General features: G+C 35.8%; 13 protein-coding genes and 1 long non-coding RNA gene across 19 annotated transcripts; 4 read left to right on the forward strand and 10 right to left on the reverse strand.

The window, feature by feature from the left end:
- Positions 1 to 3543: 3543 nt before the first annotated feature.
- LOC104904222 (MDIS1-interacting receptor like kinase 2) lies at positions 3544 to 8021 on the reverse strand. Its single transcript, XM_010692419.4, has 2 exons — positions 5179 to 8021; positions 3544 to 4180 (listed from the first exon to the last, which is right to left on the reverse strand). Exons 1-2 carry the CDS (start codon positions 7628 to 7630, stop codon positions 3708 to 3710), a joined length of 2925 nt encoding a protein of 974 aa, XP_010690721.2. The 5' UTR covers positions 7631 to 8021; the 3' UTR covers positions 3544 to 3707.
- Positions 8022 to 11575: 3554 nt separating this feature from the next.
- LOC104904014 (uncharacterized) lies at positions 11576 to 15040 on the reverse strand. The gene is made up of 4 exons (XM_010692183.4): positions 14251 to 15040; positions 14102 to 14162; positions 13853 to 13997; positions 11576 to 12026 (listed from the first exon to the last, which is right to left on the reverse strand). Exons 1-4 carry the CDS (start codon positions 14480 to 14482, stop codon positions 11763 to 11765), a joined length of 702 nt encoding a protein of 233 aa, XP_010690485.2. The 5' UTR covers positions 14483 to 15040; the 3' UTR covers positions 11576 to 11762.
- Positions 15041 to 17271: 2231 nt separating this feature from the next.
- Positions 17272 to 23029, reverse strand: LOC104904015 (serine/arginine-rich splicing factor SC35). Of its 2 annotated transcripts, XR_007270152.2 has the most exons (10): positions 22750 to 23029; positions 22563 to 22641; positions 22373 to 22452; positions 22212 to 22278; positions 21069 to 21122; positions 18988 to 19191; positions 18682 to 18898; positions 18351 to 18602; positions 17744 to 18182; positions 17272 to 17635 (listed from the first exon to the last, which is right to left on the reverse strand). XR_007270152.2 is itself a non-coding variant. In XM_048637393.2 (8 exons), exons 1-8 carry the CDS (start codon positions 22823 to 22825, stop codon positions 18597 to 18599), a joined length of 783 nt encoding a protein of 260 aa, XP_048493350.1. In that variant the 5' UTR covers positions 22826 to 23029; the 3' UTR covers positions 18306 to 18596. The 2 variants fall into 2 exon arrangements, 1 of the variants encoding a protein (XP_048493350.1); XM_048637393.2 differs by lacking the exons at positions 17272 to 17635; positions 17744 to 18182 and having other exon boundaries at positions 18306 to 18602.
- A 746-nt stretch (positions 23030 to 23775) lies between these two features.
- Positions 23776 to 25188, forward strand: LOC125493168 (uncharacterized). The gene is made up of 2 exons (XR_007269673.2): positions 23776 to 24476; positions 24972 to 25188. It is a non-coding gene; the product is annotated as an uncharacterized LOC125493168 (long non-coding RNA).
- An 824-nt stretch (positions 25189 to 26012) lies between these two features.
- Positions 26013 to 30214, reverse strand: LOC104904016 (uncharacterized). Its single transcript, XM_010692186.4, has 2 exons — positions 29856 to 30214; positions 26013 to 26868 (listed from the first exon to the last, which is right to left on the reverse strand). The coding sequence occupies exon 2, from the start codon at positions 26859 to 26861 to the stop codon at positions 26310 to 26312; it is 552 nt and encodes a 183-aa protein (XP_010690488.1). The 5' UTR covers positions 26862 to 26868; positions 29856 to 30214; the 3' UTR covers positions 26013 to 26309.
- An 18901-nt stretch (positions 30215 to 49115) lies between these two features.
- LOC104904017 (copper-transporting ATPase PAA1, chloroplastic) lies at positions 49116 to 57797 on the forward strand. The gene is made up of 8 exons (XM_010692187.4): positions 49116 to 49694; positions 50102 to 50155; positions 50976 to 51129; positions 53112 to 53186; positions 53292 to 53569; positions 54984 to 55214; positions 55533 to 55631; positions 55768 to 57797. Exons 1-8 carry the CDS (start codon positions 49290 to 49292, stop codon positions 57310 to 57312), a joined length of 2841 nt encoding a protein of 946 aa, XP_010690489.2. The 5' UTR covers positions 49116 to 49289; the 3' UTR covers positions 57313 to 57797.
- Positions 57798 to 59147: 1350 nt separating this feature from the next.
- On the reverse strand, positions 59148 to 64017 carry LOC104904018 (ubiquinol oxidase, mitochondrial). Its single transcript, XM_010692188.4, has 4 exons — positions 63590 to 64017; positions 62416 to 62544; positions 60994 to 61482; positions 59148 to 59398 (listed from the first exon to the last, which is right to left on the reverse strand). Exons 1-4 carry the CDS (start codon positions 63899 to 63901, stop codon positions 59339 to 59341), a joined length of 990 nt encoding a protein of 329 aa, XP_010690490.2. The 5' UTR covers positions 63902 to 64017; the 3' UTR covers positions 59148 to 59338.
- A 4785-nt stretch (positions 64018 to 68802) lies between these two features.
- LOC104904019 (calmodulin-binding transcription activator 2) lies at positions 68803 to 81265 on the forward strand. 2 transcript variants are annotated; one of them, XM_010692190.4, is made up of 13 exons: positions 68803 to 69078; positions 71210 to 71329; positions 73661 to 73776; positions 74277 to 74365; positions 74500 to 74542; positions 75910 to 76078; positions 76289 to 76411; positions 76505 to 76797; positions 77392 to 77733; positions 77862 to 78496; positions 78654 to 79236; positions 79505 to 79846; positions 80715 to 81265. In XM_010692190.4, the coding sequence occupies exons 1-13, from the start codon at positions 69039 to 69041 to the stop codon at positions 80832 to 80834; spliced, it is 3015 nt and encodes a 1004-aa protein (XP_010690492.2). In that variant the 5' UTR covers positions 68803 to 69038; the 3' UTR covers positions 80835 to 81265. The 2 variants fall into 2 exon arrangements, with proteins under 2 accessions (XP_010690492.2, XP_010690491.2); XM_010692189.4 differs by having other exon boundaries at positions 68804 to 69078; positions 80712 to 81265.
- A 4543-nt stretch (positions 81266 to 85808) lies between these two features.
- LOC104904020 (ubiquitin carboxyl-terminal hydrolase 3) lies at positions 85809 to 94464 on the reverse strand. Its single transcript, XM_010692191.4, has 6 exons — positions 93920 to 94464; positions 90356 to 90472; positions 88922 to 89020; positions 87863 to 88048; positions 86848 to 87029; positions 85809 to 86717 (listed from the first exon to the last, which is right to left on the reverse strand). The coding sequence occupies exons 1-6, from the start codon at positions 94034 to 94036 to the stop codon at positions 86315 to 86317; spliced, it is 1104 nt and encodes a 367-aa protein (XP_010690493.1). The 5' UTR covers positions 94037 to 94464; the 3' UTR covers positions 85809 to 86314.
- A 2931-nt stretch (positions 94465 to 97395) lies between these two features.
- Positions 97396 to 98889, reverse strand: LOC104896197 (uncharacterized). Its single transcript, XM_010682914.2, has one exon. It carries the CDS (start codon positions 98887 to 98889, stop codon positions 97396 to 97398), a length of 1494 nt encoding a protein of 497 aa, XP_010681216.2.
- A 1446-nt stretch (positions 98890 to 100335) lies between these two features.
- On the forward strand, positions 100336 to 104446 carry LOC104904021 (uncharacterized). Its single transcript, XM_010692192.4, has 7 exons — positions 100336 to 100493; positions 101315 to 101490; positions 102178 to 102318; positions 102678 to 102786; positions 102875 to 102936; positions 103642 to 103745; positions 104092 to 104446. Exons 2-7 carry the CDS (start codon positions 101398 to 101400, stop codon positions 104183 to 104185), a joined length of 603 nt encoding a protein of 200 aa, XP_010690494.1. The 5' UTR covers positions 100336 to 100493; positions 101315 to 101397; the 3' UTR covers positions 104186 to 104446.
- A 3140-nt stretch (positions 104447 to 107586) lies between these two features.
- Positions 107587 to 112504, reverse strand: LOC104904023 (tobamovirus multiplication protein 1). Its single transcript, XM_010692193.3, has 11 exons — positions 111925 to 112504; positions 110127 to 110217; positions 109984 to 110036; positions 109801 to 109893; positions 109643 to 109714; positions 109444 to 109516; positions 109048 to 109093; positions 108884 to 108947; positions 108738 to 108791; positions 108383 to 108460; positions 107587 to 108268 (listed from the first exon to the last, which is right to left on the reverse strand). The coding sequence occupies exons 1-11, from the start codon at positions 112084 to 112086 to the stop codon at positions 108176 to 108178; spliced, it is 879 nt and encodes a 292-aa protein (XP_010690495.2). The 5' UTR covers positions 112087 to 112504; the 3' UTR covers positions 107587 to 108175.
- An 826-nt stretch (positions 112505 to 113330) lies between these two features.
- On the reverse strand, positions 113331 to 119741 carry LOC104904024 (probable protein phosphatase 2C 9). Of its 3 annotated transcripts, none has more exons than XM_010692194.4 (6): positions 119506 to 119738; positions 118867 to 118988; positions 115735 to 115974; positions 115215 to 115491; positions 114656 to 114810; positions 113331 to 113836 (listed from the first exon to the last, which is right to left on the reverse strand). In XM_010692194.4, the coding sequence occupies exons 2-6, from the start codon at positions 118900 to 118902 to the stop codon at positions 113696 to 113698; spliced, it is 849 nt and encodes a 282-aa protein (XP_010690496.2). In that variant the 5' UTR covers positions 118903 to 118988; positions 119506 to 119738; the 3' UTR covers positions 113331 to 113695. The 3 variants fall into 3 exon arrangements, with proteins under 3 accessions (XP_010690496.2, XP_048492009.1, XP_048492010.1); XM_048636052.2 differs by lacking the exon at positions 113331 to 113836 and adding an exon at positions 113844 to 114042 and having other exon boundaries at positions 119506 to 119741; XM_048636053.2 differs by lacking the exon at positions 113331 to 113836 and adding an exon at positions 113845 to 114036 and having other exon boundaries at positions 119506 to 119741.
- A 17912-nt stretch (positions 119742 to 137653) lies between these two features.
- LOC104904025 (LEAF RUST 10 DISEASE-RESISTANCE LOCUS RECEPTOR-LIKE PROTEIN KINASE-like 1.1) lies at positions 137654 to 141641 on the reverse strand. Of its 2 annotated transcripts, XM_048636794.2 has the most exons (4): positions 140072 to 141641; positions 139861 to 139896; positions 139258 to 139500; positions 137654 to 139154 (listed from the first exon to the last, which is right to left on the reverse strand). In XM_048636794.2, the coding sequence occupies exons 1-4, from the start codon at positions 140847 to 140849 to the stop codon at positions 138154 to 138156; spliced, it is 2058 nt and encodes a 685-aa protein (XP_048492751.1). In that variant the 5' UTR covers positions 140850 to 141641; the 3' UTR covers positions 137654 to 138153. The 2 variants fall into 2 exon arrangements, with proteins under 2 accessions (XP_048492751.1, XP_048492753.1); XM_048636796.2 differs by lacking the exon at positions 139861 to 139896.
- Positions 141642 to 142741: the final 1100 nt, after the last annotated feature.

Below are 142741 nucleotides of genomic sequence, written 5' to 3' on the forward strand. Positions count from 1 at the left end.
GAGGGTTTTTCCAGAGGTAAGTTTTAGAGTGACCTTTCCATGTCCAAGCACTCCAGCAGTTGCTGCGTTCCCCATGTAGACGCACTCACCTTCTGTTGCATCCTGGAAGTCATGGAGCAGCTCCTTGTTCGAACAGAAATGCCTTGAAGCCCCGGTGTCCAGAATCCAGTCAGAACGATTTTCGACCAGATTTGCTTCAACAACCACAGCAGCAATAACTTCATCCGAAACAGCAAGGTTAGCTTGAGGAGTTTCTTTTTGGACAGAACCTTGGCGTTGAGGCATTGGTAAGCCTTATGATCAGGCTTTCCACACACATAGCATACAAAAGTCTTCTTTTGAATCTTACCACTTGGTTTGTTCACTTTTCCTTGCTTCTTACCCTTGTTGAACACCTTCTTCCCTTACCCTTGAACTTGTCAGAACCTGGCGCAGCAGCAGATTCCACCAGATTGGCTTTGGTAACATTGACAAGAACCGAGTCCTGATTATCCTTGATTCGGTTGGCCTCTTCGATCCTCATATGACTGATTAGATCCTGAAGAGACAGGAACTCTTTCCTATGTTTCAGATTGTTACGGAACTCCCTCCAGGAAGGAGGAAACTTTTCCAGCAGAACATTGGCCTGAAAAACCTCACAAATTTTCATGTCCTCATTTAAAACATCAGCACACAGATTCTCATAGACATGAACTTGGTCCATGACAGGTTTGTCATCAACCATTTGGAAAGCCAGCCACTTTCCTACAACGTATTTCTGTTTCCCAGCATCATCAGCCCCATATTTTTTCTCAAGGGCCTCCCAAATCAGTTTGAGATGACTTATGAACCATGAAGATCAAACAAATTATTAGTCATCAGATTAAGGAGATGGAAACGAACTGTTTTATTATCTTTTTCATATTTCAGAATTTTATCCTCATTCTGTTTAATGACAGCAGCAGAAGGAGAAGATGAATCAGCAGTAGCCGTAATGGCAGTGGGACAGTCACTGAACAAGACATAGTCAATATCCAGTTGCTCGAAAAACATAAGAAGTTTTTGAGCCCAGCGTTTGTAGTTATTTCCATCAAGGGACTCAAGTTTGGACAGGTGAGCCATTGATTTGGTTGAACTTTCTGCCATTGCAAATATTAGTAATCGCTTTCAAATTGTTGGAATAATCGGTTCGCAAAGGCAGAAATAAGCTTTCAAATACTGTGCCGTGATAGGAGATCACTGACTTGAAAGAGATTACGGCCCGACACTGGTGGTTATCGATCTTGGCCGGAATGCTCCCCAAGGTTAACACAGTAGCTCAGAATGCCACCACTAGCAAACTAAGCTTTAGAGAATAGCACGAAAACCCAGGAAGAGAGAAGAGAAGAGTGTTTGTTGTTTTTGTGTATGTCTGACTGAACAGAATGGCTCTGATTTTATAGGGAAGAATCAAGCCAAAAAACGGATAGTAAGCAAGACAGAAATCCCCAAGGCCCAAGGCCCAAGGCCCAAGGCCCATGGCCCGGTCCGGGCAGGCGGCGCGCGCGTGTGATAGCAACCCCAAACCCAACATATCATCCAACCACAAAAGCATCTCTAGTCACAACTCAATAGATGGAAGGAGGGAGGAAGTATATAAACATGAGAAAATTCCCTCCCACAAGCAATGTGGGACAAACAAGAAAATGAGCCAAGGCTTTTCCAAGCCTTAACTCCAACAAAATTGATTTATATACAAGCTTCCCACTTAATAGAAATATTTTAGGTATGGGGATTGTTAATCATAGATGATGCTTTTTTCCAATTTGTGCATAATTTGCCACAAAGGGTAGTGATGTGAACAGAAGTTAACATGAGTTTTGGGTATTATACTCCTTTACCAAATATCTCTAATTTCATTACCCCTTAACACTTGCTCCTTTGCCTTTTTTTTTTTCATTATCCCATAACACACCTATAATCATTAATATTAGCAGAAAAATATTCAGCCAAGATTATTGATGATCTGATTATAAAATAAGGCTTATGTTATATGTAGCCCTTAGATTTGCATATAAGACATAAATACACTACTTAAAATGAAAATAAGTTGTGAATTTATGGAAAAATTTTGCATCAATTGATGTAATAAATGATCAATAAATGCAAGTTATTTTTATTTTTAGCTTCTTATATACAGCCCTTGAGGCTGCATTGCCTGCATATAACTTTTCCCATAAAATAATAGCTCATACAATTTTCCACTTCCATAACATGAGAAAATCTGTAAGACAATAGCCGCTTAGTAATTCAAGATTGTTGAGGACTTGCAGCACTTGCTCCTCTACTTACCTTCTTTTTTTTTTTTTACTTCGCGACATTTCCCATTTTAGAAAAAGTTGCATATTAGGAGTACTTGTGACATTAATATTTTCGCAATATGTTTTTTCTTTTTTTCCTAAATTCTTATGCAATACTTTAAGTTTAATATTGCAAGTAAAATAAAAACGGAGGACATATTTCATTAACATTTGACACTTTGGGCCTGTTCTCCCCAGCTTACTTTCAGTTCAGTTCAGTTCAACTCCAATAAGTTCAGTTCAGCTCCGCTCCATTCTTTTATAATCATTTTGTTAAATATTATTATTATGTTGGTATAATTTATTTACTAATTACTCTTATTATTATTATTATTATTATTATTATTATTATTATTATTATTTAAATATATATCATACATTAAGTATTATTATTATTGTTGTTGTTTCTATATATTATTTTGTTTATTATACCTTTACTCATTATTATTACTATTATTATTAGGAGGAACATGGTTTAGGTCAAAGCACAAATAAACCCACTTTTTTTAGCCCATAAACCAATCAAATCGCGTCAAGACATTTTATGATGTAATTTTCGCGGTCCAACTCAATCATTATTTTTATTACTAAATACTTTTATATTATTAAATCTAATTATTAAAATAGTAATATTAATTTACTTCTTAGATATTATTGTTATTAGATATCATCATCAAGTATTAATATATTAATACAAATAATATAAAATAATTATTATTAATTATCATTATTATCATTAATTTATTATTATTATTAATTTATGATTATTAATATTATTTATTTATAACTATCATTTAAAAATATCCAAAATACTATTATTAGTATTATTCATTATTATTACTTATCATTATAATTATTATTTAATATTCATATTATTATTATTTAAAATATTATTTATACATTTATTACATTCAATTTAATTCAATTTAATTTAATTCAATTCAGTTCAGTTAAGTTCAGCTGTTTTATGCCGAAGAGAACAGGCCTTTGACTTTCACAATGATTAATGAATTACTTTGTCCGTTAATGTCCTTCATTACATATTAAACCTATGAGATTAGTATTTGAAAATATCCATCCAAATAAATCTAATAACATTTCACTCAACTATACATTTTTCTTATACATAAGCAACTAGCAAGCGCATATGGCTGAAGTTTTATGAAACAAAGGAAGTTATTTTTTTTAGGGTAAGATGAAATCCCTTGCAAGGAAGGGTGGAAATTGGAGATCCCTCCTTGCAAGGGGTGAGACTTGATCCCTTGACCTCTAGAATCGGAGGTGATGCCAATACCACTAGGCTATCACCTGCTGCTCGGGAAGTATATTGTACTGCTAGAAATCCTTCAACTATATAGTCTACGTGAACATATACAGGGTGTTCATAACTTAGACTATATCAACACGATTATGACTTGAAGAAGAGCTACAACTCCTCATGCTCCTTGTGCCTTGGCTGCTACTTTCATCCTCTGACACGACCTTCTCTATTTCCGTAGGATCAGATGTCCTTCGTGTTGGTACCAATTGGTAACACACATATTGCATATTTGGTCTCATATGTGGATCAGGCCTAATGCACTCAAAAGCTACCTTAATGATGACTGCTATCTCATGAGCCACTTCAGATGATGGATATGGTAGACGGTTGTCCAAGAGATCTTTAGAGATCAATTGATCATTTCCGAGCAGAGAAGTGTAAGATACTGTTGGAGATGAGGATGATGTTGAGTCTACGGATGATGAGCTCGAAGTTGGAGATATAAGGCTTCCTGGATGGCTTCCCATTATAACCTCTAGTGCTAGAACTCCAAAGCTGTAGACATCACATTTCTTGGTGGCTTTCATGGTATAAGCAAGCTCTGAGAGCATTATAGAAGCAGCAAACTTTGTGTGAGACTGACTTACATATTATTATGAGACATTAGAAGTTACCAGAAAAAGCACACATCATTGTATCAGATAATACTGCGCAAATTAGATGGTAGACAGGAGTCTACCATCTAAATGGTGCGCACCATACAACAAAATGAGCAAAACAACATTATCAATTAACAAATTTAGCAAAAGAATAAAAGAACAACACATGAGACTTAATGAACATCTTAATCAGCAATGAACAACAAGAAAAAAAAGATGAACATAAGAGGAAATATCTGATGAACTACCACACAACCTAATGAACAGACAAAGAAAACACAATGAACAAAGAAATATTTGCAATAAACAAACTAAAAGACATAAAGATAAAGGTTAACAAAGGAGAATCATCGAGGTCGATGTTCATTAGAGAACAATTAATGTACATTAGTTTCACATGTTCATTGGAGAGTTGTTGATGTACATTAGCTTCACGCGTATTATGTTTTTTAGGCTGAGTTTTGGCCCGTGTCTACCATTAGAATAGTAGACACGAGTCCACCATCTACCAATTGATAATACTGCCACTACCATGCTGAATAGAGGTGGGCATCGGCCGGGCCGGGCCGGGCCGTTGTCCACTACATGAGCCGCGAGCCTATCACGGTCAAGAAATTTTATTTCAGGCCCGCATCGGCACGAGCCCACGTGGGCCTGGGCCGGGCAGTGGACAAATTTTGAAATTTTCAAGCCCGGCCCGCCATTTACCCAAGCCCGACCCGTGCCCATCTCTAATCCATGCATGTATCAAGCAGTCTCACTGAATCAGAATATCAGTCTATCAGGAAATACTGCTATTGTTGCTAAGCAAAAGCATAAATAGAGTTTTCCAGTAAAACAATGTCTGAATGGGAAATTCTTGCTTCTATTCTCTCCCACATATAATGGAACAATGATATGAAAGCTATGTGCACAAATTGTTAAAAAGAGTGAAAATTACCTGGAGCAATGTAGCCATATGTTCCAGCAAGCTCAGTCAAGTTGGAAGAATCCATACTCAGAACCCTAGCAGTGCCAAAATCAGAAACTCGAGCCTCATAATCTTGATCAAGCAACACATTGTTGGAAGAAACATCTCTGTGTATTATAGGAGGAGAACAATCATAATGCAAGTAACAAAGTGCATTAGCAATCCCCTTAATCACATTTATCCTCTTTTCCCAGTCTAACTCTATTGCTTCTGTCTCATTCACAAGCAACTTCCCTAGGCTTCCCCTCTCCAAGTACTCACAAACCAACAGTGAATGTTGTGCATGGGAACAAAAACCTTGTAGCTTCACAATGTTTCTATGTCGGATCTTGGTTAATGCTTCAATTTCTGTCTCAAAATCCTTTTGATTTTCAAAACTCGGGTTTTGTACAGTTTTCAGCTTCTTAACAGCAACAATTTGCCCTGTTGAAAGTACTGCTTTATACACACTCCCATGCCCACCTTCTCCAATACAATACTTCGCGTCAAAACCTTCTGTTGCTCCTTTTATATCTTCATACACCAACTTCCCATCAAAGCTCCAAATAGAGAACATATTCTCTCGACGTGAGTCTACTTTTCGAGTTTTCACCCTTCTTTCACCTTTCATAAGACAAAAAGCAATCACCACAAGGATGCATACAAGAAGTCCAACTCCTATGATGGGAGCAGTAATCAATGTTACCCTATGATCTTTGTCATTTCCCTTAGATATGTTCAGAGTTGCCGGGCAAGGTATCAAACCTGTTATGTTGCCACATAGAGCTCTATTTCCCAAAAATGATTCAAGGGGTGCATTTGTGAACACTTTATTGTAAGGAAGAGGACCCTCGAGGTTGTTGTAAGATACATCAACCAAAAGCAAACTCTGCAGTTTATCGAATGTTGATGGGATTTCACCAGAAAGATGGTTATGAGAAAGATTCAACACCTCTAAGTTATCCAAGTTCCCAAGTTGTAACGGAATTGTACCAGACAGTGAGTTTCTGCTTAAATCTAACAGTACTTGTAAGCTCACAAGATTCCCAATCTGCCATGGAATATCTCCACTTAAGTTGTTTCTACTTAGATTCAAGTAAATCATCTTGGGGAAATTTCCAATTTCTTCTGGGATTGTTCCCTCTAAACCATTCGCGCCAAGGTCAAGATAGGCTAAATCAAGCAAATTACCAAGTTCTCTGGGAATGCTTCCAGAGAGCTTGTTATTGCTTAATGTAAGGTTAAACAATGACTGCAAATTTCCCAACTCTTTCGGTATTCCACCCACCAAACGATTCGATGACAAATCTAGAAAATGCAACTTGCTTGCTTCTCTTAACTCTGCAGGAATTTTACCTGTTATGAAATTATCCGAAATCTTAAGGCTAGTCATGTTTTTGCACTTTGCCCAATTGGAAGAAATTTCCCCTTCAAAGTTATTGTAGCTCAAATCAATGTAATCAACAGTTGGGTAAACACCAAAATCTTCTGTTATGTTACCCACAAGATGGTTTCTATCAAGCCTTAATCTTGTCAAACTGGTGCAATTTTTCAACCCTTTGGGTACAGTACCAGAAAACCTGTTGTTACTTGCACAAAAATCTTGAAGTATCCCACCTTGACATATTTTCTCAGGCAATGAGCCAGAAATGGTGTTATTTGACAAAAAACACAAGGTTAAGTTAGTGAGCTTATCAAACTCTTTAGGAAGTGTCCCTGATAAGTTGTTTCCATACACTGACAAAACCTTCAAACCTCTCAGATTACCAATGGAAGGCGGTATGGGACCTGTAAGGTTGTTCAGATTGATACGAAGCTCGTTGAGCAATGTCAAATGTCCTAGCTCAGAAGGGATCGTGCCTACTAATCGATTATTTCCAAGGATAAGGAGAGAAAGAGAGGATAAATTTCCTAGAGAAAATGGTATGTTCCCAGAAAAAAAGTTATTGATTAAGTTCAAGTTTTTTAGGCTACTTATCTTCCCAAGTTCTGATGGAATTTTTCCAGAGAATTGGTTATCTCCCAAATGAAGACTAGTAAGTTTGGTAAGGTTAGTGATTGAAGAAGGGATATTGCCAAAGAGATTATTATCATGAAGATCAAGGTAAGATAAATTAGGCAATGAAGAGAAATTAAAGTCATAAAGAGTACCTGTTAAACCCACATTGGTTAAGTTTAATCTTGTAACACTTCCATTATCACAGCCTACTCCAAGCCAGTGGCATGGAGTGATAATGGTGCTGTGTTTCGCGCTTAAAACATCGCGTGGAAGTGCCCAAGATGAAAGAAATGAATGGTTCTGACTATGCAAACTATGTTTCCATTTGATCAGAGCTTCTGCTTCATGTTGAGTTGCACCAGCAAAGTTAATAAGTAGTGAAAATTTTAAAGGTATGCAAAAAAACAGGGATAAAAACAGAGGATACAATGTTTGGGCTAGCATTTTAACTTGTTTGGATTAAACAAGTTGTAAAGTATGATTCTTTTTTTCTCTTTTTGGGAACTAAAAAAAGTTGATTTGCTTCTTCTTTTAGTTAAGATATAGGATTTAAGTTTAGTTCAAGCTCACTTTTGCTTTTGAAAGTCTATTATAAACTTACAAGTCAACTGATATAAGTGGAAAAGTCGTCGCTTTTGAATGATTCTGACGGTTAATGTTGATTTATTTTTTTTTGTATTATTGGTGTATGTTCAACATCGTTGAAAGATTATTGGCAAGAGATGTCACTTATGGCCAATAATCTTTGGAAGAAGTTGAATTTCAGCTTAGTTTTATCTTGTTTTATTTCAATTCTATATGTTATTGTCTGTTAAGAAATAGACTAATATTTCAGACAATTAAAGAAATAGAGAATAAGATTAGGCAGAAATTACTTGGTAATTCGATAATAGCACAAAATTTGGCATCTTAATCAATCTCAAACCGGTATATCCCACTTTCTCATTATATAATACTATCCGCATATGCACGCGATGCATGCGCCAACAACCTTATGTAGCTATATATACCAATGAACATGTTTTTGTTTGATCTAAAATTATTTTGATAGTGATAATGTAAATTATTGAGGTTATTTTGTAGATGTTATTTTTTTTTTGAATTGAATGTGACCGATTTTATACGAACCCTTCACAAATTGTAATTATTGCCATTTTAAATGGCTTTGGCTTCGACTTTTTCATGCCATCAAACAATTTTTAAAAGATGGGTATTAATAATTTTTCATCTGGGTTAAGAGAAATGTAATAGCTCATTAGAGGAGAATATTTATAGTACACCTGGGTGTACCATGCTCATGGTACACCCAAGACTATTTTCTCCAAATGAGCAAAATGAGCGAATGAGCGAATGAGCGAATGAGCAAATGAGCAAAATGAACAAATGAGCAAACATTTCTACTCATTTATGAAAATGAGCAAATACTTTTACTACAAAATGAGCAAAATGAGCAAATGAGTAAATGAGCAAAATTCTCATATGAGCAAATTTGGTATCAAATGGGCACCTGGAGTTCTACTTTATTACAAAAATACCCCTGAGTGTACCATGAGTGAACTCCTCATTAGAGGAGTTAGGTTAAAGGAAAATTAGTATATTTAGTTAAAACAAAAAAAGAGAGTTAGATTTTTTTTCCCTAATAATCAACAGCCCAACTATAAGAATAGGTATACTACAAATTTGTCAAACAAAGGTGCAAACACCTCAGAAGGCTCACAAGTGACGAGTCATTATCTAATATCTAGAACAGTAGTACTTTAGTACTAGATTGGAATTTTCTTGTGTGTAATGGTTATAATGTCTTAAGATCTAAATCTGGAAGATATGATACAAGGAATCAAAAAGTTGACGCCTGATAGCGGTCGTCGCTCGTGCACAGTAACATGATGTCAAGTTTTGAATGTTGAAAGTTTGAAAATGGTTCCTAAAACATGTTAACATTAACTACCATATCTAGATTAATGAAAATTTCCAAGTGTAGTGCATGAAATTTCGAAAGGCTATTTCTTTTTTTATTTGAAGGTTTTATATGGACAAAAGAAAAAGAAATATATAGGTCTACATGAGCAAATAAGTAAAGAAGAACCACTACCACATAAAAGATAAGCTAAAATAATTTTGGGTATACTGTACGCACAATACACTCGGATGTACAAATCACTTGTAATGAGCAAGAATAGAGAAACGTTAGGGATGACAATATGTCCAGGATCCTAACCGAACCCGCCCAAACTCTACCCTAGTTGGAGGAATGAAGGGTATAGGTCTTAATTTTTTGAACCCTATGGGTAAGGGTAGGATATGGGTTGTGATAATATCGAGTAAGAGTAAGGTAAGGTTTCATTTCTCAAATATTCAGACCCTACCCATAGACCCACCCAAACTAAAATATATATTTTTTACTTTAAAATAAGTATATATAATTTATATATAACAGATATAAGAAACCCTTACCGTCAAAATAAAACCCTCAATCCCTTACCCTAGTTGCACTCTCACGGTCTCATCTTACCGGCCAGTATCTCACTCTCTCACTCCAAACTATTTTCTGTATTCATATTTGGATATATGAGACTTTTGGAAAGTAAAACCCTTACCGTCAAAATAGATATAAGAAACCCTTACTGTCAAAATAAAACCCTCAATCCCTTACCCTAGTTCACTCTCACGGTCTCATCTTACCAGCCAGTATCTCACTCTCTCGCTCCAAACTATTTTCTTTATTCATATTTGGATATATGAGAATTTTGGAAAGTGGGAAAACTTTATATTCCTATGTAACATGATACTTTGTATGCTAATTGCCAGCTTTATATGTCGAATTGTATTTAACAATTATATATACACATGAAAATATAAGCGGAAAAAAATTTATATTGGACCCATCCTCGATCCTAAACCCTACCCGTACACTATCCGACCCTACAGGTACAGTGTAAGGGTCCTAAAAATTATTACCCTATGAATATAGATAGGATATGGGTCTACATCCAAAAATTAGGGTATGTTTAAGAGTCTAACCTTCCCCTATTCAAACCCAACCCATTACCATCCCTAAAGGAGAGTAATGGTCAAAATCATACAATACAGGAATATAGAATTTAGTTCATATTTTGATACTGAAACTTGTCTCCAATGGTTCATTTCATGCACCACTTTATTTTTTTATTTTTTTGACATTGAATCAACGTACAAAGCAAACAACTAATCTAAATTAAACCTATTCGTACGATAGCTCGTAGCTATAGTATGAGCTTGGTGGACTTGACCCCTGCTTACTTTCATGAGGCGACACCGTTGGAGTGTTGAAGCTTCCTCGCGGACGGCATTCAAGGTGTGACGCATTGTAATATCAGCCGTTTTCTTGGACTCCAAGTATCTGACTAGTAAAACAGAATCCGTGGTAATTAGGACATTTGAATACCTCGTTGCACGGACCCATTTAATGGCGTAGAGACAGGCCACAACCTCACTATAAAGGGAAGAAGAAGCATAAAGAAAAACCCCTTGTCAGTGTAAATGATGCATATTTTGCGTTACAACCCAGGAGGCTCCACCAAATCCGGTGTTTGCATCCTATGAACCATCAATCTGGATGATGATGTCCGATATTCCGTGTTGAAGGCGACCTAGATTTGTTAGGATGAACCCCGAAGGGGAACCGTAGTCAGGGGCAAGGGTGGGGAAATCATCGAAGGATCTTCAATAATGAACCAGGTGTGATGCCGATTGCCTTCCCTTTCATGGTCATTAAGCATCTGTAAGTTGGCCCGAACGTGGCGGAAGGCTTGGTCGTTCCTCGTTTTCCAGATGGCCCATAGAGTACTTATAAACTTCAGTAGCCTTGTACCCCAAAAACCATCCTCCTTAATATATTTGTCAAACCAAAATTCAAGCCAGGAGGCGATTGGAAGTGACGGATGATCAAGGGGATGGAGCTGAATGCTATTGCCTGCCCAAGCTTCAAATGCTAGGGGGCAAACCCGGAAAATGTGTTGAGCATCCTCGTTGTCGTGTAAACAAGTTAGGCATTGGTTAGATATAGGAATGGCTCGGTCATGCACCACTTTATTGGTGTCAAGCAAGTGCCCCTTAAAATATTCATTCGCACTTGGATGATATCAAGCAGTTGCTGACTTGCTGCCTATTTTTGATACTGTCGATTGAAGTCATGTCTATTGGAAAGTCAACCGTGCAACATATAATCTTGAGAAAAGACTTCCCTAATTTTTGAATTTCCCTTCTCGAAAAAATAAATATAACTTGAAGGAATAGCAAATGATGTCAAGGAAGTATTTGTCAAGAAAAACACTAATAATAAATATTATTATAAAGAAAAGCTTTAGGTATAATCTTGAGCCTGGAAAACACTTCTATATTGGAACAAAGTAAAATGAACTCAACTCATGTATTAAGTTACTACTGGATTCCGATAAACATTGTGAGCAAAGAATTGCAGAAGTTTATATCTTCAGCACATTCTACTTAAAATTAATGTTGCAAGAACAATTTTTTTTTTTGAGAGGATTGCAAGAACAAATAATTAAAACAAATAGAAACCTAAAAAAAAATAAGATCATTCACTAGAACTACTACTACCCATAGCCATCAAAAACTCTCCTTCACAAACTACTTCACCTCCAACATATGCTTTGCCTTCCATTTTCGCTATACCAAACCGTTTTTGTAGCTTGATAAGTGTCATCCGCATCACCAATGTGTCACCAGCAATCACTGGCTTCCTGAATCTTACTTTGTCGATGCCAGCAAAGAAGAAATTGTCACGGGAGCCTCCAACTTCTGGTTGCAACATCACAATTCCACCAACTTGTGCCAATGCCTTAATATGCAAGTAATTATGTTATTGTTACTCGGACTACTCAAATGTACTGGCTATCTTTTAAAATAGAACACTAACTAGATGTAGAAAGAATAAGAGCGCATGCCAGATTATTAGCCATGAAACAGAGCACATGATATGAAGGGAATGGATAACTGGATAAGAGGCTTGCAGTTATTAAACTAACTTAGTTTGAGGCGTTTGAGCTCTCTTTAGCTAGTGGGAACTGCCCGACCTCTGGATGTCCTTTTAACAGCGAGAGAAAATTGTATCACTTCAACATAAAGCCGCAGTTATTAGATCATAATAACTCATCAATGAAGAAAGGATTGTTCTTTTGAAGCAAAAGCTCTGCTCTTTCGATTAAAAAATTGCATATTACATTCATAAATTAGAAAAGTTTGCCCAATTACCAATTAAGTTGGACAGGTTAAGACTATTTTCATTCCAAGTGTCAACTATAGCAGCCGAATCGAGCTAAAAGGCTCGAGCTTCACTCTTTTCCAATTACCAATAGAGCTTACTTTCTAACTAGATTGACATATTCCATACAAACAATACAATTAGGTAGAATAAAGAAAAAAGCCTACTAGAGCAGAACTCTAGATTGGCTTGTGACTCGAATTTCAGCATACTGGGTTTAGTTATACATTGAAAAAGAAACACTCCTTTTAGTCCACAAAATTGTCACTATGCAATAACAATTGATGGCAAGATATTTTCTAACTTAGCCAGATACAGTTCAAGATCACTTTATTTATGGCAAGATGCTATACTTTATGTTAAAAGCTAATCTTGCACAGAAGAGCTTAAAGCTTTCAAAAATAATTAAAAAAGACGGTCTAATTTTAATATAAAAGTAGACCTAGTCACTAAATGGATTACACTAGTCAACGAAAGAAATTATCCTAGTCATTATTGGGCTAATTCTTTTTTTAATATTGGATTTACCATTGCCTAATTTTAATTTAAAAGTAGACGTTCTCTTACAAGACAAACTCTAAAGCTTTTCATTCACTCATAACCTAATAGAACTTGAGTAAGTACCTTTTAGGTGAGGTTTATTGTCCATGGGCCATGGCTCAGATGAGAATGCCCGTACAATGCAATGCCCTGCCTACATACACCTTACTCTCTCAAGACAACAAATGCAACATTTCAAATAACCCCCTGACAAATCCCAAAATCTAAAGCCTATCATGCACTCAAGAGCAGTATCAAGCCAAAGTGGAACACAAAGAACAATTACTAGCTCCTACAAACGTCTTCCCGTTTAAGATTCTTGTAGATGACAGGATATTATGAGCATATGACGTCGCATTGGAACTCAATATTATAAACATCTGCACTGAATCATTATCCAGTAAATGGGAAAGTTAGATAAAATTCGCAAGTACACAACTTCCTCTAGTGTATAGCAGTAACATCCCAAGTCCCCGAGCTAAGTTACTTCATTATCAACCAAACATGTTCAGGCCCCAGGGCATCACCTAAGAACTAAGAAGTCCGTAACATAATTCAATATTTCAATCCAAACTGCAACTTCCTACAAATTTCATCAATGCAGACCCAACAAAAGATCCATATCTAACAATATTACATAATAAAGTCATTATGGTCGATCGAAACTACAAACTTCCTTTACACAGTTAACGAAAGCTCTCATTTTCGTACTAAAACCTCGAAAACTAGTACATTCTCTTATCTCACCAATTTTGACATTTCGGAAATATACATACATCTCAATTGATATAGGTTGATCACAAAACAAACTCAAAACCAAAACAAATAGAACGAGGAATAAATGTCGATATAATAACATATACCTCAACCATGAGAACACCAGGCATTATCGGCCTCTCAGGAAAATGGCCAGGAAAGAAATTATCATTAATTGTAACATTCTTAATTGCAACCGCAGAAACTCCTGGATTATACTCGATCACTCTATCCACTAACAGAAACGGAAACCTAAACACAAAAACAACACCAAAATCAAAACCCTAAACCCTAACATTAATCAATTACGCCCAAAAATTCAGAAATTTGTAGGAATTGAAGAATATAAAACTCACCGGTGAGGCAAAATGTCGCGAATCTGATTAATATCCATAACAGTAGGAAATGCTGGATATCCTGCACAAGAAAAAAGCAAAAAATAAAATAAAATATGAAAAAAAAATCAAAACTATTTCAAAATTAAGCAAGTTTTTTTAATACGAACTTCTTTCGATGGGAGTTTCGTCAATGGAGGTGGTAGCAGAGTCGTCGGAAGAAGCGTAGGTGAGGAAAGAGGGAGGAATTGAGGGTGAAGAGGAGAGAGAAAGAGATCTGAGTTTTAGTGAAGAGAAAAATGGAGTGAAATTAGGAGAGAGAGTGAGATTGGTGCGATGAGAGAGAGAAGAGTGAGAATTGAGGGGAGAGGAGAGAGAGTGGGAGAGAACAGTGGACGCCATTGTTGATGGAAGAGAGAGAAAAGTAGGAAGAATGAAGATGGATGAGTTTTGAGTAATTGAGTTGAGGGAGGAAGATAATGGAGGAGGTGTAGAAGTAGCAGAGAGAGAGAGAGAGAGTGGAAGTAGTTCAACTGAAATCGAATAGAGAAAGAAGGGCGACAATAACGAGGATAAATTAGAGTTCTACAGTTCTACTTTACTTCTGTTTATGTTTTAACTTTGAACCCATGTCCCATGGTAATTGGTTAAGATTGAGTTACCGTGACCTAGAGGTTTGAATCCCCCTTTTCTCTTGTTTGTACTTTGTACGATTTTCGTGGCTCATATGAATCAAAAAAATATTTTCATGAATAATAATCGGAGCTTGATTTGCAATAATACCTCTTACTAACGTTTTTCCCTTGGAAAAAAAACTCGAGTAATCTTGAGTGTTTTCAAAATGAAATTTTTCAAATTCAGTTTGAGTTTGAATATCACTTGTATAAATGTCAATGAGTTAGGTTAAATAAGAGATCCACCCTATCCCTACCTAATTGGATAGACATTGGGTCTAGGTTTAACGGAGATGGGGATAAAAATCGTACCCATAATGGGTGGTGAAGCAGATTTGGATTTTATGTTATCCTTACCCTCCCCGTTCTATTCCCGCCCGTCCTGCTCTCCTCCATCTCATACCCTCCTAATTTATTAAAAGCATATTATATATTAGAAAATATATTATAAAAATCCATGTTATATAAGTACTTATATTATGAATAATCTTATTTTGCAAAATATGAATTAGTTTGTTGCTTCTAGTATATTGTTTGACAAATGAGAGGATATTTGCAAGTACGACGTGGTACGAAACGGGCGCAAGTACCTATACGAGTGGTGGGATAGGTTTAGAAAAGAACATGCTGAGGCGGTGATGGGTCTGTTCCACCAAAAGTTCGAGCATCCATGATAAACGCCAACACCTTAATAGGCGCCTCGCCTAAGTTAGGGGCATCTATCATGGACGCTCAAACCTTTCGTGGGACATCTATACTAGGCGCCTATCATTTTGGTGCTTGGTATTTCGTGATATTACTCGATCTCTCCTGCATCTTTCTCTAAAGAACCCTTTGATTATGAATCACTCTACTTTGTAATTTTGATTCTCATTTTATTTTGCCTATATCTTTCTGGATATGATGTACTGGTCATTTTAGGAAATTCTCTAATTTAGTTATTTCTTATCTTGTAATTCAATAATTAAAATATGGATTGGGTCTTAAATCATCATCCTATTACAATGAGTTCGATGAAATTTGCTTTATTATCATTGCTTTTCACTCAGTTTTTTTTTTTAATAAAGATCTTTCAAGTACATAAATGACAAAGTATTCACTTTTTAGGAATTTTTATAACTCAAGTTTTTGCTTTCTAATGAAGCATCATTAAAGAAAAGCTATGGATTCAAGTGGAGCAGCCATGAATGTCAATGAAGTTGTAAAGAAACTTTTTATGATAGAATCAATCATGTCTAATAAGCTACAATAGCGGTGGTATTGGCTGTGTGGCTGTGTCTAATGAAGTTGAGGTGGGAGGACTAGAGAAAAGAAAGGGGAGCAAAGGAGGAAAGAAGTGGTGTATACGCATATAACATAAAGAGCGTCATAGGAACAAATAGGACATCATCTAGTAAAACCCAAAACAAAAAGCATGTTTGTACATTGAACTCCATTAGCACAATATGTGACTTTCTTTAAACCTGTTTTTTTCACAGCTACAACTAGATTCATTACCTGTAACTGCACTTTGAAAAGTCTAGTCCGATCCAATCCAATCAAAATATCTTTGAATTAGATTTGGACCGACCCCTTTGTAGTTCAATAAATCCAATCCAATCTAATAATATTTATATATATAACATATATATAATATTTCTATATATAACGTATATATATTTAATATTTATATATATAACGTATATATACTTAATATTTATATATATAACGTATATATATTTAATATTTATATGTATAAGATAAAAGATGTGTATAACTTTTTGATGGAATGGATATAATAAGCTTAATTATTCAAATTCAATTATGAGAAAATGTTATTAATCATTGAATCTAAATCAAGAAAAAAAATATATAATAATCAAATTGGACTGGACTAAATTTGAACTCAAGAAAAATTATCAAACTCAACTGTAATCAAAAAATATCAATCAAACTTGAACTTAACTTCTCGAATAAAAAAAACCTTTGACTAGATTTGAATTTTGCAAAGTCCAATCCACTTACACGGTTACACCCCTAATCGCCTAACAGACAGTGTTAGCACCAAACCAACTTAAGACACTTTAAACATAGTGACAACGACATAATTCAACAGACTACCACAACTGAAAATCAAATAACTAGTTTGACCATCAAGCTAATCAAACCATTTAGATGTTAAGCAAAAAGCAGTAAGAGTAGGGTACCAAAAATAGATAAATTTAGTCTAGCAAAATTAACATAAATTTAGACAAATTCAAAGTGAAAAATTACATTTCTTAAATTGAAAAAAAAGGAGAAATTTTGAAATTTATGTAAAACTCAAAATAAAAACTAGTAACTGGGCTATCTGAAATAGACCACCGAACTCTTAAGAACATGGACAAGATACAATAAAGCATAATGAACATCGCTCAAGCACAACATCCACTTGAAAATCAACAATAGGTTATCTAATATGTCTAATATCTAATATGTCTAATGTCATCCTGATCACACGATATTCTCACAGACGGGAGCTTAAGAAGAGTTTCAGCATCAGCTAATAACGCGATCATATGCATAAAAGATTACTTCATTGCAGCGTCAAACAGTTGTTATTCGCGACACACAATTTGATAATTCTAAAGAGAAGAAAATATATATAAAACAGAGGCAATCTCACAATAAAACAGTTATCATGGCGATCAGATTCACAAACCCGTAACAGCAACATGAGGGTCAAAACAGCCACCGGATAAACTTCAAAAAGCCCGACCCGACCCCAACTACTGGGCAGCAACAGCCAACTTAAAGCTTACCAGCCCAAGCTACGACCAATCAACATGGTAACATCAAACTACAGAACAGAGCTCAGGGACCACTGCTCCACAGGACAACAGCCACAATCACGAGCCATGAGCTATACAGTTTAGCAGAGCACGAAAAAACAGTCAAAAGCTAATAGGCAAAAGGTTTTTCAACCTTAAACATAAAGCTTAAAACACAATAAGCAGCCAGAGGCCATTACCACATCCAGCCGTTGTGGATGCATTGCTCGCTTATAATGTTTCATTCACATTCCTAATCAGCAGCACAACAAGTGCAACCATTTGCAGCAAGAGATCGAACAGCACAGTACATACGTATTCATTCATCTCGTTCAGTCTTCTTTCCCATAATATGACGAGTAAACATCATCAAATCATATCTAAAGATGAAACGGTCTATAAATCTCACCAACTAGCAGGCTTTTCAAAACCGATAAGGTCAAGTTGCAATGACACCGGCTTTCCCATCATAATGGTCATAAAACAGCAGTCAATAAAGATCAGCTCATCAGCCGGTATATCAATGTTCGCTACCAGTATAAAGAAAGGTATCAGCCATCAAACAATCACAAACACCATCAGCAACACCAACATCACATCATTCATCATATCAAGCTTCCTCATTCTTCTCAATGTAAACTAAAAGATCAGATGTGATCACACTTAGTCAAAATTAACCAAATCATAATCCTCAGTATGTAGCATGCAACTCAATAATAAAAGCAACAAAAAGGAAAAAAAAATGAAAACATAAATAAGAAATAGAAGGGAAAATCACCATGAAACAGATGGAAATGAAAGACAAACCATAGTTACGTCTCCGAATAGCTAGCGCACAGACTCACATCTACCGTCAGGATGGTCCAAAAATTATTGAAGCAAATCAACAGCGCAGCGTGCAAATACAGCATAGCGAATAAAGTATCATCCCTATCCAAAAGTCTAACTCAATATTCCAAGCTACTAATGCACAGACTCAGTCATTTTACATTATCATATGATCCTGATAGATGTTCATCCGCACTATGTCACCGCTCCAATAGTGTGCTGACTTCACGCCTGCCAATTTGAAGACACCACCTAATCAAATAATGCTTTCTTCATTAGTAGGGAATCCTATCCAAGAACAAGAACTTACCTCAAGTGATTTTCGAGGTGAGGGGCTACGAGAGATTCCAGCTTCCCCACGCGGAGAAACTGCCTGGGGAGAAGCCAAACGATGAGGAATTGGTGCACGTTCATCGAGGCCGCGCTTCTCTGGGCTACGACTCCTAGAACGAGATGGACTACGAGGTGAAGCACTCCGACGTGGTGATATACTTCTATGCGGACTCGGACTTCGTCTCGGAGAGGCACTGCCACATGCCAAAAAGAAAAAAAATGTCAAATGACAGCAGCAAATTTAGAAGAGTAACAGGCCTTAAAGCAAGTAGGTCATGGCAACCTTTCAGCTGATCTGCTCCTATAGCTTCTTCTATCATCGTAACGGTCTCTCCCCCGACCTCTATAGTGTTCAGGACTATAACTGCGACTCCTACTCCGCCTGCGGTAATCTCTGTCCCTTCCACGATACCTGTCACGATCATACCTATCCAAGCTTCTACTACGACTTCTTCTTCTGGAATCTCTGTAGTGATCATCTCGATACCTAAAGACAAACAATAGTGAAGATCATTTAGTTATGCCAATCTTGAGTACAGAACCATGCACATGCTGGACAAATGCAAACAAAAGGACAAATGCAAATAACAGAGCACAATCAAATGGCAAAGTAACAACTTAAAATCATTAAATCACTTGACTCGGGAATGAATCCTATAATCAAATGGCAAAGTAACAACTTAAAATCATTAAATCACTTGACTCGGGAATGAATCCTATAATCAAATGGCAAAGTAACAACTTAAAATCATTAAATCACTTGACTCGGGAATGAATCCTATAAAATTCCCCATGTCTACATCACCAAAGATGACTGAGCAAATGATGTTAGCTAAAAGAGGGTCTAGGTGGTGTCTAGAGGCTTTGAGCATTCAAGGCTTGACAACCAAAATGCCCCAAATGTGAATGCCTTGTCCAGATTAGTAAAACTAAGCACAAGAATGGAGGGCTAGAATGCTACTTCCTTTGTTCTCTTAATTGCAAAAGTCAAGTTATTTACATACGCCGGTTTCACCATCTTTGGTGATTTATGTGCAAGGAAAATCATAGTTATGAACAATCTTATAAGATTCATCTTAAGGGTGAAATGTAGCACTGAAAGGTGTAAAAGTAAGATTGTTGCAATTCAAAAAGAATGAAGTACATGGTAATGGCAACCACCACCACAAAAAGGTATTAGCGTTACTAACAAAAGTACATGCAATAGAGCTACCAGGTTCACTTAAATATGATAAAAAGAACATACCACTTTTACTTTTTATTACATTCATATGTATACCAATGCATAGAACATGAATAAATAATTTAGGGATGGCAATGGCAAGGTCTGGGTAGGGTAAGGCTAGACCCACACCCATACCCTAACTTTTGGATATAGACCCATACCCTACCCATACCCATAGGGTAAATTTTTTTAGGACCCGTACCCGTATCTGTAGGGTCTGGGTAAGGTCTAGGGTCTAAAATGGGTCCAATACAAAAAAAAATTCGCGTACATTATCACATGTACATATAATCGTTAAGCACAATTTTATACTTCCTCCGTTTTTTAATAAGTGCAACATAGAGAAAGTGGGGGAATACTAAGGAATGTAGAGAGAGAAAGTTGGAACCACAATAAAGTAGAGTAATTCAAGTGATGAAACAAAAAAGTTGTGGTCCCCTGTTGCTTTTTGGTGGCATATTTGTAATAATATTGAACTTTTTTTACCATTTTGAGCTTGGTTGCACTTATTATGACTATTCCAAATAAGGAAAATGTTGCACTTATTAAGAAACGGAGGTAGTATATTAATTTTACAATTAGCTTCTACTAGTTCTACACTTCTACTTCATTTCTGAAAAAAACATCACACGCAATTGCGTACTCTATGCGAGAGAGAGATTGTGAGTCTGATAGAAGTGAGATTTGCGGCTAGTAAGTGAGGGAGGGTTAGGGTTTAATTTATAGGAAGTGTGCTAGAAGGTTATGTTTATATCATCTATATTTATTTTAATTTTATAAAATAAAAAATATATATTTTATTTAGATGGGTCTATGGGTAGGGTTGAGGAGTAGACCCATACCCTACCCTTACCCGATAGGACCAAGACCCATACCCTACCCTTACCCATAGGATCCAAAAAATTAAGACCCATACCCTAATTTTAGGGTAGGATCTGGATGGGTCTAGGTAGGGTCCTGGACCCATTGCCATACTATATAGCCCTCAGGATCCAAAACAGTCTTGAGAAGAAGACGCTTAATTTTGGGAGATAGGAGAAGAACCCCCCCTCCCCAACCCACCCCTCGACTCAGAGGAAAGCATCACCAATTATATATTCATTTGTATATGGTACAAAAATAAAACAGGAAAAGCATACCTCCTTCTTGGGCTTTTGACCTTGGCAACAGACTCCACAATCCTTCCTTTCTGACTGAAAACAAAATAGATAAAACATTCAGAGCTTGAAGTAACAAGATAAAAAGCAAGAGCATGCTTCTAGGAACCAGATAGATAATGTCTTGTGTGTGGAATATAAAGATCCGTGAGGTCTGAAGTCCCAACTCTTGGTGCTAGGGAGTCCCTAGCACCAAGTTCTTCTAATTGCACATTTTTTTGGTACCAAAGGACATTGCATTGCATTGTCATGAAGACAAACTGTGGCATCGCATAGACTTCAGATGTGTATTGGACTAGATGTTGAGAAACTCTGGATATTCCAAAAAAAGGACTTAGATGATTGGCTTGCAAGTTTCAAAAGGAAAACATGGTGCATACTGTAGACAAGCAGAACTAGCAATAGCAGCTTGGAGAGTTGTTGAATCATCTCGATCAATACATTCATGCCAATCAACAATTCAATATTAAGATTTTCTGGTCGGCTCCAAATCTCCCCCTTCCAAAAAGTACCAACAAATTATCATACATGAAATATGCAAGCAGAACATATATAATGTCGAGAGCCCCACACTAATAAAGGGAAAAACCAAGCTACCCTTTCACATCTCAGCCAATATTTGTCGAATAAAAAAGAGACAAGAAGAGCTTAATATATCACTTGGTTAATGCAATAAAATTGTACTCAACTACTTTATCTCCTTGTAGGCAGTTTCAGACAGAGAAGCTTTCTACTCCTGAATCACCTATAGGCTATAACTCACAACAGTTCCTCAAACTTAATTAAAGTTTTTATCAAAAATCAGATCATCTAGAGAAGCAAAATTGATGAAGTTGATCAGAACATATTTCCCCCTTATATAGACCTACCGGTAAGTACAGCCTCCACCTAACTCAATTAGAATACCTATCAAAGCTCCGACATATTAACCCTTTATATGGACTATCGACAAATAGCCTCTTAGCTTACCCATTTGATGTAAATACATTCATGGACCAAGCACGGAACTAGATAGCCAATACTATAATAACACAAACCTAGCTCCACGGCTCATCAAATGAAAGGAACACAAAAGCCAAACAACATGATATTCTGACACAAACTACATCAATAGCAAACACTTACATTTTCTCTGCATTCGGACCATATTTCGCGAATTGGACAGCTATTTCTCTACCATCTACCACCCTTCCTGCAATTAAGAACATGTACAAAATCAACAACTTCACCCACCAAATATTACCAAACAATACAAATTCATAATAGAAACACAGAAACGCCAATACCATCAAGCCTATCAACAGCCTTCTGTGCCTCATCGGCATATTTGTATCGAACAAAGGCAAAACCACGAGATTCACCAGTCCTGTACCACCCCAAAAAATAACAACAAACAACATAAATTAACAAAAAAAAAAAATCACCTAAGCAAAATCAAACAAAAAAAAATTCAAGATAAAAAATCATTAAACTCACCTTCGGTCTCGAGGGATGAAAATATCGACAACCTTGCCATACTTATCAAACAACGGAAACAAATCATCCGGTGTAGTTCCTGTTCCAATCAATTTAACAAAAAAATGCGATTAACAACAGATTTCAATGAAATTAACACAAAATCTAGGGTTTCAAAAAGAAGAGGAGAGAGAAAATAGAAACTTACGGAAAGTGATATTAAGAACGAGGAGAGAGTAAGTGTCGGCGATGTCAGGAGGACCTGCTCTTCCGAAGTGTGACATTGTTTCGTTGCTCTTTTTTCTGCGATTTCTCTCTCTTAGATTTTGAAGAGGATGAAATGAAGCTGATTTTGTAGAGTACGTGAAATTAAATTGGGGAAGAACAAGAAGAAATTTAGGGATTGTTATTGATAGAACATTCGTGAAGAATTCGGTTCGTTTTAGGTTTTGTACTTTGTATCTCGGAATAGGTTGGTAGTGGGCCGGGTTCAAAGCGAGTCCAATTTATATACAGATTGAAATTTAAAATGTGGGAATGAAATTACAACTAATTATACAATTGGAATTGGTAGATGGTGTAGAATTGTAGATGGTGCACACGTCCGTATGGTGAGAAAGGTATGTACATGAAAAGTCAAATGAACATATGTACATCTCTGTTAGCATATGTTCACTGATATTAGTCTTTATATTCATAACCTAATATTTGATATTCATCATGCGCACCTTGCTCATCATACGGACGTGTGTACCTATTAATTTGCACTAATTATAACCATTAGATTAAAATGGGAAAAATTTTCATTTTACTTTCAACTTTAATTTTTTTTCCCTCTAATAGCTCGTCTTTAATTTTATTCATGTCTACATTTTTTTTTTTGTTTTAGCATGTGATCTTCTGTGCAGTCAAATTGAGAATTATGATTCAAATGAAACTTACAACTATTGTAAAGTATACTCAATGCAGCCAAAATCCTTTCCAACTAATTAATCCATCATTTATATTGTTTGGTTACATAAACTTTCTAGTTGAAGATGGCTTGGTTGACCCGATCGATTGAGAAAATTGTTGTTATCAAACTTGGCACAACATTTCTTTTTTGAGTGCAAATTTTAGATCAGTTAATCATTATAGACTGTTTCAATCCTAAGCTTATTTGTTGAGTCATTCTTGCCAAATTTTGCCAGACTTGGAAGAACTTTATGACTTGAATTTTAGCCTAACCTTATGCCTAGGGCTGGCAATGAGTTGAGACAGCTCGCGAGCTACTCGAACTCGGCTCGGTCAAAGCTCGGTCAAAGCTCGACTCGAGTGAGCTCGACTTGAGCTCGAACTCGACTCGATAGGTTAACGAGTCGAGTCAAGCAACTCAATACTCGACTCGAAAAACTCGTGAGATACTCGATAATTTTTTTTTATATATATATATATATATACTTTTAATTTTTTTTTAAGAAAATTTAGCTTTTTTTTCTATAAAAATACTTGTAATTTTCTTTAAAAAAAATGAAAAAAAAGTATATAAAATGACTAAAAGTAAAGTAAAGAATTTCTTCTAAAAAAAATAGAACTATATCAAAGGATAAGATTTAAAGAAACCCAAAAGATTTAATCTTAACCATTCATTGTAAAGACTAAAGATAGAGTGAGTGTGAGATAGTAAAAACTAAAAACCCTAGAAACTAGCAGGGAGGCACGCAGTCACGCACAACACTAGCAGTTCATCTCTCAAGGTAAAGAATTTCGCCTCTTGCCGACTTGCCCTCTTCAATCCTCCTTCTCTCTCCAATCTCCAATTCTACATCGAAATTCATCTCCAGAACACCAGTACACCACCATCTCCATCGACATCCGAGTCGCGAAGAGCATCTCCATCGACATCCGACTCGCGAAGACCACGATAAGTCGACGGCGAACACGGCACATTCTAAGGTAACTCCAATCTGAAATCCCGATCTTTTTGTATTGTTTTGTTTTGGATATTATGAATTATGGAAATTTGAAACTAATTACACTAGAATGTTAGAACTTTAGAAGCTAATTACACATTTACACTAGTTCAGTTCTTAAGTTCAGTTTCTAGGTTCATTTTGCGATTTTAGTTACTAGTTCAGTTTTTAATTAAATTCAGTTTCTATGTTTTTAACTCCACGATTTTAGTTACTAGTTCAGTTTTTATTGCTAAGTTCAGTTTCTGTGTTTTTATTGATAATGCTGCCTGTTATTATTTATGGTTTGTTAAGTTCAGTTTATAAATTTAGTTTGCAAGTTCAGTTTATAAATTAGTTTGCAAGTTCAGTTTATAAATTACTTTGCAAGTTCAGTTTATATATTAGTTTGCAAGTTCAGTTTATGTCAACTACACTTTTAAAATAGTGTTAGTATGAATAACCCTTATTAATAAGGTTTCATTTTATTTCTTGGCAGGTTTTTTGTGGAAAAAGTTTGAGCTAGGTGCATGATTTCGTGTTAAGTTTGCGGAACCTAAAATGTGGCCATCATGTGATGTGCAAATTGTATTAGTTGTTGTGGATTTGTAGTGATAGGGTGATAATATATTTGTATTAGTTGTTTGGTTGAAATCGATTCGGAAAAACTCTTCATGTTGATGTTCGATGTATGGTTAAGTATTTTGAGTTTGGTATTTATTGTTCATACAAAATCTTCAAAGAATGCATATAGGTAGCGGGAAGTTGGAACTAAATTCGAGTTGGAACTTGGAACAAAGTCCGAGTTCGAGTTCAATCTTTAACCGATTTCGAGTTCGAGCTTTAACCGAGTTCGAGCTCGAGTTCGAGCTCGAGTTCGAGTTCGAGTTCGAGTTCGAGTTCGAGCTCGAGTTCGAGTTCGAGTTTTGGTTTCGAGTTCGAGTTCGAGTTCGAGCTTGAAATTTTAAAACTCGCGAGTTTTCGAGTCGAGTCGAGTTAGGATATGAGTTTTCGAGTTCGAGTCGAGTTTAGTCAAACTCGAGCTCGACTCGCATCATTGCCAGCCCTACTTATGCCACTAGTCATCTTGTTTGGTTGCATCCCCACCTCGGCTCATGATCACATCGAACATCGAAGGCATGTTTGTAATTTACCATATTAGGTTGGATGTGGGATGATCTCGTATCATATACCTTAATTTATGTATGATTATAGCTTGACGTTATAAAATTGTTGGATTCTTTGTAAAGTGCTAGTACTTAGTACTCCAAGTAACTTATATACATGTCTTTATGTTAGCTTCCATGTCACATCATCACTCAATCTTCTTGAAGACAAAATTTATGAAGTAATTCAAACGCTAACTGAATATTTGCACTATCTCATACAATCTTGTAAGAACTGTTTCGATGCATATTTTCAACATCAACTTCTTACAATACATTGATTATTAATTACTATGTAATTTCAACCCAGCAAAGAGAATAATTAAAGAAACAGCCCGCAAAAGTGGAGGGGATTAACATGAGAGAATTGTAGGTGCAGCAAACTCCTTCTCCTTACCAAATAAACCATAAGGAACCACAATCAATAAAAAGACCAACATAATATCCATGGCCGACGTCCCAAAATGGAAAATTTATAATTCAAGTGCAGTATTGGAAAGACATCTCAGGCAGAACAACAAACATTACAAAAGAAATTCCAACTTCATAGCAATCAATCTTGTTCCAAATACAAACTTATTACACGATCAAACAGCGCATATGCACTTGTATAGATAAGTAAAAAAAAGAATAAAAAGGGGTGAACAAACAACAGGAGCTCTGAGTTTATATTAACTCGTAGCCTTCCCAGCAACATGCTGGGCAATCCATCCCAATCCATCATACAACCCGTCACCAGTAAGGGCAGAGCACGCTTGGATATGCCAATCATGATTTTTTATGCTGTGGAGCGAGAGAGCATCAGTAATCTCTGCTGGAGTCATGGCATCCTTTAGATCCTGTTTATTTGCAAAGACCAGCACAACAGCTTGTTGAAGATCCTCACTTGGAAGCAATCTGAGAAGCTCGTCTTTCATAATCGATATTCTCGCCCTATCTGTGCTGTCAATCACCACAATGACAGCATGTGTTCCTCGGTAGTACGTGGTCCACGACGTCCTCAATCTATCTTGCCCACCCAGATCCCATACCTCAAATCGAATATTTTTGTAGACAAGCTCCTCAACATTGCTACCCACTGTAGGATGAGTAGTAACCACCTCTCCTAAGTGCAATTTATAAAGGGTGGTTGTCTTTCCAGCATTGTCAAGACCAACAATCACAATCTTATATTCCTTTGCTGGGAATAACATGAACCAAAATCTTGACATTAATGCCCCCATCACCAACCTGTAATTTCAAGATTCACAATATCAGAAAACAGCACTTCGTCTCTATTTAACTGCTGATATATATAGTTAATAGAGGAATTAATTTTTCTAATGGGAACCAGATTGCGAATGATACCATGTGTTAACACTATCAAGAACACCCAAAACTAGAAAGAGCTATACTTCTACTAACAGACAGCAGCTAGCACCATGAAACATCTTTTCTTCTTTCTTTGTCTTTTTCTTTTTGAAAAATATAGCTTGGTTCAGGAGAGTGATTACAAGTTCAGCAAAAATAGATTATGCTGGTAAAGGCGTAATATATGGAGAAAAAGGGCCAGTGTTATTGGACATCTTGAAATCATTCTGCCAGTTATTATGGTGAAAAAAGTCCAAATACCAAATTTTCCAGGCAAATCTCACTATCTATCTAGAAGGAAAATAACATTAGTGGTATCAAGGTTCTCTATTATTCAGGTGGCTACTTATGAGGTCATAGCTGCAGGTGAGCTGCAGCAGATGGAGAAATTCAAGATGATGAACCTCGCAACCAAGAGGTCTACTTTTTTCTGCTATTGGCTGGTAGGGTTATGCCTTTTCTTTGACGCATATTACAGGCCCACAACTTAAGAATTATAGCTCACCACTTGGCTAGAGGAAGAAGGGGCAGGACAGCAAGAGGATGTAGTAACCCCTCCCAAATGCTCCCTATGAGGCTTGATCCTTGCTAGGATAGAAAACCAAGAAGCTCCAAGTCAAGAATCAAGATCTTATTGAAGGGTGTAAGAGACACCAAGTTGGCTACAATAGCTTGCAGCTGATACAGGAAGAAGCTATTGCTCAGAAAGCTAAAGTAGCAACAGGGAAAAACCGTTGCAGTGGATAGAATATACACCGAATATCATAACAACCAGGACTTGATTCATACCAAGGGAGAATCCCTCAGATTCAATGAAAACGATTTAGACAGATTTCTGTGCAAAATCAAGCAGCTCCTTGAACATTATTAAAGATGATCAAAGGCGAAGCTAGCAACTAAACAAACTCTCATAGCCCTTTTTTGTTAAAGACTGATCCAGTATCCAATTGCTTCAAAAGGCAAAGAGCATAGGATCGACACCTCCTTAGTGTCAATTTAGCACTTCCAAAACCCTGAAGTAATATAATATTCGAGTAAATGAATGTTTCCAGAGCCAGATTCCGAACAATGTCAAAGGCTGCCATTTTACAATTTAACTAAGATCGATATGGCAGAACTATGCAGCAATACTAGCATGTATTTGGCCAGCTATTAAGCAATGCTAACTTTCTAGGAAACTATAACTTATTTTGAATACTTTGGATGAGAGAAAAATAAAATCCATCACTGACACTACGTGAGTTTACATATTAGCTAAAGTATAGACAGCCACTATTAAGCTCCATCATGTATTTGCACTCAGAACCTCCTTCACGTCCACAACACCGCACTTTCTACAAACTCCACAAAAGAGTCAATCTGGCCAGATGTACAGAATTCCTTCCAGTGCACCTAATCAACAAGCATCTAGAGGACTAACACTAACCAGCTCCAAGATAAACAAAAAAAAGTTTCAAAAGGATGCCTTCTGCATATGTATAGAGCTCCTAAGCACATCCAGCAAAATGATAACTAAAATGCATCACTGCAACTTGGAGGCGGTGGGTATCGTTTATAACCTTATCTTATGCTCAAATACGATTATGGACTAACTTCCCTATAGAATCGGAGACAACATATCCAGAAATGTGTGGCTTTGGGTCTAAGAAAACCCAAGCCATTCAAGACCACAACAAAGTCCCATGAGAATGAGCCCAAGAGGGATCCTAGATCTAGCCGGCCGACATAACTCATAAGAGACATAGCCAAGGATAGAAGATATAGCAAACACTGAAGACAACCTCTTTGCACTTGCCAACCCATTATCCATGCTTTTCAAGAGTAGAAACAGGCTTGGAATCTCCCCTCCTTGACCTTTTTAAAGAATTTGTGATTGAAAGTTCATGCCTACATGGATGTATGGAATCTGTCAAGGCAAGCGCCAACTTATCATAGCAATTAGCATGCCTTCATCACCCAAAACTATGCACTCTCTGCTTGAAATAGAAAGTTATTGCCTGATAGCAATAATCCCATAGAGCAATATGCAACTATGCATCACTCAAAAGAGGATGTCATAGCCTTCCCCAACTCCCTTGATCACTCAAAAACGAATATTAATCAAAGCAATCCACATATCCTTCATCAGCATACAGTACGGTGATCACTAATTGACGAAATCCAAGGACTAGGAGTGAAACTTGTCATCTCAATGACAACGAAGCAAATCAAATAGTATAATAATTTACACACGCTCAACTCACCGTATAAAGGCAGATTTGCAATTCGCAATCCAACTATTTTATCAAACATAAGTTTTAAATTTTACTACTCCATTAGCAGCAAACATTGCTATCTTTTATCATGGCCATTGTCACAAAATGGTAAAAACCCGTTTCGTTTATTAATGCTATGATGCTGGATAAAGAAATAATTAGCTTAAATTTATTAACTTATCTGCTGAAACTGTAACTACTTTAGAGGTTCAAACATTCTTTTCAGGTGATTGAGATCAATGGGGGTATAAAATAAGAATAAGCACATGAGCTGATTACCATAAAATCTGAAATTCTACACTTAATACAATCTTTATTATTTATATAGCACTGCTAAAAAATGTATTTATGCTACAATCATAATAAGGAAAGTTGCTGCTTATAAACATTTTCCGGGTATCATAGTTTAAATTAGCAAATTTCCAGATTTAGTTAATGATAAACACATAACTATAGAATCTGGCAACACAAATTTTGATTTTACTTATTTTTCTTGAGCTTGCCAGCGTAATTAAAAATTAAAAGAAAAAAGAAGAAATTGAATTCTGGCTCAAAGATTTGAAAGATCCAAATTTTTAATCTTAGAACTTATTTTAAAATTCGTAAACATACCTTCAAATTTTATAAAGATCAAAGTTTCTGATCTCGTCTAAAAAGTTTGATTTCGCGCAATCGTTTTCTCTCACTCTTCTAATCTGTTCCTCAAATTGGAAGAATGTAATTTGATGACAGAAATCCGAAATTTCGTGTGATAATTTTTTAGACGAAAAGATGATAATGGATGAATTTGGAGAGAGAAATGGAATTGGTACGTAAATTGTAATTGGGGGTTAGGGTTAGAGACTTCATTTTCTTTTCTTGTCTTTATATTTTTTTATCATTCTCTTTTTCGTTAGTGATCAGATTTTCCTTCTTTCTTTAATTTTTTCTTACAGGATTTGCCAGTTCTTTTCGATTTTTTTTCACACTTCTATAGGCTATACTAGCGTTTTTTTAAAGGTGAAAATTCATTCTAACGATTTGGAGTTATAAGCTACTTACAAAAATAAGTCATACGTCATATATAATAGAAGTCATAAAATAAAAAATACTAATTTAATTTAAATAATGGCAAAACCACGATCGTTAAGTTGAAATAACTCTTCTAAATATCATGTGAGGGTCTAACAATCTGATGTAGTTTTGATGTTGAACTATAGTTGATTCAACCGATTGTGTGCAAAGTACTAAGCGACATTGCAACCCCGCACAAAATCCTATCAACAAATCAACCTTCAACTGAAATCTGAAAATTCTATTGTGCTCCCGGGAGCACAATGAGAACTGTGCTCTCACAATACGAAAACGAACATTTACGAAAACGAACATTTTACTGTTGAAGTGGAACATTACAAAATTCATTTACGAAAACGAACATTTTATTGTTGAAATGGAACATTACAATAATTCATTTATGAAAAAGAACACTTTACTGTTGAAGTGAACATTACCAGAATCCAAATACGAAAATGAACATTTTTGGTTGAATGGAACATTACTAGAATTCAATTACTTAAATAGAACATATGCTTATCAAATATAGAACATATTTTTAGTGAAAACAGTACATATTTTTGCAAATGAATTTTGTAATGTTCTACTTTAACAGTAAAATGTTCGTTTTCGTATTCGTAAATGTTATATTTTGTATTGTGGGAGCACAGTTCTCATTGTGCTCCCAGGAGCACAATGCACGCATTAACTGAAATCAGGGTCCAAACCCCGCTAAGACACAAATAAACCAAATTAATACGTCCACTAAGAAGGAGGTGACTACCATTCCAATAAAGGTCATTAGAGTCATCACGCTAATGGGATTTAATAGAAACTGCAAAAAAAAACGAAAAAGAACAAGAAAATAAACTAGAAATAGCAAAAAGAAAAAACGGTTTACTATGGACAAAAACATCTATGGCAGCACCTCCAGAGGGTTTTATGTGAAGAGGGGGGAAGAAAGGGATAACAACTACCTTTTTTTTTATTCAATTATTTAGGCTATACTAGCTTTTTTTTTGTCTCCAACCCCTTTCCATATACTAGAGATTAATTTATAATTTTATTTTCTAATTAGGGGTATATTGATCAAAACGTTGGACACCAAAGCGGTAAGAGTTTCATGTTTAATACTACTATAATAGAGATTGTTTGGGCTCAATTAAGCAGCGGTCCAATAAAAGCACGAAGGGCCCCCTCAGATCCTACACAAGTGTCAACGGTGGGTCCCACCATCAAGTTGGTCTAATCAAAAGGCTAAAAATCCATCAAAGAGTTAAAAATATGGGATAATATTATATGTAAAGGGATACTATTATATTGTAGAGGGTAGAATGGTACTTTCATAGTTATAGGTCTGTATAGTAAACACTATATATATTGAACGTCAGGTTAACCTACAACAGGTTAACACAATTATTTCCCACACTTGTACATGGTATCACAGCCTAGGATTTTCTAAAGAATTATTTTTTTAATTCCAAAAAATTTTCCACGTGACAAAATTTTCTAAAGAATTATATTTTTTTTTTACTTTCACGTTCTTCCTTCTTGGGCATGGATTATCCCACGCACTTTTCCGCTGCATCTGCTGCCATGACGCAGCCACCGCCGGCGACCTCCTTCGCCGCTCCGACGATCTCGTCGGCCTCCGTGTGTGCCGCCGCGACCACTGTCGCCTCAGTCGCCCCCCCGCACCACGCTTCCTCCAGCGTCCCACGATCTTTCTTCTCCGGGTTAGAGTTCTCCCAGCCATTCTCGCAGCCTCTTTTCCCGGTTGTCGCTCCACCGTCGCCCCTCCGCGACTCCTCCGGCCACGTCTCGCCGGCAGCCACCTCGTCGCTGCCACGTCCACGGTTCATGCCCCGCTGCACAGCCCCGCATCCTATTCGCGTGTGCAGCCACGCCACCCTCCAGGCTTCTCGGTCCCACAGTTTATTCCGACCACCAGCGCCGTGAATCCGGCCGGTTTTCCGTCCCAGTTCACGCCTCACTATTCCGGCACCTCCACCCAACTGTCTGTTTTTTCTCTACCGACTTTACCGGCCCCAAATTTGACAAATCTGGTAACCATTACTTTATCTTCTCCTGAAGATTATTTATTATGGAAAACGCAAATTACTTGTCTGTTACTTTCGCATCAATTACTTGGCATCGTTGATGGTACTATTATTATTACTCCTGCTACTGTTATTGATGACTCTGGTAATACTGTTCCCAATGTTCACTTCTATGAATATTTGCGTATTGATCAACTAGTTAAATCATGGATTTTTGCCACCTTATGACGTGATGTATTTGTGGATGTTCATGATTTGCATACTTCTATGGATATTTGGACTAGATTACAATCTAGATTCATGCATGCTAGTATGGTCAGATCAATGGAATTAAAGGGTCGGTTAACTCGTATTAAAAAGACTGCTTCCCAGACCATGGATGGATATTTACGTGAGATTAAGGTGATTGTTGATTCTCTTGCTGCTATTCAATGTCTTGTGTCGAACCAGGATTTAGTGCAGTACACCCTTTTTGGATTAGATCGTGATTCTGAGTACGATCATATAGTTACTACCCTCCTGTATTATCCATTCCCAATTAGTTTTGATGATTTGCGTCCTAAGTTGCTACTGGACGCTCAAATGGTATAAGTAAATTTTCTAACTTGTCATCCTATAGTATGCCTTGCCTAGATTATATTACTAATAATTTGTCGTCTGCAGGGAGTAATTCATCGAATAATAACAATGTTACCTCTACCCCTACTTCCGATACATGTGGTTTGTGTTGGTTTCCAGGTCACCAAGCTGCCTACTGTCCCTAGCGTTTCAATCATAACTTTGCTCCCTCCTCCTCAGAAAGTGTCACTCAAGCCTTAGCTGCACTGTCTGTTGGTGGTGAAGCTAATGACTCAGTCTGGTATCCGGATTCGGGAGCTGCATCTCACATGACTCCTTAGGATGGTACATTCTCTATTAAAACTCCTTGTACTAGGTCTAGTTCTGTTGTAGTTGGTAATGGTACCTTACTCCAAATTAAAAGTACTGGAAATCTAACTTTAAAAACTGCAAGTCGTCCCCTCCGTTTATCATATGTCTGTCATGTCCCTAATTTAAAACATAATTTATTATCCGTTAACAAGTTGTGTCATGAAAATGATTGTGTTGTGAGTTTTGATAAAAATTCTGTTTATGTTAAGGACTAGATAACGGGGGAAGTTCTGCTTCAGGGAACCAGTAAACAATGTGTCTACCCTCTACAGCCCAGCATTGTCCCTCTTGAGCCTTCAGTTCCTGTTTTCCTAGCCATCAAGGAATCTGGTGACGTGTGGCATGCTCGTCTAGGTCATACCTCTTCTAGCATTATAGGAAAATTATGTTCCAATAAATACATCACATGTACCTCTAAATTTCATAATGATTGTGTAGGATGTAAGCTAGGAATTATACATCGTTTACCTTTTGATTCTGTTGAACATCTTTCTACATATCCATTATATAAAATTCATAGTGATCTTTGGCAATCTCCTGTTTTGTCAAATCAATTCTATCGATATAATATTATATTGTAAAGGGTATAATGGTACTTTCATAGTTATAGGTTTGTATAGTAAACACTATATATATTGAATGTCAGGTTAACCTACAACAGGTTAACACAATTATTTCCCACACTTGTACAAAAAAGGTTAATGGCCTTCAAAAGGCGATTTGGCCATTAATCTCAAAAAAGTCCACTCAATCAATGGGCTACGAAGTCACCACTTGGTTCGTCTTATCTGTACAAGGAAGTTCATTTTGCATTGACTATAAGCCAGGTAAATGATATGTCTTGATAATAGTCAATACGATCTAATAAGCTTAATAATGTCGTCGAATAAACCTACTACTTCTACTCACTACTATCGTTTACCTATAATATCACTCTAATAAACCCTTATGAACCCGTCGATATAGTCGCGCATTAACTTGTTGTTATTATGTAATATCTATGTTTTCTTGAAACCACACATATGCCCGTTTGGTTGACGGATCTAACATGTGTCAACTCCGTCCAAATAGCATAATTAACAGTTGGGTAAGTAGTTGTTTGGCTTATATCTTTAGATTTTTTTGCTTGGATGACCAATCCAATGATAAAAGAACAAGAGTTTCTATTTTTTGATATTGGGTTACCTTATTTCTTTTACCTATTTCATTATTTGCATTAAATTATCATTAGTTAGGATTTTTCTAGATTAATTTATTTTGTCTAATGTGTTTTAGGAGTTATGTTCTCATCACTAATGCATTTTACAATAATTTTTCATGATTTGTTTGCTCAAATTATGATTGGTTTTGTATGTTAGGCAACACTTACTGCTCTGGTAAGTGATTGTGCGCAACAGTCGCTTTGTTGTGAAGGCTTCAAAAATAAACGTGTCTAGACCGAAACTTCGGTAAGAAAGTTTGACAATGCTAGGTGGACCAAAAATTGTTTAAACCGAAATTTCAAAAAAAAAATGGACCAAAAGAATTATTAATTTTTTTATTTTGAATCTAAAGATGAGCATCTCTAACTAAGGCCCAAGATTTATAGGTTACAAAATCTTAGAAATGAGATAACATATAATATTATCAACGTGCTTACTGAGTTCTCAAATAGTCAAAAATACATCGCAGAATACATCATTTAACACATATTACCATACTGAACCACATGAAAAAGAAAGTTCTTTTATCTATCTTCATTTACATTTAACTTTTCCGATTGCATAATTACCCTACAAGGTATATGTGAGCACTTGGTGATTAAAAATGCAAACCTCAAATACGGTAAAAGTTGGATACACAATGCAACATATTGTGGGAATTAAATGAATTTGATACCTATTAAGTAGACTATCTAGCCGACACGATATCGTCATATAACCACATATTCGACGATATGTAATAGTAGTTTTTGAAAGCATTAGGGATGATAGAAAGGACGAGTCAGAGAAGGAATAAAATAGTAAGTTGGAAAAGTCCATACGTTCAACCAAGATTCCCACATAAACCTTTTCTCTACCTAAATTCGCAGATAAATATGTGCTAACGTCACATTAAAAAGTAGTTGTAAGAATGATTAGGATTAGTTCTTATCTTCCAAGTTGGAAGTTATACCAACACTATTAAAATTGAGGAAAAATGGGAAGCTACAAAGTGCTAATAGGTTTTTGGTCCTCACATCCCTCGTGTCTCAAACTACCCAAAAGTTAATTCGAGTGACCATTTATTCTCTAAAGAGCCTTAATACTTTGTCACCTTTCTTTAAGCATTTTCGGCGACAAAATTCCGAAATTTCGTAAAATTTGACAATATTAGACCAAAAAAGTTATAGGCCCTGTTTGGCAAACAGAGTTAAGAGTTTAGCTGTTAGAGTTTAGAATTTGTTGTTAGAGTTTTAACTTTTTATAAAGTGGATTTGACTGCGGATTTGACTGCTGTTTATATAAATATGTTTGGTAACATTTAGTTGTTTGATAAATAGTTAAGGATGTAAAATGACAATTATAGACATTGGTAGTTTTATTATTACTCTCCTCATATCGTCATTCACCACCCCATTTATCTTTCTCCTCCATTTACTTTCATCCACAAACCATTACCCTGCTTCTGTCCTTCAACCATTTCTCTCTTCTCCATCATCTCTCCTACTATCACCATGAGCACCACCATCACTACCATCATCAACCCTTTCTCTCTCTTCCATCATCTCTCCTACAACCTACCATGCACCTCCGTACCAACAACATCACTACCATCATCAACCATTCTCTCTCCTCACTAATACCACCATGGGTCCACCGAAATCAACCACCACAACCACCGTTTATGTACACCCACCACCACAATCACAATCTCATTTCTCCACCACCCTTAGCATTACAATTTTTGTGGATGGATTTTAGAGGTGGTGTTTGGTGTTTTTTGGGTGATTTTCGAATTTTTTTTGGGTGGGTTTTTTTGGTGGATCTTGGTGGTGGTGTACTGGTGTTTAGACAGATTTGGGTCTTGGTGTTTTGTGGTTTTTTGGGTGGATTTCAGTGGTGGTGTTTACAGTGGTGGATGTCGGTGGAAGCGTTGGTGGTTGGTAGTGGAAGCGTTGGTGGTTTTGCTTTGGCTTAATAACTTAATAATGATAAATATTAAATAATCATGGGTATATTAGTCTCAACAATTTTTTCTTTTTGAAACTCTCATGAAAACGCGGCATATTGCAGCGTTTTTGGTTTGAGAGTTTTGACCCCAAAACTCTTTTGTAAACTCTCCCTTACCAAACACCCATATTAGAGTTTTGACTGGTCAAAACTCTAAAATGGGTTCCAAACCTCTAAAAGCTCATGAAAAAGCTGAGTGCCAAACAGGGCCATAATGTCAAACCAACGCATTAAACAGAATCAGTTACAAGAGCAATAAGCAGGGCCCTACATGCAAATGCAATATATTTGGAGCACACTAATCATAAAAACAAATAATAAAATACATGATACTAAAAAAGATGTAGGGAAAGATGACACTTAAATTTAAAGCTGGGAGTGAAATGGGTATAAAAAAGAAAATTGAGTTCAAAACTTTGATGATCGGGTCTCACACCCAGAAATCATTCAAATTATAATGATGACTATATTAAGACATGAGGACGAGTTAACGCTAAAAACAAATAGCTAGTCTTGTGTGGACCTGATCCATAGTGAACTATTTTTCATATGGTAACCTTTTAGAATATTAAATTGATTTAATTTATTATGTACCATATTGATGTTTCTTTAAGTAAATCACCATTTTTTACATTAATTTATCATAATGAAATTTGCAACCATTTTTCTCACATAGTCATCCTCTACCATTTATACCAACTCCTCTTTTGTATTTTTCTTTTACATAGTAATCTTTTTTTTTTTTTTTGTCAATAACATGTACTAACATCAGTGTGGACCGTCATACTTTTTTTTTACAAAAACAAAAGAACAATAAAACAAAAAAAAGGAGCCTCAATATATCGAATTAAACCACATAGAATAAAAGTTAGGTATAAGCGCTATTATAGTCACATAAGAATATGTTATCAAAGGGGGGTAATATGGTCTTTGTGCTTATTTTAATTAGCGAACTGATTTTATTATAAATCTCCAAATTAATGAATTGTAATCACCCATTAGTTACATAAAACACTACTTGTCTTTTAATTCGATAAAATTAAACATTTTAGATCTCAATATTGATAATTTATAATTTAAGAATAAGATATACTACCACTCTATAATTTATAAGTACCATGTCTATACTTATTATGCTATTTTGTTGACGATAGTAAAGAACATTAAAAACTCTTAAATTTACTTTTATATTTTTAGTATTTGTTGCTCGAGCCCAATTAACAAATCAATGAATCACAATCAGCATATAATATGTGAATATATAGTGATAACATATAAAACTCTTCATAAATAAAGGAATTACTCCATCCGTTTTCGAAAATTCAACCTACTTTGACCAATTTCTTCTCACAAAAAGCTTTCAAATAGAAACAAAAGAAGGGAATATATATTAAAAGAGACTATTGTTTTTCAAAATTTACTCGATCAACCATTGATGATTTTAGTTCCCAAAAAGTTTAAATACCCAAAAGAAGCATATGAAGTATGAGTGTACGTTGTGCATTGTGCATGCAAAATAGTTTTTCACTTAAGATTACAAAATTTAAAATTATACTCCCTCTGTTTTTTTTTATTGTTCTCACTTAGAATCTTGGCACTATTCATACTTAGAGAGAATCTTCTCAATTTTTTCCAATTTATAAAAAAAAATATAGTCATGTGCGATCTTGTTTGATTCGTCTCAATTAGTAAATTATTAATATTCAATAGTTATAATTTTTACTAAAATATAACGAAAGATATTTAAGTTCAAAAATGTGCATTGGGAGATGTGCACAAGAAAGTGAGAAAGATAAAAAAAACAGAGAGAGTACTTATTATATCGATTTTTTTCACCATATCCACCCTACAAGTTTGAAAATTAACCATATTCTCCTTAATTTTTTAAAAATCCACAGAATACTCTTAATTACTAATGGTTGTTAACTTCATTCGTCATTAACTTATAATTGACGCAATTAATCCGCTAATCTTAAATTACCTCTCCCTTAATCTCCCTCTCCCCTGATCCAATTAAGTCATATCCCCCCCCCCTCTCTATCTCTCTCTTACCATTTACAACACCACGAAGCTCACTTTTACATGACTAAAGATTATGTGAAACTATTGGGTCAGACCGTCTGACCTAATGTGTTTGGTCGGACGGGCTGAGCCCAAAATATTCACAGAAGAAATTAGAGAATCTGAAATTCCTTCAATGTCAGTTCTCCCAAGTCCCAACAATCAGTTTCATCCCAAAGTCCTTCAATGTCCACCAAACTATTGAAACCCACAAAAACCATCCTTCTCTCTCCTCGCTTCCTTTGCGCCATTATACTTTTTTTGGTTTTTTGGGCATGGAATTAACAGCAGTAAGTCAGTAACTAAAGGTGGTGAAGGGTAAGAATTATTAGTTGGAGTAGTGGTAATAGTAACAGGCTTGACATGATTTTGCACAAAGTAAATAATATCATTGTATAGTTTCCTCATGTGCGCAAGCTCCGACATTAGCATTGTATTGGACCGTCGTAAGCGCTCGTTGTCTTCAGAAAGTGTAGTGAGTGCATCGGCGTACGAGCATTTAGAAGAGGCAGGTGAAGATGATAAGGGAGATGATAAGTCAAAAGTGTACATTCTGCAACGCACATTTACATCGTCCCCCACAACAGTCCATATTTGCACAACAAGATATCAGATTTCATCTCTTATCTCCATCGAGGAAACTATATACTTTCATTTAGAGGTAACTCACTTTCATTTAGAGGTAAGTTACTTTCATTTAGAGGTAAGTTACTTTCATTTGGAGGTAAGTTACTTTCATTTGGAGGTAAGTTACTTTCATTTAGAGGTAAGTTACTTTCATTTAGACCTAAGTTACTTTCATTTAGACCTAAGTTACTTTTATTTAGACTAACTGAAAAAAACGAAGACTAACTGAAAAAAATTTAGGACTAACTGAAAAAAAAATGAAGACTAGCGGAAAAAACATGAAGACTAACTGAAAAAAATTTAAGACTAACTGAAAAAAATTGAAGACTACCTGAAAAAAATGAAGACTAACTGAAAAAAAATTGAAACCAACTGAAAAAAAAAAGAAGACTAACTGAAAAAAAATGAAGACTACCTGAAAAAAAATGAAGACTACCTGAAAAAAAATAAAGACCAACTGAAACCCAAGTGCATCTAACTGAAGCACAAGTGCTTCTAACTGAAGTCGTCCGACGAGAATATTGTGTCGGACTCGTCCGACGAGAATATTGTGTCGGACTCGTCCGACACAATACGAACTCAAAGATTAAAGTCGTTCTCTCTCAAAAAAATCCTAGTCTTAAATAAACATTTTTGTTTTAAGTATTTGTTAACAAAAACTTTTCAATCTCTCTTATGGAGAATTGTTCAATCCATATATTGGATTATATCTACCTATACGTTGGATTTTATACTTTTACTCTATGCTTGTGAGACTTTGGGGGCTTTGCTTTTGGTGTTTTATTTTCTCTTGTAGATTGATTTGTTGATTAGAATTTGTCAACTTCACGAGATATGTCAATTCTTCACTAGAATCAGTTGAATCAAATCAAATTCTACGTCAAAATTAAAATAGATCAATAGACTCCTTCATAAAAGTTTGTATCAAACAACAATGTGGATGAGGATTCTATAATTGTTATCAATGATTGTTATGTGATTTTGGCATAATTGAATTTTGTTTGATCATATTTGATATGTACTTGTTGATTTTGAAATATATTGTAGATGTCATATTGATTTTAATTTAAAAAAAAAAATCACTTTTATATATCTTCATGATAACTTCCTTACTCATTTTCTCCCTCCTCTTCACCACTACTTTAACGATAGCCAAATGTAAAACATATAGAGACTCAATTGCATCATCCGGGCCAAAAACCTCATTTACTGTAAAAACACGACTAATAAAATAAACATCAACTTAATGCTATGTGCGTATTCGAGCATGCAACGTTCCTATCTAGTATCATATTTGGGGTGAATTAAGGCAATTACATTGGCTATATTGGTAAGGTTAAGTGTAAAGTCGTTCAAGGAACGTCATGTGAAGAATGTAATCACCATATACTTACCAATTCCCTGCAGATTTTGAACCGCACATAGTGCACTTAAAATTACATACCTAAAACCCCCAACTCTTTTTCAACAACAACATCAAACACCTCAATAACAAACTGTCTGTTGCAGTAAATTGGATCTCATAAAAAAGAATGTGAAGATATTCCAGTAATATAGATTGAGGGTTCAACTTATTTGTTGTTTACACTTCATTGATCATACAAAATGACACCATTTTGCTATCTATCTTTATGTTACATAGGGACGACTATGTATCAATGAAACTTGGGATGTATAAAGCTACATCACCCGTGTAAAGGACTTGCAATTCTTATCATTTTTAAAAAAGAAAATGAAATAATTGATTGAAAGCTACAGTGATAAATCAGAAGTGGAAAGAAAGATGGCAAGAGTGATTGATAGTAGAGAGCATCGGACCTAAAACAATGTGGTAAGGTAGCTTCTCAATACAGACATTTCAATCACCAATGCAGAGGAGTGGACAGATCTTCAAACAGGCAACGGAAAATGAAAATCCTTATACATAGATGTGAATATGATTCTGTCGGATGGGTTTCAGGTTCAGACATGATAAGGTAACATGCCTAACTAATGAAGGAAAACAAAATCGCCAGTTCCTCAATAACAAAAAAAGTACTTACTAAATAATTTTACTAGTCATCAATAACAACAAACTACAACATACTAGGATCACCAGATGCTTTCGAATAGCTATCAGCATCAATAACTTTCTAACAAGTTCACGAGGTGCAGTGTACACGGTTGTGGCCTGCTGGGATGCATCATATTGTTGATAGCCAGGCTGAGGTTGGGGTGACACGATTTTTACTAGGCCTGTTGTGGCCTGTTGGGATACATCATATTGTTGATAGCCAGGCTGAGGTTGGGTGACATGGTTTTTCCATACACAACAGGTGCCAATAGGACACACAACGTATCCGAAATTGAGCAGAACAACGCACTGATCTTAACCAGGTTGTGTTGGAGCTGCCTGAACATAGCCTTGTTGTGCCACAACAGGTACAACACTGTAAGCTTGTTGTCCAGCCGCTGCAGCATAAGCCGATGGATCTACTTGGCCCTGGTAATATGCAACAACATTGGTAGCAGCAGCAGGTGGATCAGTATAGTCTGGTTGTACTGTTGTTGGGTATTGACCATAGCCAGTGGTTAATCCAACAGTTTGCGCATAACCAGCAGTCTGCTGCCCATATGCAGACACAGGCTGGCCTGTCTGCTGGGAGTAACCTCCTGCAGCAGGTTGAGGCTGAGCATAACAGGTGCATTACCATAAGGAGCTTGTGAATATTTAGCATCATGTTTTGACCATAAGGCTGAGCTGCAGAAATAGGAGCTTGATAAGTTGTATCTGCAGCAGTTTGACTTGCTGTTGGAGGGGAATAACCTTGAGGGGCAGCTTGTGATGGCATGCTATAGGACGGTGGCCTATTGTATTGCTATTGTGGGGGTGGATAGCCTTGTTGTTGTGGTGCATAGCCTGGTCCAGCATATGGTTGTTGCTGCATTGGAGCCTGTGTATCATATTTTGGCTCCCCATATCCTTGACCATAACTTTGAGCAGGTTGTTCAATTTGGGAGTAAGGAGTAGGGTGAGCATAATCTACACCTCGAGGTTGGGTGTAATTGTAATTTGCTTTAGAATGAGGGGGAGGTGCCATGGATGGGTCAGATGAATGATGACTTGCATGTGTGTAGAGTGGATACTGGAGCATTTGCTACATGCCCGCCTCTTTGTCCATAATTGTAACACCCCGATAATTCTCTCTTTCTAGAAAATACTTTTATAATAACCTTAGAGAATTACCCATGCATTATCGCCCGTGTGATAACGTTTCGACTTACTCAGAATTTTGCAGCGGAAAACAACTTATTAAAAACAACTTTATTATAAACTTATGAAACCAATAACAATGTCAGAAACTAAACACACCAACTTAAACTATTGTCTGAAAACATAAACTCCTAGGAAAACAACTTAAATGAAACTAATAACACAAGAGCCTCTCCATTCCAGATTTCCCAATGATATGCATCTTCGAACCTATAATGTCAATGCCGTCTCAACTCTGCTCCCCCGAAGGATCACCACAGGATCAATAGGCAAAGCCATGATCACAAACACAGACAAGCACGTAATCAGCAAAGCTGAGTACTACATATCAGACATACATAACCCTAAATATGATACTACAAAAATATAACTTGCGGGAATAAATAATAATAAAACATATAATAATCTGCAGACAACTTCTTACTGAACTAGACTCTAAACTTTATTTATTCTTTAAATGGAATAGTTATTGGACGAGTTGTATATACTAGAAAATAGGAAATATGGGAGCTACCACATATTCCAAAATTGACCTGCGATATCGAGGAATCTTTAACTAATGAGGAATGGTGATCAATCCAATCCTAGTAAAGCCATGGGCTACCACCATGTACTCCAACCCTTAGTGTCCAACTCTAGACGTGCACACTAAAGTCTATAACCTATTCTCGTTTCACTTTACGTTGCATACATTTTAATACTTGTGTTGACACCAACCAAGCAAATAACACATAACTAATAATCACACAATCATAACATAAACTCTTTTTATCTTTGGGTTAACAAGTGATCACAACTCATCAATCAAGACTCCTTTAACTTCTTTTATACTTTACTAACTTGCTTGTTGAACTCAGTCAACAATAAACTTTACCTTTGTATAGGTATAACGTATAACTTGTACTTACCAAATAAGATCCACGGTTCTTATAAGATAAATAAATAATACTCAAGAATCCATGTAACATATGATTCAATCTTACTTACATTAATTCACTCACGAATTAATACATAAACTGGACTTATCTGCTTGCATTAAACTTCCATACAAAATTCATACTCATAAATACTTCTAGTTTACATGTAGCACACAGGCAAATAACATGTAAAACAATTCCAGTAAATCATATATATGAACAACAGAGTCCTATACATGATACTAATAAATAAAACATCCTTAAAGCATGTTTCTAAATCATATAGCACGTAGACAATGTACGTACCTTGTATAAACGAATCTGTAGGCCACTTTTACACTCTAAAAGTCTCCTACTACGAAATCTCCGCCTAGAAAATAAAATAATGAAATAAATACCTTGAACTAAAAATTTACAGCAACTTTAAATACGACCCAAACCCCTTAAACGTGTTTTAAAATCGTTTTTACATATCAAACTTCCGTTATTTTTAATTGCTAGTATAGTACAACTATTCTAGTGATTAAAAATCATTTAAAACCCTTAAAATACGTATTTTCTGAAATTACAGCACTTATAAAATTTTATAAATCTTTTGAAAATATATTTAATACATATAAAATTATATGCTAACCAAATCTCATGATTTATATTTTATAAATATAGTTTCTAGTGATTAAAAACCCTAAAAACTATATATTTCATAATAAAAACTGAAAATAACTTACTATAATAAAATCTGGAATTTATTATAAATATTCATATGTTAGCCGAAATATATATTGCATAAAAAAACAATAATTTAAATCATATACATGCTAATAAATAATAAAATAATATAAAAACTAATACTTTAATGGAATCTTAGAGAAGAAGAAAAGAAAAACAACCACAACAAGGAGGAAGAAAGGGCCGAACAGCAGCAAGGACCGAACAGGACTGCGGCAGCAAGTTCTTGGCTCAAAGAAAGATTTATGACGTTTCTTGTTCAACAAGAAACGTTACTTAGCGAAGAAGAAACAAACTTTTGAGAGAAAATATGAAAAACACGCTCAAAGAGGAGAGAGAACAAGATGGGCGCCGGGTAGAGAGAGAAAGAAAGATCACGTGGAAGAGGAGAGGGAGAAATACAGTGTGTAGGGTAAAATTTTGGGTTTTTAGGATATTTAAATAGAGGCTTTTCCTTTTGGGCTTAGGAAAAGAGATTTTAATAATTAAAACTTTGATGACTAATAAGTTGGGCTCATTAGGACTTTAGTCATCAAATAACCCTTTCCCTTTTTATCACTTTTGGGCTTTTGATTCCATTAAGCTTCCTTTTCAAATACGCTTTTAATAATTAAAACTCTTATTAAAACACTAGTTTTCCACCCGTGCAAAAATGCACGGGAAGTTTATTTTTTTGATTTAATTTTTATATCAAATAAGAAATTGCACTTTGACTCTCGTTTGTGATTTATACGTGAATAAAAACATAGTCATGTGGGATCTTGTTAGATTCGTATTAGTATGTATTTTATTAATATGTAGTTTTTATATTTTTTACAAATACAAAATTAGAGATATAAAGGCTCAAAGTAGTGCATCGGCATGCGTGAAAAGTGTAAGTGTAACAATTAAAAAGAAACGGAGGTAGTACATGGTAAAACACTGCAAGTTTACTTGTAACATTTATTGAAGAGGAAACACGAAAAAATCCTTTTATCTCAACGAAGTGAATGAACATCACAAATGAATTATTAAATGACAATAATAATAAGAGTATTTTAAAAACATTTTGAACCACGTCTTTGTACTATACATTTGTGGTAACATTTGAGTTTTCACGTTCTTTATCAGCTGTTAATGTTTTTCAAACCCTTTTTGCTAATAACTCTTGATATGACAATATATATTTAAAATTATATAATACGTCCCTTGAAATCATGGTGTATCTATATTTCTATAAATATGTAATGAAATGTATAAACATAAAATTAGAGCAGGCAACCAGCAATGCAAGTTGGGCTGGCAATCAGTTCAAGTTTGGTTGGATTTGCTTTCGGGTTTACTACACATCTAATAAACAGGTTGAAATACTCAACCTTGACCCGACCTATTTGATAAGCGAATTACCCGTTGAACCCATTTAATCATAATTAGTATTATACAAAAAATTAATTATTTTCTTAAAAGTATAGAGAGTTCACTGTTGAAAGTATGCATGTTTAATATTTCTTATAATAATTGTGACCAATTTTAGCAATATTTACTTTTTTAACCAAATTTTAGATTTATCAATATATTTTTTAAGAATTTTCTACATATATGTAAGTTAGCAAAGTCAAAGCATGTCAATTTCAAGTCGAAAATGTCAACCTCAACCTACCTGTTTAATCAATGGGTTAGAAAATCGGTCAAAGTTCCAACCCTAACCTGCTTATTTTGGGTTAGGTTCAGGTCGTATTTCGTATTGAGTTAGCTTTTGCAAACCCTACATAAAGTAGTGACATTATAATTTACACTGTATAGTAAATGTAAATTAACAAAAAAATTAAAGAAAAAATACATTTTACAATTTAGTTTATTAAAAAAAAACATGTAACTCATCTAATCAAATAGACAATAAATTTCATGTATATTATAATATATAAATTTATATATATTGTAATGTATAAATTTTTCTTCTAATATATACATAAGAAATGAATATAGAAATATCAGTTATTAATGTTCATCAAATCCTTTTTGCTAATAACTCTTGATATGACAATATATATTTAAAATTATATAATACGTCCCTTGAAATCATGGTATATATATTTATATAAATATGTAATGAAATAGTATAAACATAAAAGTAGAGTAGGCAGCCAAGTTGGGCTGGCAATCAGTTCAGGTTTGGTTGGATTTGCGTTCGGGTTTACTACACATTTAATAAACAGGTTGAAATACTCAACCATGACCCGAACTATTTGATAAACGAATTACCTGTTTAACCCATTTAATCATAATTATTATTATAGAAAAAATTTCATGTATATTGTAATATATAAATGAAATATATATTGTAATGTACAAATTTTTCTTCTAATATACCTAAGAAATGAATATAGAAATATCGTACACGATATTATGATCTTGTAATGAGAATCGTATAAATTAAAATGGGTTTAACCTTAAACAAAATAACTAAATGGGCTTGTTATCTAAAATGATATAATATTGTATTAAGAATAGTCTAAAATTGGCTTACAACCCGTGCGATGCACTATACTGAAATATAAATTATCTATAATAATCAGTATTATTATTATAATCATATAAATGATTAAATGGTACTAAGTTAATAGCACACACATTGCTTAGGTTAATTTAATTAACTTTGAGTAACATTTAGTGGTCAAACTTGTTCAAACTCGCTTTAAGCTCACATAAATTTTCTTACAATGAATCTAATTGTTTATATCAATATTGTTACATATTAAAAAAATATCTATTCCCCGTAGATAGCATGATTTTCATTTGCGGGTCAGCAAAATATGTGCTGATAATTAATATTAATAACATATATCTAAGAAAAAATATGAAAACCCAAAATATTTCAATTTAGAAATTGAATATTTTGTGATATTATTTACATTAGAATCATGAAGTGATCATACACAACTAAATATTGAAATAATTTACGAAAGATATAAATGAGAAATAAAAGATTAGATGGCTTTTAAAATTTGTTACTATTGACTTGCAAAATAATTTACATCTTGACTATTTGAGAAATAATTTATATTAAGATTATCTGGACCCGTGCATAATGCACATGGATTTTTTTAGTTCTCAAATAGTTTTTTTTAATTCCAAAATTATTGGAATGACTACATTTAAAATTGAAAGATTATAAATTATAAATTTATATTTCATGATATAATGTTTTCATTAGGGCTGTCAAAATTAAAGCTGATCCAATATGATAACCCGTCTCGAATCTAACCTGAAAATTTCGGATTTGGGTTAAAATTTTCAACCTGAAAAAAAAGATGGGTCAGACGAGCCCGACCAGAAAAAATAATGGGTTAGGTTCAGGTTGAATTTTTGAACCTAAAAAAAAACCGAATAATCTGACTTTGAAGTGGGGTCAAATTCAAGGCATGCCAACCTATGTTTATCTAACTTGTATTAGACCAAACTCGTTTCTTGAATATTTTAAATTTGATTAAGTTGGTATTTGAATTCAAGACTCACTCAATAGGTTGAATTATTGCAATGATTAAATTTAAAATCAGGTCATTTTGGGTTGGTTTCGGGTCAACCTGAAATCGAAAAGATCGGGTTCAAATTCAAATTTTCGACCTGAAATCAGAATCAAGTCAAGTTTGGATCAGGGGTAAGTGACCCGAAATAGAAATCAGGTGAACTTGAAATTAATCCAACTCGAACTTATTGCTACCGCCCCTACATTATTAATATAGACAAATGACACGTAAAGATAATTATTGTATACTACAATAATATCTAATAATAATGTACTCTACTGGAGTAATAATTAAGCAATATAAAAAGTTGTGAAAATTATCAATCCCGCAACTCCAAAATAAATTGTCTACATTATAAATCAAAATCTACGACTACAGGTAAGTTACATAAATGATAATGTAAAATGGTAAGTTATATCAATATTAACATTGTTTATTATTAGTTAGCAACTGTGCCGGAAATATACACGAACTAATATGATTGTAAAGTACTTCCATTTGGTGAGTGAAACTAACCAAATTTATAAGATTGTAATTGATCCATTTTACACGTGGCACTAAAAAAATGAGAATAAGTATAATGATGACATGTGGCGAAATGAATAATAGCTTGACACATAGGCAAATTTTTCTACCTTTATATATATATATAGATGCTTAATTAAAACATTACAAATTTTATTAAGCTATGAAAAATATTTTTAGTTGACTTTTAAAATAGTCAACCCTTTTTAAGAGTCAAATCATTTTCCAAACTCATTTGGATTTAGGCTCCGTTTGGTAGGGTGTAAAACGTTTTCCCGGAAAACTGTTTTCCTCTATTTTCAGTTTTACATTGTTTGGTTGGCAAAAGAGTGTAAAATCATTTTCCCTTGGGGTAAAATTACTCTCCCAATGATGAAAAACCATTTTCCTTTCAAAATGAAGGGAAAATTATTTTCCTTATCTCTCTTGTACACTCCTCTCACTACCTCCTTACTTTCCCTTTCATTTTCCTTTCATTTCATCATTTTTCTTACATCGAACCAAACAACGGAAAAGTAATTTTGGAATTGTGTTTTCCATTGTAAATTGTTTTCCATGAAAATCATTTTACACTGAAAATGTTTTACGCCCTACCAAACGGAGCCTTAAATATAACTACATAAATACTTTAATATATTTATGAAAATTCTTTAAAATTGTGGGGGATTACAATAATAATCATATCCACCGCTATGAGATGGTGGCCCCTGAGCTAGCGGTCTGTGCTTCCAAGAACCAAAGCCGCTTCTTGAGGGGCCCTGTGAAGGATAGTTACCATAAGACTAAGGCGGGTACTGCGGAGTGAAAATTGATCAATAAATAGTGTCATTTCACCCAATATTTTATTTAAAACATAACAGAGAAAATACGATTTTTTAGAGAAAGATAAGACGTAATACCCTATTGAATCAAAATCTTTCTCTAGTCAACCCAACCCATTTATGACTCCATCATGTAGACATAAGAATAAGACATACTAATACTCTAATAGCCACCACGAATTACACGAGTTTATACAAAAAGTTTAGTAATAAAGAGGCGGATCCTGTCAGTTCTTCAACGTTTTTCCCGCTTCACACATCATAAATCCACTACCCATTTCTCCGGGGCCAGATAAAATACTCTTACACGTTCCCCATTTAAGACCAACACCAAACACACCGCTACTAGTTTACTCCTCTCAAGTAATTCCTCTATTTCTCTCTCACCTCAACAATGGAGTCAACTCTCTCACCTGCTTCTACTCTCCTCACTCTTTCCAAAACCCTAAAATCATCGTCATCTACCTACCCTTCCATTTTCTCTCTCCTCCATTGTCGACGCATCTCCACTTCAAATCATCTATGGACTCGCTCCTTGACCAGCAGAGTTTTCACTCGCCGACTCGCTTCCGCCATTGATCTCTCCAAATCCGCTTCAATTCAAGGTTTCTGCTCGCCAATACGCTGTGTTTCGGCCTCATTTTCGACTGGAGGTGGCGGAGGATTTGGCGGAGAAAATGGCGGCGGAGGTGGTGGAGGTGGTGATGGATCGGAAGGCGGAGTTCCCAAAGCTGCTGCTACTGCTGCTGCGGATGATGTTTCGTCGCTTTCGCCTGACGCTATTATACTTGATGTTACGGTTAGTTTTTTGATTTTCTCTCTCCTCCATTTTTTATTAGATTGTGAAGTTGTAGTTAGTTTTTGATTTTCTCTCTCCTCCATTTTTTATTAGCTTGTGAAGTTGTAGTTATAGTTTTGATTTTCTCTCTCCTGCATTTCTTTCTAGATTGAGAAGTTTTAGTTAGCTTTTGATTTTCTCTTTTCTTCATTATTGACTATGAAGTTGTAGTTAGTTTTTGATTTTCGCTCTCCGCCATTTTTGACTAGATTGTGAAGTTGTAGGTAGTTTTTTATTTTCTCTCTCCTCCATTTTTTACTGCATTGTGAATTTGTTGTTAGTTTTTGTTTTTCTCTCCCATCCATTTTTTACAAGATTGTGAAGTAATGGTTAGTTTTTGATTCATTTTTGCTGTTTTTCGATGTTAGGGGATGACCTGCGGAGGATGTGCTGCTAAAGTGAAGAAAATACTAGAAACTCAAGTGAGTGTTTCTTTTCTTTGATTTTTTGGTTGAATTTCATGAAGTATTACTTGTTACTTAATTTTGATTAGAGTTTTATGTGAACGGTTTTGTATTTGGGAAGCATATTGTAACAGTAGCTTTCTTAGCTACTGAAGTATTGACCAACAATGGAGATCAATTATAGAACCAGAAGAAGAATTGACTTTAGAGAGAGAGAGAGAGTATAGAGAGAACTAGAGAGAGAAAGATAAGTAAGAGAGATGTTTGATTAGTTTATTGAATGACTATCTTAGTATACAAAGAGCTATTTATAGATTGTCACTAATCTCCAACTATACATCTAATAGAATAGCAGAATTCAACTAATTCCTGTAATGCATATTGTTAGTTTATCGCTATCTTATGCTGGCTGTGAGTTGTGATTGATGGGGAGATGCTTAGTTCTAGTCATCACTCAACTTTCACAAAGATCACAAGTGAAGAAACAAGGGCATGAAAAATTGCCACAGCCTTTAATTTGGTCGTAGAGTTTCTAAAGTCTTGTACTACATTATATTGGTCTAAGGAGAAACAATTAGTTATAGAGGGTTCAACTAATCACTTTCCCATTATAGAAGCAAAGGCGGTCTATGTGGCCAAAAAGAGGAAATTAACTAAAACATTTTTCATGGAATGTGTTATATCTAAGTCTAACCAAATGGATTATGAATATGTGATCTGGATTTTCCATTTGATTATAGCTTAGCACGCTCAAATTTGTTTCTGTTTGATCACTTTTCAAAGCAATTGTGGATGTTGATTATGGTATAATTTTTCATCACCTTTTGTTGAAGAGCAGACTCAGGTGTCTTCTGCAAGTGTCAATCTTGCGACAGAGACTGCAATTGTCTGGCCTGTATCTGAAGCCAAGGATGTGCCAAACTGGAAACAAGAGTTGGGGGAGATGCTTGCGAAACATTTGACTAATTGCGGTTTTGAGTCTAATCTTCGAGGTTGGTTACCTTCATATGAAAAACATCTTACTATGTGTACATAAAATATGAATTCACATTGCTCATTGTTGTGTGTGTGGTTGATATGTTACATGCTTTATTTAAGGTTTTTGCGTGGGCAAAAGTTTCTTTTCAAGAGTCAGGGATGTAGTGCTAATGTGCTATCAACAGTACAAAATTGCTATAACTTGAAGTAATTAGAGGGCTAAGTTGTTAAAAATATGAGACAGCTAAAAATTGCGATGGAATAATTTGACATTGTAGTCTTTTATGTCTCGTATCCATCATAGCCATGGCAACTAATTAATAAATATAATTATGCCAACTGTTGCTAAAACTAAATTTAACCCGGCTTTATCCAGTCTAAATTCCAAATAATCATTCATGCTGAGTTTTTAGTTCTTGAACGAACCAAGTTAGTGCTGGACTGCTGGTTATTAGGTAGTTGATATTGCTATGCATCATGTAGCAACCCTTCCTTGGATCCTGTATTCCTGTGATGAGGAGGGAGTGCTGTGCTTATTTTAGGGATTAATGTTCTTCAAAAGTGGCTGCGGTCACAGTTGTGCTTTATTTTATTTTTGTATTATTTTCATATGCCAAAGTTTGTTTTGTGTTCTACCTTTTATATCTTCTTTGTTTGTAAGAAATGCCACCTATGCCTCCGTTAAAAATTGAATTAGAACTGTTTACAGTTTTTTTTTTCTTCTTGTGTGTCTACTTCTTCTGCAATGGCTCTCCTTTGAAGGTCTTGCATCACATTTGGACCACATTGTCAAAATTTTCTTTTTGTTTCCTGATCCTGGTTGATCTGGTACTTCTGCATGATTTTTGTTTGAAATTCTTGTAAAGCTTCAAATAAAGAGGTATCTTACCTTTTCTACTCAAAAGGAGCAAGTCTCATAAATTCGCTATAGAGACAGGAGTTGAAGTTGATAATTTGGGGTGAAATTTTCGGAAGTGACTTTGGGAACATGGAGATATTGTAACTGAAAATTATCTGGATTAGGCTGTTTTGGGATAATGTCTTGTAAATATATGGTATTCTATATTCTAGAATCTAGAATACCGAAATATAAATGCCAATTTTTGTTCATGTTAAGTAATTGAGCCCTTGTAGCTCCAAATGGCAATACCTCAAGGTTTTCAACTCCTCAACCTAACAGAAGAGTGTAATATATAGCTTTAATGATTCACTTCAACCTTGGTTCTTAATTGGCAGGTCAGGGGGACAAGGAAGGAGAAATTCCATAAAATAGGAAAATACCAATGATTCTTGTAAGGAGCTAGCATAAATGGTATGTAGTGACTGGTATATTGTTGTCGTTTTTAGAAATGAATGGGTAGGTTTGAAAAATTTTGAATGATATTTTTCTTTTGTGTCAATAGGTAATGTTGCGGCTACTAGTGGTGCATTGGGTAGAGGGAAACAAGTGTGTCACGCGAGCGCATTGAGTTTGGATGATTGTTTGTGAACATCTTAGCTGTATTATTTTCTTCTAGTTCTTGTAGCAAACTGAGGGCTTCTGTTGTCTGAAAAGTCCTATTGTATGATGCTCTGTAGAACAGTATGATACTGATCAGAATAAGCCGAGCTGCTGAGGCAACTGTATACCTTCGCCTTTTCAGTAGATTTATATTTGAAACAGTTCGAGCATTTGGAAGAAAAAAAATTGACTTCTATACCTATGACATTGATAATCTTTAAGAGTATATCTCATGTACCTACTAATTGATTTTTGTTCTCCGCCCTTTTGAGTACTTCAGCTCATTATAAAGATGTTAGATCTTTTTAATTCTTGGAGCTTTTTCAGTGGCTCTGACACGTGCTTCTCCTGTTAACCTTTTATATTTTAAAAATATTTTTTCTGAAGCATATCTTATCACAAAGATGGTAAACAGGCTTCTGCCATGCTTTGTGGAAGAAAGCTCTGTATATGATGAATTAATTATCATGAGTCAATTCTATTACTTATCTGCAGATCTTGGAAAGGAGAATGTATTTCAAATTTTTGAGAGGAAAATGGATCAAAAGCGAAACAAACTAAGAGAAAGTGGCAAGTATTTTTCACTCCGCTATATACATACATGATTCTCTTGAGAAATCTTTCTTGGACAATTTAATTCTTGATGTGCATTCACTAAGCAAAATGTTCATGCAGGTCGTGATCTTGCAGTATCTTGGGCTTTATGCACAGTGTGTATGTTTGGTCACCTATCACATTTATTTTGGGCGAAGGCTTCATGGATCCATGTGTTTCACTCCACAGGCTTTCATTTATCTATGTCTCTATTTACATTACTTGGACCTGGACGACAGCTAATCGTTGATGGTCTGAAGAGTTTCTTCAGAGGTGCCCCCAACATGAACACCTTAGTTGGCCTTGGGGCTTTATCATCATTTACTGTTAGCACATTGGCTACTTTAATCCCAAAACTGGTAAAACTTGAAAATCTGTTCTCTTGTCAATGTAATTTTTTGCACGAGCTCAGCCCACTTAGGATATGATTTTAGATCATACTGAGCCTTAGCATTATCTTTTTCGTTTCCAACATTTTAAGTGGGATAGGCCCTCTCATTGACTTAGCCCAGGCTATCAGTGGTTTGGTCTAGTACCGTTCAGCTCGCAGGCTTCTTAAGGAAACCACCATATTAATTACTTTGCTAGATATGGATGTGTACCTGTAGTTTCTTCAGACAAAATTCTCGTGGTTGCTTTCTCTTAACCATGCTATGCTTTGCATTTTTTATATAGTGATTTCTATTTCTCCTTTTTCTTAGTGCTTTCCTTGAAAAACTTCTTATTGTCATTTATGTTACATTTTGAACGTATAACCTGAAGGTGGAAGTAGACTAAGTAGTAATGGAAGACATTGCACTGTCATCCTTATATAGAAAAGATAAGACTTCTTTTGAGTGAACAAAAGATAAGACGCCTGAAGATGAAAGATACAGCAGAGAAAGATAGAAGTGATGTTGCACTTCTGTTTGATCTGATAGTCATCATGAAGAATTTGATTTTTTTCATATTGGGATATGTACATCTATGATTCTTTGTTTACTGCTGTTATGCATAAATGACTAGATGAGTAGTATATCTGGTAATGTTTTCTTATCAATGTAACACAATTTGCTTACTTTGTGTATTTCCTTACAGCATCTTTTTTTAATTATAAATATATATATTTCCTTTTTTTTTTTTTGTAGTCGCAACATTTGTGTTTTCACTTTCTCCAACATGCTTCTTTGACCATTAATATCTCTAATTGCGTATAAGTAAAATTTATAAAAATTGATATTTCGAATATATGCATCCATACGAATTTAACAAGATTTCTGTTTTTTTTTTTCTTATATAATGGTGAAATTATGTAGTCAAAGTTAGTTGATGAGCAGTGGCCAAATGTAAAATGGTACAACTTAATAAATTAAAATAATACTTCATACATATAGGGTTGGGTCCCATGAGAACAATTGTTATAGGAGAACATGAGAATACTTTTTTATAATCCTTTTTGACCAATATGTAATCCATTTGGCCCTAACTTCTTTTTTCCTTTTGGGGTCAATCTTCCAAAAGGATCACATTTTCAGGAAAGAGGATCATCGTGTAATATCTTATATTGGATTAGATTTTCACTAAAATGGATTTCAGTGTTCTTGTGTTTTCATATAAGGAGTGTTTTCATATAAGGAGTGTTCTCATGTGAATTTCAATCTCTCTCGCTCTCTTGATATGTATATGCTCGAATGCAACATTTACATTTAGCACTACTTTTACATGCTTTTAAAGTTGTGCACATGGCATTTATCTTTTACAGATGCTGTGACTGACATCGTGTTATTTATTTAGGGATGGAAGGCATTTTTTGAGGAACCAATTATGTTGATAGCCTTTGTTTTGTTGGGAAGAAATCTTGAACAAAGGGCTAAGATAAAAGCTACTAGTGATTTGACCAGCCTTTTGAGTATATTACCCTCAAAGGCTCGTCTCTTAGTCAATGATGCTGAAGATACAGTTTCAACTGTTGAAGTTCCTTGTAGCAATCTCTCAGTTGGGGACAAAATTGTGGTGCTGCCAGGGGTAAGTATTATACAGTTAATTCTGCAGTACTTAATATGTCAACAGACAGATCATGATTATTAATCATTGTTATCACCATCGTCGCCTCTATGTCTTTCTCATTCTTCTTCCATGTATCGTGCCTTTTCTTTTCCAATCATATTAATGTTTGATTGTCATGCCTTTTTTATGGTTGGATAGTGGTTTTCAGTTTGTATGTGTACACTAGATTGGTTTTGTAGTGGCGTTTTTTGAGATGGTGGAACTAGTTTATAGTATAGAGCCTTTCAATTGACTTAATATTTGCAGCGTCTTCTGACATGATTGGTCACTACTCAGGACCGTGTGCCAGCTGATGGAATTGTCAGGGCAGGCAGGAGCACAGTTGACGAATCAAGTTTTTCTGGGGAGCCTCTGCCAGTGACGAAACTGCCTGGGGTATGACTTTCATCCATAGTAGCATCAGAAAATTCTCACATTTTTCCCTTTCCACCTCTTTTCTTCTGTTTTAAGTTATTCGTTTTGCCAAACATCATCAATTCAAGAGCTTTTTCTTTCGGCATGCTAATTCTAGGCTGAAGTATCTGCTGGAACTATAAACTTGAATGGAACACTTACCATTGAAGTACAAAAGCCTGGAGGTGAAACGACAATGGGTAGCATTGTTCGACTAGTTGAGGAAGCACAAAGTAGGGAAGCTCCTGTCCAGCGTCTAGCAGACAAAGTGGCTGGGCAGTTCACTTATGGAGTAATGGCATTGTCTGCTGCTACATTTATGTTTTGGACCCTTTTTGGCTCTCGTATTTTGCCGTCTGTTTTATCAGGAGGAAGTTCAGTTTCACTTGCACTTCAGCTCTCTTGCAGTGTACTAGTGGTGGCTTGTCCGTGTGCTCTTGGCCTTGCAACTCCCACTGCTGTGTTGGTAGGAACTTCACTTGGTGCAAAGAGGGGATTGCTCTTGCGAGGTGGAGATATATTGGAGAAATTTTCGGAGGCTAATGTTGTTGTGTTTGACAAGACTGGGACTTTGACCATTGGCAAACCTGTTGTGACAAAAGTTGTCACTCGTGGTAGTGAGAGAAATGCGCTGTCAGATAATAACTCATTTCACTTGTCAGATGCTGAGGTATTAAAACTAGCTGCTAGTGTTGAATCAAATACAATCCATCCTGTTGGAAAAGCTATTGTGGAAGCTGCACATTCTATCGGTGTCCAGTCGTTCAAAGCTGCTGATGGTACCTTCACGGAGGAGCCAGGATCTGGTGCAGTGGCTACCATTGGAAATAGAAGAGTTGCTGTTGGGACATTAGACTGGCTTCAGAGGCAGGGGGTTGAAGACAATTCATTACAAGAGCTAGAGGAGAAAAACAATATTCAATCGGTTGTGTACGTTGGAGTAGATGGAAATCTTGCTGGACTTATCTACATAGAAGATCAGATAAGAGAAGATGCCAAGAATGTTGTTCAATCTTTACGTAACCAAGGTATAGATGTCTTCATGTTATCTGGAGATAAAAGACAAACTGCTGAACATGTTGCCTCAGTTGTTGGTATCCCCAAGGACAAGGTTTTTTCCGGAGTTAAGCCACATCAAAAAGAAAAATTTATAAGTCAGCTCCAAAATGATAAGAAGATTGTGGCAATGATTGGAGATGGAATCAATGATGCTGCTGCCCTTGCATCAGCCCATGTCGGGGTTGCCATGGGCGGTGGTGTTGGAGCTGCAAGTGAGGTATCTTCTATTGTGCTTATGGGTAACAAGCTTACACAAGTACTTGATGCCTTGGAGCTCAGCAAACTGACCATGAAAACCGTAAAGCAAAATCTTTGGTGGGCATTTGGATACAACATTGTCGGACTCCCTATTGCTGCAGGATTGTTGCTTCCTGCTACTGGGGTGATGCTTACTCCTTCAATTGCTGGAGCCCTTATGGGTTTCAGCTCAATTGGAGTCATGACGAATTCATTGCTTCTCAGATTGAGATTTTCATCAAAGCAGATATATGGCTCTGAAATTTCTTCTACGACTGCAGATCAATCTGCTCTTGAAGTTCTGGTGGATCCAAATGAGAAGTCAGAAACTCCTTACTCTAACTCTAGATTGAAAAATGCATCATGATCAAGTAAAAGGAAGTTGGTCGCATGTCTTGTCAAAATAGATACCGAGCTTGAAAGACAATCCATGTTGGTTTATCATGAAGGGAGGCTACCCTAATCCTAATGACATGTCGATAACGCCTTGCTATCATCAACCCTTGGAGTTGTTTTTGATCTTTGAGGAGCTGATAGCCTGTCAACTTTCGCTTGCAGTGAACAGAGGTAATGCAATTACATGCAGTGGGATTTGATAAGGCTGTGCCCTTTGTTTTTCTCTTTAATACTTCGTCTTAAGACCAACCTCTGAGGATTTCAGTTTATACTCTTCTTTCGCCGCAGTTCGGCTAAAAGAATTCCACATTGGATCATTTATGGAGTCAGCAAGCAGAGTGATTATTTATTTGTAACGGTGACTGCAGATTCTTCTCATGGAGTTTGCTGTAAATATTGACAAATGGCCCCAGAAAATGAATAAAAAGCTCCAAGCGATAGTATAAAGTTCTTCAATCTTATTCTTTTTATAGCCTTTGAGTGTATTTGCGGATCGTAGCACATCGCAGGCTTTGCCGTTTGAAAAATCTGCGCTGTTTCTAGGCAAATGGCTCAAGCTAGCTCAAATCCTCTGTACAACCAAAGCAGTGAGAGCTTGTTCTTATCTTTTTGTTTTTCTTTCTATATTGTAGATTTTTACAAAATTATGAAAACAAGGAAATGAAATTTCCAGTTTTAAGTTTGCAAAGTAAACATGATGCTTACGACTTACGAGTTGGACTAGATATTGCTTCATAACAAAGCATACCATATTAATTTTTTAATTGCAACATTGTTAGCCATTCATACCAGAGTAGCTTGTAAAATAAAGCTTTCGTTGGAGATACAATTATTATTAGTAAGCACAAGTGTCGTGTACTCATTTGAGTGAGAAAGTACTGATGTGATGACCAACAATTTGAGTCTCTTAGAAGACTTGACATATTATTTGGTCGACCTATTTCTTTGGATTGGTACTAGAAATTCCAACATTGAGTTTTATTTGGTACCAATAATTAGAAGGATATATATTGACACCAATCTTAAGAGATGTGAGTATCAACCAAATGTATGAATCTTTTGGAGATTCAGATGGTTGGTTACCAAGACAGGTTTAATTTGGATTGAGTTTACCCTTTGTAGCAAGGTCTATCATCGGTAACCACAAAGTAGATTTCAACATGGCTCATAACTTCAACCTTATAGAACACCTATTTTCTTCAATCTTCACAACGGAAACTTCAACTCTTCATCTTATCATTCGACTTATTATTCAGAAAGAAAATAGATTGTAACTACCTATTATAATCAATGTGGTTGAAGGAATTTGGTACGCTCCACGACAGATTGCAAATATCATTAAATAAATTCAACTTCCTCACTCTTTTGACAATTCAAAATATTCGGGAACCAATAGGCAACAATTTGGAAGGCTAATGTTACCCACCTCGTTAACTTGTCCTTTTTGCCAATGATCTTTGCCCTAATTGTAGTTTAGAGCTTGTTCTAACTTTTACCCGTGTGTATTTATCCTATTATAATCAATGATGGATAAGAAGTATCACTCAAGGTTATCCAAAAAATATCATATCAAGTAAGGGTAGAAGAGAATGATAATTGATAACCATTAGAATTTGTTATTCAAAAAAGTATACTATATCTTAATGTTTTTCTCTTTTATCCTTACCTTATTTTAAAAAAAAGAATACGTATATAATTGAATAACAAATTCTAAAACAAAATGACCCCTAAGCAGGAAACCCTTTTTCATGTGCAGCCTTTAAATTAGCTTTTGCAATAATTTAAGCGCAAACAAAGCAGATCAACTTGACAAATAAAAGATGTGACTTTGAAATAAATCGGTGTCCATAAATGGATGTTATGACTTATGAGTAGTAATCACTCTTCCAGGATACAAGAAGTTCGGAAGGATTTACATGCATGTAGCGCTGTACTAATACGTGTACCCAATCTAATAGAGTTAAGAATGAAATAGAACTTCTCAAAATGTAACGTATCTAATGATAACCAATTGGAGCTGGTGCTTCTTTCAGTTTTTTGCCCTGGAAATGGACATCCTGCAAGGTTGCATTATAACACTTTATCAGTTCGATATCAAAGATTTAGTCATATGATAACAGCAAACTGTCATAGCTGATCAAATGGTAGATGCCTATGACTAACTAGGTTGCACATAGACAGATACGGGAACGGATTCGGATTCAGGTACGGGGACGGAAAACGACAAGATTTTGAGATTTTAAGAATGGGTAAGCGTACCCATAGAGGATACGTATCGTATCGAGTAGGGATACGAGTGCATGACCTAAAAGAAGTACTCGTGCTACATAGCACATAGTGATACTGATAGAGGAAGACACTCTCGATAAGAGCCCCACACAAGTTATTAAGTAGAGGCCCTCAAATCTTCTAATTAGTCAAAACAAAAAAGCAAAACTCGTTACTTTTCTCTCTCATCTCATAAGGTATCCTAAGCATTGTTGTTATAATTCCGATCCGTATTTTACAATCCTACGATTCTACGATCTAGAAATACTTCATGTCTTCATTGATCTCGATTTTACATAGAATCTTAAGTTTGTAGGATCTTTCGATCTTACTCGACCACAAAAAATCACATGGTAGGATCTTTATACTATTTTACGCTCCTACAACTAGGAATGGCAACGGGTCGGACTTGGACCGGATTATGCATAATCCGACTCCGACCCTACAGAAAGTCGGATTTTAAATCCGAGATCCGACTCCGAGATCCGACTTTGAAAATCCGAATCCGACCTAAAATCCGAACATCCGACTCGGAGATCCGACCCGACTTAAAATCCGGACATCCGACTTAAAATCCGAACATCCGACTCCGAACCTGATCCGACTTATTTTTCTTCCAATTGTTTAATCATTTTTTCTGTGGGAAAAGCCTATATAATACAACTGGCTGAAAGTCGAAGGCAGATTATACATAAATAATACATTACATAAATAAGAAAAAAGGATTGATTGACTCAAAGTCGGAGTCGGATTCGGATGTCGGATTATTTTATGAGATCCGACTCCGACCCTCCTCCGACTCGGAGTCGGATTTTTTAAACGGAGTCGGAGTCGGATTACTTTTTTGCCGGAGTCAACTCGGATTTTTTCCTTCGGATCGGAGCGGACTAGGGTCGGATTCGGATTGGATTGCCATCCCTACCTACAACTCTACAATATGATCCTATCATACCAAAAAAAAAAAAAAAAGCAATTTCACATATTATATTTCTCCTATTATGTTTCGGTTGCATGTTACTTCAATCTTAGATTATTAAATCACTCTCACTTGCTAATGAAATAAGTCATAATTAAAACGTGTTTGGTTTTTTAACACGAGTTTTTTTTACTATATTCTAGCATAATTATCTCTAATTTACCCAATTTGTAGGATATTACGATCCTACTGGTTCGATCCTACCAACCCCTAAGATCCAAAGTAGGATCTTGATCCCGATAAGTGATAACATTGCTTCTTAGGGTTCATTCAACTTTTTGACCGAGAGATTGACATGATTATATTACGAAATATATTTATTTGTAATCGTGTCATTTCTCATTTTCATGGGTCCATTATTAATGCCCATGGATCAAGAGCAAAGAAACAATTGTTTGAGGAACTTACGGAAGCAAAGTGATTGACATCACGATGATGAGCTTCATCAGCACGAATGACAGTTATAACATCCTTCAGATTGGCATCCTTTGGCAGCCTCCAGTAGTCGATAGCAATAGCAGGAGCAGGTACATTTTCGATCGCGCCACTGTCTATGTCCTTAAGATACTCTGTGTATGAATAAATTGCCTCTTCTTCCAAGTAACCAACCACTCTGTGTGCCAACTTAGGGGAAAGCAGATAAAGCACAAAATAACAGTTAAAGAAAACTCCCTGCACAACTAGAACCAATAGTCTCTCGTACCATTTCGGCTGCACAAGCTCCACCAATGTCATTAGGTGCATCCGCTCATTCTCAGCTTCTTCCAGCAAAGCTTTGATCCACCCACCACTCTGCTCGAACCTACGGAGTGACCTCAAATGGAGCAGTAGCCCGCCAACCATACCAGGAACAGCAGCCACTGTTTCAAGCATCATTGCACGGCAACCATAGCGCCTCTGCAGTTTTTAATTTAACCCAAAAAAAAGAGAGAAACTGAGAGAACAGTGAAGACTATAACTGGAGAAATGTAACAATTGTAGCATGCATTTCTTGAAGGCAGAAATCTGTCCTATTTGAACAACAAAGCCTGATTCTTTCAAGTGCATATTTTTATTTCCCTGTTACTCAGCTTAAAGGACACGCAAATCTTCCTTCAAAGATTGACATGAAATGTATTAGTGCCAATACCAAGCATCTCAATTACCCAATTAGAGCAGCATTCATGGGCAGGAACAGACAAAACATTCGAAAGGGAAACGATCAATAAGATCACAAACTCTCTTATGCAAACAGGCTTCAGACTTCATCTGATCCATCTCACTCAGCTCTTTACCATTAATTATAAAAAAAAACTAACTCCTTTCGTAGTTGGAAAGATCTCGAAGGAAATCTTCCCCTTCCCTCCACTCCACTTCCGTTTTCTATTCTTCAATTCCTTTCCCTACCCTTCAAATACGTTATTCAAACACATTGTTAGTTACTGAAATGGAACAACATGCTTCTAGAATAACAAAGTCTACTGAAAAAATGTAAGGCAAAATGTAAAAAGAATAAATCACAACTGCTCCTCTACAGAAAGACAAAAGAGAGTACCTCACCAATTTTGACCAATAGGTACACATATGGAATAATTATGTATATACAAACCAAACTTTCATCCAGAAATACAGACTTAACGTAAATGAATTAATAATGCCTAATGATCCTACACAAATCTCTCTCCAATAATTCAAATATTCTAATGATCACTATATCGCAAAATCTGGCCCTATCTGATTAGCAATCCCTGTTCCTTCTGTTGAAGATGGAATTTTTTCGAAATTCAGCAAAACATTGCTACATAACACAACACAACACAAACATCTAGTATAAAAGCCGGTATACATTACCTTAAAGAAGATATCAGTTGGGATCCTTAAGAGTTTCACTGTTCTGAAGGCAACTTTGTCCACAAATGTCTTTGGTACGTGATGTTTGCTCAGATCAATGGACAAATCAGCCTCATAAGTCTCCCATGGCTGCACAGAAGTTTGAAATCAACCCACAACTCGCATACCATCAACGTGCACATATTAATACATATGAACTCCACAATAGGAGAAATCCAATCATCAAAAAGTAGCAAATAACATGACATGACATTTGCACCAATTAAACAACAATCAAGGGTCTATTAACAAAATCCCTTAGGCCTCAGTAAATCACAGTAAGGCATAACGAATATTCGAAGAACAGAGCTAACCTGATACAAACATAAACTTTTGCCTCTCTAGTCTCTACCTTGATTTATCTCTCCCTCTCCTACTCATCAACCATTTTTTGTTTGCGCGATGGGAAGTCAGTAAGGAGTTACAAAGGACAATGATGCACACGAAATTTGCGTTAAAGCCCTGAGTACCACGCCCCAAACTTCATCAATTAAGTTGGTTTCGCAATTTGGGAGCTCGAAGCTCAACATACTAATAAATGTAATAAACACATCCAATCTACTACTAATCCTAGAAAATAGGATACCAAAACATTTGATCATCATTCTAAATTTCTAATAACACCTCAACTACAACAATACGTAACATCATCAGCACATTGTAAGAGCTGTTCATCATGAACTTATACTCTCTTTTCTTATCTTTCTTTTGAGCAAATTAACCAATACTACACTATAATTATGTATCTACTATCTACAAATTAATCAACTCAGTAAAATCATCCACACCAAAAAAAAAAAAAAAAAAAAAAAAAAAAAAAAAAAAAACTAGCTCGTTTTACAGGTTCAAATTTCCATCTAAGATTCATCATAATTCATAGAAACAAGTTTTTTGCATGAACATTTGTAAAAATGAACAAATAATTACAAAAAAGTAAAATCATCCACATCAAAAAGTAAAAAGAGAACAAATTATTATAACACTGACGTTTCTAGCACTTTCTACAGGTTCAAATTTCCATCTAAGATTCATCATACAAACAAGTATTTATGCATGATCATTTGAAAGAATGAACAAATAGTTACTAAAAAAATTCAAAAAAATATGAAAAATTCAAGTAATTCAACAGTATTACCATAAAACAGTTCCAATTCCATTTACTACCATCCTCTTTCATAACTTCCGGCCTAGAAACCGCCCAATAGCTAGACACCATCGGCAAACCATCCTTCATCTTCTTCAACTCCTTCTTTTCTCTCTCCTCAACCGCTTTCTCCTCCGACTTCGGCGAATATGACGTCATATTCCGGCGCAAATCCGTCACACCAAACCTCCACGTGTGAAACTCCGGCGTAATTACGCCGTTTCCGGAGAGAATCCGACGTCCGCCATTAACGGAGGAGAGAGAAAGCTTCAACAACGACGAGTTTGCTACCAGACGATTCATCTTTCTTCCTCGGTGACTCGGTGAGTTGACTCAGTGAGTTGTTTCGGTTGTATACTTGTATGTAGGAATTATATATGATGATTGATTATTTTTTTTACTTTTATTTTTAAACTTTTTGCAGAAATGTTATGGTTTTATTTATAGTTACTGAATACTGAGAGAAGGAAGGGTAAAATGGGAATAAAAGTTAGAGGTGAGAAGAGAATAACGACAGCGTGGCAGTTGGAGTGAGAAGACGGTGTAATAAAAAGACTAAATTACCCTTGTAAGATGAAGGAATTTACGTATAATTACCCCGGGCATTGTTAAACATCGCCCCACAATTACTTAAAATCGCCCTGAGACTATTTTATTGGACTGTTTTACCCTTTTTTTTTTTTACCACCCGCCATCACCTCCCCCACCACCTCCCACTACCCGCCATCACCTCCGTCCTTCTGCCACCCGCCACCTCCATCTGATCTTCTGCGTATGCAAACTGGAGTTATTTTCTACAAGCAACATCTGATCTTCTGAGTACCCACCACACAATCGACCAAGAAAAATGGTACAATGAGCCGCAGATGAACCGAGTTTACCTTCTTGTAAACATGCCGCAGATGATCTTCTGAGTACCCATCACCTCCGTCCTTCTGCCACCCGCCACCAACCTAGCGTCGAAATTTTTTTTGAACCATGGGGGCAAACGTCTCGCCGAGACGATCGCCCATGGCCCGAACGTCAGGCCTGGACGTTCGAGCCATGGGCGATCGTCTCGCCTGGACGTTTCACCCATGGCCCGAACGTCCAGGCCCGACGTTCGGGCCATGGGGCGAACGTCCAGGCGAGACGTTCGCCCCCATGGTTAAAAAAAAATTCGAGATTTACTGGGCCATGGTTGGCGATGGTTGGCGATGGTGGTGAGAGAAAGGTGCCGGCAGGAGAAAGAAAGGTCGAAGGAGAGAGAAGGCCGGCGAAGGTGAGAGAAAGGCCGCGACGGAGAAAGAAAGGCCGTGAAGGAGAAAGAAAGGTTGACGAAGGTGAGAGAAGGCCGGCGAAGGAGAGAGAAAGGCCGACGAAAGTGAGAGGAGGTCGGCGAAGGAGAGAGAAAGGTTGCTGGTGGGGGATGGCAGGAGGTGAGGGTGGTGGTGTTGGATCTGAAATTTGAGGTGAAAAGGTTACCAATGTAATTTTAATTGTTTTGTGGGCGATTTTAAGTAATTGTGGGGGCGAGGTTTAGAAGTTCAGATTACCCCTTGCTTCTGCTCCAAGAATACTTGGAAATGAGGCAAAAATTGTACGGTCTTTTTTAGCTGTCGCTATTCTTCAGGGATCCACGTGTCAACTTTACAGATTTTTTGTGCTTTTTAATTTTTGTTTACTTTTAGATTGAAAAGAAGTGAAATGCGGGCCAAAAGCCCATTAAGAGATGGACCAAGGAAAAGATAGGCCCATTTATATGAGTTTATCCAGAGTATTATTGTACGGTTATCCGATGTTTGACTTCATGGTCAATAATGGATAAATGAGTAGTAGTCAACACTCAACAATGAACCTCACAAACGAAGTTGGGGGGGATTGTTCATGATAGGTTGATATTATTGCAAACATTGTCCTATATACACTCGATTGGTTGTCATAAATTGACTAATAAATTATGGTCTATGTGGTTAATTTGATGTTTGTATAGTAGAGTGCAAAAGAGATAAATAATAAAGATAAATAAATGTATGTGATAATTTAAAGAAGAAAATTCAATGAATATAGTTAGAGATTTATATCAAGGTAGTGTTTTATTGGTCAAAAAAAAATTGAATTGACTTGTTAGTTTTTTATATTTTATTTGAGGAGAAAAGTTTGTGAAGGTGTGAATATGAAGCTGAAGATATATTAGAAAAACTATTGAAGATTAGAATTATGAAATAGTGATTATCTTCAATAATATGGTAGTAGTGATGTACAAAATAATAGGTATATCATGAAGCATATAGAGGCATAGAACTATGAACTCCCAAGATACTACATTATTATTTTATTTATTTAATTTGTACTGAAAAAATATAGAGATTGTGTCTCGGGAGATCATAGGTCTATGCACTACAAGGTGTACCATATACCTTTTGTCAGCTATATGTTGGCTATTGTTATAAACTGATATTTTCCATTTTTCGTATTGTGAACGAGCTTGTGATATTAACTCAAGCCTTGATTTTTGGTTGGCTCTAAAAACAACTTGTATTAACTCAAATAGAATTTCCATTAATGCATTAATACCTCTCATGATTGCTTTAAAGAAATTTAGCAGACTACTCATTCCAACAAAGATGCAATTTTTAGGGAACTTAATTTCTTAGTTACTCCACAGTTAAGCGTGTTTGACTGGGAATAGTCCCTGGAAGAGTCTGATGTTACAAATATGGTCATACGATTGTGTAGTTGAACTTTTGATGCAATAATTAAATTCGAATATATGCAATACCAAATCGCTAATTGAAGAAAACCGTTCTAAATATAGTTTTCTTTTGGGTTTTGGCGATGCCTGAAGTCAATTTTGCAATAAAGAGCATATATACAAGATATGACATACTAATCGTCATTTCATTTAGAACGGAGCGAAAAGAAAGGTCCCTCATCTCGGCCCCAACCACCTAACTACTTATGCTCGTATATAGAGGTATTCACAAGAATTTGATTCGATCGATTAGACCAGGTAATCGAATCTTTGATCCGCTATCGAGTGTTCGGATATTTTTGGTCAAATACGTTACAACAACTTTATTTTCGGATATATGAAATTTTTGGAAACATGCGAAAATCTTCATATACTTTGTCCAAAAATATCACATTTCATAATTGGATATTCACAAATATCTGGTGATCAGATATGATCCAAAACTTTTTTGAGTTTTTCATTGAAAAATCCAAATTTCCTAGTTACCAAATTTCGAAAAGTTCGATCCAGGTTTAGATCGAAACGGATACTGCAACATGAACACCCCCTACTCGTAGCTCCGTCGGTGGTCAAAAGTTTTACTTGACATAATAAATAAAAGTCGGTTATCTCAAGTGATACATAAATTACTTAGTAACGTTTCATTCAAAGATTGTTATTTACTCCATTTTTTCCATTTTATAGTTCCCGTTTCACTTTGGGCACGAGAATTAAGAAAACCATGATTATTATGTACTTGCATTGGGAGTTGTTGTGTTTTTTCGGAATTATTGTCATTAGAAAATGAAAAAGAATTAGAACATTAAATGGATGAGTATGTGAAAAGAGTAGAGAGAAAGTAAAAAACATATTTTTTTTAATACCCAACCAATGAGATTGAAGGAACATTAAATGAGTGTATCAAAAATCCATGTGAAAAAGGTGGAAAGAGAGAGTAAAAATTGATATTAAAAATGAAAACAAGGAAAATGAGAACAACATTTTGGAACACCCAAAATGAAATACAAGAACTATAAAATGAGACGGAGGGAGTATCATATATGTAGTATTTTAGAGTAAAACATGTAAAATTATTATGAATATGATGGTAGGTTACAGATGGTGTTCAATTTTGAGGTCACGAGTTGAAACTTGCAATCATACTATCATTTTCTTGTCAAATACTAACTAATAGAGCCAGAGATTAACATAAAATTAGACTTATTACATGTGGGAACCACTGTAGAGTAGAGTTGCAATAAAGCATTAAATACTTGTTTTTTTTGTATGATGAAAATAAAAATAAAAGTATAAAAGGAAATAATATGTGAGTACCACATATAAAAAATAGCAATATTTGACAATTATAACAACTAAAAAAAGACATATATAAATGATAAAATATAGCGACTAAAAAAATACGAAGAGAGTAATTATAGGAGAAATGATAAACATCTAATTGCTAGATGTTTATAAACATCTAGCAGGGGTAAAATTGTCAATATACATGAAAAAAAGTTATCAGTCAAACAAAAAAGTAATCTCGAAAATTGGGCACTGTCAGAAAATTTCGATGCTAATATATGATGTTCAGGCTACTACAACTTGTGTTCGTGTAACTATAACTAGTGTTTATGCAACTAAAAATAGTGTTTATGTATAAACAGATAGTGTTCGTATTTTTTTAATTGGACACTGTCAGAAGATTCCGATGCTAATATACAGTGTTCATGCTACTATAACTAGTGTTCGTGTAACTATAACTAGTTGTTTAGCAACTCACACTAGTGTTTGTGTATAAACAGATAGTGTTCGTATTTTTTTTTACATATCTAAATAAGAGATAGAGAAGAGTAAAATAAAAATATGATGAAATTATATCAAGATGGATGTCTTTTGTAGAGAATAAAAATATATGAATATTGGTATATTTTTATTTTTTTCTAAAATATATTTTTTGAGATATACAAGTTTAAAAAATTGGAAAAAGTAATTTGTTTGGATAAACAATATAGTGACATATGTACCACTCACATGTTGCCACATTATTGCTAGATGTTTGGCAAACATCTAGCAATTAGATGTTTATCATTTCTCGTAATTATAGTCACAAGACTCCCAAGTCCCAAGTCATAAACTCATAATAATAACCAATTCAAAGACCTATCAATAATTCAACCATTTATTTTTAACCATAACTGGCATCATCTACTCACAAGTCTCAATCACACCCTCTTTCTCAACCCCATAATCTCAGAATTACCCCAGAAATTTCCCTAACATTCATTGAAAACACAAAAGTTGTCAAAGATTTTAGTCTTTTACAACAACAATTTAAAAAGTATGCATTCCAGCAAGCCTAAAATCGCGTTAGCAGTACTATAAATTCTATTTCATTTATTTTTACTATCTTGATTTCCGCTCACGTGCTAAAAAGCTGACTCAACAACTCATCATCTACTACTCCATCTATAAATATCATACCCATTGTTTTCACCTTCCTTTTTTTTCCTCTCTCTCATTTTTTCTTCTTCTCAACACTGTATACTCAAAAAATCCCCTTTCCCATTTGCGAGCTTACGTTTTCGGATCGCCTTCTCTCTCTCTCTCATTTTCTCTCTCCTCAACCTACCAACATTCTTCTTCTTCTTTGAGGTTTACTTTAATCGAACTCGTGGCTTCGGATCGAAGCTTCACTTTCTCTCTCCTCTTTTCTGTTCAGTTTTCATGGCGGATAGAGGATCTCTTAATCCTGGAATTCGTTTAGGTGTGAACTCGATTCTTTCACTTTATTAGGTTTTATTTATGTGTTGTTGATGATTTTGTGATTTTATGATTTAAGAGTTGTTTTAGTTGATTTTTGAGCTTCATTTTGATGTGCGAAGAGTTATGCATGCTGATTTTTGTGATTAATTTATTGATTTAGTTGGATTTTTAGTTAATTGTTGTTTAGTGAATGAAAATTGAGTGTTTTGCTGGTGAATTTGATTTTGTGTGTTTTATTTATGTGTTGTTGATAATCTTGTTGAGTTCTTGAGAATTTGATTTTAAGACTTGTTTTAGTTGATTTTTGTGGTGAGAAGAATATGCATGCTGATTTTTTTTTTATTGATTTAGTTGGATTTTTAGTTAATTGTTGTTTAGTGAATGAAAATCGAGTGTTTTTTTGGTGGTGAATTTGTTTTTGTGATTTTATTTTTAGATTATGAGCTCCTTGTGGTGTTTTGCATGTTGTTTGTGTTCAGCGACTGTCTAATTGATGATGCTCAAACTAAATTGAGATTTTGTGGTAGTAAAATCGGAATTTATGGACCGTTTCGTTTCGAAACCAAGTTCTTTAGTTATTCTTTTCAGGTTTTTTGAGGCATAAATTGGTGTTCTATAGATGTTCTTGGTTAAGACTGTTTCGTTTCGAAACCAAGCTTTTTAGTTATTCTTTGTAGGTTTTCTGAGGCCTGAATTGGTGTGCTATAGGTGTTCTTGGTCAAGAGTCAACACTGAATATTCTGCTAATAAATTTGAGTTTTCCAGCCATGAGAACTATATATATCTTCTTATTTCTTGAGCTCATGTGTTTATTGGTGATTTTTGATTTTTGCTGGTTTCCTATGCTCACTAGCTGTGTAGTCAGCATTACTTTGTGGCCTTGTTTTACATCAATTCCGTGCAACTTTTATCTATTGCTAAGTGAAGTAGCGACATGTCACCAATTATGTTGATTAGTGGGCTGATGCTGAAATTCTTTCTTGTTAGAATCAACATATTCCGATTTACATGTTTGTGGAGCTAACTTTTGATGTTGGTGGTGCACACCCAACCTGTTTTCTATATTCTTTCTTTCCCCTCATTCTATGAAAAAATAATTTGATAGTAGAGGGTTGAACCCAAAGGTTTCCTGTGTATCTCCATATGTGTAGTTGTCATTTGAAAATTTCAAGTGACACATCGTGCTCGGGTTATGTACAATTGGAACAGACATGGTTCTGTTGCTGATATTTTTTGCTTTAATTTGTTTTTTTGGTAATAATTTCATCTTACTGCAGATTTTTTTCAGAAATTTTTCTCCCTTGATGCAGGAATTATTATTCTTTTAGTGTCCTGCTCCTGATTTTTGCTTTATGTCAACCAAGTAGTGTAGAGGCATTTGAGTGGTTTGTTTTCCTGGTGACAACTAAGCAAGCATTTTTGTATACTTTTTCGTTCTTCTTGTTGTGTTTTGTGTGTGTGTGTGTGCACGCGCATTGGAGAAGGGGGAGGGGGAGGCTTGACTTCAATTGCCAGATTATCTAGCTATGACTTGCATGGATACAATTGTTTGAACCATTTTTTTTGACAACTAATGATATTGATTTAGCCATATAGAAAAAAATTTCAAGTTCTACTTGGTAGCTTTTGTCTGTTCAAACTTTCAAGATCTATTGTCTTAGTAGTATGAGAAGACGTCAAAACTCCAAAATCGTGAATATATGATGTGCAAGTATCCGGTAACTTCAGAAAAATTTACACTTGATGATTTCTCTAGCTCAAAATATATAAGCAAGTTCCACGAAAAGATACCACCATCAAGATTCGTATCTTAAACTCTGCAAAACCTATATATATTAGGAAATTACACATTTAAACTAATCTAAAAAGATCCCACTTGACTATATTTTACTTGACAATAGAGTGGTTGATTCTGTTGGAGCTCCCATCTGAAACTTAATGAGATCTTACAACTTCACAATAAATGAGACGTAGAAAGTTTAATAGCCACTTTTGTCTGGTGCATCATAATATCAAGTCAAAGCATAGTGAACCTTGTGCCTCTGTGATAAATGGATAGAGCTTAGTTTATCCTGTGTTTGGTGGATGGCTTGAAGTTTGTTGCCTGTTTACTTACTACTCATCATTCGCAGATATTCAGCAACTACAATTAGAAGCTCAGCATCGATGGTTGCGGCCAGCTGAAATTTGTGAAATTCTAAGAAACCATCAAAAATTTCAAATTTCTTCAGAACCTCCAAACCGGCCCTCAAGTAAGATTATATGATTTTTCTTACAATTTGGTACTCGTTGATGATTTTACCTTGATATGTTAGCTAGGGTACACGCATATTTTGTGTATCTGTCTCTTTTGTTGCAGTTACACATAGTGCAAGATGGCATTGCTGTAGAGTATCTTATTATTGATTAGGATTTTTAACCAAAAAACACTGCTAAGGGATTGTTTAATATCTTTTTTGTTTTCAGTTTTTTGAAAATCAAAAACAAATATATGGAAATTAGAGTACTTTTCAGTTCTCTGTTATTAGTTTTCAAATTTGACATGTTTAGTGTTAAAGTATGACTAATTTTAAGTTTATTATACCCCTTATATGTTGACTTTTACATTCACAAAACCAAATATCAAAACACAAGTTTGCGAACGGACCAGAGTAACATTCTATTCCAACCACCTAACAAAATAAAAACCACCCACAAGTATCTAATTGTATTCTCAAAGCTACATTTTATATATATATATGATGTGCTTTAGCTAGTAAATAGAACCCTACATTTTCTCTCCTCCAATCTCCAACCCTCCTTTTGTCCACGGCTTTCCACGACACCTCTCCTTTATCCTTTCTCATCTGCTATCCCAACCCAATTAATGTATCAAGTGTTAATTTAGGGTTGTTTACTAGCTTAAGTACATCATAGATGAAAAGGTGGCTTTGAGAATATAATTAGATACTTAGGGGTGGTTTATCTTAGTTTTCTTAGTCAGGTGGTTACAAGAATAAACCCTTCACTTAGGGGTAGTTTATTTTAATTTTCTTAGTTAGGTGGTCACAGAATTAGACTCTTCACCCAGAGTTGGTTTTTGGTTAAAATTCCTAAACAATTGCTATTTTGGTTTTGAAAATTGCCCTTACTCCTGTGTAGTAAGAATGAACTGCACTTGGAGGTTCATGTGGAATATTGAAGTAGTGAAACATTGATGAAATTGGGACTGTGGTTCGGGGTGTGGGCATGGTGGAGTACTTTTACCAGCAAATGCAATTTTATCACCAGGAGGATATTCAATCCTCACCTGTCTTACTTTACAGTGTAACTCTACTCTGACCTTTGATCAGTGCCCCATAAAGAAAGAAAAAAGAAAGAAATGGATATTTGAACAATGTGTCTTGAGGCACTGGTTTCCTGCTCCACCCATTGTCATGTGACTCATGTTACTCTTTATAGTTTTCACTATTAACTTTTTGTAAAGTAGTTCTATTGGAACTTTTTGATTAATTTTTTTTGTTGGGAGGGTTGGTACTGGTGGGATTGTAGTCACTGATAGGTCACCAAATTTCCCTTTTAGCTACATCATGTGTTATGTTGTTGGAGAGAGTTCATGAGCTGCAAAGTTCTTGCACCTCTTGCTTTCCAATTGTTTTCTTTTCCCTTCTTTCTTATTATTTTTTCAGGGTTAGAGTGGGTAATGGGAAGCTAGAGGGAGTTGCTTGGTGTTTCCTATAGATTTAATTTAACTACTAATTGGATTATATATTGATGGATTTTTTTCGTAGAAAAGTGAGTATTCACCTTCACCTTTATGAAATCATGTTGATGTTTGTTTTACCTCAGTTTACAAGCTCTCAATTTTTTCACGGGTATACACTTTTTATTCTAAGATACCCCTAGTCGATATGCTTGGAACTGAAATCCGTGTTTAAAGTCAATATTGGGTGGAAATATGTTTGTGTTTTGTGTTTAACATGTTTGAGGAGGACACTTTGCAACAAGAGATGAGTGAAGAAGGGTCTCCTATAGTCCTACCTTAAAGGGTTATTAGATCAGCAGTTCAGTCGTATGCCACCTCTATGTGGAGTGTGGACATACTATTTCGAATTAGTGCCTCTAATTGTCTAACACAATGGCCTTAACTCTAAAAGAGTTATGCTTTATTGTTGAATTTCATCAAATTGACTGGTTTTGTCAGGAGAAATCAAATCGTCGGTTTCTCAGAAAATGTCTTTTCTGTACTTCTCTTTACTACTACTTTATAGGATAATGCTTTGGTATCTTCTTACCAAAAGTTCAGTCGTATTATTAGCGCCTCTAACACAATGGCCTTAACTCTATAGGGGTTATGCTTTATTATTGAATTTCATCAAATTGACTGGTTTGTCAGGAGATGCCAAATCATCGTTTTCTCATAAAATGTCTTTTATACTTTTCTTTACTACCGCTTTATTGGATAATGCTCTGGAGTTTTCTTACCAAACTCAACTTCTATTAAATTTTTTGATCAAGAATTGATAGCCGAACAGGCATACACTCTTCATGAGGCATGCCCTCTTCATGAGACTATGTCTTGATGTGAACATTTTGTTTCTTAGGTGGGTCGCTCTTTCTTTTTGATCGGAAGGTTTTGAGATACTTCAGGAAGGATGGCCATAATTGGCGGAAGAAAAAGGATGGAAAGACAGTGAAGGAAGCTCATGAGAAGCTGAAGGTAGGATGAACATTAAATATTTTGGTTTTTTCCCCCTCATGATGAGCTTTCTCTAACGATGATTTTAACTAGTTTATGTGATACAAAACAACCAGTGCCTTTTTTTTCTTCTCATCACAATTAGAAAAGAAACGAGAATGAATTATAGAGAATTTACAGAAGTAAGATGCCGAACTTGAGATAATGGTTTTGGAGGCTTTATCTTCCAGTCTTAGATTACTTTCTTCATCTCGTAATAAAGTTTGGTTTGGAGTAATGCATGCTTTTCATTAGGGAAAATGTTCAAAGTAGGAGTGAAGTGTTTCTATACACATGGGTAGTTGAGTATACTTTGCATCCGTGTTAGAAGTGAAGGGGATTCATTTTGGATTGAGAGATCAATGAAAACAATGTTCATTTATTTTTTTAATTTTTTTTTTTATAAGGAGGGAGTAATGGACTTTAGGAATGTATAATAATAAATGTTCTATTAGGAGATCTCATGCTTTATGCAATCATAGGTTGGAAGTGTTGATGTGTTGCACTGCTACTATGCCCATGGTGAAGACAATGAATATTTTCAGAGGCGCAGCTATTGGTTGCTAGAAGAGTATGTATTATCAATTTGAATTACTTTTTTTTTTAAAAAGATATTTGTACTAAATACTGCAATATCTTGAGAACTAATGCATTAAAGTTAGGTACATTTCTGAATTCTTTACTAAGCCCCGCATAATGCTGCAGGGAGTTCATGCATATTGTGTTTGTGCATTACTTGGAGGTGAAGGTATGTTTTTGTCCATCTTTCGTCTAGTTTGATGCAATATCAAGGCTTTGCTATATTATCTCCCTATATTCTGTTGCTATAATCACTAATGTTACGTTGTTGAGGCAAAGTCCCCTTTTTCCTTCTGTGGTGTTGCTTCTCACCGGTCACCAGTCTTATTTGTACTCTGTATTATCTTTCTGTTCACTTTTAGTAAAATTTTGTGCAGCTGCTACTCTATCTTGTGAATGTCATCATCCATTTTGGTATTGTCCTTGAGATGCTACTTGGCCCTTGTCCTTACTGTGTTCTATCCCCTGAACCGATTCAAATTGTCTCCTTTTTGATATTCTCTTTAATTATGTGCTTTCAGTTTTGAAAGTGTTCTGTAAGAAGTCTAAGAGAATCACATAAACGGAAACACATTTTGTTAATTTTCTGATGCATACCATCTCGGCATTGAGCATTCCTTCCACAAGATTGGCTGATAGATCACCTGTTTTAGACTTGTCACTTCACTGTCTATGATTATGTTTTTGCAGCTGGTAAGGACACTTTGCATGTTGACTTCCTCTGATTCCGTAGAGGATGAAGTTAAAGTGCCTTTGTATTAGTTTAAAACAAGCTAAGAAGCTTTTCTGATGTAGGAAGCTGTATGTTCTTACTGTGTTACCTTTCAGATGTAAAACTTCTCTGAGATTTCTCTTCAGATCTGTATACAAGTAAAGATGTGCCTAATTTATTTGTCAATTGGTAGCTTTGAGATCCTTCCTCTCTACTGCTCTTTTATCTTATTAATAAAATACTTCCTCTTTTTCTTTATACTTGCAATTTTGCATCATGTGACATGTCGTATGGGCGCAAGTATTTAGGGAAGGGGAGGGATAGCTAGAATGAGAAGGGGACCCCATATGCTAGGTTGGAGATACAAAGAATATATTGCCACTTTAGGAAATGATGCAAGTTATATGCAATTTCCATATTAAGTAAGTGATGCTAGTATAGAAAAATGTAAGAAGTAGTTTTTTCCAGGCAGAGGATAAGGGAAGCTTTGAAACATCTCTTTGCAAGAAAGTTTCTGAGCATATGCTCTTCAGTCTTCACACCTTCTCTTCTTTGGTCTTTCTTTGCCCGTTGCCCTTCTCTGTATCATCTGTTATTTTGACCTTCTTGAAGCCATTGTTCCTGTCTAATGAATTCGGATTCGTATCAATTTTGGATAAGTTTTTGCATCAGAATTTGGATTAAGTGTGCTGGGTCTTTCTACCACTTTACTGTTTCTAGAAATTTGTGAATTATGCGATCATATGAAGAACATTCCTTTGTGCCTAATTGTTTGTTGCTGGCCATCTTTTCCCAACAATTTCATTTATTTTTCAATAAAACAGGGTAATAGGAGCAGCATTAGAGATACCGAACCTGTACTTTCCAATTCCCAGATTAGTAACTCTCGGTCAAGCAGTGTTTCAAACAGTTACAATGAAGCTTTTACGGGAAATATGGGATCGCCCAGTGCAGTTAGCTCTCTGACTTCTTCTTATGAAGATATTGAATCTGGTAGTTTCCTTCCCCTTGCTTTGTGAATCTCATTCTGCAAATGTGTGCTATTCTTTATACCCAAACTGTGTTTGATCACTATGCCTTTCATAACTCTTCACTCAAGTATTCCCCTTTTGTCTTCATTTTTTTCGCCTCAAATTGTTGATTGGTTTATTCAGATTATTTTCTATCTGATATATCAAGCTTGAGTGCTGTTTGTTGGTGTAGAGGATAATCACCAAGCGATCTCAAAGTACCCTTCACCTCTGAACTTCCCACACGTGGAAGACAGTTTTGAAAAGAACAATGGGGGAGACCTCATAAGTTCTAACTTTCTGCCTAATTACTCTGGTATGTTGTAGCATCTTATCTGTATACTTTGCAAAGCTACTTTGTTGATTTATATTAGGCTGTTAAGCTCTTTCCTGTGTGTAATGTTTCCAGACGGATATAAAGGGGGCCAGCTTCCAGGTCCTGGGTTGGATTATGTTCCACTTGTTCAACAAGGAGCTGGGACTAATGATTATAATCAATTCAGAACACTTGATTTGGCGTCATGGGAAGAAGTCTTTCAACAGTGTACTAGAGGCTCAGGAGATATACCAGCTAATCCATCAATCTCTGGGGCTCCACTTCTTGGAAGCACTCAAAATTTCAATGAGAGTTTCAGCCAGCTTCTGGATGCTGGTTTTGGCGTCAATTCTTTGTCAGGGGGTTCAATATCTCCGTACTTGCAGGTGATTATACTCTTTAGTTCATAGCTAGTGCAGGAAGTCATGAACAATTTTGCATCTTGAGGCATAATAGGCTGCAATATATAAGGACTAAATTAAAATATAAGAATGTAGAATGCAGCTATACCAAGATCTTTAGCATGTCATGAGTAGAATATTTTATCTAATATAATATACATCTCAAGACCCTCAGTTGTCATTCTATGCATGACGTGCTTATGACAGCTTGTTGCTAATAGAGGAATCATTTCATCTTCCAGTAGTTGATTGGTTTTGCCGTTTGTATCAACTTATAGTTCAGAATGATGACTCTTTTTGAATTATCTTCTACTAGATGATCGAAAAATTACCATACTCTTAGTTTCAAATGAAATTTCTTTTAATTTTAGAACACAGTTCTCTGCTATCTTGAACTTCAACTACTTGTCAGAATAGCATCGGATATATGCTTTATTCCAAATAAAACTGCCGAGCTCTCATTTCATAGTGGACATATCCTTGTATCTATTTTTTATCGTTTATTCTTGTTTCTTTTTGCATAAGATATTTTTGGAGCCTTATATGCATCCTAATATGCATATGCTCGATGTTTGTCAGAGTAACAACCCATTAGAACCTTCTAGCTTGGAATATCAAGACAATGCAAACGTATCTGTTACTGCAAAGAAGCCAGTGTTAGGTAATATTAGGGGAGAGGAGGGTCTGCAAAAAGTTGACAGTTTCTCTAAATGGATGACCAAGGAACTAGGTGGGGTAGATGACTTGCATTTGAAGTCGTCTTCCAATATGTCATGGCAAAATATTGAAAGTGCTACTGCTGTTGATGATCACTCAATAGAACTAGAGAACTACTCCATGAGTCCCTCCATTGGCCAAGATCAGCTCTTTGACATCAAAGACTTCTCACCAAGTTGTGCTTCTACAGATGGTGAAACAAAGGTAATTTTTATATCTACAGTGAAGAATTCAATGTTTCTGACGTCCTGTTATGCTGCAGATTTATACTGATTAATTAAGATAGAAGTGCAGTATGTTGCTCGTCATTAACTTTTTGCATCAAATGGCAGGTTGTGATCACTGGAAAATTTTTGGTGAGTCCCTCAGAGGTTTTTAAGTATAGTTGGGCATGCATGTTTGGAGAAGTGGAGGTGCCTGCTGAAGTTCTTGGAAATGGTGTTCTGTGTTGCTATGCACCATTGCACAGCGCTGGACGAGTCCCTTTTTATGTAACTTGTTCTAATAGGTTTGCCTGTAGTCAAGTGCGAGAATTTGAATATCTTGTAGAGAGTCAAAATGCCAACAGCGCAAATGTGTGTGGAAACGGTATGACAGAGAAGCAGCTTTGCCTCCGACTTCAGAAGCTACTAGCTCTGAAATCTCCTAGCAATTTCGAGTCTACTTCTGAGAATATTAGGAAGAAGGAGCAGATTTTTAGAAAGATACTGCTGTTAATGGAAGATGAGCTCTGTCTGGGGGTTGAACAACACTTGAAAGAAAAAGTGGTCTCTTGGCTATTTGACAAGGTAAGTGACGATGGTAAAGGACCAAATATACTTGATGAAGAGGGGCAAGGGTTTATACATCTAGCTGCAGCTCTTGGTTTTGATTGGATTATCCCCCCTACCATAGCCGCTGGTGTTAGTGTGAATTTCCGGGACATAAATGGATGGACGGCCCTCCACTGGGCTGCTTTCTATGGAAGGTAAAGCTTTTACTATATATAATAAAACTTGCGTGTAGGTTTTTTATCCTTTCAATACGTTTTTGGTTATTTTATTAGATTAATCTTGTACTGGCTATACTGCCTTAAAATGACTTCTTATACTTTTTCCGCTGTGTCTGCATATTACTATTTCTAGAGAGAAGACTGTTGCTCTTCTAGTTGCACTGGAAGCTGCGTCAGGAGCGTTAACAGATCCTTCACCAGAATTTCCTTTGGGTAGAACTGCTGCGGACTTGGCTTCAGCTAATGGATACAAAGGAATATCTGGTTTCCTGGCTGAGCATTCCTTGACGGCTCATCTTGAGACACTTACAATGACTGACAGAAAGTCAGATAGTTCATTGGAAGATTCTATGAGCAAAGCTGTACAAACAATGAGAGAGAAGGTGGCAACTCCGGATGATGAAGGTGATGGGTCAGATTTGTCACTGAAGGATTCTTTAGCAGCTGTTCGTAATGCAACTCAAGCTGCTGGTCGTATTCATCAAGTTTTCAGGATGCAGTCATTCCAGAGGAAGCAAGTCACTAAGGGTGCTGGTGATGATGAGTCTTTGCTGAGTGATGAACAGCTTCTTTCACTTGTATCATCTAGGATTCAGAGGCCTGGGCGTCCTGATGAGCAATCCCATTCTGCTGCTGTACATATTCAGAAAAAATTTCGTGGTTGGAAGAAGAGGAAAGAATTTTTGATTATCCGAGAAAGAGTTGTTAAAATCCAGGTGCATGAACTTGTTTCTTCTCGAATATTCTGGAGTATCTCTTTTCATATTTCTTTAAGAAATGTGTTATTGTGAATCTTTCAGGTGCTGCTGGTGATGCTATCATTGCTCTTAGACTTTATATTAGTTGCAACTCCATTTTCTGACCTACGGTTTACTTGTGAAATTAATTATAGAAATGATAGTTGCTTTAAGTGGATTTTAGCATTGGAGATAGTATTAATTATTATTTCAAACATATATCTAATATATACATTTATTTTTCAAGGCCCATGTAAGAGGTCATCAAGTGAGAAAACGATACAAAACAGTTGTCTGGTCTGTGGGAATATTGGAGAAAGTGATTCTACGGTGGAGACGGAAAGGAACTGGACTGCGTGGGTTTCGTCCTGATGCCCTCAATAAAGCATCTAGCCCACATGTGGCACCAGTTGTGCAGAAGAAGCCTTCTGAAGAAGATGATTATGATTACCTGAAGGAAGGAAGGAAACAAACTGAAGAACGGCTACAAAAGGCCCTTGTAAGGGTGAAATCTATGGTTCAATATCCTGAGGGAAGAGCACAATATCGGAGGCTTCTGACTGCTGTAGAAGGTTTTCAAAAGAATCAGGTATTCATATGCTCACTTTCCTTTTTTTTTTTTCTCCTTCTAGCCTTACTGAATGTAACGATGATAGTTGTTACAAATGCATCAGACAAGATCTGAAATCAAAAAATATGAATAATTAGACGGGGAATATGAGACTATTGGCCAAGTCTACAAGTCATACTCTCTGGTCACTGGTGCTAAAGCTTGACCAACAGAGCAAGTCAACTTATTCGTCAACTTTCCAGTTTCCATATCAGTCTTCATGTGCACATGCCTATTATAAGACCTCCTAGAAGTTGGTCTTAGCTTTACCAGTTCGATCTTTGATTCTGTCCTCTCCACCAGGGCTGCTGTGACTGATTTATTTTTAGCTGCCTGATTCACAATGTGTTGTTTTTATAAAAGCATCTTTCAACCTTTTAATCATTGGTATTCATCTATATCAGTCTTTGTCGCTTCCTGTATTGTGGGTGTGTATGGGGTGGGGGCTAATAATGGAGGGGACTACACAGTAGGCTCTATGTGGGTGTGTATGGGGTGGGGGCTAATAATGGAGGGGACTACACAGTAGAAGGACTCTTTGTAGCTTAATGAAGTGCAATCAAGCCACTATGAATTTCGTGGTTGGTGTCTTTACACTTTTTTTGGGTTTGTCATTAATTCCTTTCACAAGGGTGGAATTGGTCTAATGATTAAGGATAGCCTCGGCCTGCATGATTTCTTTCTTCTAAACTGAGGGCTATCAGTAAACAACAAAAAGCATACAGCATATGACCTTTTCTTGTTGGGTTACTGTAGGAGTGACTGAAGCTTCCCCCTTTCTTTTTTTATATCGAACTCTTCGGACCATTTGCTTTTTCCCTGACATTCTCCTACCACTTTGCAGCAGCATGTGAATGACAACGTCATAAGCAGCTCAGAAAATGTACCAGTTGAAGGCGAAGATGACATGATCGATGTTGAAAGCTTATTCGATGATGACAACTTCATGGCTATAGCATTTGAATGATTTGCTTTTCCTTTTTCGTTCTAATTTGTGCAACTTGTACAGAAAGTGAACTATTTGCACCTTAATTGGACGAAAGGTAATAGTTTCCCATGTAAATAATAATATAGCATTAGTTAGGAGACTGGTTAGAAGACTGATGTGTAGAAGGCAGGCATGTTGTAGTTTGACACCACAGGTTAGATGTAGAAGTCATTTGTTCCAAGATTGAGATTGTTAGATATTTGCATGAGTCTGTCATCGCTCTGTGTCATACCGATCAGGGAAGATATAGGTTTGAAAGTAGGCTGTGGTGTCGGGTTTATTAATACCACCACTTTGCCATGTTCGTATTAGCCTGTGTAGCCGAGTTCGTTAGAATATGATATGTGAGGAACAATATTATCCCTGAACTCTCCTGCTATTGCTTCCTATTGATGTATTTTCATGTCGAATGAGGTGTTTGTGTGTAAAGTGAACAAAAAGCTTCATGATGGAAGCATAATCATCTTGAACTCACTGAAGCCAATGGGGGTAGACGCTGTAGGTTATTTGAGTTAAACTTGTAATGTCTTTAAGTATTATTCCGTACAATCGAAAATTAGTTTCAACCTTTTAAATTGAACTAAATACTACGGAGAGTTGCATATACCACCTCAGTGGCATTTTTGTAGATAACATGCAAGCAATATTCAATCGGAGTGGTCAAATTATATCTAGTCGTGTTGTTTTAAAAAAGGGAAAATCACGACCAAATATTAAGCCTCTACAACTTCATATTAATGAATATATATTTACCAAAATGCCATTGTAGTTGACAATTTTGTTGGGCGTAGTGATGTACTGAACATTTTCCCAATTTGGATATGCAAAAACAAGAAATGTTGCTAATGCATTACGAATTCCAGGTCAGGTGGAAATGTTGTAACCTAGTTTTGGTTCATCATACACCACCATCACTGTTCTCCAATAGAGACTAGGAGGGGCTGCTTCTCGAGACAGAAGAAGGCACGGCAGTTCTGCTGGCGGCAGCCACGGCAGTGCTGGAGGCAGCGTTGGCGCAAGCGGAAACACGACCACGAGTATCCCCTTTGGTTTTATCCGGATACCCATAAAGTTCATAACAATGTGAGGGACCATGCCCCTTTTTCTTGCCGTGCGAGTAGGTAAGGTGCGGCTTTGCCGTGTCATGACTGTCTTTGTGGCACTGCCCACACATAGTGCGAGATTTAAATAATTAATAAAATTACAGAAGAATTACAATTATTACAAACTATTAAAAGAAATTCTAAACAATACATATTCGAAAATTCTAATGTCTAATTATGACGAATATTCAACACATATTCTAATCTAAAAGACTAAAATCTGAAATTCATATTTAGAATTGAAGAAGACAAGAAGTCGGTTACCAATTGTTGTGTCGCACTAAAAAGGGGTGTTTTGCTTTTACTAGGATTCGAACCTCAAAACCCGCGCGCACCACATAGAAGTCTATGGAGAGACAAAACCACTCTGACACCCGCTTCGTTCTTGTTTCACTTTGCACGCAAATTGTATATATCTAATAGCTAAAATATTTTAATTTTTGTAAAAAAAAACTGGGCAATTTTTTTTTCCAAAAATCATTAGGCTCAACTGAACCCAGTGAACCTATACTAAATCTGCCCCTGATGCCTGATTACCTAAGTACAAACCACTGTAGATTGGTCCCGCACCTTCCCTTGCAAGAAACAAAGTTCTCAGCTTAGTTCAAAAATCAATTTGTTAGGCTCGATGCATCGGATTATTGAAACCCAAGGCCTTCAAATTGTCAGGGACGGGTATGATCTTGATATAATTGTGTTCTTATATGCACCATCCACTACCAAGTTTAGATGCCTTTGTTTATCCTTACTCGATTTGCTAAAGTACATATTATTTTGATTTTCGAAATTTGCCACCTTGGGGGTGCACGCCGTCCAAGAACTATCGAAAAATAAAAGCCATGTTTGTACGTGGAGCTCCGTTAGCAAAATATGGGAATTTCGTTATAATACTAAGGCCTTGTTTGGTTGTATATAGGAAGTCATACTTCCTAGGAAGTTATTTTTCCCATGTATTTGAAAACCCTAAAAAGTGTAAAATTGTGTTTGGTTGATAATGAGAAGTAAAACTTCCTATGGGAAGTTCTTCTTACCTAGGGGGACCTAGGTAAGTAACTTCCTCCATTTTGGAGGAAGTAGAACTTCCTATGAAGTGCAAATTCCCATGATTTTGCCAACCAAACAACTTCATATACTTCTACTTCCTAGAAATTTGCACTTCCCATGATTTGTTTTGTCAACCAAACAAGGCCTAACTTTTTTTTCACAGCTACAAGAATAGTTACAGTCTAACAAACATTGTAAGAACCAAACCGACATTTCTTTTTAGGTCTTCCTCTCATTTTTCTCTCAATCCTCTCACTCTCTTTCTCTCTCAAACCTCTCGATCTCTCTTTCCTTAATGAATACTACTAGATGTGATCATGGACCGGGCCTTAAAAAATTGCCCATTGGTCGTGCCGGATCAAAATTAGGGCCACAATCGGGCCGAGCCAAAAAATAGACTAAAAAGTCATTTTTACCTTACCCCAAAGTTTAAAAAATTCGGACCAGGCCTGACCGCGGGCCAAAATATTCTGTCCAAAACCCGCTCAAAAAATGAGTCAGACCAAAATAATCAGCTCTAGATACTACTATTGTGGTGACTCGGGATAATGTTCACCTTGAAACTGAAAGGGGTAACTTTGGAGTTACAGAAGAAAGAACAGAACACTAGAAGGGTCTTGTTTTTTGCTCTTATGGGTGCGTGTTTTGTCGTATTTGCTTCGTTATGGATTATTTACAGCTATCAGTCGTCTAGCCACCGTAAGTGGGGGCATATTATTGCCTTTCTTGCTCCAGCTCTGTTTGTTACGTTTCTGATTGTCCTATTTTTGTACAATGTGTACCTGACACATTGTTTTATAGAGTGTGAGATGGTTTATGTTATGGGGTTTTAGTCTTTTAGGCTAACCGCTACATCCTCCTCCTTAATGATGTTGGTTCTCATTTTTAGTGAACGTTATGTTTATGAGTATTTGAGGATTTCTTGATGAAATTCAAAGTGTTTTTAGTGATTTAATAATAATAATTGTTATGTTTATAGGTATTTGAGTAGTAGTGTGTCAAAATTACAACAATGTTAAGATTCGTACTGTCCTATTTGATATTTGATACAATTCGTACTAACTACAATTTCGATGGCTTCTTGTCATCTTCGTAAGCCATCTTCATTGCCTGATTTGTCCAACAACTAATCCTCGGCAAACTCCCCCAATGGATGGGTGCCTCCTAAGTCGGTCCAGCCGCCATTTGTTCAACATCATTTGCATGTGTAAAGTTGCTATGACAACGAACTTTAATGACATAAACATGCTAATATTTGTAAAAGAAACTTACAGCAAGGAAGATAGTACAGCCTGCAACATAGCCATCCGCCTCAAATTTCCTCTTAAAGGAACATACTTGTAGATTAAGAAAATCGAGGGTGAAGGAGCACCAATTGTAGCTCTAGGGGTTGCTGGCTACAGTGGCGATACGAAGCATGGAGCTCGGGATGAAGTTGAAGTTCGTCGATGGACATAAGAACCATCCTAAAAGTAGAAGTAGAAAACATTTGTTGAACTCCTCAAGCTGTTGGGGTGTGTGATTGTCCTTGAAGTCCCGCACCACAACAACGACCCTCCTTAGATCAATCCCAGCCACCATTTTTACATCCTCCAAGTCCACCTCAGAGGGTAAGGGACGTTGTCCAATAGGTAACCCAATTACGTAATGTACTTGGGTTGGGACAAGCATTAAACCCCACCCATCTCCAGCTACTAGTTGTGAAGACTCCAATAGCCAATAGCATAGACGACAGGGAAGGCTCGTGATCCCCATATCAACGAGCCCCTGAAAGCACATGTCGTGTATGGCAGCAAGTCCAGTATTACATCATTCTTGAAAGGCTTGTACATCGCATCAACTTTACAGGTCAAGTTCGGAGCCTGATAGAAAACCAAGTAATAAAACGATAAGAATGACAATCAATAAAAAAATGCGCGTATAAAATGCACCTTAATGGAATTATGGGATAAAACGGATTCATATTGATGAGTGTATGTTTGTGCATTTGATGCAAACATGTATATTCTCATACCAAACTTGTAAATACTACGCACTTGGTAACAAAGTGATCTTGTATTGGTATCAAAGTGTTATTGCAATAACAAAAAAAAAAGCTTATAAATGAAACTACACATTGATAATCATAATCTAAAGTAGTTGGAATTCTGTATTCTAGATATCTATTTACATCATAAACACGCTACTTGAAGTAGCAACTTGTTCACACAAGAGACTAGGAAAGATATTTTGCAACTGAACCACAAGTATAATCTTACTTGGAAATAATATGATGTAAAATACTACTTTTTTCAATGCCAGAAAATAAAAGGAAACCATCCCTCTTCTCTCTCTATATATTAGATTGTTAGACCGGTAAGAAAACTACCCTATTGAACCGAAATCTCGAACGATTTAATTTGATCCAACTATACAAACAATGCCCTTCAGAAGGAGGGGGGGGGGGGAGAGGGAGGGGGGGGGGGTAAGAGAATTTCATCCCCAAAGTGTCTGTAGTGGAGTTTAATATCATAACCTTAAAGTTGTGAAATACAAACCTTACCAATAGGCATGTATCTTATCCCGATTAAGAGTATACATTGACCATCAACCACAACTTGGAGTATATATATCCTCACTGATATACATTGGTACAAAAAATAATATCATGCAAGATCTTGTACAATTTATCAATTTTTTTTTTTCAAAATATCAATTTTTCAGAATTTTTCATAATACATTCAAGATAGTAATAGCCAAACATGTGCATTGATTATTGAAAACTATAATCAAAATTAGGAGCAACAAAAAGGTACAAAGGGTACAGTTGAACTTTTTAAAACTAACCCAATCATCAACATCCTCCCCAAACTCAAGTTTGAAACCCACTGTTAAATCGTCAACATCCTGGTAAGGCGTTAAAGAAAGGAAATGCATCACAGGATTGATTGCAGTTTCTCTACAAAGACTCTAGCAATGAAACAAAACTACTAAACCACTTGCAGCTTTTAGCAAAATACAGGATCTGAAATTATGAGCTAATGAAAAAAAGATAGCCCAACCGATCAATGGGCAAAGGGAAGTCCAAAGATGACGTGCTGAAGAGTATATAACCCGACTTGCAATAACTAGCAGCCCATAAGTTAGTGTACATCTTTCTCCACTGTCATTTACAGTTAGATTTATTGTCATCCCCATTGGAAAACCAAAGAGAACGTAAAAGGGGTAAAAAACCAATTACTGCATCCTCTGTACAACATTCTGAGGTTTTTGAGCTCAAGTCACACAATACACACAGACAGATCACAGGAGTAGAGAAGATCAAAATTTCGGTCAACTTGTGTCACTTGTAAGCCTTTCATAGAACAAGATATAACCGTGCTCTGAGTTGCTAGAATACTCCTGAGCCGATCCAAAGAAGGTCTGGACGGCAGACTCATCTATTATATCGACATTCTCATCGTCGAAAAACAACCAGTGATTGTGGCTTTTCACAAGGCTGACGTAGTGACCATGATTTGGTCCAGTACCGACGTGTACAACAACAGCAAATAAGGAGTACTCAGAGTCTGCATCCTCCATTGTATTGGTTAATTTTAGCTCCAACGGGAACACTACTCGATAAGACAACTTCTTGTACCGGCCAAGATTCTCAATGTATTTGAAGCGTTTTAGGTGAATAACAAGGATGTGAGGTGGCTTTTTAATCTTCATTCTCTTCTGAGCTTCTTGCAAACTGCATAAAATGAGATAGTTCTTTATTTGCAAATGTAACAAGACGTCACTTGTTCTTATTGTTTCAGATGTCAATACCCTTTTTCATTCAACTCAAAGCAAAGAAATGAGAGGAGTAAGACAATACCTACCTACAGCATTTGTCACAAAAGAATTTATCCTCGGCATTTAGTGTTTCAGTGGAGCTGAAGTTCTTAAGGCAACTAGTAATGGAGCTATTCTGTTCAATATCAAGGCTTAAATCAAAAAATGTCTCGTCTCTTGCTGTAACGGTCTCACACCTCAGGCACTTTGTTTCATTTGTCAATATTCCCTGCATTTGTGTTCACCATCAGCAACCATGAACTAATTTCCAAATAATTTAGAGCATGCAATATTCTGCTGCAGCAGCAAATCAACATTAGAATACGACTGTACGACAATAGTATTACATCATAATCAAAAGCTTCAAGGAAACGAGTACTTGTTACTGTCACTCATCGTATTTGGTCTTCTGAATGCCTTAATAATGATACAACAACCAGTAATTTCTGATGAGCTGCGGTTTGGAGAAGCCAAGATGTATAATTGTACATACCCCTATCCCTGATTCGTCTACGAGTTTTAGAGACACTAGTTCTAGAGAAAAGAGTAGAAAACCCACGTAGTAATATTTACTCAACCTTAAGAAACACATAAAGCTCTTCAGGATTTGTAGTCCTTGGGTGCATATGGCTCAATTTAGTAAGACACAATCCCAAGTTCAATGCGCATGCATGCACCAAGCATTTCAGGTTGTTAATGGCTCGTCCCGAGCTCTTAGGCTTCTTCTAACTTGAGCCTATTTTCTCAATCTCAGTATTTAATTAGAATTTCAGTAACAAAGACTGTAGTACATTAGCCTCCTCACATCTCCCCAACAAGGATTGTAATTTTTTTTTTCAGTATGTATGGCCTCCTTTTCATTATAGGACTTCCATAGTATCCCTGTACATTCCATAAGATTTCAGCACTAAGGTTCCTGGCACAACTCCTAGCCAGTTCTAAACAGAGTCCATGCTATAGACCCCCACAGAGAACATGTACGACTAATGGATCAAAGCTACTAAAGAAAAGAGAACTTTAAAAGCACTTGTAACTTATATGTAAATTATATGTAGTCTGGACCTGGAAATTTTTATGAACCCAAGTAACTAGAGGTTCCTTCAGTACACCATTGGCTAGGCCGTTTCTTGGTCCATTTGCAACCTTTTCAGAAGATGAATTTTCTGATTTGTCTTTTGCAGCAGAAGATTCTTTCTCCAGTATGTCAACAAGTTCATTCAACAAGAAGTTCAGAAATTCATGAGCATCCTGTATAAGGCAAAGAGCACAAATTTACATATAAGAGGCAACGGATTTCGACAGGCTGATTGACAGAAAATTAAAGACACTAAAGTCTCAGAAAATACTAATATAAGATAGCTTTTCTGCATGAAATAAGCAACATGGCTAATTGACCATGACATAGCTACTTCACCTAAATGACACTGCTTTGTCATACTGAGATAGTCAATTGAAACAAAGTGACTTCCAGGTCAAACTGACAGGCATTACCAAATGAATTTCTTACTCAAGATACTAACCCAAATAAAACAGAACTAAGGGGCCTTTCCAGCAAAGGAAAAAGTTAAACCTCATTATAACAGATTGCTATTTAGATCAATTTATCAAACAGCTAGGCTTGGCCAAGGTTTTATTTTTTTAATATCACCTCAAAAAGATAAGTTTTAAGAAAGTAATTTGAATGAGTTCCAATATCAAAATAAGGGCCAATATCATCGAAAAAGTTCATTACTTGCTTACTGGGAAACCAAGTTCAACTCACAACAAAAATAAGCTCGCGTATGTTTTAGAGGGAGAAGCAAAACATGATGAACTTGAATTAAGGACAGGTTATCAAAATATTAACAAAGCACTCGAACTTTTATTTGAAAAAGGATACCAACTTATGTGGAGAGTTTCTACAAATAACAAGGGGTTGGGCGTGGGACAACTATTCACTCAAATGGTATTGAGCATATTTACCACCTCTTCTCTAGAAACAAGTGGGTAGATAAGGGATTTCAGGTGATTACATATTCAAGATGCTAAACCACACAAAATCAGGCCCAAGAAGTTTACGCTAAAGTGATAAATTTAAAGCCTATAGTACTTCCAAAGCAGCTGTGATGCTAAACAACATACCTGATGCATGTAACCACGGAAAAGCTCATTTTCTTTCCTCACTCTCTGTACAAAGCGTTTGGGAGCAATTACACCTGTTTTTTTCTTTGCGGAACTTATCTGCATAAAGAAATCAAAAGTTAATCAGACAATGTCCGACATATGTCATTTCCTAAATCTCACATCATTAGATATCTCTTCAAGTTTTGGTAAGGGGTGTTACACAAATGACAAATCAAAGGGATCAAATAGAAACTCCATGTTCTATCATAAACCAATTCATAAGACTTAAAATTGCACGATTTCCATTCTCCAAAAAGATGAAAACATAAAAGAGGAAAAAGAGTAGAAGATCTTCATCAAACATCATCTCATCTTGAAGTTCTAGCAACATCCTGTGCAGTATGCACGAAATCAAACAAAAGTAGCCATGCAATACTGCAAAATAATTCATAAGTACGGCATATACGCCACACCCACTGGCAGGATTCACAGTGCATGTTGGTATTAACAACTACAAGTTAAGCCCTGATAACTTGCTAACGGTATGCTTGTCCAGAGCTCAACATATTCCCTCACAAGAATTTGGCATAGCAAGGCTTGTGATTGATACTAAAGGCTTAAGTAAAGATGTCAGCAAAATACTGTATACATGCTCATCCTTTGCTCACCAACTCTCCACAAGATGGGTACAGAGTTGAGTAAATGACTGCCAAAGTCCAACAAATCCAGATTGCTTTCATATAGGAAACTCAAGCTTGGCCCTGCCCAAGAGCCCAAACTCAATGATTTCTTGAAAAAATTCCAAGTGAATATTCAAGCAATATACGTGACTTTTCCACGCATGATGTAGCTCCCTCATTCCCAGCTCTCACTCAACTATCCTCACTCCTCGACACCTCGTGCTGCCGTGCGACTTAACAGAAGATATGTAGAACTTAAATAGAATTACGATTACATGAATAATTAGCAAAATGTCAGTTTATCCAAGTAATTGCAAGATATGAGATGGAGTGTAGTAACTTGGTAAGAAAGAAATTCCGCTGAAATTCGGAAACATCACTGAAAGCAGGAATCTGGTTATAAAAAGTCTTTCTTCACAATACTTTCATAACATCTAATTTATTTTTTCTTAACAACTGACAAAGTTGAAACTGATGTAGAGGAAAGCAAAGAACTCAGAAGCACATTACCAACATCAAAATAGCATGACAACCAAAACAAATAAGCAGAGGTTTAAGCATAAGCAAGAGCAAAAGAAACAAAGAAAGATACAGAAAAAGAAAAACTATACTTTTGCAATGTGATAATCCAGCTAGGAAGTTAAGTGGTAATATCAGAACAAATCCCAAGCAAACTTTATTGAAGCCTTACTTAGTCTGTGGACTTTATCTCTATACCAATTGGCCACACAAATATAGAACAAGCATTGTTGAACATGATAATAATCTGCACCTGTGTGAATAGATCAGCCAAACATGTGAGCAAGTTTTCCTCCGGATCAGCAGGATTTTTGTTCTTCTCATAGTACTCTAGTAATTTCTCACGAAATGGGACACAGAAATAGAGAGCCTGGTACAGGAAAAAGAAAGAAAAGAGAGTAAATTAGGCCAAGAATCAACTAGAAGTAGTACCGAATAGTAGAATGTCGATGCTGTTGCCTAAAGAAAAACATGTTCTCAGCTTCTCACACACTTCACATCATAAATGAGCTTTAGTAACAGATATCAAGAGATCTCTTAACACTGCCCAAACTAAAGAAAGCCAGTAGGTAAGAGGAAACTAATAAGTTGTTGCTAGTTACAACTTACAAGTCTTGAAACTGAGGAAATTTGCAAGCTTATTTATACATACAGAACAAGAATGGCACTTATATCACAAGTTGTCATAGATTCAAACTCAAGATAAACAATAGCGCAGAAACTTACATAGAAATAGATAGAATCACATTAATCATTATCGAAAACTATTAAATGCTCATGTGACATTATCTCCATATATTTTCTCCTATACGGAATCCTCTACGATTCTCATCGGCACCTAATCTTCAAATTTACATCACTAGCATCAACAACAACCATTACATCCATGTTCAATACATAGGACACCTCTCTTCTTCGTTCCCCATGGCGCTGCACATTCCTCTAACAAGTCCCCTATCCCTGCTGAAGAGCATTTAGCTAATCAGTGTAAGTGTGACCGAAATACTAACAGACGAAGGTAGAAAAGTATCTCAAGAGAAGATAAGGGAACTTAGACAGAGTTTTACTCACACTTCCAAAATCATCTCTCACTTTCCCACCCATGTTTCAGTCAAATACACCAACAATACCAAAGCTTTAATACCAATAGAATCGGGTCGGACACATGAACCAAAATTATACCTTTGATGGTCCACAAAAAAATACTTGCCTAATTCCCTTTTGTAACGTCTTATATGCTTCACCAAACCCAATTCCTTCATATCGTTCTTAATGCCCTTCATCCAAGCCATTTTTGACCTCCCTCAGCTTTTTTCTAAGTTCTCCATGATCCCCTTTCTCCACTACCCTTACTAATGCAAATTCGAGTCGACGTCTCACACACACAAACCAACATATAACCGGTTATCTCTTATCTTATCCTTAATATCCAAAACACCAACTATATTCTAAATACCTTCACATATAACAAAAATGGATTGATAGAACCAACACCCATAGCCACTGAACAAAGTTTTATAAGGCTTTCTATAAGTTTGTAAAGCATTCCGCAGGATTTTCTGCCTTCCAAGTTTCAAATGATATTTTTTGACGATTTGGGATAAGGTTTGTACATATAACTCTCCCCAGACACCTGTACCAATGGGATTCATATTGGTTTGCCGTTTTTTTTTATGTGAAAGTAACATGGAGCAGGTCCAACCAACAACAATTAACAGCTGCCTCAATGATCTGAGACGTACATGTACCCTCCATCATAAAGTAAGCTTCAACAAGTTGTTTCTCCATCCAGCTTGACCCCTAGGACCCTACCACCATCAACCACATCCATGGTATCACAATCTCTATCTTGCTCTCATTGCTGTATCAGTCCATGTAAAACAATTCAAGAAGTTCTCACACTCTACAAAAGTACTATATTCTTCCCTGAAAAATCTAGGTTTGCTAAAAGGCTAGATTCCATAAAATGCATATGAATAAATACTTTTTTTTGGGGGGGGGGGGGTGGGGGCTTTTCCATAAGATACCCATGTGTTTTAGCGTCTTTTATGTTGTATCCCTATTTTGTTTTATTTGTTCTATGTGGTAACCCTCCATTATATCAACATTAAGTTTTCTGTTTATTTCTTATTTTCATTTCTTTATACTTACATTAGGAGGGAAATTTCCCCCAAAAAAATTTACCCTGCTTGTCCAATGTGTCCAATCCTTTTAAAACAGAGTATTTTTCTCACTTCTAATGCAAGTCTAAAGAAGTGAAAATTCAACGGTAAACTTAACGTTCAATTAACAGAGGGGTACAATATAGAATAAATAAAAAGTTCAATGGTACAACTTAAAAGGAAAAAAAAAATAGTGGTAAACGTAGAAACACAAAGGTACCCTATAGAAAGACACCATTTTTTAACAACTCAAAGGGTTTACTGGCGGCACATGCGTACCCTACAGAAGACCCTTTTTTAAAATTTTTTTAAAAAAAAACTCAAAAGGAATGTTCTACTACTAGAAAAGCAACTTATAGCCATGAATCTTGTACAAGTGATCTACTTCATGATTATGCATATACTTGGTTCCTGTAGATATAGTGCATTAATGCCCAAAAATGTCTACTTCACCTTCACAGAATATGGGTTTTAGTTTTTCTTCTTCAAACAAAAAGCGGCATAATAAAATGCCAAACTGCTGCTAGGGAGCTACAAAGTAATTTTAGTTATAAAACAAGAATTGCAGAGGACATCACCCTCCATCTGGAACTAACATCTCGAAAATGAAAACAACAGCAAACCATCAAGGGTCTCTGACAGTCTGAAACTTCACAACCAAGCACAGAACAACTTACAAGAACATACCTCTTACACGTCACATCATCTGAAAGAACATACACCGAATTTGGTTCATAATTTCTTCTACAACAGAGCAGTGCGCAAACAGCGTGTTCAAAATATAGTTATACCACTAATTTGTACCCCAAAGCCTCAAATGTTTAAAATTCCATCTCCAAGAACCCCAGTGTTCAAACTCAGAAACAAGATTAATCACCCAGCTCCTATTCCCTAATGACAATGAGACAACGTTTGATCACTTTCTAGCTCAGAGAAACAGTTTTTCCCTCTTCTACAATATCGACTCTCTTAAATTATGACAGCAAAATAAACCTTCCTCAGCTTCTACTCCATTCTTCTTTCCTCAACCCTACCAAAAAATTTCATAAATAGCAAAAGAGACCCTCCAAAGGAAAGGAGCCAATTGCAATGCACCAGGAAAATGATATACCGTCCTCTATCAACAAAACGAACCACAACACCATCACAATGACATCTTACTAGCTATCTGTACCCAAATTTTCCATAACTTCACCGTTACCAAGCTCAAAAACAGCTAATCATTCAATCTCTTTCCTTTCTTGATGCATCTATTTAGGCTCATCCAACAAACACCTCATCCCTCGACATCTCCCCTCCCTTTTCTATTACCCTCACAAGAAGGAACCCTTTCCCCGTCCTAAAAATACCATAAAAAACAATCTCAAAACTTTCTACCATGCAATTCTACAAAAGATCACTTTATTCTGCATCAAAAAGAAAACATTGCACTCAATTGAAAATCACGAACAAAATTTAAGACAAAAAGAATAAATCAATCAAGCATATATATTGAAAAAATTCAATTCTCACACTATACATATAAGATTCAACAAAAGTAATTTACACACAAAATTCAAACATCTTATATGAATTTGAACAAATATCCATAAACAACAATAAACTGAAACCCTAATTGCAACTTTTTTCCGAAAAGAAAAAAACAAAAAAAAAACCTGCAAAACGCTGTTACAGTAACAAGTATTGCCGAAATTCTCAAGACCAAAGTATCTCTCTCCTTCAGGAAAATGATCACCGAGGGCTTTCTCCAATTTGGAACCAGCTGCCCCCATTATTGTTCTTCGTTCCCTCAAGATTTTCTCCTTCAAAATTCCTCGAATTTTCTCCAATTTTGTTTCTCTCCCCAATATCGATTTTACAGAAACGAAAAAATCAACGGAAAAATTGAACTAATCAAGTAATTTTACATCAGAAATGAAAATTTTTGAGGATGATGATTATGATGAAAAGTTGCAGAGTGTTTAGGTAAAGGATATAATTTAGGAGAGAGAAAATAAGAAGAAGAAGATTATGATAATGGAAAATTAGGATAAAAACAAGGAGAAATATACGAAGGAAGAAATTAGAATGACGAAGAAATGAGAGGTTTTGGTTTTGGTTATTTTTTTGGGATGTTTTTTGACGAGAGGTTGAAGAAGTAGTATAACACCGCAATTTGGCTCAGAATAGTTTTTGGTGTTTTCTCTCTCCTCTTTTTCCCCGTTGACTGAGTGCTAACCCAAACCGTTGTTTCCCATTTTTGGATAATTATGTTCCTATGTGGAAAAGATAACAAAGGGGTAAAAAGTCGGATTTTTCACCAAGTATCTCTGAGTAATTTTTTTTTGTCACGAATAATACGAGTGTGGGAGACTAAAACCTATAATTTATTTATTTTTCATTAAACATCTTTAATTTTTCAAAATTCACTATATATCTTCTATTTTTAATAAAATTTATCATAAAGTTGTTCAAATGAGCCTGATTTGAATTTTTTCTGGACTTGAGCAAAAATTTTGGCCCGGCTCGATTTTTTTTGGCTTTGGGACGGATTTTGGACAAGCTGAAGATGATTTTTTCGTGCAATTTCAGTCCGGTTTGATTTTGTCCCAAAAAATCCGCTATTTTTGGCCTTAAATAGTGGATTTTGGGCACAAAAAATTGGCTCAGCCCGACCATCGGGAAATTTTTTTAAACGATGGCTTGGTCTGAACCCGGTACATCCCGGATTCCCGGCCCATGATCACCTCTATTTTATCATGTCCTTGGTTTTTGATGATCGTCTACTTTTGTAGTCATTAAGCTTGATATTGTTAGTATATCTTAACCTTAATAAACCACCATTAAAACACCACATATATGATTAACAAATAGGAGAGAGAGGTTTACTAAAAAAAATTAGGGAATGATGATGAAAAAAATTAGCGGTGGTTAGTTATTAAGGACGTAAGGTGAAATTTAAAAAAATTGAGCAGTATATGGTGAATATTGAAATAATAAGGTTGTTTTATGAAAAACATATACTCAGGAGAACTTGATGAAAATTTCGTTAAAAAATGTTTTCTACAGATTTGGTATTTCTTCAACAAAATTTTAAGTGATCCTTCTTTTAACATGGTACTTGATATAACAAAAAAAAAAACAAGTAAACTTTTTTGTATGTATGGTTTCTCATACTTCCTCCGTTTCAAAATAGATGGGACATTGTCTATTTTGGGGTGTTTCAAAATAGATGGGACATTGTTATTTTTTTCCTTATTTAGTAACTTTTGCCTTCTAATTTTACCATATTACCCTTACTAACTTGTGTTATGTTCTTTAATCTACATCTAATAATCTGATTAATCCTAACCTAAAACTAATGATTCCCACCATTTTTAGTGACCCACCAACTACCCCAATTGAATTCCCACCCCACCTCTTCATCTAACCTAGGGTTCTTCATCATCATTCATCTCCCTCGTAACTTCTCATCTCCCTCATAACTGCTCATCTCCCTCACCCTCATTACTGCTCATCTCTCTATAACTTTTTCAGATCTACTCTCTCTCCCTCATTACTGCTCATCTCTCTATAACTTTTTCAGATCTACTCTCTCTCCCCTCATAACTTCGTCTTCAGATATTCTTTCTCTCTCTCCTCATCTTCGTTTTTCTTTCTGTTCTTTGCAATTTTGCTTGAAAATCAATTTCTCTCTCCTAAAAAATGGTTTGTGATATCAATTTGGAACCTTTGATTGATGCGCATTTTGAAACTACGGATGAGGGAGAGGCGACGTTCATAATTGACGTCATTCGATCAATTGAAAATGGTTCTCCTTGGCCCCGTAGACTATACGATTCAGGGGCTGCTTCAAAGTGTATGGGTCCAACTGCTTGCAAAGCTCTGGGTGTTGTTCTTGAGGAAATTAAGGACATGAAGGAACCATGGTTTCCTGATGATTTATTTAGTGAGTCCTCTGAAGAAGAAGTAATTATAGATCTGGTGAGTTCCGAGGAAGATGTGAAAGAAAAAGTGGTTTTCAAAACTCCCACTTTACCCCCACTTTCTGTCTCCAAAAAACCTAATTCTGAACGCGTTACTGTTTGTGCTCTTCCTTGTATGGGTTCTGAGATGAATTACTATTCATACAACCGAAAAGGAAAGGCTAAGGTGGGTTCTTTTAAAGAAAGTGGTGGTAGTGGGAGTAAATCGGTCATGAAATCTGGTTTAAAGAGGAAGGGAGATAGTGATTGGTGGTACAGATTTGAACAAAAATTACAGTAAGGGAGGTTTGACTACTGTCCCATTGTTATCCTTATTTACTTGCGTTTTTTTTGCATGTTAATATTTTCTGTTGTTGGTTTGTGTTATTCTGTTTTAATGGTTATGTATATTTGCCTTGTGTTGGTGATCTTGAATCTGATTGGTGATGTTGAATGTTTCTATTGGTGATGTTCAATGTTTGGCTTGCTGTTGGATAAGCTTGGATTGTGTTTGATACTTGTGTTCTTGGGAGCTGTTGGTTGTGTTGGCTGATTATTGGTTATGTTGAGCTTGACCTAGAGTTTAAGGGTGATGTCAAATTGATGAATGATGAGTTATGAATATAGAAAGCGTCTTTGTTGTGGGATTGGTTTGTTGTTGTATATTGAGTCCCCCTGTTTTTAAAATCACTCCCTAATCCATATGATGAAGGACTCACCAAAAACTTGAAGTGAGTCAATGATTTGCTCGGCATTGTGCCTTGAGGTGTTAATGATTTGAACTCCTTCATAAGTTAAAAGTCTCCCTGATGGATTATAGAAGGTCAAATGATGTCTTTACATGAGTAATTGTGATTGTGGTTCTTTGCTAATTCATAGTTATGCCTCGGTCCCTATAACTAAAAAAACAATAACAATGGTGTAAATAAGAAACATAACTGTAAATAGAATTAGCATAATCATTGATATAAACTGCATTTACAAACCTACATTCCTCCACTACATGTACATAATTTAGGTTTGGTGTGCAGTTTAACAAAAGTTCCTACTTCAATGGCATTGTTATGTATTTACCAAATAAAACATGTTCTTTGCAAAAACTATATTCTTCCCAAAATTCACCCACTTTTAATGTACTTCCCTAAAAACTGTATTCTTCACAAAAAAATGCTCACATACCATTCATTTTAGTCTTCATCAATGACCCCCTCACTGTCAAAGTACTCAACTTGTTCACTTTCATTTGGTAACTTCTCATTCAAATAGTGCACAACTTCATCCACAATAACTTGATCACATTTGACAGTTTTTGGGAGAAGACCCAACCTTTCTAATCTTGCCTTCCCATGATGAGGGTTCTTGTAATTATTACCTCCTCTAACCTGTAGAATCTCAACCATAATCCACTGTAATTGTAACCATGTGTATTTCATAACACTAGGATCAAATCTGTCATATGCATCTTGCACATTTGTTATGAGCTCATCTATGTTCTTAGGAAATGTTTGATACATTAAAGCTTGTATGGCTCTAAAAAAACCCAAATCAAGAACATTTAAATCTGGGGACTGAGGTGGCTGTTGAATGAGCATGATGTTGAACCCATTTTGAGTTGCTGCTGCCTTGAATGCCTCATCATTTCCTTGTATGTGAGGCCTAGCATTGTCCTGTTGGATGCATATATCCTTGGACATACCAGTAGGCCACTTACTCATTATAGATGGCAGTACATTCTGTATAATCATGTCTCCGATGACCTTCTGAGTGATCCTCTCAACAGCCTTTGTTTCAATAGTGCCCTTATCTCTGTTTTTGGTAGTGTATTTTGCTGCCACCCTCTCTACAAAAGGAAAGATGCCAAACTTGCCATCATGAATGAGATTACCTTGAGCATCATACATTGGTTTTGATACTACCCCCATAAACATAGCTTTAATTTTGAATCTCTTTGATTGGCAACATCTATATGGATCATCTTCTCTTGGCAATAAATAAAATCTCCTTGTATCTGGGTTCAAATAGAACCATTTCTCATCAATGTGTATGATGTTCTCCATGTGTATAAACTCTGCTTGTACAGTGGGTGTGCCAGGTAGAATGTGGGATAGAACCCACTTCATCCTCTCCAATTTGTGAGTCTCTGTCAAACTTGGATGGTTGCTACTTGTATGGCTTCTGAGCTTCCCCTTCTTGAGCAGTCTATAAATTGCTGAAGGAGACACTTTGAGTGCCCCAGCAAAGCATCTAACTGAAGTGCGTAAATTCAGTGGCACTGATTGGAGAAACTCCTCACTATATTCCATTGATTTCCTCCCCACAGTTCCCTTTTTCCTTGACCTGACATCAATGACATCACCCGTAACTCTTTGATTGCATGCTCTTTTCCATAATCTCTCTATTGTGTGTCTTGAAACACCATACTTATCTGCTGTCTTCTTCAATGCACCATATGGTAATACTCCGTTCTCTTCCATAATTAACAATTCATCTACAGCTCTCCTTCTCTTTTCTTGCTTCATCTCAGGTTTAATTTTTCTGTTTTGGTATTGTGCAGCAGATTCTGGTTCAGAGGAGATATGACTGTTCAAGTTGGGCACAATCTCATCAAGTAGTTGTAGATAGTACTCATCCAAGTCCTCTTCATCAACAACAGCATTGTACATTTCTTGTGCTGCATCCATTTTGTCCAGATGCAGCAAATGATGAAGAGATTAAAAACTGACTTTTTTTGCCTTAGAATTCTGTTGCTTAATCTAGTGCTGCGTGTGTGCAGTGAATGTGTAGGAGAGAATGTTCTCCTTAATTACATTTTGGTTGGTAGGAACACTTAATTTTTTGGGGAATGTTTGTAACCCTTAAATAGGGAAAACAAAAATCTGCTACTAAACTTAAGTTAAATTTTAAGTGGTTTGAAATTTTAGAGGGAACTTTAAATTTTCTGTTTTGGTTGTAGTGTATTGTGTAAAAGGTTACTGTACTTCCAAAAAAATGGAGGGAAAAAAAAAGTGGTCCCCCTTTGTTCCAAAAGAGGTGGCGGCAAACAGCTTGTGGTCCCCAAGTAATATATTTTCTCCCTCCTTTTCACATGGGACCACTTCATTTAATCTACCTCCCTTAAACATACTTATGAATTTTTGCCTAGGAGTCCGTTTTAATCACAATGTCCCATCTATTTTGAAACGGAGGAAGTATATAATTTCAAATGATCTTTTGTGAGTCTATTATGTATGCGACAAGGTCAACTATCCATCTCTCAGGTTGATTGAAACTATAAATGACTTTCAAATTATTTTGGAACTAATTTCCGAATTTCTAAAGTCGTTTGTCTTTTTTTTTTTTTTTTGTATTAGACTTTCTCAAGAGTATTATATACACGAGAATGACTCCTAGGTTGTTAGGTACCTCTACATTGCCTTGATATAGTTTGTACAACCTATATCATATATTTCAAATTCAACCTCCAAATAGCACTAAAGAGTAAAGAACCTCAATTATCCCTTATTCAAACAACCTCCATGGCTCTAGGATGCATCTCATGAGGTTTCTTTTTCAGACTCCAAGAATATTCGAAAATATAATTACTTAGAGTTTATTTCAAACTTTTTTGCGGTTGACCATAATTGTGTTCGGTTACTTCTCGAGGGTCTCATGATGCCGTGAGATAACTCTTAGGTGAATCAGTACCTTTACATTTCCTTGATAAACCTTCCACAAGTTGTGTTGCATATAACTCGTACAACCTCAAAACATAGCTACAAACGCCACCGTACTCCCACTCTAAGACTTAGAATCTGATTTCAAATAATCTTCCATGACCCTATGATGCATGCCACGAGGTCTGTTACCCAACAATAAAAAAATGTTCGAAACCGAATCTACAACCTTCAAATTCAACCATTATTGTAGTTAATTTTAGACTCTAACATACCATCAACCATCTAGGATCATTCTGAAAAACCTCATAATAAAATTTGTGCGTAATTATCATAGTGATAAGAATAATAACATTAGGACATTATGTACTATAAATTTATACACAATTAACCCCTTAAGCCTTTGTATTATTTTTGATTTTCCAAATTAGTATAGAAAGTATGTTATACAATTACAAAATTGCCACCACCAAATATCAATCGATGAATCACATTGAATAATGAGTACGTTTTTCTAATTGTAGAATTTTCCCTTTCTTAACATTGTCATTGTCTCCAACCATTTCAGCAGCATCAGTATATTTTCTGTGCACACAGAGCGGCGATTTTCCAGTAGTAGCCATCAATCTCAAGTAATTTTCTCTCTCCTACTATCAGATCTTCTATATTTATCAATTTGTGTGTATAATATGTGAATTCATTTGAATATATGGATTATAGATTTATGATGCGAATTAAGCTTGATAATCTTCGAATTAGGTTGCTCTTATCGAATATTGCGCGCAATTATACCTTGTTCAACTTGAATCTGAGGATCAAAAATCGAAATTAATTATATATTTTGACTTGCACATATAATCGGTCTCTCTTACCTTTTTTTTGCGATTTGAAACTAGATATGTTTTAGCTGATTATTTATGGAAATTTCAACTTTTCATCATCTTGTAAGATTCTTATCTGATTGGAAAAATTGATATGCGTCTGCCGAAACGATGTAATGAGGTGATTAATGAAGTATTTGGACGTTTACTAGATAGAAATATGAGAGAAAGTATGTTTGATTACTCAGGTGCTTCATTTTTCGATTTATTTTGTTATTTGATGGGTTTTTATGGATATCGGTTTATTGGGGAGCTATTGCGAAGCTTGGATTTTGAGGGTTCCAATATAAATGAGTAAATGACTCTTGTTTTCAGCTGAGTGACTCTGTAGTTTGTTGTCCCTTTATGTGTATATTTATGGTTGTTGAATAGGGATTTTGTGATGGTCTATATGAATTGTCATCCTTTTCGGAAGGTAGTAAGTTATACGCCCTTTCGGAAAAATAACAAGATTAATAAAATGATGGTATACTGTAATCCTTCTTGTGTGGTTTGTCTTGCTGATGTATTGTTTCCTCTTATCCTGATGTAGTTTCTTTCCCAATTTCATTTTGTTTGTTGGTTGTTCTTAGGCCCATGGTGGACATTAACGCTTTCTCAAGCTCTTACTAGTGTAAGAGAAGTTGCAAGCTAACTATCGAAAAGGACAGCAGGGATGTTTTCTCTTATGTATGGGTTCTGGAACTACATGTTTAGCAAGACCGAATTCCATGTTCTTATTCTCGGTATTGACAAGGCTGGAAAAACGGTAGTTATTTTCCCATAAGACTAGAATTTGTAGGCTTCTTTTTTTGATGTATGGATTTGAATGACCACAATAAAATGCTTATGAGATTGTGTTTGATTGATGATCTCAAATTCTGAATAGTATTGCTTGCGTGCTTCTTTTGTGGAAGTATGCTTCATGTAGTTTTGATCATCTCTTAGTGCTGAGTATCTTGTTGAGCTGCTGGTTTACTACAGATTCAGGGCTCGAAACTTGCCTCTGTTATCAAACTATATCTTCCCTTGAATTTGAGACCCGATCCTTTCTGCCTTTATACAATTATTTCTCCTCCTAAAGAGCAGAAAACTGGGCCTCTTAATCCATCCCAAGTTGTACACGAGTTAGAGTGGTGTTGATGGGAGGGCAATACAGAATAGCAAAGGCCCTAACACAAATACCCTGCCAACTGTAAAACGCATATCATGGGATTGAACCACAAGATTATGGTTGAAGGTATAGGATAAGTGATTGAGCTTCCACATGATTCTCAATAAGTTTTTGAGGCTGCTCATTGTGTTACTTTATCAGCTATTGATTTTTCTATTATTTTGTTTCATTTATTATTACTTTGTCATGTTTCCAACTAATCTTTATTGATTCAACAGATGTAAGAAAATTGAATAAAATATCTTCTCAAAAGTTCATAACATTGACAACAATATCTTGCAGAGTTTACTGGAAAAGTTGAAAGAACTATACTTAAACTTGGAAGGTCTTCCACCTGACCGAATTGTTCCAACAGTGGGGCTCAATATTGGCCGTATTGAAGTTGGCAACACCAAACTTGTGTTCTGGGACTTGGGTGGCCAGGTGTGTTGATCAGCTCTTGTTAAAAACTGCACAAGATGATTCATTTAAAGTGTCGTTGTTTAATTATCTGTTCACTATCATGTCGAGAGTTTCTATGAGGTATTGTTTTGTACAAGTAGTCATGTAGGCTGTAGCACCATATATCGCTATAAGATCCTCTTGTATATTCATGTCTGAATTATGTATTTAATGAGCATTTTTTCTTCTCAAGTTTTTTTGGTTCCGCATGAACATTGAAATGAGGTTTCTCTGAAGGCACTTCTTTATGAGTCATCAAATATTCTCAATAGAAGGCTTTAGGAGCCTATGAGCCTCAGTTTAGGTCGTGCTGTTAATCGAACACTCGTTTGTTATGGCAGCCTGGCCTGCGTTCAATATGGGAGAAATATTATGAAGAAGCCCATGCTGTCATTTATGTACTCGATGCAAATGCTCCATCTCGTTTCGAAGATTCAAAATCTGCCCTAGGTACGCTGCTTTTGTATTGGGTTCAGTTCTAGATTGGTTGGAATTCCAGAATAAAGTATTGCCCATTGACGAATTAACTATCTTGCAGAAAAGGTTCTCCGGCACCAGGATTTGCAAGGTGCTCCCCTTCTGATACTAGCTAACAAGCAGGTGCATATGGACTCTGTTTCCTCTCTTAAAGTATTTGCGTGAGGAGAGCTGAATTTTTATGTTGGGGAGGAAAATATATGAAAATTTTGTTGGTTTCACGCATTTAACTATTTACCCCTCTTGCCTGGTCTTCATTAAATGTTGCACGTATTCTTTTTGACCATTAAGTTTTGCATGTTTTTGATCCAAGTGACTTCAGTGCGATGGCATGAGGTTTTATGAAATTTTTGCAACTCTTTCCCTTGGTAGTTTGCTGAGGTCCCTCTATCTATATCTAAATGTATATTCACATCTATATCTATTACATACACACACACAGGCATCTGCAATGTGAATCGAGAAAAATTATAATACACAACATGACATGTGCAACGTGAACCCAGAAAAATAATACCCAACATGTTACCCATATATACAGACCAAAAAACTGACCTTGATTGTTTATCTGGCTTTGTGATAGCCAAAAAGTTCAGACGACTTTCATTTACATTGTTGGTAAAAAATAGAATTGTTTTGGTTACATATATAGTAGTCATGTGGCAGCTTCTTGTGTGGCATTCTCATTTTTTAATTTCTCATTCTGGGTGTTAATATACGGCTGTTTTGATGGGGAATTTAGTGGATGATGATTCATGCTTCTATCTGATGTCTGTGCCTGATCTGTCGAATGCTAATATCAGACTTTTACCCCTTCCGTTTCTACAGGATCTTTCTTCAGCAGTTTCAGCTGAAGAAGTAGCTCGTTATCTGGACCTGAAAAAACTGGATGAAAGACTATATATGTTTGAAGCTGTTTCAGGGTTTGATGGGTAAGTTTCAATACCAACACTTTCACCTTGAGCTCTAAAGTTATGATTGATGCTCCAACCCCTCCCCCTCCCCCTCCTCGGTAAAGAATTTTGGTGACCGGAAGCTCATTTGCTACATATTCGCTCCACTCTTTTGCACCTATGTATGTTACAACCATTTTCTTTATTAAGTAGGTTTAGGAGTGTTTGCTAGAGTGTTCCTTGTTATGACAGTTTTCTTTCTCCATATGTTCTTGTGTGCTTTGTTCATGAGTTTATTTCTAGGATTTAATTTGGAGCTCACTCTGGGATTTCTTTTCTATAATTTATTTGACAATATATACTTGGGTTTGGATTTTTTCTGCAGTAGAGGGATCAAGGGAAGTGTTGATTGGCTCGTTAATGCTATGGAAAGAAGTAAAAGGTCTGAAATGCTGAGAAGTCGTACGCCTGCTGTTTGAGAGAGATTGGAATCGATAAATATTATGAATACGCTTCATTGAAATCTTTGTACATAACTCATAACCAAATTTCTGGATCATCAATTAGCAGGTGATGATATCAAGATTAGTCCCAAGAGGATACTGTTAATTCATTTTTGTTTAGTTTAGATCGTAGAAAGATGAATCCATTTTATTTTCTTTAAACTGACTGGTTTGTTTTCCCTCTTTGGAGAGCTGAAGAGTTCTACCTGTTATCATCTTGTTCCTTTTACCCCTTCAGTCCATGAATGTGCATATTTATTCAATGAAATGCAGCTAGCGGATATCTTTCCATCTAGATAGGAAACTTTTTTTTTTTTTTTTTTTTGACGGGAATCACACCACACAACTACTCATTCATAGAAATCAAATCAGAGTTTACATAAGCCCAAACCTCCGTTGGGACATCTTCAATCCACACTCTCATTTCCCTAAACTCCTTGCTCATTTGGGCTAGCTTATGTGCTACCCGATTTCCATCCCTACGAACATGATTGAAAGATAAAGAAACACACAAACTACCTAAAAACAAAATATCTTTAACTACAAAACCGAAACCATTGTTTTCCGTCACTCCTTTTGACAAATGTGATATGAGCTTGAGACAATCACTTTCAAGCACGACATTGCGAAGACCCGCTTCCACAGCCACCTTCACTGCATGACGGGCCGCCAAAGCTTCTGCTATGTCAGTATCGCAACCTCCCTCGTACACATCGCAGGTAGCCAGCATCACATCGCCCAGCTCATCTCTGGCCACTCCACCAAAACCAAGTTTTCCATCCCCAAACACAGCCACATCAGAGTTGATTTTAACTTTACCCGATGACGGAGCCCTCCAGATTTTTTCCCCTCCCTGCGCAACACCCTTCAGCACTGACTCATCTTCCATCGCCCGCTTGTACTCATGCTCTAAATTGACGGCTTTCTCAATCACCTCCACTGTATCAATCTTCCGATGTTCAAATAACCAGGCATTCCGTCTTAACCATATTCCCCATAGCAAGCTCCAGAGCAAATCCCACCAGACATCCTCATTAATATTCTTTGAAATTTGCTGCACCCACTCCAACATGGTGCCTTCGAATGCACTTTGGCAAGTCAGTCTTAGTGGTGATTTCTCCCACACCTCTTGCGCTTCTGGACAGCTACGCAAAGCATGGCTAGTTGTTTCGTTTTTTTCCCCGCACATGGGACATATACAATCCTCCACACAGCCACGTCTCCAGAGATTGGTCCTCATCGGCAGTCCATGGTGCATTGCCTTCCAGCCAAAAATTCGAATTTTTGTGGGGATATTAGCTTCCCATAGTTTGCGCCACACCAGATTTTTTGAGCCCTCCGAGGATGTTGCTTGATCTTTCTTGCTTTCATTCAATTCCAGGAAATATGCACTTCTAACAGAGAATTCCCCATTTTTCGAATATTGCCAAGACCAAGTATCTTTACCTCTATGAATTGGAATGGGAATCTTCAATATCTCCTCTATCTCCCAGTTGGACAGCCACTTTTTCAGTTCACCTTGGTGCCATTGCCCTTCATTCATCACTTCTGCCACAGTGCGAGGAGCATCCCCCCCTGGATTATTCTGTAGAACTTTAAAACGAGGGAGAGTTGGCACCCACGGGTCGACCCACAAGTCCGTATTTTCACCATTACCAACCACCTTCCGGATACCCCTGCTTAGTAATTTTCGAGCTGACAGAATTGACTTCCAGGTATAACTCGCCATAGGATTCACCTTTGCTTCCATGAAAGACGTTTTCGGGAAATACTTGTTTTTCAGGACCTTTGCCATTAATGAATCCGGGTATCGTAACACACGCCAGGCTTGTTTTGCTAGCATTGCATTGTTGAACACATCTAGTTTCCTCATGCCTAGGCCTCCTTCTTTTTTCGACGCACATATTTTTTCCCAAGACACCCACGCCATTTTCCTCTCTTCATTTTTTTGCCCCCAAAAGAAACCACGACACAATTTTTCAATCTCGTGTAAAATACTCAAAGGTATCCTAAAGCACTGCATGGCATATGTGGGTATCGCCTGTGCAATAGCTTTGATGAGTACCTCCCGGCCTGCTTGAGATAGGAAACCTTCCTTCCATCCCTTTAATTTTTTTTGGATCCGTTCCTGAATATATCGAAAAACCGCCTTCTTTGACCCCCCTATAAACGTCGGGAGACCCAAATACTTTTCATGGTCTTCAACTGCCTTAAAAGTTAACTTCATCTGAAGAATTTCTTTCTTTTCTTGTTCCACATTTCGGCTAAAAGACACTTCGGATTTTTCCATATTCAGTTTTTGACCGGAAGCATTTTCATAAACTGCAAGGATGTCAAGAACTTTTTCGACCTCTTCCTCATTTGCCCTAGTGAACAGCAGGCTATCATCTGCAAAAAATAAATGCGATATCGCATTCACTTTCTTCCCAATCTTTAAACCATGAATTTCTTTTTTTGCTTCTGCATCTCGTAAGAGAGAGGATAATCCTTCCGCACATATGATAAATAGGAAGGGGGATAAAGGATCCCCTTGTCTCAGTCCCCTCGTGGGATAAAATTTCCGCGAGGGTTGGCCATTCACCAGGATAGAAAAAGATGTGGATTTAACACATGCACAGGTTAGATTCACAAAACCCAGAGGAAAACCCAGTTTGATCATCATCTCCTCCAAGAAACCCCATTCCACTCTATCGTAAGCCTTACTCATATCTAGTTTGAGTCCTAAAAAACCTTCCCTCCCTGTTTTCTTCTTGCGTAGATAATGAAAGCATTCATAGGCTACAAGTATGTTATCAGTAATTAACCTTCCCGGTACAAAACCACTCTGTGACTCATGAATAATAAGGGGGAGAACTTTTTTTAGTCTATTCGCCAGGACCTTGGATACCAATTTGTAAATTACATTACACAGACTAATGGGTCTATAATCAGCAGGGGACTCACAAATTTTCTTTTTTGGAATAAGTGCTATATGGGTATGGTTTAAAGTCGTAACATCACCATTATGATTTAGGATTTCTAGAACAGTCTGCTCTACATCCTTTCCAACGATACTCCATAGATAGGAAACTTTGGTATGTCATAAGTGAACGATAGCAAGCATTGCCCAAGTATCCTAGTATGCACAAATATTCTTTTTTAGTCCCCCACTGGAAGCCTCTCGGTAAGAAGAAAGACCCTATTGAACCAGCACCTGTTGTAGGAAGCTGGCTTAATACACATCAACGATAACGAGTAAGGGATATAAAGGAAATCCCTATTCTCAAGCACAAGTAGGTACTAGAGCTCGAACTTGTAACCTCAAAGTAACAAGGTGAATTTCCCACCACCTTCACGAAGCAAGCTTAATTTGTATGCACGAATATAGACAGTCAGAGTTCAGAATTGAAACTAGTCTCTTTAGACCTCAAGTATAATACATTGTTCGGTGTATACGGTGTTGCAAAGACTATCCGAGGTTGTGGATGTTATTCCTAGATCCCAAATAACTATACCAGAAAAGTTAGTTGACATCCATAGCCCCTTTATATAAGGCTGTTGATTCGACGTCCACAACCCAAGATAATAGCGTAATTAACTATATACAATATATACTTCATAGGAAATAATTTAGATACACTTCTTTTCTAACGGCCTTTGATCAGGATGCCGGGGCGGTGCTCGCTTCGCTTTTGTTGCGGACCTTGCTGCTTCTAGTCCAAATTGGAGCCTTATCCAAAAACTGACGTTCACCATGTCCTGAAAATTTTATTTTCTGTAGCAAGGAAAACTTATTTAACATAATATCTTGTGTTGCCAATAGTCCATTACCAAGCCAGAGCAAAAAACTATGAAGCACTTTACATAAACCCTGTTTCATAGAGGAGAAGAAAATGCAAATTAGACTTTGGCTTTCAATAACTACATGTATATCCTGCCAGACTCGATAATCCCGATCATTGCACCCAACAAGAAAATTTGTCTGCTTCATTGGATGGCTTGATACTGATCGGAAATACGTCTCGACGGTAGCTTCCGAAGTACAAAGAGCACTAAAGCTGAAGGAAGGATCTCAACCACCTGAAAATGAACAAGTGAGGTGAGTGTCAAAGATTAGAACCACGCTCTAAACTCGGATGGTACAATAATATAGCTCTCATCAATGCTAAAAGAGTTGGGAGTTCAACTACCTACCATGTAATAAAGAAGATTTCCAAGAGGATGGTCGAGGACATCAACATCAAAATCATCATCAAAGGCAGATATAGCTGCCTAAAATTACAAAACGATTTGTCGATTAGCTTGGGCATGAGGTTATAATGATAAATAGGCAAAACTAGATCTGATCATGGATATGGCCGAGACTCGGCCAAAATAGTTGTTCTGTTTGGCCTGATGCATCGAACTGATGCGTCACATTTTTGGGCCGAAAGCTCTGTCAAATTAGTAAGGGCAGAGCAGGGAAGAGAATGAATTTGGGCAGACCACAAAGTTACAATAAAACTCTCAAGCCATTTTTCCTTAGGCAAGTTGCACATCGGACACTCACCACAATGCATCCAACTAGGAAACATGTACAGCATATTGTGGTTATAACTCCAACCTGTAGCATCAAACCCAAAAGTTTTAGTTAACATCCTTTAAGAGGTATTCCAAAAGTATTCCCAGCATAAAGTAACAGGTTTAGAATATTACTTCATGGAGCTTCTTTTGGCGTCCTACAGATTCGATTGGAAAGCGCTTAAGCATAAAGAACAATCTGTAAATTGAGTAGAGAAAGAGCATATCAGTGTTCATACTGCTCAAAACTAATTGAAATCGCATCACAGATGGTCCATTATCGATCATTAGTTCATTACCTTCCACCATATATTAAGAATCCGAAAGCTGCACTTAATGAAATAACTGCAATCACCGAACTACAAGATGTTACTCATCATTGGCCAAAAGCTTGTTCTAATCAATAACGATAATGAGGCAATAAAAGAATAGGTACAGATTTTTGTAAAAGACCATTATTTGATCACTTCTGCTCATTTTACAATAACCCAAATGAGAAAATGTGGTGTGGAAAAAATTGTGCTAGGACAATTTGCATAGTATAGAAGGATCAAATTACCCTTCAACTTTCTGAAGGAAAGTCTAGATCAATCTGCTAATAGAGAGTATGTTTGGCATACCAACTTCCATCATATGTATAACAGATTGACAGTCACAGAATCACAGTTCTCATAGAATTTTCGTCAGTTTCTTACCAGAAAAAAAGAGTTTTGCCGCCTCAAGAGCTGCATGACCTTTGCTGAGCCTCATACAAATCCAGATGATTAACTGAAGTGATTGTGCAACCAATCAATCCCAAGGAACCATGAACATGAAATTGACATGTACATAAATACACACATGTGTGCGTGTTTATATCAGCGAAAGATGAAGTGCTCGATAAAACGTGATTACCTGAACGATATATACAACCACATTTACAATGTAATATGCTGGTCTAAGTCTGTCAGTTGGAAGGCTTCTAGCCTGCCAAAACGAAAATTACAGAAAATATAGAAATTGATAGAGTAGATAAAGTAATCAATTCAGCTTATGATGAATATCTGAAGAACCTGGTGATAAATCTCGGCCCAAAACAACACGAGCATTGTGTAAGTGGAAAAGAAGAGTAGTCCCGGAAGATCGAGGAGTATTATTTCAAAGACCTGTGAAGTATGGATCATAATGTCACATGAATTGATAAGATGTTTATATAGGAGAACAAATTGAACACTTGATCTTAATAGTAAACGTACATGGGGCCTAATCCGAAAAACTTTCTTGTACGATCCGAAAAGAATGGCTCTCACTGTCCAAAGTTAAATCAAGACATAATTCAAACAATATCAATTCAAAACGTATAATATATGGAAGATCTAGAAGGTAATCATGTGCTTACACCCATTTACTACAAAATTCATCAAGTGGAAGGCCTTTTGTGTTGTCCATCCATATTCTGGTACTCTCATTTGTATTCTAACAAGTTGCACCTGGTTTAGAAATTGGAGAAGATACAAAAAGTTGTGAATCTTCAATCGGAATTAGCTTCATTTATGAACTACACCAGACCTGGATAACACACTACGCACGAAGAAAGACTCAATCTACCCAGTGGGTTTATTACCAACTAAAGATTGAATCAATGCTTGATGTATTCCAACTCAGAAACAACAAAATGTATTAAAGTTTGTCGATCTCTAATGCGTAAATTATTCACTTGGTAGCTGCAGAATTCTCTCACCATACATGGTGCTACAAATGAATCTTGCTCTCTAACAGTATATAGTAAATGGTAGCCACAATGCCCACAACAAGAAACATGCAATAAAACAATCCTAGTGTTTTTTTTTTGGGTCCTACTACGACTCTACGAGGAGTTTCCCAGTGCCTTTGGCGAGTGGACTAATCTCCGGTGGGAATTTGCATGGGTACCTCAAAGGGGATGCTCCCAACCGGGACTTTTTCCATGCCCAAGACTCGAACCCGAGACCTTTATTAAGCAAGGAGAGGCCCTTAACTACTCACATCAACTCTAGTTGGTTTTTCTAGTAAGTTATTATATCACAAAAGAAAGAGATTCTCCAACATCGCCTAGGGCATCTATGTTATTACTTAGATGACATGCACATGTACGCTATATTCCGTCCAATGCCTCCTCCGTTATGAAATAGTTATCACATTGTCCTAACTCCTAAATCCTAATGCATTACATTTAACATGTGTGATTATGATCTGACTATATTTCTATTCAACAAAGTGGCAATGGACTTGCAACTTTCTGTATATCTTACCATCACTTCAGTACGAATTCGACACCTTTATTTGAAGACACCTTAGAGTATGACACCTAAAGCAAATACTTCTTCCTTATCAACTATCATTTGAGTATTAAGATTATGTGAATGAAGTATACAATTAAAATTTCAAAATCTGAGGCCTTCTTGAATCAGAGGCCCTGTGCTATTTGTCTCTTCGCACTTATGATCCTGATTACAACTCTCTTAGCTCTATACACACTGAAAAAAAGCTGACTATCATTGTCCGTTTATGTACATTAAAAAAAAAAAACTAATGTGTTAAATTTAAGTGAAAATGTATTCACTCAAATAATGATAACATATTATTATATAAAAATGACATATCTTAACTAGATTAGACAACTAAAACGAGAAAAAAACTCATCAATTATTTCTTGGATAAGATGAAGGGGACTTTCATGTGAGTAAGGGAAAACTCCCAAGAATATATATGCCTAGGAAAAACCCACCCCTACCATATGAGACCCTTAAAGAATAAAGTGCCATATTTTTATATGATATCAGTCTATAATAGTAGATACACGCGTCCGTATAATAAGAACCATACTTATAAATTATGATTATGATGAACATCAAATACTAGATTATTAACATAAAATCAATATCGATGAACATATACAAACAAAGATATACATATATTCATTTAACTTGTTATCCATATACATTAATCCATTCGGCTTGTTATCCATGTTGTACAATACTTTTACTAAGCATGTACACCATCTGGGCTTTGGATTCTCATAGTATGACCGCGTATATATATCTTAACTACCCGAACTTTTGATCACCAACCATCACTTTTTTTTTTTTTATATATATTAGGAATAAAAGAAGGGTAAAAAAAGACGGTGACATGAACAAAAAAGAGAAAGGACATACCAAAGCAACCATGGCTACCAAAGCGTAAGAAGCACAAAGGATATAATAATAAACACCATTTTTAGGATCTTTTTGGGTTTCCATAATCTTATTCCACCAATTACTTGCTACTTCATAAGTATCACTTCCTTCTATCACCATTAAATCCTTCATTCGTCCCATAATTAATTTCAAATTTGTTGCTACAATTTTTTTTTGTTTTTGGAGAATCAGAAACAAAATGTTACGAGATATGAATGTCAGATTTTGTCTTTGTTCGAGAGTTGAGAAGATCTGGGGGAAAGAAACGTTAAAAACATATCATAACTAATTACACGTGATCATATTTAAGGAAAGCCACGTCCATGATAGGCGAGCCACGTGTCATGTCTCAGATTGACTTTGCCAACGAGCTATTTTTTCTTTCTTTTCTAACCTTTTTTTATTTTTTTTGTTTTGATCCTAAATCTATGTTAAAGAATAAAGGATGCCTAAATTACAATACCTATATTCACTAATTAGGTTAAGTTAAACCACTAGGTCTTCTTTTCATAATTTCATATTTTTTTTAACCCACAGAAAATCTCTTGGTAAGAAAAAGAATCATATTGGACCACCAACTATCACAGGTCAGTCAGCCATTACATAGGTCAACACTTGAGAATAAAGGGAATATGAGGAAATTCCTACTGTCAAGCACAAGTAGATAGTTGGGTTCGAACTTATGACCTCAAAGTTACAAAGTGAATTCTCCACCAAGACACCACCTCAAGCAAGTAAGGTTGGTTCAATTTCATACTTATTAGCAGAATTTGAGCTCGAATCATTTAAAATATACCGTGTCTATGTAAAAAACTTCTTACCCCGTTCCGAATTAAAAGCAACAATTCCACTTTTTCACTATTAACACTTTTTACTTTGACTAAGATTTGTGATTTATACATAATGAAAAACATAATAAAGAGAGATCTTATTATATTCATCTCGTGACTACTTTCATAAAACGTAATTTTTATAATTTTTACTTGTACGTATTTATAGATATTTGTGATCAAAATAATGCCTCACCATGTGTAAAAGTGAATTTATTGCATTTAATTTAAAACGGAGGAAGTATTCTTGTATTAGACGGTATGTACTAGTATTACTCAAGAAAGATTACTAGTGAAGCAAAATACACTATGTACTTGTATGTATTTTGCTTCACTAGTAATCTTTGCAACTTTATTTGCACATTGCTTAAGTTTAATGTTTTATGTGTAACTAATATCAAGATGACCAAATGTTTATGCCAGACAGTGTGATAGGAGATGGGTGAAACTATAACTCGTCCACCAAGTATAATGTTGTGATATTACGAATTTAACCTTATGCACCAATCCTATACATGCATCCCTGACCAAAAGGGAAAAGCCTGAACAAAAGAGTTTAATGTCTAAACAAAAGCAACCAATGCATTCAAGCGTTCAGAATTATTACACGAATATCAGATGAACTTGAGAGTGCTACTACAAATGATAGATAAAAATTGACTATATTAATCTACATATATCAAAGGAATCTTTGCTACTATCAAACATACATCACACAACCACCTTAACACAAAGAATTCTTTCCACCCTCTTTTTACACTGCAAAAGCTAGCAATTACAGTGGTTTGAATAACCTTATAAGTAAGAAATATTTCCTAAAACCTTTCAACCTGGAGTTGGTTGATTAGTAGGATTGATACCGTGCTTTTTTATACGAAGCCCCCCCGACCCGAATGTACAAATTTCCATCCACAAGAGCTTTATCCTCTGAAACGGACTACAATACAAGATATGTCATCTTTGCTATCTCGATTTAGAGCTTCTGTTGCTAATTGCTTGGCAGCCTTCACTGGATCTTTCACCTTTCTTGCGATGTCAACTGCTTCTTGATTAGACATTACCTGAGTTGTTAGCAAGGTATTAACACCAACTTACAAGCTATGTGCTGCACTGAGAGCATGCAATTACAGATCCGTCCATCATTATTTCTCATGTTTCGGGAAAGAAAATAATAAGCGAACTTGAAATTTTATGATGTCTTTTGTTTCTTCTTTTCTCTCTTTTCTCTTTTTCCACCCGATAAGCATTTAGGGTGCATCGTCTTCACCTCAAAAGAAAAACTTTTAGGTTAATTATGTCCAATCTAGTGTAAACATAAGGTGAAATTAGGGCCGATAAGGTCTAGTAAGATGTAATAAGTTTAGTTAGATATGTTTAGGTGAAGAGAGCGCACCTTTAGAGATGAAATCTCCGACATTCAAAGAACTCTTCTAAAATATTAGTAGACATTTGGCATATATTAGGGCTATTCTAAAAAGAATGAATTGATAAAAAAAATAGTGGAAACAGGGGGAGCACCACATTGGTTTGTATGTATTTAACTAGCAGAGTCATGACTTCAAACTTTTGTTTGTTTTCTAGTACATTCAGAAAGTTGATGGAAAGGGGACTTCAGACTGAGTCTTAATACAAGTCAGGTTTGTGGTAAATGGGTGAAGCTGTGTAGATCATCGAGTCAAATATCAAAGAAGTGGTTAGGGAGGCCAAGTCATATGATCATATCCCCTCATATGCAAATGTTATTGGTGTTTGAGACTTTGACATAGCCTATGGTAGTTTGGAATGCTACACCTTATATCCACCAAAAACAGTTCAGCTTTGGTGGGTAGACCATACTACCATAAACTTGAGGGTTGGCAAGAAATAGAGAGGATATATACCTTCCATAGACCATCACTAGCGAGGATCATAAGATCGGTGTCCGAGATAATATCAGCAGCTTTTATATCAGGATCAGACCGCAAGTGAGATTTGAGGTTCTTGTCCCCGAAGGCCCGAGAAACTGCAAGTTGCCCATTAACCCTGGCAACGTCGCCTAGTGAAAGGATTAAAAAATAAACAATAGTTCAGTTCACAAGGCTTGACCAATGGGGAACATCCCATTACATTCAACAGAAATGATTAATGTGTGTTCAAAAACCAAGCAGTAGAACATGGGGACAATTGAGACAATAAGGCCATAAGATATAGAAGCCAGCATTCCAGCTGTCTATTGACTGCACAATAGATCAACAGCCGTAATAGTAAATCGCAGTGCAAGAAATCATCCATAAAAACAATGTGGGACAGAGAAAGAAAGAGGGGTACAAAGAATAAGCATATACTATCGAAGTTCCAACAGCAAGAAACAACCTGCCATCTCATAATAGATAAATCTAATTTACTCATGAAAGGTCAAAGAAAAACTGACCGAAATGTGCAAATGCTAAGGCAATGTACCTGGCATATTAGAGACAAAGCCACCTCTGTCCTCAATGCTGCCCCGTTCAGTATTTGGTTCATGGTCAGTAGACATCTGTATTGCTCGGCCTTTGCTAGAAAGGACTGCTCGTGAATCTCCTACGTTGGCTACCCATAATTTTTGCCCATCCACAAGAATAGCAGTAACAGCAGTTGACCCACCTCTTCCCAGATCAGGATTGTGGTTAAGAATGGCTTCATCAGTTCTCTCATAGGCTTTTGATATTGAACTATTTGTGTCAGTCCAAAATCCTTCCTGATTTTGACAAGGCGAACTTGTTAGATTTATGAGAAACATAAACAATAGAGTAACATAACTAAATAAATAAAAACCTCTCTTTCTTTCCCCTGTTTAATTGGATCAACTATATCAAGATGGTAGAAAGTACTATTGGAAATAGGTAACACATTAAACATTATAGGGCTGAGATGTATCTCACATCTGTAGAATGAAAGGCTCCAACAAGAAGGATGTGAAGATACATTTAAACAAACCCACCTCTTTCAAAATATTTGCAAATAAATGCTTCTGTAGATAAGCAGGCACACTGTCACCCAAATGGCCATCATAAATGGCAAAGAGGCCAAGTTCGTGTCCTCGGACCTGCACAAACTTAGCGACATGATAATCCTCCATGGGGTGATTTGCCTTTCCTTTCACCAAACTGAATCCATACTTTGAAGAACCTTGATGACTCCTTCCCTTGCCGGAGGCACCAGAAGAACGTCCTCCTACAATCTTACATTATAAAGCAAAAACTTTTAAAACAAATAAAATATTGATACACTATCCATTCCCAAGAAATTCCAAATCACTGAATGTACATTAAGACTGTTTGTTTTGGAGGAAAACAAATATCCCCATTTTTTGTTGTTTGGTTGGATAAGGGATTTAAAAGGAAAACTAAGGTGGAAAAGAGTTTTCCATCCTTTTGTATATAGTTTCCTCCCAAATTAAAAGGAAAACCATTTTCCTCCACTCTCTCATTCCCAAAATCTCCATTTTCCCTTCTTAGTTTAATAGTATTCATTTGAGTTTTCCAATGGAAAACATTGTTCATGGGAAACAATTTTCCATGGAGAATGTTTTCCGTCAAACCAAAGAAACCCTAAGAACAGATATAATTTATCTTTTGCTGATAACACAACAACAACAAATATGCTTCATGACCAAAAACAAGAACCTATAGATGGTTTATGAAGCTTTGCAACTGGAGACATATTCGAGGTTCTGATATGAATTATGCATCCAGCACAAAGCTAATCTTATTTCTACGATTCAGGCTTCAGATTTGATAATTGGTCCAAACAATTTGGCTACAAGTCTTACTAATGGGAAGTTTTCTGTTGTAGACTGTGACACTCGAACACTTTATTGAGAGGTGGAATTTAGAGCAAGATGCAAACAAGAAAAAAGGGTTGCAATCGTACTCTTCACTAGTTCACTTACTGGGCCTAAAAGCTTTCTTTGTTTAATGGATCTACTTTTTCACTCGATTATAAGCACCATAATACATCTATTTACCTTCAATAGAAAGCACGAATTACTATAAAGTTTGGACAAGTAGTTTGTGGTTATAACCCAAAGATCAGTGAAATAAAATATCTCGCACAGGTTTAACCAATAAAACCATCTAAAAGGTACCCCCTATATAAGCGCATATGAAGGTGCGATAACGGATAAGGCTTCAAAGTAATGCAGCTAGAAGTGGAAGTATTGAACAAAATGTGATGTATAATGATGAATTTACAAGAGAAACAGCACTAGGAGAAGAATAAGTCTAAGTTGAGTAGTGGATAGATCCAATACTGAAAGCATCAGGTATTGAGTCAGCAACATTCTTTCTACTCTTTGACTTTTCAGTCAAACTTGGCCAACTCTGACCATTAATTTATTAAAACATATACTGATTTTAAATTTGACTTCTTGCTAGAATTATTATAATTCCACAAGATTATCATTTACTAATATAAGGTAGCAGAAAAGAATAAGTCCAAAGAATTATCATTTACTAATGTTAAATAGTAAAATGAGGGGGGTCAAAGTTTGTAGGCTTTTGAGCTTAGAGGTCAACATAAGACGAACTTCGAGTATGGGGAAATATTATCTACATGTTCATCCTCATGAAAGCTCCAAAAGACTTGTAAATAAGACTTGTTCTAAGAAAACATTCCTGTAGACAATCATCTTCTATCTGCATCAGCCCCGTGATATACAGCAATATTGAGTGAACAAACCCAGTGATTAAATCAATTCGGCAATGGTTCGGCCGTCTAAGCCTGCTAAATTACTAGTGAATGTCAATTTGTTGAGAGCTTTAATAAAACAATTTATCCAAACAATAAATCTTTTCTACCTGCCTCTACCTCCCCTCCTCTCTCTCACACACACTTCAATGTGGCCCTTGCCACATCGCCAGACACCTAAACCAACAGCTCCCTGCTTTACACAAGCTGCCCCTCTCTTCTCGTCACGATGTGGTGTTTGCAACTAACCTTATCCCACCTTGCTAGATTTTTCAGTCCTAGCAGCTAAAACTGCTTCCCCTTAGACTAATAACTCATTGGAATTTACTCCACCTATATCAAATTGGACCAAGTCTTGTAAAAATGTAAGGATGCCTTCCTTCATGTGAAAAAAACAAACACTTGGGAACTTTTTATGTATACGATGGTTTCCCTTGTTTCAGGAAGCCATTTCTTAAATGCCCAGATGGTAATAAGCCAATTGAATCTTCAACTGGTTTCCCCAAAAATTATGGTTACTCCATAATTTAAAAATAGATTAATCAAGCAACGCGGTATTTCAAAAACAAATCAAGTATGTTCATTGAATCTTCAGATCTGGAACCAAATTTCCTGGCCACTTCAACTGCTTAAGAATATCAAAGTATTTCAAAGCTACATCTGCCATGTCTCTTATGATCTCACAACTTGCAATTGAAAGTATTATCAATTGAACATCGTCCATAGCCAAGAGCTCGTGAATCTTCATGTATCAGAACACCATGTTCAAGTTCCATTAAGAACATACCTCTTCTTTTTGAATGATCAGAGAGATCTTCCTTCTTTCGTCACCAGAACACTCATGAGTCATGAGACACCCAAGAAAACATCAGTAACCGACAACCCTGAGATTTGATAATCAAATCAACATCAATTGCCTTCAAGAAGGATCTCTTAGTCATCTTCTTGCACATTTTATGCCATATTAAGTGGGTACCCAATGCTGAAACCACATCATCCGTATACTCTCTCACACCATAAAAGTAGTGTTCTCTTTCTTGTACCCTCTACACCCACCCCAAAAAAAGCAACCACCAACCCAAAAAACCAAAAAAAAAAAACCTAATTTGTGATTTCATGAAACAAAAAAATTACCAAGTTTATCAAACTAAGCATCCATCATAAATCAAAGCCTAATCCAGCATTAAAGCATAGTCTAATACAGTATTATGCACTACAAAATCCATCTTTGATCACTTACAACTTACAAGTTACAACACATAAACAATAACAATCTTCAATTGAATTTGCAAGTAAAAATTACAGCAAAATAATTAAAAAAATCATCAAGCAATACTGCGCAAAGAGTCAATAAGAGCAAAGACTACAACTGGTAAACCCTTACCTGAGAGACTGAACTGAAGCAGCATAAATTATCCATAAAATTCTAGCTACAGCTTCAACTTCTATCTCTATTAATCAACATCTATTTCCCTAACAACTCCACCAACAACAATCCTCCAAAAACTGTATCAACAAAACAATAACAAAAATTTCTTATTACAAATAAAGCAGTAGGTAAAATAGGCCCAAGAAATTTAAAATATTAAAGACACCCACATCTTAAAAGCACCAATAAAATTAAATTTTTTTAATAAAAAAACACTACTTCGAATTAAAACTAAACATGGGTAATTGAGAAATTAACTTACCAAATCAATAATTTTCCAAGTGACCCAACAATAAAATTAGAAACTTCAAATTTATAATAATTAAAGACACTCACATCTTAAAAGCACCAATAAAATTAGAAACTTCAAAAATTAAAACATTACTTCAAATTAAAACTAACATATGGGTAATTGAGAAATTATCTTACCAAATCAATAATTTCCAAGTGACCCAACAATAAAATTAGAAACTTCAAATTTATAAAAACTAAAGACACCCACATCTTAAAAACACCAATAAAATTAGAAACTTCAAAAAAAAAAATTACTTCAAATTAAAACTAACACATGGGTATATTGAGAAATTAACTTACCAAATCAAAAATTTCCAAGTGACCCAACAAAATTATAGGAAAGATTACAACTTTCTTAGTGATCAAAAAAAGTTTCCTTCATCAAGAGAAAAAGCTGGTGAAGGGTTTTGCAGCTGACAGTGTAAAGGGCTTTCAGGTTTCGTGAGGAGAGAGAAAAATTCGCTGGCTACCTCAGGAAAGAGAAAATATAATGAAAAGTCTGTAAGATGTGGGCATTTGTTCAATAACTTTGACTTTGTCTTTTTTTTCTCTTTTTATATAAGCTTAATTGGGTGATTGATCTTTTTGTAGTATTAATTGTTTTGATGCATAATTCTAAGGAAAAATGCAGTACTATTGTTTTGTTTGATTAGTTGGGGTATTGGGGACTACTACAGTCTACAGCTGTTTCACTTCTGTTTTCTTTTAGGAGTACAAAGCTTTGTAGTTTTTGTTCTACCCAAAAAAGTAATCCATTTTGCATAGCGTTTTCAGTTCATTTCAGTTCATTTCAATTTAGTTTTTCTATGTACTCCCTCCGTCCCAAAATATAGTTTTTATTTTCCTTTTTTCACGGTAATTTATGCAAGTAGAATCTAAGAGGAATAATAAATATATTTTGTTTATTCAAATAAATGTTGTATGGGAAAAGATGATTTTAGGAGAGAAAATAGAGAGTAATTGGTGAAAGAGCATTAATTGTAACATTTTGGTTGAATAAACAAAGGAAAAAACAAAATTCAATAAGCAAATAAATGATGGGACACGGTTTTTCTAGACAAATTATGGGAAAATGTGGAACTAAATATAGAAATGGAAACTATATTTTGGGACACCCAAAATGGAAATGGGAACTATATTTTGGGACGGAGGGAGTAATTTACTTTTTCTCAATCTATTCAGTTAATTTTAATTTACTTTCTCTCGTTCCAAAAGAATGGGACCTACGTTTCATGTAACTCCGTTTTATAACAATGTGAACCATTTTCTATTTTTCTTATTATGTTGTAGAGATCAATTCAATTCAGTTTCTCTCATTCCAAAAGAGTAGGACCTAAGTTTCATGTAACTTCGTTTTATAATAATGTGAACCATTTTCTATTCTTCTTATTATGTTGTAGAGATCAATTTTTAGAGTAAGAAGGTTATATACAGCCATACAGGCTTAATAGTTACTCTTGTCTTATCTATAACTTTTATCATACATCGGGGTGTAACGTGAGCATGACACGTCCAAAATTATTTTTTTGCTCATCACTATTTTGCTCTAACTGAGCAAAATATATACTCAAAAGAGAGAGTTTCAAATGAGCAAAATATTGTTTTGGATATACCATCCACATGGTAAAATCGATTTATGATGAATATACTCTTCTACTATACATCAGGGGTAGAGTTTAGCTTCTTATAAGAGTAAACTTTATATAAGTTCACCTCACAAGTTACTACAATTAAATTGAACGGATTAATTCTATGCAGCAAAAAAAGGAATTTATTCTTAAACTAAAGGGGTCACCTTTAGGTCAAAAAGTTACCTTCATCTTACCATGGTTAAAAGACAGTCTTATATGAGAATCATAGACGCCATAGATGCGTGTTTCTCTTTCTCTTTCTAGGTAAGAAAAATAGCAAATTTTTTGCGATTCTCCTCACAAAATCAAAAAATTATATGCATGTTTTTCTCATATATTCTTAAACAAGAATTAAATTTATTAGCCTTAAAATTATATATATATTAATACCTAATAAAATATTCAATCTAGTTTGATTTATCCGTTCTTGATATACTAATTAGATAGAATATAGTTCAAAAATAGCAACTCCACTCTCACCATCTGATTACCTCACCCGTGTGGGCGCAACTTTGCTGGCAATCTTCTTCTATGAGAGATGAAATGACTTTGCTTTTGATTTGGTCAACAAGGGACCCAACCCTCCATTTGCAGTTTCGCACAATCTATCAACCATATCGTTTTTCAAAAGATATACTTCCTCCGTTTCTAAATAGGTACAACATTTGCATAGTGTTTACTATTCACAGTTTAAACTTTAATTAGCTTTGGTGATTTACATTTTAGGAAAAACATAGTCATGTGGGATCTTGTTAGATTCATCTGAATGTGAATTTTTTTAATATCAACTTTTTATAAATTTTACTTATTGATAATCAAAGATATTAGTGGTTAAAATAATGCATTGGCAAACGTGAAAACAAGAAGTGTTGCACTTATTTAGAAACAGAGGAAGTATTTAATTAAAAGTCAATCGACATCTACAGTATATTATTAAAAACCAAGATATAATTAAATAAGGTTATATCAAATTCATTTTCGAAAAAAACTACAATGAACTAGATCGAGCAATATAGCGCAACCCCCGTATTTGTTGAATAAATCAGCTATTGATGAGAAATCAATCATTCTCACATAGTTTGGGAAGATCATTCTTAAATAAGTCATGTTAATCGCATCCGAGATTCCAATACTTTATGTTGAGTCTCGAACTTCAACCAATGAGAACAACTTATCATACCTAAAAACATTAAAAAGAAAATCATACTCACAACTCTCGTAGTGGAGAAGGAGATCTCAACAACATAGACTAAAAATCACATAACGGGGTTTGAAAAAATCTCATAAACAGATACTAATTTATTCAATAAAACAAGAAAAGGAATTAAAAACTAAAAATAAAAGGGAAAATGATGAATGAAATCATCCATGACAGCCCTGATGAATAAGGGCTAGGAGAAGTTTTAGAGTGAGAAAAAAGAGAAGAGAGGAGGGCTTAATAAATATTTCTGATCAATATAATACATCTATTAACCATATGTACTTGCGCAAAATGATATACACACCTCCATCGCACTTTCGCATCAGAGAAACCTATTTCAAAATTTTGAACCCAAAATGAAAATAAAAGTTTTGTCTTTATTTTATATAAAGTTCAGATCTTTTTTTATTTTCCAAATATATAAGTTCAATATTGTTACAATAACATTAAAAACAGTTTTCAATCAACAACTATTTTAAAAAGCCGCATTTTTTAATTTCAATATATACATTCTTTGTTTTGTCGATTGAACAATAGTTATATATTATTATTAATTTCAAATTAAAATTGTTCAAAGTTTTAATCTTGTACTTTGACAAATTCCTAGATACAAAATTAGAAGTTCACCTAAGTACTTCGTTTTTTTCAAAAACAATATTATGTTATGTTAAGTTTTAAGTTTTAAACTATAGAGTAGTTAGTTCCTCAAATTAACCTAGAATAAAGCATCATGTTGTACTCTCGTAAAACCTAGCCTCCCCTCTCCTTTTCTCTCTCTAAAACCCTAGCCTCCCTTACCCCTTCTTCATCAATTAGGGGGCTGTCATGGATGTTTTCATCCATGGTAAGCCCCTTTTTCCCTTTTATTTTCAGTTTTTAGTTCTTTTCTTGTTTTGTTCAATAAATTAGTATCTCTTTATGAGATTTTTTCAAACCCTTTTATGGGGTTTTTAGTTTCTGTTTTGGAAATCTCCTTCTCCCCTATGGGAGTTGTGAGTATGGTTCTTTTGTTTTTAGGTATGAGAAATTATTCTCATTGGTTGAAATTCGAGATTCAACCTGAAGAATTAGGGTTTCACAACTTCTGTAAAATTATGGAAGACTATTGGAGTACGTTCATCCCAAAATTTCCGCATCTGCAGATCGTATGCCGAACCAGAGCGAACTCACAGATTGCATTGCTTCAGATGAAGATTTTTATTAAGGCAAAATTAAGTCAAATCTGCGATGTTTACATTTCTAGGGTGATATGTATTTCTATTAGAATTTTATGTTTTTCAGAAATGACTTGTAAGTGCCGTTTGGCGAAATATTAATGAAATCCCTTTTCTTTCTTTCAAAAAAAAAAAAAAAGCATCATGTTGTATTGTTGTCCATTATCTTGTGAAGAAAATCCATAGATTGAAAGATGTGGCTCGACCTAACGTTTGCCTGATCCCCACTATCCAGGATTGACAAGTCTTTCTATAAGAGGACCCAAAGTCCATCTAATGATTTTCTACATAATTCTTTTTCCACCAAAAAGGTTTAAATTTTAATGACTTTGGTATGTAAGTAGTTGACTTAAGGGTTAGATATGCATGGTACGTACGATAAGGGGTTGAAGTTTCTATGGTTTATACCAATTACCACACACAACCGCAAGAATGGATATTCTTTAGTCTACCCTTGTTAATTATCCAGTCTTTACCTGAAGTCTTAATCATGCTACATAGAGGAATAAAACGAGTTATTTAAATTGAGGTTATGTGATTGGGGTCATATTCGAATGATGTATTATCTTAGTAAGTAAAAAACTTATATGGATACCTAATACTAATTTATGTGATTTATGAAAAAAAAATCACTATATAAAAAATATATATATATAAAAGATGAGTAGATATAGAGGGTATAGTTTGACTATGTGAAAAAAAGGTATTATAACACAAAGTGAAAATTTCATTATGATAAACTAGTGTGAGAAAGAGTGACTATATTAAAAGAAACAGTTAATATGGTAGCTAGTAATTGCATAGTGTAACTAGACCTAGGTATGGGTTGGGCCAGACCTATTCACGGGCTTGGGGAAATGGTGGGGCGGGTCGGGCTTGAAATTTCCTGATTTTACCCATGGCCCGCCCCAGGCCTGCAGTCTGGGCTCGTGCTTCCTGCAGGCTTGGTGTAATACTCCGTATTTTTTAGTAAGTTATTAGTTATTTTTTTAAAAGGTTTTATATATTAAAAAGGCTTTTTATTAATTATTAAGGTTTTAAATAGGCTTTTATATTAAATTATAGGATTTTCAAATAAATTCTAGCCCAAATTATATACTGGGCCTAAGTTTACAACTTGTAATCCAAGTAGTTAGAAGATATTTTTAAAAAGAAATTTCAAAAAGGATTTACAAAAGATTTATATAAAAAGAAAAAATAAAAAATAAAAAATATACATATCTTTACGTGAAGGAACTCACGCCAGTGAGTTTATTTTGTTTCAAGATTTAGTTACTTTGTTTCTTTATCTTTTGGTTAATTTGTTTGTTTTATCTTTTGGTTAATTAGCATCTAGACTATTTATCTTGTGGAATATTCCTCTATTCTACCTATATTATCATAAAAGATAGTTTATCCTAGCTAAAATTAATTATCTTTCTCAAAAATCAATCTTTTAGTTCTTATTCCTATTCTTATCCTATATTTACCCAACTAGTATAAATAGGGGTCTCCACCCACCATATTCTTCACACCAAATTTGAGGAATAAATCTCTTTTCTCAAGTTTAAACTCTTTCTCCCTCTTAGCCTACCTTCTCTATTTTCCTCCCTAGTAGTTATTATTTTGAAGGTGCGTGTATATGTAGATTGTTAAATATTATTTTGCATACGTAGTTACATGTTTCTAGGATTGTTATTTTGGATTCATCTACATGTTTTATGTGTTTAGCATGAACAACATGAATTTTATCTATGCCGCATAAGAATTGTCAGCATCATTGTAGCCTACCGACTTCATTGCGTCAAGTATTTATATTTCCAAATTTTATGCTGCTTATACACTATGCCGTCCGAATTCAATGATAAATTCCCTAAGTATATACTGATCTCATATCTAAAGTAGTTATAGAAAATAGTTATGTTGACCAAATCGGCAGAACAAAGAATGTTAGTACTCATGTAACAAATCTCTAAGGGTCTTGAATCAATAGCCATGCTTCTTGCACATTACGATTACTTACTCTAGTATTATTAACATAATTATTATTATATTCATAGTAGTATTATCATGAAAGTTATTATTTTATGTATGATCAATAAGATCTTTCAAGGTTATTCTATGAACAAGTTCTATATTTTACATGCCTTTATATGGCTAAAGTTTTAAAAGAATTACTATTCTTATAAAGGAGGATTATTTCCGAAAGATTTTCTTAGTTATATGATCTTTTATGATCACAATTATAACGAGGCCACGGCTTGTTATTATTTAGCAAGAACGGTAGCTATTATATTTACCCATGTACTTTTTGTATAAGTCATGTGGACAAGGTAGTTCCCCTCGTAATAGACTCAGTAAGGAATACTAAACTTGGGGGTGTGCACACTTTAGGAAAGGTACTAGGCAAGGAAAAGGAGTTTTATTAAAGTTATATACTTTATTATACAGTTATTCAAGTATCCAAGGAATTTATACAAGTTATTTCAAGTATCCAAGGAAGGTTTATATGAGTATTTTGAATGTTTAGTAAAGTATTTAAATTTCCGCATATACATGTACTCAGTATTTTTACTGACACGCATTTTGTTTGTTTGTTTTATGGCTTTGTCCCTGTGATGATCCTTTTGGTGAGCAGATTTTTCAGGTTGACTGATGCATACTACATATGGGGAGCTAGTGAGGATTACTACATAGCTTAGTTTAGTAGTCATTATGTTTTAATTTCCCTTTGTCTTAGTTGAAACAATAAATTTTAATTATCAATAAAGAGAAGTTATTTTTATTAATTCCGCTGCATTGTTAATTTAGTAGTTAGTAGTTTTAGCCTTTAACGTTATCACGTGGCGGTAATACTCTCAAGTTTCTCAAGTGTTTATATTAAAATATATTCTTTATAAAGAGAGAAATTTGGGGTGTTACAAAGTGGTATCAAGAGCCTTTAGGTTTATTAATGAGAGTTTGGGTAGATTTAGGAAGGGCATATAAGTTAGAGTTTCGCATTTTAGTGCATAAATTTTTTTGCATTTTATTTGCATAAATAAAGTTATATGCATTTTATTTGCAAAATAAAGTTATATTTCCAAATATAAATATTTTCCAATTTATTTATTTTGAAGAAAGGAATAAGTGTGTGGCTTTATTTTTCTGAGGAAAGTTCTGGCTAAGGAAAGACTTGGTACTTAAGTTGGCCGCTTGTGCCGCACCTCTCTTTCCTGGGAACTCCCTCGATTAATTTTTCCATACACGAAAAACCTAGTATTCGAAATAAAAACTTATTATATACTTAAATTTTTCGAAAACCAAATAGTTTGAAATTTTTCTTTGTTTCCTTATTTACAATCAGATTATTATTCTTGAATAATTGTATGACATTATGTCTAGCAAAATATGAAAATATTATTAATTTTCATAAGGAAGGAGATTTTTTTTAGTAGCTTCAATAATTAGTAGTTCTGTAATTAGACTACTACTCCTTATAAATGTTAGCATTCCTTTTCAAGGATTAATAAATAAAATTCTAGTTGGTTCTTTTTATGTTATGTGCAATTTGTCAATCATATTATGAATCATGATTGTTGTATGAATTACAACTTTAGTAGGATCATTTAATAAGTAGTTTGTTTCTTCCAGGAAGAAATGGCCAGTAGACCCGGAAGTAGATCCAAAACTCGAGCAACTCTTAAGGAGTTGACCTCTCTGACCAAGAATTTGGCTAAGGCTATGACTTCTCAACTGAACCGTCAACAAGAACCTGACCTAGCTGGCGAGGTGTTTAAGAAAGTAGCCTCTAGGAATCCACCTGTCTATGATGGAAAAGAGGACCCAGCCAGTCTTGAGAACTGGATTAGAGAGTTTGATAAACTGTTTACTGCTGTTAGGTGTGATGATGAGTTGAAAATCAACAATGCTACATACTATCTAAGAGAGGAAGCTGATTTATGGTGGTCCCAAAGGAAGGAGTCTTTAGCGACTCAAGAGGATTTTGGGTGGGAGCAATTTAAGGAAGCTTGAGAACCAAGTTTTACCCACCTCACTTAAGGAAAAAGAAGTGCCTAGAGTTTACCAACCTAAGGATGGGGACCATGACTGTCAATGAGTACTACTCTAAGTTTATAGAGTTAATGAGGTTTGCACCTGAAATGGTTCCAACTGAAGTTTTGAAGGCTCAACGATTTGAGCAAGGGTTGACCTTGTCCATTCAAGGGAAATTGGGAGGGGCTAACTTTAATAGCCTTGAGAAGTGTATGGGAGAGCTGCCCATCTATTCGGGATCAAAGGAAGAGAGCTAGAAGTGAATCCTGGAGATAAAAGGAAGGGGTCTAGTAATGGGTTTCAAGGTGGAGATAAGCGTCAAAAGATTAATGGAGGATTCAAGCAAGGAAAGGATGATAAGAGTAATGGGAATAACAACAATCGTAGTCAATCTGAAAATGGAAAGTCCAAGAGAGTCTACTACTGCAAAAGATGTCCAAGAAACCACCCAGGAAGGGACTGTGAAGGAAATCTGGTAACTTGTAGGATTTGTAGCAAGTTAGGCCATAGAGAATATGAGTGCTTCCAGAAAGACTCAACATCAGCAAATCCTAAGCCGACCAGAATCAGGGAGGTAATGGGAACAAAGGACTCCAACAGCAAGTGGTGACCCATAATCGTGTTCCTCCTAAGAATGGGAACGGAGGAGACAATCAGGCTAAGACAAATAATCAAGGTCGAGTGTTTGTCATGAGCAATCGTGAGGCTGAAACGACTGCAGGCGTAGTGACTGGTACTTTCTTCATCTCTTCTATTCCAGTTAAGATTTTATTTGATTCAGGAGCTTCTCACTCTTTTATTTCCAAAACCTTAGTGGAGAAACTTAAGTTGGGAAAACCCGAATTATAAGCATGGATATAGTCATACCTTCTGGAGATGTCATTAACGTTTCTAAGCTATATAGAGATGTCTTAGTGACTATAGCAGGGGTAGAATTTCCTTCAGACTTAATTGAATTTGAGTTAGATGACCTAGATGTTGTTATGGGAATGGATTGGTTGGGAAGATTCAAAGCCCAAATAGACTGCAGAGCCCAAAAAGTGACGTTGAAAGGCCCAAAAGGAGTCAAAGTAACCTATAGAAAAATCAGTCAGAAGCCCAGTCCAAGAATGATTTCTGCTATGCAACTCAAGAACTGTATAAGAAAGGGGTATCCATTGTACTTGTGTAGTATACAAAAGTTGGGAGTAGAAGGAGAAAAGATGGAGAATATTCCTGTAGTTAATGAATTTCTGGATGTCTTTCCAGAAGAAATCCCTGGAATGCCTCCAATAAGGGAGGTGGAGTTCACCATAGACCTAATGCCTGGAACTGGCCCAATATCTAAAGCACCATATCGTATGGCTCCAGCTGAAATGAATGAGCTTAAGACCCAATTAGAAGAGTTATTAGAGAAGGGCTACGTAAGGCCTAGTGTATCCCCATGGGGTGCGCCTGTCTTGTTTGTAAAGAAGAAGGATGTAGTCTAAGGTTGTGCATCGACTACCGTGAGTTGAACCAAGTGACCATCAAGAATAAGTATCCTCTCCCAAGGATCGATGATTTGTTTGACCAACTGAAAGGAGCTGGAATTTTCTCTAAGATTGACTTAAGGTCAGGGTATCATCAGTTAAGAATTGCTGATAAGGACATTGCTAAGACCGCTTTTAGGACACGTTATGGCCATTATGAGTTTACAGTAATGCCTTTTGGATTGACTAATGCGCCAGCAGATTTATGGATCTCATGCATAGAATTTTTAAGCCATACTTAGACCAATTTGTGGTAGTATTTATAGATGATATATTGGTTTACTCTAAGAATAAAGAAGAGCATGAGAAACACCTCCGAATAATTTTGTCAACCCTCCAACAGAAGCAATTGTATGCAAAGTTTTCGAAGTGTGAGTTTTGGTTGGAAAAAGTGGCATTTCTAGGCCACGTCATATCTAAGGAGGGTGTTGCCGTTGATCCAGCAAAGATTGAAGCCGTTAGTGAATGGCCTACTCCAAAGAATGTGACTGATATAAGAAGTTTTCTAGGTCTGGCAGGTTATTACAGACGTTTTGTTAAGGATTTCTCAAAAATAGCCGACCAATGACCAACCTTATGAAGAAGGAGTCCAAGTTTATTTGGAGCCCAGAATGTGAAAGCCTTCACCATCCTAAAGGAAAGACTAACCACAGCCCCTGTGTTATCCTTGCCTGATGGGAGTGATACTTATGAAGTATATAGTGATGCATCTAAACATGGTCTAGGGTGTGTTTTAATGCAAAATAGAAGAGTCATTGCTTATGCATCAAGGCAACTAAAGCCATATGAAGTCAACTACCCTACTCATGACTTAGAGTTAGCCGCAATAGTCTTTGCTTTAAAGATTTGGCGTCATTATTTGTATGGGGTGACATGTAAGATATACACAGATCACAAGAGTTTGAAATACATTTTCACCCAAAAGGATTTGAATATGAGGCAAAGGAGATGGTTAGAATTCATAAAAGACTACGATTTGGATATCCAATACCATGAAGGGAAAGCCAATGTAGTGGCAGATGCCTTGAGTAGGAAGACAAGTCATACCTTAAGCACTATGGTGGTGGCAGATCAATGTGTTTAGACTTTCAGAAGATGAATCTTGAAGTTATGCAATATGGAGAAGTAGAGAAAATGTTTAGTGCATTGACCATCCAACCCTCGATGTTTGATCAAATTAGGGAAGCTCAATTAAAAGATAAAAATGGAAAGATAAAGGAAAAGGTGAGGGAGGGTCATGCTGGAGACTTCGAAATTCATGAAGATGGAAGTTTAAGAATGGAAGGAAGGTGGTGTATACCCGAAGCTTGTGAAGATTTGAAATTGAAAATCATGGAGGAAGGTCATAATTCTCCATATTCGATGCACCCAGGGGGTGATAAGTTGTATAAGGATTTAAAGAAGAATTTCTGGTGGGCTCGTATGAAGTTGGACATAGCGGAATTTGTTTCCAAATGCTTAACATGTCAAAAGGTGAAGAGTGAACATAAAAGACCCCAAGGAAAAGTCCAACCTTTAGATGTGCCAGGATGGAAGTGGGATTCATTTCGATGGATTTCGTTGTTGCTTTACCTAAGGGTAAATCTGGGAATGATACGATATGGGTAATTGTCGATAGGTTGACCAAGTCTGCAGTGTTCATACCTATGAAGGCAACATGGTCGATGGACCAACTAGCTAAGGCCTACATCAAGCATGTATTGAGAATACATGGAGTACCGAAAGATATTGTGTCTGATCGAGATTCTAGATTTTTGTCTAACTTCTGGCAGAAGCTACACAAGCCTTTGGTTCGAAGCTATTAATGAGTACTGCTTTTCACCCAGCCACTGATGGTCAGACTGAAAGGACCATACAAACCTTAGAAGATATGTTAAGAGCTTGTGTCATGGAATATCAGGGTTCATGGGAAGATCATCTCGATTTGATAGAGTTCTCCTACAATAACAGTTATCATTCAAGTATAGGCATGGCACCATTCGAGGCTTTGTATGGTAGGAAATGTAGAAGCCCATTATGTTGGAACGATATAAGTGAAACAGTTGTACTTGGGCCTGAATTGATTGAAGAGACCGTGCAACAGGTTAAGATGATCCAAGGAAAGATTAAGGCAGCCCAAGATCGTCAGAAAAGCTATGCTGATCTGAAGCGTAGGGAAGAAGAATATGAAGTGGGCGAAAAAGTGCTTTTGAAAGTATCACCAATGAAGGGTGTGATGAGGTTTGGAAAGAAAGGGAAGCTCAGCCCTAAGTTTATAGGCCATATGAAATATTGGATAGAGTTGGAAAAGTGGCCTATAGGCTAGCCCTACCCACTGAATTAAGCCGTGTTCATAATGTGTTCCATATATCTCAGTTGAGACGGTATATTCCAGATAAATCGCATGTGTTGCGGCTGAAACAGTTAAATTGATGAGAACTTGTCTATGAAGAAAGGCCTATTAAGATTTTAGACAGTAAGGTTAGAAGTACCCGAAACAAAGATGTTAAAATTGTTAAGGTGCTCTGGTCTAATCAGAAGTCTGAAGAAGCAACATGGGAAGCAGAGGCTGACATGCAAAAGAAATATCCAGAGTTGTTTGCAGAAGGTTAGTAGTAGAGTTACGGGGACGTAACTCCTTTTAAGGGGGGTAGAATACGATAGAGTTTCGCGCGTTTGACTTAGAACCATATTGTTTGGCATATTTTATGAGTTATTATGTAATCAACTTACTTTTATAGGAAGTTGGTGGTATATGTGTCTTACTTGCTTTGTCTCTTGCATTGCTTGCATTAAGTTTCGAGGACGAAACTTCTTTTAAGGGGGTAGTCTGTAATACTCCGTATTTTTAGTAAGTTATTAGTTATTTTTTTAAAAGGTTTTATATATTAAAAAGGCTTTTATTAATTATTAAGGTTTTAAATAGGCTTTTATATTAAATTATGGGGTTTTCAAATAAATTCTAGCCCAAATTATATACTGGGCCTAAATTTACAACTTGTAATCCAAGTAGTTAGAAGATATTTTTAAAAAGAAATTTCAAAAAGGATTTACAAAAGATTTATATAAAAAGAAAAAAAAAAAATATATACATATCTTTACGTGAAGGAACTCACGCCAGTGAGTTTATTTTGTTTCAAGATTTAGTTACTTTGTTTTTTATCTTTTGGTTAATTTGTTTGTTTTATCTTTTGGTTAATTAGCATCTAGACTATTTATCTTGTGGAATATTCCTCTATTCTACCTATATTATCATAAAAGATAGTTTATCCTAGCTAAAATTAATTATCTTTCTCAAAAATCAATCTTTTAGTTCTTATTCCTATTCTTATCCTATATTTACCCCAACTAGTATAAATAGGGGTCTCCACCCACCATATTCTTCACACCAAATTTGAGGAATAAATCTCTTTTCTCAAGTTTAAACTCTCTCTCCCTCTTAGCCTACCTTCTCTATTTTCCTCCCTAGTAGTTATTATTTTGAAGGTGCGTGTATATGTAGATTGTTAAATATTATTTTGCATACGTAGTTACATGTTTCTAGGATTGTTATTTTGGATTCATCTACATGTTTTATGTGTTTACATGAACAAATGAATTTTTATGCCGCATTAGAATTGTCAGCATCATTGTAGCCTAACCATCTCGATTGGAATATTATATTCCAAATTTTATGCTGCTTATACACTATGCCGTCCGAATTCAATGATAAATTCCCTAAGTATATACTGATCTCATATCTAAAGTAGTTATAGAAAATAGTTATGTTGACCAAATCGGCAGAACAAAGAATGTTGGTACTCATGTAACAAATCTCTAAGGGTCTTGAATCAATAGCCATGCTTCTTGCACATTACGATTACTTACTCTAGTATTATTAACATAATTATTATTATATTCATAGTAGTATTATCATGAAAGTTATTATTTTATGTATGATCAATAAGATCTTTCAAGGTTATTCTATGAACAAGTTCTATATTTTACATGCCTTTATATGGCTAAAGTTTTAAAAGAATTACTATTCTTATAAAGGAGGATTATTTCCGAAAGATTTTCTTAGTTATATGATCTTTTATGATCACAATTTATAAAGAGGCCACGGCTTGTTATTTATTAGCAAGAACGGTAGCTATTATATTTTACCCATGTACTTTTTGTATAAGTCATGTGGACAAGGTAGTTCCCCTCGTAATAGACTCAGTAAGGAATACTAAACTTGGGGGGTGTGCACACTTTAGGAAAGGTATCTAGGCAAGGAAAAGGAGTTTTATTAAAGTTATATACTTTATATTATACAAGTTATTTCAAGTATCCAAGGAATTTATACAAGTTATTTCAAGTATCCAAGGAAGGTTTATATGAGTATTTTGAATGTTTATTAGTAAAGTATTTAAATTTCCGCATATACATGTACTCAGTATTTTTACTGACACGCATTTTGTTTGTTTGTTTTATGGCTTTGTCCCTGTGATGATCCTTTTGGTGAGCAGATTTTTCAGGTTGACTGATGCATACTACATATGGGGAGCTAGTGAGGATTACTACATAGCTTAGTTTAGTAGTCATTATGTTTTACATTTCCCTTTGTCTTAGTTGAAACAATAAATTTTTAATTATCAATAAAGAGAAGTTATTTTTATTAATTCCGCTGCATTGTTAATTTAGTAGTTAGTAGTTTAGCCTTTAACGTTATCACGTGGCGGTAATACTCTCAAGTTTCTCAAGTGTTTATATTAAAATATATTCTTTATAAAGAGAGAAATTTGGGGGTGTTACACTTGGCCCGTGATTTATGTTATTTTTTTGGATTTCTGACAGTTTTAGCTAAAAAACATAGAAAAGGGGGCGTTTGGCCCACGAGCCATCTAGGCGGGCTCGTGCCGGTGCGGGCTTGAAATTAAATTTCTTGACCGTGACAAGCCCACATAGCGGACAAGGGGCCGGATTGGGCCTTGAACGGACTTGTGTCGGGCTAGCCTGGCCCGCGTGCTGGCCTGGCCCATGCCCACCTCTAAGTGTAACTTAAATTTTAAAGGGTTAATAAATGGAAAAAAAGGATAACTATGCTAAATTAGTAGTCGTTATTAATCGGTTTTGATTTTGGATTGGGTCATATATTTGTTATGTTGTCAATTTAACTTATAAATAATAACTAGTTCTTGTCCCGGCCGATACGCCCCGAATTATTTATCAACGTGCATTCAGAGTCTTCAAAAATAGAAATAGTATCTTGTCTTTAAATAATTTTTTCCCTCACAGAAACCAACATGAGTATTATGTAGCGTAGTTGGTTAGTCTATTAGCATATCAAATGAGAGGTCATGGGTGCGACTCTTGATTATTTTTATTGCTTAATGTCTCATTTGATTGTGTTGGGAAGGGAAGAGTACATGTGGCAGCATGACATTTGTTTGTCTTGGATTTTAGATATGATGAACTTAATGAGTGCCTAGCAGCAGCGTGCTGGCACCGCGACACGAAGCAGAGGAGGCAGAGCAAGAGAAGAGAGGAAGCAAGAGTCGCAACCTCGTCGTTGTTGTGCTCCGGTGGTTGGTGCGGACAAGGGAAATGGATTACTTATCCCCTTTTTTAATTAGTGGATAGTAATACTCTGAGACATAGAAATAGTGTTGTTTATCCCATTCAAAAAAAAAAGAAATAGTGTTGTTAATGTAACTAGACTTCTCCCACTTTCCCTAGGGACGAATTAATGCTTATAGCCATTAACTCTTAATTTATGCATCAGTTCAGCTCAACATGAACATGCTAATCAATCAAGTCCGGTTCAGGGTTGAGTTATCTCAGTACGTATAAACTTGTTCGGAAAATGATCCTTAGGCTCTTTCTTCAATAATCGCGTAACTCTCCAAGCCTCGGGATCAATCTGAGACATGCAAATCTTCTAGTAGAAGTTATCTAAAACTTCCGCGCTTCCTTTTGGCAATTGCAAAGTGATGGAAATATATAGGGGGAAAATCCTTGAAAAACTACATCTCAACTCAAAACAATAGACCACAACTAGATGATCGGAGTTAGTGGAAAACTGCTCATAAGAGCACGTTTAACACAACAAAATGATTCGGATAACCACATATAAAATGCACATATCAACATTCCGGGTCAAGGCTAGAGTCGGGTCGGTTTCCTCGCTCGTTTAACAAATTGGCTTGCGAGAATCGTTTAGCACAGTGTCGGGCCGAATCAAGCTCAATAATCTGACGGTTTAGTCCGGGCCAGCCTCCATGTTGAATCAGGTTACACCCCCCCCCCCCACACCCAACGACTACCTCCTAGCGTAGTTACGGGCCGAATCAAGCTCAATAATCTGGCGGTTCAGTCCGGGCCAACCTTCTTGTTGAACCAGGTTACCCCCCCCCCCCCCAACCCAACGACTACCTCCTAGTTGACAACCAAATGAAGTATAGCTATTTTACAATTTTAAAAATTCACTTCCTAAAAACAATAAATCTCTTAGAAGCACAACTTCATCCATTTAACCAAATAACAACCATTGAGTTAGGCTCTTTTCATTTGGAGTGAATTGAACTGAACTTAATTTGTCTGAACTGAACTTAATTTGTTTGAACTAAATTAAACTAACCTGAACTAAATTAAAACTGTAAGAAGGATGTAATTGAACTGAACTAAAATTATTTGTACTGAATTAAATTGAGCTGAATTTATATAAAGGGAAATTCTACATGGTAGCCTCATACTTTAGGTTTTTCTACTTGGTGGCAGCTAAAATTTTTTTTTTTACCAAGTGACCTCCTATTTTAACTAATTATACTTAGTGGCCTTAGACAAAACTAACCCATCATTTAAAGTAAATTTACTAACCTACCCCTAGTTAATTACTCTAATTCTAACAATATCAAACAATTCATCACGAGTATAAGCAAATAAAATCAGGCATCAAACGTTCCCCTTTTTGTTTCATCTTCTTCACTTCTAAACTCTTTTCGGTTTAATCAAGGATTCATTTCCCTCCTTCACAATATCATTAAGATCAAGTTTTGTCGTCGGATTATCATCATCAATGATTGATGGAAATAAAATGAGGCATCAGACTCCCCTTTTTGTTTCATCTTCTTCACTTCTAACCAATATCCCCCATTATTGATACAACCATGCGATTGTCCTATGAACAAGCAGTAAAACAAAAAAAAAGTACTTTCTCTAGAAACCTAACCAAAATTCTTACAGAATGTCGTTTAAATAAAATTATTAACTTGTGATTGAAGATTTATAAGAAATGCAGCATCTTAGAAGAAGGGTTAGATCCATTTTGCTGAGACATAATAGACTGATTTTCTAGCCTCAAAACTATGTAAAAATTTGACAAAATTAAAATAAGAAAAGGCTTGAAACTGTGTGAATTTCAGAGATAGTATAAAAAAAAAAAATTAAACCTGGGAATTGGGGGTGAATTGAAAGGAATGGGGCTTAGAGATGGAAGTAGTCCAAAACAAAGGATTAGTGGCTCGAAAAACCTCCATTGATGAACCTTCAACAGCGAAGAAAGCTTGAAACTTTTTTATTTAATTTTATTTTATTTTTTGGGTTCATTATAGACTTCATGGGATTATCGAAATGATGCAGGTTCTTTGTTAGAATCTTTGTTCCTCGTGTAAGAATTTGGCCACAATAGCATTTGCTAGTTCTATCTTCTTGTTGTCTTCCCTCTTAAAAATAAAACAGTTGATCAGGTAAGGTGGGATTATGAGAGAATGGGGTTTTTTAATTAAAAATTATAATTAAGTAGAGGGGTAAGTTAGTAAATCTATTTTAAATGATGGACTAGTTGCATTTTAAGTGAATTAAGGTCACTAAGTATAATTACCTAAAGTAGGAGGTCACTTGATATAATTTTTTTTTTGACGCGCCACCAAGTAGAATAACACAAAATAGGAGGCCACCATGTAGAATTTCCCTTATATAAATGGAACATAATTTCCATTAATTAAGTTCAAAAGAACAAAATCTTAAGCACCTTGTCTACGGCCAATGCAAGAACATTGTTGTAATCTATTTCACCCATCTCGAACCTAAAGTTTTTTATTGGTCAATCTTGAGCGGATCAAGCCAACTCATTGTATATTAAAGGTGTTTGGCAAAAATCAAAATTTGATTTGATAACTTTACTTGTAGTGTTGTACCAGGTTGCTCCATTGCTGGCTTGCTGCGATACAAAACGCGTTTGATTATTTATCGCCCCTCTAATTGATCCTGCAATTGCACAACTTTTTGATAAAAAGTATGGATTTCAGAGTTTTGCCAAGAGAGCTATTGATCAAGAGCTATTGACTAAATACCCTATAATTTTTTTCCATATACAAAACTCCCCCAATATTTTAGATATTTCTTAGAAGTTCCATTGTGAACTAATTGCATAAGAATAATCTATTTGATAATTCTAATTTGTCAATTACATAGCTTTCTGATGAACAAGGGCTTGAAATATTGTACAACGATGAACTTGGGTAGAGGTGATCAACATAGGCCCGGTTAGTGGACCCGACCTTGCCCGAAAATAGACAAGTCTCTTTGTCATAATTTTTTGACCCGTTGTCGGGCTCGACACTTCTTTTTTTTTTTTGGCAAAGTTACCAGGCCGGACTACTTAAATATGAGAAAATGGGCTAATTTTTGGTCCGAAAAGCCCACATGGCTTGTCCCCAATTAGCGGGTTTTGGCCCGACCCAACCCGAAACTTTGGCCCGAAATGAGATACTTTTTTTAGCCAAAATCCGACCCGACCTGGCTCCTGATTACTTCTACTTTTGGACTTGTTTAATGTTGTCCTAACTTTAGGACTTGTGCAACATAAATAGTTCTAGTAGGTAAATGGTTCTAGCGGATCTTAACATCAACATAGAGGCATACTTGAAAAGATAATATCAAACAAACACAAGTTATTTGACACCTTGAATTTCTTGCTTTACATTTGATCCACATAATAACAAATACTATACAACAACTCCCTACTAAAACTTAACTTTTAAAACCACAAGTATATTTAGTAGGTGATAGTCTAGTGGTATTTGTATGATTATATCATCTCCGATCCCAAAGGGTCGAGGATCGAGTAACACCCCTTATAGAAGGAATCTCCAAATTCTCTCTTACTTGTAAGGAACTTCAACTTATGTTATTAAAAAAGAAAAACCCCAAATGTATTGCCTATAATTTCATCTCCGAAGGGTACAACGTAAATTAAAAAACCAACATAACGTCGTACATATTTTACCTTTTCTTTCTTTTCTTCTTTTTCTTTAGGTAAGGCTATAAGAAAATTAGCTAACCTTCTTTATTGGCAATACACAATTCCATCAAGTATTTCCACATAGAGCCTCAAGTACAAACTCAAAGTAACCTTTTAATTGCACTTTGCTCTACTTGCTGTTGCTTGATGTAGTGGATCTACTATTCCACTTATCTATCACAGAAATTGGAGAAGGTGGATGTAGCTGTTTATTATTCAACAGTTGTGCATGATCATCCTCTATATGAGAAGGCTGTGGTGGTGGTATGCTACTATGCATTCCCACCACCTTTTCGCGGCCGCCATTGTTAACCATCTCTTCAGCCTCCAATGCTTCATAATCAGCACCTTCAATCCTTTTCAGAATCTCTAAAATTTCATCCATTGACGGCCTAAATTCCTTATCATGTTGCAGGCACCGGAATGCGAGCTCACCCACCAATGTAGTCATCCTTCGTACCTTAAAATCCAACATGAACCCAAGTTGTGGATCCACCAACTCATCAAATGCACACCTTCCAATCCTATTAATTGCATAGTTGGATAAATTGATCTCATGTTTATGTCTGTCCATGTCAATTGCAGGCAAAGAAGATATGAGCTCGATGAGAACTACGCCAAAACTATATACATCACTCTTTTCTGTTAGCTGATAACATTGGTGGTACTCTGGGTCTACATACCCAGGAGTCCCCTGTGGAGCTGTTGATACATGAGTTACATCATTTGGGAAGAGTCTCGAAAGCCCGAAATCAGCAACTTTCACACAGAAGTTCCCGTCTAGGAGAATGTTGTTAGTTTTGATATCGCGATGGATAATATCAGAAGCATGAAGGTAAGAGAGTGCAGTAGCTGTTTCTATTGCGATTCTCAGACGAACATTCCATGGAAGTACTACTGCTGATTGTGTGTTTTTACCGTACAGGTGATCAGCTACTGTGCCATTTTTCACGTACTCGTACACGAGCAGCAATTCTCTGCTATGCTGTGATGTGCAGCCGTAGAGTGATACAAGGTTTTGGTGTTTCAAACGGGTAAGTAGTTGAATTTCGTTCATGAACTGTGCCATTCTTCTGTAATTTTTTTCATACAGACGTTTTACTGCTACTTCTCTTCCATCTTTTAACTTCCCTAAGATGCAAAAAATGTGGATGTTTTGATTAGTTATAGAGATATTTAGCTTTGTTTTTGAGAGTGATGCATGAAAATTTAGGCTTAAGGAGTAAAGAATTACCATAATAAACTGTTCCAAAGCCGCCATTGCCGAGTTCTTTGGACTGATCAAAACTGTCAGTGGCTGCTACGAGTTCACCGTAGGAGAAGAGTGGCACTCCGAAGTATATGCCTCCCTTTTCGATGTCTGATGCATTACTGTCAAGAGAAATACTCCGAGTTACGAAGTTTGAGTGACCATGTTTTGGCTTCTTACACTTCCAGATAGCTATAATTGCTACAAGAACAATTATAACTCCAGCTCCTGATTGTTGGTTGAGATTGTATCAGACTATCAGTTAATTTCCAGGGCCAAACAACCAACTTTCTCTGTTTTCCAAATTACTGATCTACTGGCTTTTTCAAGATTTCCAAGACATATTGCTAACTATTAATATCTTAATTGCCTTTTGACAAATCTTTTTCAAAGTTCATATCAAGATTCATGTGACAATGTGTTATTTTCTTTGTTATACTGTTATTTTGTAGACACTGTCCAAAATTGATGAACTTCGACATCTAAAATCAAATGAAGCAACTTATTTGTGACAGTTCGTTGACAGTCAATCTAAGAAACAGAGTATTTCAGCAATATGAATTTGGCTAAATCAGAATATATACTTACCTACTCCCAAACCTATTATCCACTTCTCTGCAAAAACTGTCAGCAATATGAAATTTGATCATTATCAGTCTTAACTGTACGTAACATGGTCAAAAAATAAATAGGGAACTAGGGAAGTGAAAATATATAACATGGGATACTGAGATGGCTGCAAAAGCAAAAATACAAGCAAAAACATGAGACGAAACGCAATAGTTGATCCGAAACTGACCTGATGAATGACATACTAATTGTTTTGATCCATTACTGCAGTAACACACGAACTGATCTGAAGTTAGATCCTCTGACGATCCGCATCTGCCACCAGACTTCAGACACTCAGAACAAGCTGTGATGTTGGCCTTATATATCAATTTAATTGCCCAATTGTTGGTTAAGATACTTAAAATCGAACCATTTTTTGTGCTTCTAAGCTCATCCAACCCTCTCTTATACATGGGGAAAGTGACATTATTACTACAGTTACAATTATGATTCATGTCAGATGGTTTATCAAAATAATAAGCAGAACCAATGGTACCGTCGCTGTTAGTGCAGTTCAATGATTTGGAGCCACAATCATTACTGCAACCATAGTATAAGCTTATGTTTGTGTAACTCGCGTCTGGCATAAATGTAGAACTCAACCTTATATTCGAGTCTTTTGGATGACATTTATCAAAAAGTTCATGAGGGGAAACAACTATAGTGTTGGAAGGCATGTTTATGGCAAGCACACCTAAATTAGCATATCCATTTTCAAAAACATTGATAGTAGTGTGAATTCCATTATCGTTCTTACATTTGAGCTTCAAATGTGGAACTCCACAGAATTTAGGCCTATTGTCTGACCAAAACGGATACCCTACTTTGATATTCCCACATAAGTATGGAATAGAACATGCTGCATAGTTTGTATCTTCGCCGTTTGACATTGAAACGGCGAAGAACATCACAATAATGAAGGTTATACAGAAGGGAAAGTGTAGGAGAAACACATAGGAAACCATTTTTTTTTTCTCTTTAAGGATGAGTTTGATGAGAAAATGTCAATAATGACATAAGTGCTTCATTTGAATAAAAATAATGACATGAATACTTGTGCACATACTCTATATACGGGAGAAAATTCATGGTTTTTGACTTGCAAATACATGAAGAAATATTGCATTATTCTTAAGCGTGTAAAGTGTGATATAGAATGTGGAAAATAGCAAATGGAGTTCAAAGAAAAAGCTACAGTAAGACAATATGTTCAAGACTCTTAAGAGCTAAGAGGCAAAAAGAAAGACTCGACTATGATAATATGTTAAGTCCTTGTCTTATTTCAACGTTCAAGCCAAAAACGTTGAGCGCCGCCCTCCACTAACATATTATAGTTGCATTCACATTAGTGTATTACTGTATGGTGTAGCAAATTTATGAAAATTTGTCATAGTTTATTTATTTAAGAAAAAGGAATATGATATTATGTAGTTCTAAAGATTGACAATGAAGAATTAAAAATGGAGAAGCTAATTGATATATGATTAAAAAAAAACTAATATTTCCTTTTATTCTTTTAAATGCAACTTGTGCCTTTTTGGTGAGCAAATTAAAAAAAAAAAAAAAATGTTACATCTAAAAAAAAAAAAAGGAAGCAGTAGCATAAATATGTATATAAATATATTAAAAGGTGTGTTTGTCAAAGTTTGTGTGCCACGTGGAAAAAATATGTTGATGTTGTGAATTGAACCCCTGACATTTAAATAAGAATTACAATACATTATTTACCATCTGAACTAATATTTTTCTTATTAATTCTTTTGTAAAGTGACGGTCATCTCACTCCTCCCATCATGAAGTTGGAGTAATCCCTTACGGTGTTTTACTCCATGTCATCCAAATTGTAAAATTAATAAATGCATTGTATAAGTTTTAGGACTTCACGCTTACATATTAAAGCACTGGCAAAGTTATGTTGGGGCCTAAGAGGACTGAGATGGCCAATATTACGAGCCAATCCAGCCTAGCCCACCTCGTGGGCCGTGTGGGTCAAGCCCGTGAAAAGCCCGATTTAGCTCGGCTCGAACCATGAAATTGGTGAATGTGTCGTGGGTCGGATTTTCTTGAGCCCAACCCATGAAAGCCCGCTACTAAAGCCTCCCAGCCTGGACCATGAAACCGGTCCAGCCCAACCCATGAAGCGGACCAGCCCAGCCAATTCAACCAAATTGTATATATTTTAATCAAATTAAATATATTATAATTCAATCAAATTCAAAAATAATGAAATTATTCATTCATATTAGTAATTCTATATATTTTAATTAATTTTAAAGGCTTTAAATAACAATAATGAATAATCCCAATGATTAAAATTTTTTTAAAAAAATTATCATGATGGCCTGCCAGCCCATTCCAATCCGCTAGACCCACGAACTGCCAAAACCGAATCCTAAACCGTGAAAATCGAAAACAGACTAGTTTGGGCCAAGATTTTTCATCCCGCGAACCAGTCTGCTCAACCTGTGAATTTCACGGTTTAGTCCTAGGTCGTGAAATCTCAGCTCGGCCTGCTAGGACCCGCGACCCAGCCCACATAGCTCGCAACACTAGCCATCACTAAAGAGAACCATGGCCCATGTAGGCCCCAACATAGATTTGAAGAAAATCAATGGTTGTATCTTGTTTTATTAGTAAATTGGCTCCCCTCCGCAACCATGTTTAGATTCTTTGTTAAACTGACTCCCCTCCACAACCAAGTCTCATTTCACCCCTACACTAAAGTCTTAACTATTAAACCAAGTAATATTTGGTAATAATTCTAAAGTAAAATATTAATAAATGAAAAATATAAGTATTCGAGAATAGTGCGAGCCTAGAAACTAGTTTAATGTTTATTGTTAGTGGTGCCTGCATT

Source organism: Beta vulgaris, chromosome 9 (genome assembly GCF_026745355.1).
Source record: "Beta vulgaris subsp. vulgaris cultivar EL10 chromosome 9, EL10.2, whole genome shotgun sequence".
Classification (NCBI taxonomy): Eukaryota; Viridiplantae; Streptophyta; class Magnoliopsida; order Caryophyllales; family Amaranthaceae; genus Beta; species Beta vulgaris.

Bases quoted from the DNA above. Each gene is read 5' to 3' on its own strand.
- LOC104904222 (XM_010692419.4), bottom strand. From the start codon at position 7,630: ATGCTAGCCCAAACATTGTATCCTCTGTTTTTATCCCTGTTTTTTTGC. The intron at 4,181-5,178 runs GTAATTTTCACT...TAATGCTCTCAG, and splicing joins ATATGGCTACATTGCTCCAG to AGCTTGCTTATACCATGAAA.
- LOC104904014 (XM_010692183.4), bottom strand. From the start codon at position 14,482: ATGGCGTCCACTGTTCTCTCCCACTCTCTCTCCTCTCCCCTCAATTCT. The intron at 14,163-14,250 runs GTTCGTATTAAA...TTTCTTGTGCAG, and splicing joins CGAAACTCCCATCGAAAGAA to GATATCCAGCATTTCCTACT. The intron at 12,027-13,852 runs GTATATGTTATT...TTGCATATTAAG, and splicing joins CTGGTGTTCTCATGGTTGAG to GCATTGGCACAAGTTGGTGG.
- LOC104904015 (XM_048637393.2), bottom strand. From the start codon at position 22,825: ATGTCACACTTCGGAAGAGCAGGTCCTCCTGACATCGCCGACACTTAC. The intron at 22,279-22,372 runs GTATTGGCGTTT...TCTTAATTGCAG, and splicing joins GGCTGTTGATAGGCTTGATG to GAAGGGTGGTAGATGGTAGA. The intron at 19,192-21,068 runs GTATGCTTTTCC...GTTTGTCTTTAG, and splicing joins GTCAAAAGCCCAAGAAGGAG to GTATCGAGATGATCACTACA.
- LOC104904016 (XM_010692186.4), bottom strand. From the start codon at position 26,861: ATGGGGGCATTAATGTCAAGATTTTGGTTCATGTTATTCCCAGCAAAG.
- LOC104904017 (XM_010692187.4), top strand. From the start codon at position 49,290: ATGGAGTCAACTCTCTCACCTGCTTCTACTCTCCTCACTCTTTCCAAA. The intron at 49,695-50,101 runs GTTAGTTTTTTG...TTTCGATGTTAG, and splicing joins CTATTATACTTGATGTTACG to GGGATGACCTGCGGAGGATG. The intron at 50,156-50,975 runs GTGAGTGTTTCT...GTTGAAGAGCAG, and splicing joins AGAAAATACTAGAAACTCAA to ACTCAGGTGTCTTCTGCAAG.
- LOC104904018 (XM_010692188.4), bottom strand. From the start codon at position 63,901: ATGAATCGTCTGGTAGCAAACTCGTCGTTGTTGAAGCTTTCTCTCTCC. The intron at 61,483-62,415 runs GTAATGTATACC...TAAAAACTGCAG, and splicing joins CAACTGATATCTTCTTTAAG to AGGCGCTATGGTTGCCGTGC. The intron at 59,399-60,993 runs GTAAGTTCCTCA...GCAACCTTGCAG, and splicing joins ATGTCAATCACTTTGCTTCC to GATGTCCATTTCCAGGGCAA.
- LOC104904019 (XM_010692189.4), top strand. From the start codon at position 69,039: ATGGCGGATAGAGGATCTCTTAATCCTGGAATTCGTTTAG. The intron at 74,543-75,909 runs GTATGTTTTTGT...TCAATAAAACAG, and splicing joins TGCATTACTTGGAGGTGAAG to GGTAATAGGAGCAGCATTAG. The intron at 76,412-76,504 runs GTATGTTGTAGC...TAATGTTTCCAG, and splicing joins CTTTCTGCCTAATTACTCTG to ACGGATATAAAGGGGGCCAG.
- LOC104904020 (XM_010692191.4), bottom strand. From the start codon at position 94,036: ATGGGGGCAGCTGGTTCCAAATTGGAGAAAGCCCTCGGTGATCATTTT. The intron at 90,473-93,919 runs GTTTTTTTTTTG...TTCCTGTACCAG, and splicing joins ACTGTAACAGCGTTTTGCAG to GCTCTCTATTTCTGTGTCCC. The intron at 87,030-87,862 runs GTCCAGACTACA...ACACAAATGCAG, and splicing joins GGGTTCATAAAAATTTCCAG to GGAATATTGACAAATGAAAC.
- LOC104896197 (XM_010682914.2), bottom strand. From the start codon at position 98,889: ATGGATGCAGCACAAGAAATGTACAATGCTGTTGTTGATGAAGAGGAC.
- LOC104904021 (XM_010692192.4), top strand. From the start codon at position 101,398: ATGTTTTCTCTTATGTATGGGTTCTGGAACTACATGTTTAGCAAGACC. The intron at 102,937-103,641 runs GTGCATATGGAC...CCGTTTCTACAG, and splicing joins TGATACTAGCTAACAAGCAG to GATCTTTCTTCAGCAGTTTC. The intron at 103,746-104,091 runs GTAAGTTTCAAT...TTTTTTCTGCAG, and splicing joins GCTGTTTCAGGGTTTGATGG to TAGAGGGATCAAGGGAAGTG.
- LOC104904023 (XM_010692193.3), bottom strand. From the start codon at position 112,086: ATGGGACGAATGAAGGATTTAATGGTGATAGAAGGAAGTGATACTTAT. The intron at 109,517-109,642 runs GTAATCACGTTT...CAATCACTTCAG, and splicing joins TGGTTGTATATATCGTTCAG to TTAATCATCTGGATTTGTAT. The intron at 108,269-108,382 runs GTAGGTAGTTGA...GTTCATTTTCAG, and splicing joins GAAATCTTCTTTATTACATG to GTGGTTGAGATCCTTCCTTC.
- LOC104904024 (XM_010692194.4), bottom strand. From the start codon at position 118,902: ATGGATAATTTATGCTGCTTCAGTTCAGTCTCTCAG. The intron at 115,492-115,734 runs GTGGGTTTGTTT...TGTCAAAATCAG, and splicing joins TTGCAAATATTTTGAAAGAG to GAAGGATTTTGGACTGACAC. The intron at 113,837-114,655 runs GTATATATCCTC...CTAACAACTCAG, and splicing joins CTAGTGATGGTCTATGGAAG to GTAATGTCTAATCAAGAAGC.
- LOC104904025 (XM_048636794.2), bottom strand. From the start codon at position 140,849: ATGGTTTCCTATGTGTTTCTCCTACACTTTCCCTTCTGTATAACCTTC. The intron at 139,501-139,860 runs GTAAGTATATAT...ACCAACAATCAG, and splicing joins GATAATAGGTTTGGGAGTAG to GAGCTGGAGTTATAATTGTT. The intron at 139,155-139,257 runs GTAATTCTTTAC...TTTGCATCTTAG, and splicing joins CTTTGGAACAGTTTATTATG to GGAAGTTAAAAGATGGAAGA.